A 144,179-nucleotide genomic window follows, 5' to 3' on the forward strand; every position below is an offset into this window, starting at 1 on the left:
TACTCCGTGCCATCTACTGGGATGGATCTATAACTTGTGTGGGCACAGTTTCATCCATCTGTGCATGTCGCACACCCTTCTGTACATGTTCTTGCTGCAACTCATTCTCTCATATGTGTAGCTCCTGTTTTTCGTTAAGTTGTTGCTTCAGCACATGCAACTCCTTGTTTGTTCATTTCTCTGCCTTTGCACGATCCTTGTGTCACACCATCACCTAATACCCTCAACCTCTAAAGCTTCTTTTGTCATCAGTGGAACTTCTTTGAACTCGTATATTTGTTCCACCTCTATGCTATCAACAACCTTCTTCTTGCATTCGTCGCATGCAGGTGTGCTACTACTGGTGGTTCTATTCGCTGTGATGGCATTTCCATCCATCTTGGTATCCTTGTACATGAACAACTTGATGTCTTCGTGGGTAGGCAATTTCATGGACACTTGATCGATTGCATCTCCAGTTGCGCTCTTAAAGGCGTCTTTGACTCTGCTCTCCTAGAAACCATTGTACCTGTGTTGCTGAGCGAAAGGTGAACATCGGTGATACCTGGAGACATAGAAACACTCATGGCAAGAAATATGTCAGTCAAAAACCAAAACGAACTTGAGAACTGACTTGCAACATACGTGTGTGACTGATCATGAAGGTTGCATAATTTCCATTGGGAGGTCAGGAGATTGACTGCTAAAACTATGCATGGCATAGTCTGGGCTATCAGGAGGCTAGTCGACTATTGGAACTATGCAATGCATAGTCTAGCCTAGCTTGTTGATGACTGAAACTGTGCAATGTGAAATTTCTGTTAGCAATGAGACGCAACCAGAAAATTGCATTGCGCGGTTTCTGGGGCCAACAGGACACTGCCTCGAAGAATTGTGCAATGCAAGCCTAAAGGTCTGTGTTGGGCTAGATTTACGTAATTTCTAGAGGGAAGGCAGAGCCTTTGCTTCTGGAAATGCGCAGTGTTATCCGGGGAATGCACGATCTAGGCCAAGGCAGCCCAAACCGGCTGACGGGTGACCGAAAATGTGAGAAGTCTGAATGCATGATGAGATCAGTAAAAACAAGAGTGAATGATCATATATGCAAACAAAAAGTGCAGGATTCAGAAAACAGGAAAGCATGCATGTGTGTGAAGCGAGTCACCACAATGGCAACCATCCGTGCAAAACAGTGTCATGCATGTGACAACAGTGAGATGCGAACGAAAACTAAAATGATGTAACTTCTACAAGCTAACAACACATATTTCATTAAAATTGGAAAATTTTTATTCCAAGGAAATAACAAGAATTGAGTTTTTTGGCTATTTTGAAATTCTCGATCCACTATTTAATTCCAAATTTAATGAAATATGTGTTTAACATACATCGAAACAACATCAAGCACTCACTGAAATCAAGCAAGCATCACTCACACAAAGCGAAACATAAAAAGCGACAGAAATGTCGCGCAAGACATGAAAGTGGGCTTACCCCAAAACAGTTGAGTTGAATGTGAAGATAACTCCTAGTTGCAATGTGGGATGTCAAAGCTGCAAGGTCGATGTGAGGAATGGGCTCTACAACATTCAGTTCATAATTTTTGATAAGGTCAAGTTTGTGATGGGCATGCCAAAAATCTAGGAAAAGCGACACTTGGCAAGAGGTTTCTAAAATGATTCTTTCATATAACCTCCAGCTGCTAAAAATAGATCCCTAAATCAAGGGATGCCTTTGCATGTTGCCTTAGGAGAAGCATTCCATGCATGGAAATCATTTTTTCTCAGTCTCAGAGGGAACTAATCAATGTCAAGGCACATGCATCAGTCTGCGAGCTTGACATGAAAATATGTGTAGTTTCTGGGCTGAGTAGAGATGGTTGTCCTAGAGGGATTGCGCAATTTCTGAGAGGAACAGGAGACTATCTCCTAGGATTCTGTAATTTCTGGGCTGAGCAGCTATCCTATGTTAGACCTCAAAATTTTCTCAGGGAAGCCTATTTGACTCTATCTCGCAATTTATGAGCTAAGCAGTTGTACTGGGTCAGACCTTTCAATTTTCTCAAGGAACCCTGTCTAACTGTATCTCGCAATTTCTGAGCCCAAAAGGCTGCTTACCTGGATTTGTGCAATTTATGATAGCTGTTGGGTTGGCTCTCCTAGAGGGATTGCACAATTTCTGGGAGCAGCAGGTGACTACTACCCAGAATTGCAAAATTTATGGGCTGAGCAGCTACCTGGGATGAATTACACAATTTTTTGAGAGGAAGATTGTCAAGAAGAATTGCACAATTCTAGAGCCTAGCTGGGTGTCCAGTTGGGTTTGCGTACTTTATGCAGGGAAGGATGGTTCCCCTCTAGAATTATGAAATTCCTAGAGGGAGTTTCTCAACCAACAACTGACACTAAGTTTGGAAAGCAACTTGTGAATGGGGCGGGACAAACTTGCATGCACAAGCTCACAAGACTCTATGAAACAACTAAATTTGACGTGCTTGACAGTGCAGGACATGTTGCTGAGTATGGTCAGTAGGGAGGCTCCAAAATGAAGCTAAGGAAAAATTTTGGAGGGTGGTTCTAGCTTCTACAACACTTGGCGACACAATGGTGGAACTCTAGCTCTCTCAGTGGACCTTGTTTGTGAAAAGCGAGTCTAACACCTTCGGAAGTATTGTTTAGTTCTCTGGTTGTTTTGGTTTCCACACTTTCTTGATTGTAAGATGTAGCATCTGCCAAGCCCTTGGTTGGTCAACACACATTCCAAGCCAAGCCAACAAATTTGTTTCGATTGAGGATGAGGGGTATATTGGTGCACAAGTAGTAAAGTCGTCATAGTTTTAGTTTCATCTCTGGTGTTGCTTCCTTGTTAGTAGGCCTACACAGTACCCCAGCGGAGTCACGTAGGAACACAAGCATCACTTTGCTACCAGCGAACCTAGTTAGTACCCCGGTGGAGCTACTTGCATCACCTCTTTGCACAGGAAGCCTTTCTCTTCTTTTGTCTTATTTATTTTTCATTTTTTCAAAATTTTTCACTTTTTTAGTTTTGAATTTTTTATTTTCATAACTGTGCATAACACTTACTCATTTCAGAGGCGGAAGAGGGATCCCAGCTTATTGAGAGCAGAAGAGGTTGTTCCTTCAGAGAAATAATTTATATATACCTTTGACATTGTTATTAAGGTTTTCCCCTTCACCTTACTCTACTTGACTGAGCTGACGAGGATTAACCCAAAAACAACCGACTAGAGTAGGTTATACTAGTTAGTGGGAAAGCATTGTGTTTTCACCAAGGTTCACTTCAAACAATATGTATTTTCCATTGATGTATCATGGAATAAAGACAAGTTCTTACATAAGAGAGCGGACAATAGATAACCAAATGTTGATACTTGTACAAGTCCTCTTGTACATTACCCAGATTGTTTCAAGAATCACACAAGGTTTCATGCACAACTAACCTACGAGTGCAAAACAAGAAAAGAAACATAAAACAAAGTGAAGGCATAAGTAAATGTGAAAGTAAATAAAGTAAGAAAATAGGCAAGCAAACAAATAAACATGCGAAGTAAGTAAGAAAACAAGCATGCAAGCAAATAACTGAAAGCAAACACTACTCATACTCCTAAGTTAACAATGCATGGGTCCTCTCATGTAAAGTGATACTTCCAATGCAGCCATCAGTAGATTGGTTGACCCATGCCAGTGAAGGCATGGTTTGCGAACAACACATCTGTTTGAACCAGCAGATGTGAAATATACAACAATGAAGACAGATACACTCTGAGCTTACTAGTGTCCACAGGACAAAAATGAGTGAAAGTGCATGGCATGCAGTCCGTGGACATACCATGATGCTTTGTGACACTACGTGAATATGTTAAACACATGGATAATCTTGACTATGACATGCAAGCACACTTGAGGAAGGTAGACAACTTATGTTGCGCAATTGTGCTTACTGAGTAAGATTCCTCCAATGCATAAGAGATGGGATCGTGTAGTTCGAGTGGAGGAGGTGAAATATGAGTGTTGGATTGTTCTTGAGTGCATACAGATGAGTGATGAGGAGTCTTGGGTGTTTGAAGAATTTCTTGATCAGAAGTGAAACCAAGCTCAGGACAGCAAGGACCTGACATAACCATAAGCTTGGCCTGAAGTGCCTCAACAGTCTGCAGGGTTTCAACTTTGTTGACAGATGGATCATCATAGACCAATGGCTTAGATGGATTAACAATGAGTGAATCAACATTGTGATCAGATGAAGAAGTAGAGATATCACAACAACCAAGATCATAAAATTTAGGATGTTTGTCGGCATCATCATGATTTGATGAATCACACAGAGGGGTAGATGAGAAGTGAGGATGTTCACCCTCTATCTTTCTAGAAAAATCAGATGAAAAATCAAGTGGATTTTCAATGAGTGATTAGTCCTCTCCATTGTCGGATGATGGGTTGACATCCGGTGTGTCATGTGAATGATCAACAATGGGTGCATCCATGGATGGAGATACACATGAAAAATCTGGGATGGCAGGATCACCAAGGAGGTCAGGAAAAAATGGAGGAGGTACGAATAGACAAGGATGGTCCTCTGCTGTCGGTGGATGTTCAAGCTCCTAGTCACAGTCTTCATGAATTTCAGCACATGTTGGTTTTGCAACACCAACTCCATCGATAGATTGATCCTCATTCAGAACAAGTGTAGAGTCCAGAACAGAAGAACACAAAACAGTGCAATCCAGAGGATGATTAGAATACGAAGACGGAGGTTGAGGTACAAAATAAATTGTGATAACCCAATGGATTCGCAAGCAATCTTGCACAAAAATTGTAAGGGGCGATGTCGGGAGGATGTGACAGATGAACAGATGTGTGTGCATATTCTCCCACATCACTCTGTGGTGGTGGAGTTTTTTGATGAAAGGATAGTGAACAGTCACTTGTGAGAAGGACTGTTTTCATCTGTGATTGCACAACTTCATCACCGAAGTATGTTGAGTGGGGTTTGAGCTTGAACTTCTTCTTGGGATTGAAAAATTGGATAAGGAAATATTCAAATATGTCCATGACATACTAAATTTCATCTGAATTTTTGGGGCTTCAAACATGAATAGACAGAAGCACTCTGAAAACTCCATAGGTGATTCGTGCGGGGCCTTCTGTTGTTTTTACAATTTTTTATCAAGTACTTCAAGATCAAAATGGTGGAAAACAGATTTGATTATATCACTGAACTGGTTGAATGAGTGCACAGATTTATGAGGTAGTGTGCCACACCATTACAATGGGTGGTCGCGAAGTGTGTGTGCGAGGAGTGAACAGACCTCTATTTCATTAAAATATTCCATGCCCTACATGAGCGCATGGAATTCATCTAAGTGCTCAGGCTAGGCCACTTCACCTTTACCACCATACGTCATTTGTGACAAGTGATCTGAGAAATCCCTCTCGATGTGAAAGATATGTCCATTGGATAGACATTTCGGAGGGCAAAATATAACAAACTCCATGATAGATGTACGAAGACTAAAAACAGGTTATGAGGACACTTCTTGTCATCTGGCCCTCCTTCTAGCCCGAAAAATGTTAACAGTGCTAGACCCACCAACATGTTATGGGATCTCCCTAGTAAGAACTCCCAATTAGACATCAGACTATTTGGTGTAGGAGTCCCAACAGTGGGTTGTATAGTATCGCCTTGAACATTGTTTCGCACAAAGGCAAGTAAGATGTCCCTATTGGTAGCATGGGTGTGATAGCTCTGGTGAGTTAAGGAGGTGCATGAACGGTTCTTACACATGGAAAATGGGGTGAGTGTGCCCCTTAGAAACCTGTGATAGCATGCGGCTTGGAAGGGAACACACGAGCGAAGATGCATCACAAACTGGAAAGAAAGTTAGCGAGCAATCCAAAGTGATGGTTAAACCAATCAACACATTTCAGTAAGATTCATACATACTTATACAAAATAGTCCATACATGCATGCATAAACAAATGTATACATATATCATTTAGAGTAAACAAGATAGCTAGAATACAATACAACATATGCATGAAACGTGTTGGCTCTATTATATTAAGAAGTATAAGTTCCAGTCATACAATACATCCATGTCCAACCACTAGTTTTGATAGCCGAACGTTATAGTCACAACTACCTACTCCTCCAAAGAGATGTACTAGGTATGCATAGTGGAGAATCCAAGGCTCGTTACAATACTGTCCAAGCTCTCCCTAAGATACTCCTATCAGAAGCTTGGCTGAGAAAAAGCCCATACAATGAGTTATGTGAGACTATTTATAGAAATGGGTGTGGTAACCCTTGACATTCCCCTTTGTGACCTTTCATCTATCCTCATGAATCTTCAACTACTTTATGACTATTACATTCAACTATCGACACTTGAAATTCCACTTGACAAGACATTACATTACAATGCACAAGTGCCCATGTGAGACAAAATGGCTTGAGAGAGCCATGCGAGACATAATTGACACTTGGACTGTTGTGGCAAGACCAACTCTTTGACATCCTTGTGATGGTTGAAGGTGGTGAGCTGATGTCAATCTTGGTCATCCATAATGGTGTCTGTGCGCTCAATGGTGACATCTCGCTGAAGCGACCTCTTGCCTCCGTTGCATCTGGGTACACTAATATGGCTCCTCCATCCAACTCATCTGATAGCATGCGCATGGTCATCCTGGGTGTGACTGGACTGACAACGTGTTGATGCATAGTGTCTACGCTGATCTCCAAGCATGTGCTGGTGGCCATGTGCATCAACTTGTCAAAATACAAGTTCAGCTCCAGTCAGACTTGCTTCTTGTCTTCTCCTTGGTGAGTGTGCCAAATGGGTGGGATTGCATGCATATGCATAATGACATGCATGTTGCTGAATTCACTTACATGCAATCAACAACACTGCTCACCTTGTCTGCTCCATGCCAGCTGCTAGGATGGATCTATAACTTGTGTGGGTGCAGTTTCATCCATCTACACATGTTGTGCCCCATGTTGTACCTATTCTTGCTGCAACTCATTCTCTCTTCTACGCAGCTCCTATTTTTCCTTGAGTTGATGCTTCAGCACATGCAACTCCTTCTCTATTCCTTTCTCTGACTTTGTGTGATCTTCATGTCACGCCGTCACCTCATAGCCTCAATCTCCAAAGTTGCTTTCATCATGATTGGATATGCTTTGAACTTGCAGCTTTGTTCCACCTCTATGTTGTCAACAACCTTCCTCTTGCATTCATCGTGTGGAGATGTGTTGCCTTCTGCTACTGTTAATGGTGCTACTCATTGTGATGCCATTTCCATTCATCTTGATATCCTTTTCCATGAACAACTTGATGTCTTTGTGGGTATGTTAGTTCATAGACACTTGATCGACTGCATCTCTAGTTGTGATCTTAACGATATCTTTGACTCTGCTCTCCTGGAAACAATTGGGCCTGTGTTGCTGAGAGGCAGGAAAACACCTGCGATACCTGGAGACATAGCAGCACTCATGTCAAGCAATCTATTAGTCGAAAACCAAAATAAACTTGAGAACTGACTTGCAACATACCTTTGTGACTAATCATGAAGGTTGTGCAAACAAGAGTGAATGATCATATATGCAAACAACAAGGTTAGGATTTAGAAAATGGGAAAGCATGCATGTGTGTGAAGCGAGTCGTTGCAATGGCGACCATCTGTGCAAAACAGTGTCATGCATGCGAAAGTAGTGAGATGTGAACGAAAACTGAAATGGTGCTTCTACAAGCTAACATATATCAAAACGACAACAAGCACTAACTGAAATCAAGCAAACATCACTTACACAAAGCGAAACATAAAAAGTGACAAAAACACAATGCAAGACATGAAAAGTGGGCTTACCCTGAAACAACTGAGCTAAATGTGCCGATGAATCCTAGTTGCAATGTGGGATGTCAAAGCTGCAAGGTCGATGTGAGTAATGAGTTCTGCAACATCCAGTTGATAAGTTTTGATAAGATTGAGTTTGTGACGTGCATGCCACAAATCCCATTAAAGCAACACCTGGTAGGAGTTTTATGAAATGATCCTTGCATGTAACCTCCAGTTGCTAAAAATAGGTCCCTAAATCAAGGGATGCATTTTGACGCTACCTTTGGAGAAGCAGTCCATGCATGAAAATTATTTTTTTCTCGGTCCCGAAGGGGACTGGTCACCCTGAAGGCACATGCATTGGTCTGTGAGCCTGGGATGAAAATCTGCACAATTTCTAGGCTGAGTAGAGATGGTTGTCCTAGAGGGATTGCACAATTTCTGAGAGGAAAAGGTGACTGCCTCCAAGATTATGTAATTTTTGGGCTGAGTAGCTTCCTTGGGTTAGACCTCGAAATTTTCTCAAGGAATCTTGTCTGACTGTATCTCACAATTTCTAAGTTGAGCAGCTTTCTTGGGTCAAACCTCACAATTTTCTCAAGGAAGCCTGTTTGACTATATCTCACAATTATTGAGCCTAGCAGGCTGCGATTTGTGCAATTTTTTCTAGCTGATGGGCTAGTTGTCCGAGAGGAATGCACAATTTCTAGGATTAGCAGGTGACTCTTTGCTAGAATTGTGCAATTTCTGGGATGAGAAGTTGTCTTAGGGTGAATTGCCCAATTTTTGAGAGGAAGATTGTTAGGAAGAATAGGGCAATTCTAGAGCCCAGCTGGGTGTCTAACTTGTTTTTCTCAAATTATGGAGGGAAGGTTGGTTCCCTTGCAGAGTTGCACAATTCTTAGAGGGAGTTTCTCAACTAGCAACTAACACTAAGTCCAGAAAGCAACCTATGTAAGGGGTGGAACAAACTTTCATGCACAGGCTGAGAAGACTCTATGAAACAGCTGAAGCTGGTGTGCTTGACAGTGAAAGACATGTTGCTGAGGATGGTCAGTAGGAAGGCTCCAAAAATAAGCTAAGGAAAAATTTTGTAGGGTGGTTGTAGCCGCTACAACAAAAAGTTTGTAATGATTGTCTTCCCTCTTGACCTTCATAACATGAACATGAGAAAAAAACATTAGCTTCAAAAATGTGAGGCTCTTGAGGCTTTGTTGATGCTCCTAGAATCATTCTTTGTTATGCACATTCCCCATGGTCCATGAAACTTCATGTTAGTCTCTTATGTTCATCCTTATCATCACCTTAACTCCCTTTTATAATTCCTTTTGAGGGCCATTCTTTTCCCTCGACATCATTGTTGTCATTTGCCATTATGGCAGTGTCTCATAACTCTTTCTATCCCTCTATATTTGCTTGATTTATATATTGAGAGGAAGTTCTTATGCCTTCCCCTCTCTACTAGACATTATATCCATGCCCTTGGTCTACATTCACATAAAACTCACCAACTTTAAAGAAAAATTTCCATCTAGCCACCTCGGGTATTTCTACTACCAACTATTATTGTTGACCTTCCATGAGACCTTCATCACTTCCTCTAAAATATTCAATTAGAGTCTCATCAAAATCCTCCATTTGTAGCCTCCTCTATTGCATTGGACCCTCCATGCATTCTTTGAGACTCTCAGATAATCTCTCTTTGGCATCTTCCTCTCCTCAAAGGGTTGTGACTTTCTTGAGTTAAAAATAATCAATTCCATTTGTCTTAAACTCGACTACTTTGAGTTTTCCTTCTCTTAGTTTTGCACTCGACAGGTTCTTCACCTTCCTCCCTAGTTTAGAGATTTTCCTCTTAAATTAATTTTTTTTGAGAGGAAATTTGAACCTCCTCCTTAGGTTCCATCTCTACCTTTGGTCTTCTCTCTCTAGCAACATCTTTACCATAGTGAGCCTCTCATTTAGCTCAACTATATTTCAACTAAATTATTCTTGGCTCCTACCATTAATATTAACATTCTTCTCTCTCCTACTACAACTTCTCTTAGAAACCTGACTATGGCCATCAATAGCCATCTTCTTTCCTCCCTTCATGTGAGCTTCCACTTTCCCACAGTGAGTTGCAAAAAAGTCACTGTAACAATTCTTCTCCATCACTTGTTACTCAATACCTCACCCACTTCTCTACAACCTAGGCTATTGGTATTCCTTTGGCTCCCTCCTCTCGAACCTCTTAAGCACTCCTTTCTCTTCTCTAGATTCTTCACCCTTCCTCACTCCTTGAGAACCTCTCTTGTTCTCTCATATTGGAGGACTTCCAACCTATTGATAGTGCTGGACCTCCCAGCACTCAAGGGGATCTCCCTAGTAAGAAGTCTCAATTAGACCTCATATTGTTTGGAGTAGGAGTCCCAACAGTGGGTGTTAATGTAATTCCTTGACTGCGGTAGCATGCAGAGGTAAGTATGGTGACTTCGGTCGGAAGAAAGTGTGTGACCTTGCAGCGAGTCAAGTGAGATGCATGGGGGTTCTGACACATTGAGGCGAAAAGGAAGTGTGCCTTTTAGAAGCCTGTAATAGTACGCAACCTAACAGTAACAAATGAGTGGAATGACATCACAAGCTGAAATGCAAAATAGTCCACAAAACAAAGTGACGAGTTAATCCAACAACACACATTCAACAAGATTGATACAATTGCATACAAAGTATTTCATAAGAAAATTTGTAAGTTAAACAACATACATTACTACAACAAATAGAATAGTCCAACTATAATAATAACATATGCATGAAAGCATGTTGGCTCAGTTATATTATTATTATAAGTGAATGTTACATCCATACATACACCATTGACAACTACTAGCCCCAATAGTGGAACATTACAGTCAAGAACACCTACTCCTCCAAAGAATTATACTCACTCTACACTATGTAGAAGCCAAGGCTCGTCACAATACTCCCAAGCCTTCTCTAAGCCTAAGCTTAGCCAAACTCTTGGATCCAAAAATCTCGTTCTATGAGTTATGAGGTTATATTTATGAAAAAGGGTGGGGTGACCCTTGACATTCCCATTTGTGACTCTTTCACTACACTCATGACTCTTTTACTTCTTTACAAATAACTCATTACATTACATAGTGACTGTTCACATTCCACTAGTGACACTTGGAATTTCACTTACAACATATTTACCATTAATATACATTTTCCACATGTACCCATGTGTGAAAAAATAGGATAGAGACAACCTAAAAAGAAAAAACACTATGACTCAGAAGTTTGTGAAAAGAACAACTCGGCAACCTCCACTTGATTCTTCTCGGTGAGGTACTGATACCAAGCTTGGTATTGTGCTATGGTGTTCCCAAACTGCTTGATGGTGTCTTTCGAATAGCAGACTCTTGCTTCCATAGTTTCTAGGTATATGGTCTTGGAACCTTTGTCCAACTCATCGTGAAGCATGTTCAACATGGTTTTTACCATGACAGTACCACTAATCTACTTCTGCATGTTTTCTGTGCTTAGATCCAAGTCATCACTGGTGGCCTCTCACCTTAGCTGCTCCATTTACTTGTTGATCTCTTGTCAGACTTGGTTCTCGTGCTTAGCTTCAATAAGGGAACCAATCGACAGGATCATGTTTGTTCTCACCATGACATCAAAACTCTTATACAATTGTGCATATGAAGCCTATATGTTGCTGATGAATGGGGCGAGTTTCTCATATTTTTGGATCAACATCCAGATCCTTTCTTTGTCTAGCTTTGCCTGCAACTTCATCATCTTCGGAAAATGAAGTGAGGCTCACTTGTACCTCATTGTCCATTCTTGCGCAATGTGGACAATAGCAGTATGTATGTCCTTGAGAGTTTGGAAAATCCTTCTTCTCTATTGCTGAAATCCATCTAGATGGATAACCTCCTTATTCATGGTGATAAATCCATCATAGAGTTTTTGCATGGTGGCCTCAAGAGTTGATACTTCAGCCAATATCACTTTCCTCATCTCTGCCATTGTGGAACTTGTGGATTTTTCTACCTTCTTCCTAACTTCTTGCAAGTTCTTTGCTATTTTTTCATTCTCTACTAACATGAATTTGAAATTTGAGCTCATGGCTTCTGCATAAGCCAAGGTGGCATCAGCCATGGAAAATGGACGCTTTCTAACATCTGTAATAATCACCCTTTCCTTCATCAATGCAAGTGACGTGTGATCATCTAGGAAATGTTTTCTCTGTGCCTGTACAATATTCCTCTACAACCCATTGAATGATAGATTGTAGACATCCATCACTGACCATCATCAAGGAGAACAACCTCTCCTTGCTCACTCAAGACTGGTTCTCACACTGAGGTGGTGGAAACTTAGGGTTGACCTCAGGTGCATGTGGAATGAGGTCAGTGTCTTGATCTTGTGATTCATCCTCCAACTCCATGTATGTCACTTTGCTCAAGTTCTCAATCTATTGAGCAAGTTCCCGATCCTACATCTGCTTACCCTCTTCTTCAGCTGTTGGTTTTTGTGACTCCTCAACCAGTATTGGCGATGTTTTTTCTATCATTGCGCCTTGCCTTTGTTCTTCTTCTTGCTTCTAATTCTCTCTTGTTTTCTTCTCCTCAACTCTTTTCCTTCCTTCTCTACTTACTATGATCTTACTTCTGCTACCAGGAAGCTCTTATTTTCTCACTTCCTCTACTCTATTGTTTGTGTCCTCTGCTTCCTTTTTCTTCTGCTTCTAAAGCTTCCTACATGAATATTGAATCTGCTTTTACTATGCATCTTTTTTCTCCCTCTATTATTTTAGCAACTTCCTCTTTCTTTGATATTATACTAGATTTATGCCTTTTGTTATTGGTACTAGAGTTGTTGTCATGTTAGTGTTGACTCCTTTCTATGAGCAGTTGAGTGTCCGCATATATTAGCAAGTTAACTGGCGCTTGCTCAACTGCTTCCCAGTATTGATTTCAGTGGTCTCTCTTGAAGAAACTCTCTTTGGTGCCATGGTATAATTACTACTCAAGATAAGTGCTTCACAAGTGTGGTACTTGTGGGATAGAGGGCACACTCGTGGCAAGCAAACATTAGCTCTTACAAATCTAACTTCACAGTATGATCAAGCAACAATTAGGGCATCTGATAAGAGGGATTACACAATTTTGACTGACAAGGGTGACTGACCGATGGTGGGAACTACGCACTGTGTAGTCCCAATAGTCAGTGTGGAAGCTTGATGACTAGAAGTATGCAATGCATAGTTCAGTATGGGCTAAGGCCTCATAGATGTAGGTTTTAACCCCATACATAAATTACCTACATACGAATTCTAAAACACAGAAAGTAAACAATGCGAGAGCATAACACATAAAACACATATACAAAGAGATTTTCCCCTCGATCCCAAAACGAGGACTACCAACTTTATTTTTCATTATATTCCTTTCAATGTTACAATGCATATTTAGACATTGCAAAGCATCCAATACCATGGACCAAAAAACCATTGCGTCCAAAACCATGTGTAAAACCCATGCACAAAACCATAGGTAGGTCCGCCTAACCTAATATAGGGTCCAAAAACAAAATTTTCTAGGGCACTGCCCTAGACCCCATAGAGTGGGGTTATCTACACCCCTCAAACCCCTTGTGACCGCCCCTCTATGCAATCGATGCAACGAAGGAGGGGACTTTGCACCCCCCCTAACCCCACGGTTAACTACATGGGCTAGTCATGGAAAGAATATAACACAAACCAACGTTCTCCCACTTGTTGTTTTCTTTCCACAGGGGAACACAATAGAGCTTTGTCATTTATCGAGCCCTGCAACGCCTATTGTTTCTCTATACCAAGACAACTTCTCAGAGCTCACATATTTTTTCAGTGCATCTCTGGTATTCTTCAAAGTGTCCACCTTTACTAGCAACACCTTTTTGTCTTCTATCATATCCCTCACAAATTGATACTCAACATCAATGTGCTTTGTCTTTGAATGATATGTAGGGTCCTTTGTGAATAAAATTACACTTTGGCTGTCACAGTCTGTCCTTATAGCTCCCTGTACTAACCCCATAGTTGAACACAATCTATGCAACCAAACTACTTCCTTTCTTGCATGAGCGGTTGCTATGTATTCAACCTTTGTAGTTGATAGTGCCACTACAGATTGTTTCTTACTCATCCAGCTCACTACACCTCCAAATAGGTTAAACAAATACCCACTTGTAGATCTTCTCTGATCCATATCTCCAACCCAGTCTACATCAACAAAGTCCCAAATATTCAACACTCTGTTCAATCCTGGTCTTCATTGCTAGCACAAACCATAATCACTAGTGCCACGCAAATAGTTGAGAAGACGCTTCACTGTTGTCCAATGCTCCTTTCCTAGTTTCTACATAAACCTGCTCAATACTTCCACTGCATGTGCAATGTCTCGTCTAGTATAGACAATTGCATACAACAGGCTACCGACTACACTTGCATATGGAACACGAGACATGTCCTCTTCCTCTTCTTGTGTCTTCGGACACTGTTCAATAGATAACTTCACACCTATAGGAATAGGAACCTTCACCAATTTACTATCCTGCATATTAAACTTCTGCAGTATTGTCTCGACATACTTCCTCTGGTTTAACCAGAGCTTCCTCTTTACCTGATCTCTTTTAATTTCCTTTCCCAAAATATAATTTGTAGCACCAAGATCTTTCATGTCGAATTTGGAGGACAATTGGGTCTTCAAATCCTGGATAATTTCTTTGACATTTCCAACTAGCAACATATCATCCACATACAAGACCAGATAAATAACACTGCCACCAATTAATTTAAAATACACACAGTGATCTGCTTTGCTTTTGGTGAAGCCAAGTCCCTGTATAAATGTATCAAATTTCTGATACCACATCCTTGGTGACTGTTTTAACCCATACAGAGACTTCTTTAACTTGCATACTAGTTCTTTCTTACCCTTCACCGCAAAGCCTTTAGGTTGCTTCATGTAGATTTCCTCTTCCAGATCCCCGTGAAGAAATGTTGCCCTCACATCCATATGTTCTACCTCAAAATAAAAAGCAGCAAAAACATATAAAATTAATCTAATAGAAGTTACCTTGGAAACATGACAAAAAATATCACCAAAATCAGTTCCCAGCACCTGGGAATAACCTTTTTCTACCAACTGAGCTTTGTAGTTCTCCACCTTTCCTTATGAATTTGTCTTCTTCTTGAACACCCATTTGCTGCCAATGGTTTTCCTTCCAGCTAACAAATCCACCAGATCCCAAGCCTCATTTTTGTGTAAAGATGCCATTTCATCAACCATGGCCTCTTTCCAGAGTTTTCCATCCTCTGAATCTACTGCTTCCTTCAAAGTTCTGGGATCATCATCTGTAATAGATAAAGTAAAATTTGAACAGAAAGCAGATGGACTATACATTTCCGACTGCCTTCTTTCTCGAATTGTTCTTCTCACACCTGGAGTTTTTGGCTCTTCATCTTCTGATTCCTCCTCTCCTGTAGAGTCTGATTCTTCCTCCTTAAGCTAAAACTCTATCTTCTAAGGTTCATTTGGTTGAAATTCATGTTTCATAACATCTTTTGCCTCTCTAAACACCACATCTCAGACGTACACAACCTTCCCTGTTACTGGGTTCCAAAGCTTATAACCCTTTAAACCATCCTTATACCCAATAAAGATGCACTTTTCAGATTTACTATCCAACTTGGTTCTTTTCTCCTTTGGAACATGTACATATGCATCACATCCAAATACCCTCAGATGTGAAAGAGAGGGTTTCTTACCAGTCCATACCTCTTGTGGAGTCTTATCCTCCAATGTTGATGAAGGTGATCTGTTGACGAGGTAACATGATGTCTCCACTGCCCCTACCCAGAATTCTTGTCCTAACCTGCCACCACTAAGCATGCTTCTTTCCCTTCTCTCCAATATGTCCAAGCCTTTGACGCCACAACACGGTCTTCTCTCTAGAGACCACTAAATTTTCTGCTCCTCTTTTAGGAATCACAAAACTGCTGCGCCCATCAACAATAGTGTTACCTTGCATCTTGTACAGAGTTCCAATCCGAACTCCCCTCATCAGTACCAGTGCTCCCTAAATTGTAGGTATCCTTCTCGAACACTGTTTTTACACCTGCATCATCCAACTTGCTTACAGAAATCAGATTTCTAGCTAATGCAGGAATATGCAGAACACCTGGAAATGTTCTAACCCTTCCACCTTGCAAATTCAACTTTACTTTTCCGCGACCAATGATTCTAGCCTTCCTATCATCCCCTAAGAAGACATCACCACCATCGTATTTATCATACTCATAGAACCACTCTCTATGGGGAGTGAAGTGAAAGGATGCACCTGAGTCAATCAACCATGCCTCATGATCTACATGTGTACTTGAAGAAGCCAAGTACACATCCCCACCTTCATCTGAGGTGGTTTTCGCCTTTGCAGAAGGAGCATCATTGGATACCTTTCCTTTATCAAGATCTTTAGATTTACAGTCCCTTTTGTAGTGCCCTTCCTTTCCACATTTCCAGCACATCACCTTTATAGGTTTTCCTGGAGATTTAGATCTCCCACTCGATGACTTATTTTTGTTTATGTTCTGCAATCATCCTCATACAGACAAGGCATCACCATTCTGGCTCTCCATATTTTTTCCATCTCATCTCCTCCGCCAGCAAGGATGAGATTATTTCATCAAACTACAAGGTAGTTGCATTGCTACCTTTTGCAATAACCAGACTATCCCACGAATCTCTTAGAGAACACAACAAACTGATGCAATTATCTTCATCTGAAATTTTAATATCAATAGACAATAACTGACTTACCATAGTATTAAATTCATGTAGATGCTCTGTCACCAAGTCTCCATCTTTCATCCTTGGGTTATACAACTTTTTATGTAGGAACAATTTATTCACCAAAGACATAGATTGGTACAAATTCCGTAACATGTCCCACAAAGTCTTCACCATATCTTCCCCTGATACATTCAATAATAATGAATCTGAGACACACAATCGTATTGTGCTCTTTTCCTTCCGATCCAACTTCTTCCATTCTTCATCAGACACTCCCATTGCTTTAGTACCCAGATCTACCATGATCCATTGATCATTATCCACCAATAGATCCTCCATCTTGAGTTTCCACAACTCAAAACTATGACCATTAAATTTCTCGATCTCTATCTTTCCACTGCTCAGCATCTTCTTTTACCACTAGAATCGATCTTGGAGATCTCCCAGTCAATAGGGTCTACCACAGGCCCGAGCAAAACCCCTCAGCAACAAAGGCATCCCCTTGAAGCCAAAACAAATCTGATAACAAATGTAGGTTTTAACCTCGTACATAAATTACCTACATACGAATTCTAAAACACAAAAAATAAACAATGCTAGAGCATAACACATAAAACACATATACACAGAGGTTTTCCCCTGGATCCCAAAATCAAGACTACCAGCTTGATTTTTCATTATATTCATTTCAATATTACAATACATATTTATACATGTCGAAGCATCTAATACCATGGACCAAAAAAGCATCGCGTCCAAAACCATGGACCCAAAACCATCGCGTCCAAAACCATGTGCGAAAACCATGCAAAAAACCATAGGTATGTCCGCCCAACCTAATATAGGGTCCAAAAACAAAATTTTCGAGGTGCTTCCTCGAATCCCATAGAGTGGGGTTACCTGCACCCCTCAAACCTCCTGTGACCCCCCGCTATGCAATCAACGCAATGAAGGAGGGGACTTCTCACCCCCTCTAACCCCCTCTGTTAACTACGTGGGCTAGTCAGGGAAAGAATATAACACAACCCAACAGGAGAGACTCTGCATTGTGCAGCCTCAATGGCCAAGATAGGAGACTCGCTCCTGGACCTGTACAGTGCGTAGTGACCAAGCTAGGAGACTCGCTTCTAGAACTACACAGTGCACATTTGCAGCCAACCCATGACAGACTCTATGTAATTTCAGAAGCCAAGGAAGAGACCTTCAGCTCCTAGATTGCGCAATGCATGCAGTGAAATGTGAGATTCGGGCAGGCGGATACAGATCTTCCCCTGGGGAGTGGGAAAATCAATCAGATTTAAAGGATGATGTGATTATGGGTGCATATTTGACTTAGTGTTGATCAATGAATGTGAAACAAGTGCATCAATTGATAAACTTGAAGGAAAATGAAGCATGTGAAGAGAGATGCCACAACAACGACCATTGGTGTAATAATGGGAAAACTCATGTGATACTTGGGAAAGAAAATCTACAACTTGAGAAAACACTTCTACAATCTAAAGAAAGCTAAAATGCCAACATTCGTTCAAATAAACAAGTGAAATGACACTTTCAGTAGCTAAACAACAAAAATCGACATAAAAGCAAAAAAATACAAGAAAAGAAAAACTCACATAGAAAAGTGATGAAAATTCTCCTAAGGTTCCTTGATTTTCTCAAGAATGCTAGAGCTTGATGATCAAATTTACAAATGAGCTCCAGAGGCATCTATTACATAGAATTGAGCCAATTGGAATTTATGACACGTATGCCTGAGATCAAGGACAAAAGCCACACTTGGTGGAAACTTCTAAAGGTAACAATATGCCACCTTTGGGAAACTAATAATATATCCCTACTTCCTAGAGATGCTTCTTTACATTTGGTTTTATTGCTTTTCTGGGGGGGTAACCTGCCATGCATTTCTTGTAAATATTGCACAGTTCTAGGAAGGACTAGGAAACTCTCTATCTCATGCACTATGTAGTTTCTAAGAACAATGGGTTCTATGCAATTTATGGGTTGAGTGGCTCTGGGTTTCCCCTCATGCTCACCGCAGTTTCCCAGCTTAAGGTTGGATGTGAACTGGCTCTGCGAAATTTTTGAAATGAAGGCTCACTATCAGCTTGGACTACGTAATTCCTAAGAGAAAGGTTGGCTTCCTTCAAGGATTACACAGTTCACTAAGGCAATCCTGTCATCGGGTGAAGACCAAGTCAAGAGATCAGCTTGTGGGTTAGACAGTAATAAAAGTAATAAAAAACAATCCATAATGCAAAGGATGAAGTTCAATCAAAGCATAAGTACATGGGTCAGTGCGAGATGAGTTTTTATGATTTAGGAGGGAGTCTCCAAAATGAAGCATAGGAAAAATTTTGCAGGGTGGTTGTAACTGCTACAACATTGGCAAGACACTAGTAGAAATCTAGCTCTCTGTTTTGACCTTGTCAGTGTAAAGCAAGTCTAACTCTTCTGTAAGTATTTTTATATTATTTTATTTTCATAGCTTCTTCACTAGCTTGAGTTAATGATGTAGTCCCTACCATTATCTTTATCGGTAGCACACATACCGAGCCAAGTCAAGTGATTTGTTTCGATTGGGGTTGACAGGTATATTGATGCACAAGTAATATATACTATCATTTCTTCCATTCTTCATCGGACACTCCCATTGCTTTAGTACCCAGATCTACCATGATCCATTGATCTTTATCCACCAATAGATCCTCCATCTTGAGTTTCCACAACTCAAAACTATGACCATTAAATTTCTCGATCCCTATCTTTCCACTGCTCACCATCTTCTTTTACCACTAGAATTGATCTAGCAGATCTCCCACTCAATAGGGTCTACCACAGGCCCGAGCGAAACCCCTCAGCAACAAAGGCATCCCCTTGAAGCCAAAACAAATCTGATAACAAATGTAGGTTTTAACCTCGTACATAAATTACCTGCATAGGAATTCTAAAACACAAAAAATAAACAATGCTAGAGCATAACACATAAAACACATATACACAGAGGTTTTCCCCTGGATCCCAAAATCAATACTACCAGCTTGATTTTTCATTATATTCATTTCAATGTTACAATACATATTTATACATGCCGAATTATCTAATACCATGGACCAAAAGAGCATCGCGTCCAAAACCATGGACCGAAAACCATCGCATCCAAAACCATGTGCGAAAACCATGCACAATACCATAGGTATGTCCACCCAACCTAATATAGGGTCCAAAAACAAAATTTTCGGGGTGCTTCCTCGAATCCCATAGAGTTGGGTTACCTGCATCCCTCAAACCTCCTGTGACCCCCCGCTACGCAATCAACGCAATGAAAGAGGGGACTTCGCACCCCCTCCAACCCCTCGGTTAACTACATGGGCTAGTCAGGGAAAGAATATAACACAACCCAACAGGAGAGACTCTGCATTGTGCAGCCTCAATGGCCAAGATAGGAGACTCGCTCCTGGACCTGTACAGTGCGTAGTGACCAAGCTAGGAGACTTGCTTCTGGAACTACACAGTGCGCATTTGCAGCCAACCCATGACAGACTCTGCGTAATTTCAGAAGCCAAGGAAGAGACCTTCAGCTCCCAGATTGTGCAGTGCATGCAGTGAAATGTGAGATCCGAGCAAGGGGATCCAGATCTTCCCCTGGGGAGTGGGAAAATCAATCAGATTTGAAGGATGATGTGATTATGGGTGCATATCTGACTTAGTGTTGATGAATGAATGTGAAACAAGTGCATCAATTGATAAACTTGAAGGAAAATGAAGCATGTGAAGGGAGTCGCCACAACAACGACCATTGGTGTAATAATGGGAAAACTCATGTGATACTTGGAAAAGAAAATCTACAACTTGAGAAAACACTTCTACAATCTAAAGAAAGCTAAAATGCCAACATTCGTTCAAATAAACAAGTGAAATGACACTTTCAGTAGCTAAACAACAAAAAGCGACATAAAAGTGAAAAAATACAAGAAAAGAAAAACTCACATAGAAAAGTGATGAAAATGCTCCGAAGGTTCCTTGATTTTCTCAAGAATGCTAGAGCTTGATGATCAAATTTATGAATGAGCTCCAGAGGCATCTATTACATAGAATTGCCCCAATTGGAATTTATGACACGTATGCCTGAGATCAAGGACAAAAGCCACACTTGGTGGAAACTTCTAAAGGTAGCAATGTGCCACCTTTGGGAAACTAATAATATATCCCTACTTCCTAGAGATGCTTCTTTACATTTGGTTTTATTGCTTTTCTGTGGGGGTAACTTGCCATGCATTTCTTGGAAATATTGCACAATTCTAGGAAGGACTAGGAAACTCTCTGTCTCATGCACTATGTAGTTTCTAAGAACAATGGGTTCTATGCAATTTCTGGGTTGAGTGGCTCTGGGTTTCCCCTCATGCTCACCGCAGTTTCCCAGCTTAAGGTTGGATGTGAACTGGCTCTGCGAAATTTTTGAAACGAAGGCTCACTGTCAGCTTGGACTACGTAATTCCTAAGAGAAAGGTTGGCTTCCTTCAAGGATTACACAGTTCACTAAGGCAATCCTGTCATCGGGTGAAGACCAAGTCAAGATATTAGCTTGTAGGTTAGACAATAATAAAAGTAATAAAAAAAATCCATAATACAAAGGATGAAGTCCAATCAAAGCACAAGTACATGGGTCAGTGCGAGATGAGTTGTTATGATTTAGGAGGGAGGCTCCAAAATGAAGCATAGGAAAAATTTTGGAGGGTGGTTGTAGCTGCTACAACATTGGCGAGACACTAGTAGAAATCTAGCTCTCTGTTTGGACCTTGTCTCGTGTAAAGCAAGTCTAACTCTTCTGCAAGTATTGTTATATTATTTTATTGTCATAGCTTCTTCACTAGCTTGAGTTAATGATGTAGTCCCTACCATTATCTTTATCAGTAGCACACATACCGAGCCAAGTCAAGTGATTTGTTTTGATTGGGGTTGACAGGTATATTGATGCACAAGTAATATATACTATCAAAGATTTAGTTTCATCTCTCATGTTTCTCCACTGCGAGTAGGCCTGGACAATACCCTGACAGAGTCACTTCAGGAACACAAGCATTGCTCTGCTGGCAACGAGCCTGGACAGTACCCCAATAGAGTTACTTGCTTCACCTCTCTGTGTAGGAAGCCTTTCTCTTCTTTCACCTTTATTTTGTTTTCATTTCGTTTTTTCATTTTCAAAGAACTGTGCATAGGCACTTATTTATTTCATGAGGTGAACTAGGGATACCCACTTATTAAGCACATCAGAGGTTGTCCCTTAAGAGAAGGATGTTTATATATACCTCTAATGTGAATTCACAACTTCTCCCACCTCATCCTGTGGAGCTAGAGTTGTTTGATAAGAAAGGGATAGGGGGTCACTTGGGACAACAACATTTCCTGTCTCAGATTTAGAAGCTCTAACATCGAGGTACGATGGGATGGTTTCAAAATATTCTAACTCATGTGGATTTTCTGAGATGTGAACAAGATACTAAAATCTTTCAGTTAAAAATTTCCAGTCAACTTCATCTTCCAGAAATTCAAAACATTATTGACGGAAACGATCATAAAAGTGTGCAATTGATTCGTCAACTATTTTTCTCAAATTTAGAATTCTATGGTGAAGTTCTTTACGGTCATAAAAGAAGAAAGCATGGCCTAACTCTTTGAAAATGTAGTTGAAAGAGTGTATAGAGGTCACGGGCAATGTCTGACACCATTTCTTGATGAACCCTTTGAACGTTTAAGTGAAAAACCCACAGGCAATCTCATCCGACGGGACTTCATTCCTATCACAGAAATCGAAAAAGGAAACTTTGTGAATTAACAGGGATGATCCGCTTTCACCATCATATTTGAGTTGTGACAAGTCATCTATAACATCCACCGACACATTGAAATCAAACGTGTGAGAAAAGCATGTCGAGGTTGATATTGTGATGTAAGTCATGAATGATGTGTAAATATTCAAACATACATTGAGGGCTCATTTTGTCATCTTGCCCACCTTCTAGTGCTAGAATGTTGACGGTGTTGGACCTGCCAACATTCAAGGTGATCTCTTAGGTAAGAAGTCCCAACTAGACCTCAGACCATTTGGAATAGGAGTCCCAGGAGGGGGTGGTAATGTAGTGCCTTGACCATGGTAGCATGCAGAGGTATGTATGATGACTTTGGTCAGAAGAAAGTGTGTGCCCATTAGAACCTTGTAGTAGTACGCAGCCTGAAAGGAACACATGAGTGGAATGACATCACAATATTAAAAGCAGAATCATCCACAAAACAAAGTGATAGGTTAATCCAACAGCACGCATTCAACAAGATTCATACAATTGCATACAAAGTAGTTCATAAGAAAATGTGTAAGTTAAATAACATACATTGCTAGAGCAACCAGAATAGTCCAACTACAGTAATAACATATGCACGAAAGAATGTTGGCTCAGTTATATTATTATTATAAGTGAAAGTTCCATCCATACATACCATTGACATCTACTAGCCTCAATGGTGGAACATTACAGTCAAGAACACCTGCTCCTCTAAAGAAGTGTACTTGATCTACATTGTGGAGAAGCCAGGGCCTATCACAACACTCCCAAGCCTTCTCTAAGCCTAAACCTAGCCAAAATATTGGCTCCCAAAATCCTGTTCTATGAGTTATGAGGTTTTATTTATAACAAAGGGTGGGTGGACCCTTGACATTACCCTTTGTGACTCTTTGACTACCCTCATGACTCTTCAATTTCTTTACAAATAACTCATTAAGTTACGTAGTGACTGTTCACACTCCACTAGTGACACTTGGAATTTCACTTACAATATATTTACGATTAATATACATTTTCCACATGTACCCATGTGAGATAAAATAGGCTAGAGAAAGCCTAACAAGACAAAACACTATGACTCAGAAGTTTGGGGAAATCCCAACTCGACAACCTCCACTTGATGCTTCTCTGTGACATACTGATACCAAGCTTGGTATTGTGTTATGGTGTCCCAAAACTGCATGATGGTGTCTTTAGGATAGTGGACTCTTGCCTCCATAGCTTTTGGGTATATGGTTTTGGAACCTTTTTCCAACTCATCCTGAAGCATGTACAACATGGTATTTACCATGACAAGACCACCAATGTACTTCTACATGTTTTCTGTGCTCAACTCCAAGTCATCGTTGGTGGCCTCTTGCCTTAAATTCTTCATGTACCTGTCAATCTCTAGCCAAACTTGGTTCTTATGCTTAGCCTTAGTGAGGAAACTGATTGATAGGATCCTGTGTGTTATCATTATAACATCCAAACTATTATACAACAATGCATATGAAGCATGTATGGTACTGATGAACGGGGTGAGCTGCTCATAGTTTTGGATCAACATCTCGATCCTTGCTTTTTCTAGCTCTTCCTATGGCTTCATCATCTTCAGAAAATGAAGCGAGGCTCCCTTGTACCTCATTGTCCGTTCTTGCAAATGGGTGATAACAGAATGTATTTCCTTGAGAGTTTGGATAATCCTTCTGCTCCGCTGTTAAAATCCATATAGATGGACAACCTCCTTATGCATGGTGACAAATCCGTCATAGAGTTTCTGCATTATGGCCTCAAATGTTGATCCTTCAACAAGTATCACTTTCCTCATCTCTGCCATTATAAAACCTACATATTGTTCTACCTTTTGCCTAGCCGCCTGCAAGTTCTTTTCCATCTGTTCATTCTCTATTAACATGAACTTGACATTTGAGGTCATGGCTCCTGCATAAGTGAAGGTGGCATTGGCCATGGTAACTGGACACTTTTTAACATATGGCACAATCAAATTTTCCTTCATAAATGCAGGTGACGCATGATCATCCAAGAAATTATTTCTCCATTCGTGTATAATCTTCCTCTACAACTCGTCAAATCATAGATTTTTCACATCCATCACCAACCATCATCAAGTAGAACAACCTCTCCTTGCTCACTCAGGACTGGTTCTGACACTGGAGGTGGTGGAGACTGAGGGGTGACCTCAGGTGCATGTGGAATGAGGTCAGTGTCTTGATCATGTGTTTCAATTGCCAACTCCATGTTTGTCACTTCGATCAATTTCTCAATTTGCTGAGAAAGTTCCTAATCATGCATCTACTCACCCTATTCTTCAGCTACTAGTTGTTCTGATTCCTCAACCTCTATTGGCATTGTTTTCTTTCTCATTGTGCCTTACCTTTGTTCTTTTTCCCACTTCTTCTTCTCTCTTGTTCATTCCTCCTCATCTCCCATCCTTCCTTTTGTTCTTTCTCTTCTTGTTGTGATCTCAATTATACTACCTGCAAGCTCTACTCTTCTCTCTTCCTCCAATCTATTGTATGTTTCCTTTGCTTCCTTTTTCTTCTGATGCCAAAGTTGCCTACATGAATATTGAATCTGTTTTTACTCTGTAGCTTTTTTCTCCCTCTATTATGTCAGAAACTTCCTCTTTCTTTGATCTTGTACTGGATTGTTTCCTTCTGCCATTGTTGCTCGACTTGCTTCCATGTTAGTGTTGACTCCTTTTCTATGAGCAGTTGAGTGTCCCCATATATTGGCAAGTTAACTGGTGCTTTCTCAATTGTTTCCCCATTACCGCTTTCAATTCTCTCTTGATGCAACTCTCTTTGGTGCCATGGTACAATTACTGCTGGAGATAAGTGCTTCATGAGTGTGGTACCTATGGGACAGAAGGGACACTCATGGCAAGCAAACATTAACTCTTACAAATCTAACCTCACAACATGATCAAAGAGTAATTAGGGCATCTGATGATAGGGATTGCATAAATTTTACTGACACGGGAGGCTGACTGATTGAGGGAACTACACACTGCATAGTCCCAGTAGTTAGTGTGGAAGCTTGATGACTGGAACTGTGTAATGTGTAGTTCAGTCTGGGCTAGGGCAGGGGAGAGACTGCGCATTGTGCAGTCTCAATGGCCAATATGGGAGACTGGCTCTTGGAACTGTGTAGTGTGAAGTTGGAGCCAACTTAGGACATGCTCTGCACAATTCCAGAAGCCAGGGCAGAGGCCTTTATCTCCCAAATTACACAGTTCATGCATTGAAATGTTAGATCCGGGCAAGTGGACCCAGATATGCCCATGGGGAGTGGGAAAATCAAGCAAATATGAAGGATGATGTGGTGATGGGTGTATATATGACTTAATATTAATGCATTAATGTGAAACAGGTGCATCAATTGATAAACTTGAAGGACAATGAAGCATGTGAAGAGAGTTGCCAAAATAGCAACTGTTGGTGTAATAATGGGAAAACTCATGCGATACTTGGGAAAAACAATCTACAAGTTGAAAAAACACTTCTACAAGCTAAAACAAGTTAAAGCGCTAGTATTCGTTCAAAGAAACAAGTGAAACAACACTCTCACAAGCTAAACAACAAAAAGCGATAGAAAAAGCGGCAAAAAATAATAAAAGAAAAACTGAACCAGAAAAGTGATGACAATGCTCTGAAGGTTCCTTGATTTCCTCTAGAATGATAGAGCTTAATGATTGAATTTACAAATGAGCTCTAGAGGTGTCCACTACATAGAATTGGGCCAATTGGAATTTATGACGCATATGCCTAAAATCATGGACAAAAGAGACACTTGGCAGAAACTTCTAAAGATAACAATGTACCACCTTTGGGAAACTAATAATAGATCCTTGCTTCCTAGGGAAGCTTCTTGCCCTTTAGTTTTCTTTATTTTCCAGTGGAAAACCTGCCATGGATTTCTCGGAAATATTGCACAGTTCTGGGAAGGATTGGGGAACACTCTGGCTCATGCACTACGTAGTTTCTGAGCACAGTGGGTTCTATGCAATTTCTGGGTTGAGTGGCTCTAGGTTTCCCATCATGCTCTTCAAATTTTTCGGATGAAGGTTGGCTTTCAACTAGCTCTACACAATTTTGTAGCTAAAGGCTCACTTTTAGCTTGGACTACACAATTCACGAGAGTAAGGTTGGTTACCCTCAAGGATTGTGCAATTCACTAAGGCAAGCCTGCAACCGGGTGAATACCAAGTCAAGAGATCAGCTTGTCGGTTAGACAATAAACCAAGTAATAAAACACAAGCCATGATGCAAATGATGAAGCTCAATAAAAGCACAAGTACTTGGGTCTGTGCGAGATGAGCTATTGTGATTTAGGAGGGAGGCTCCAAAATGAAGCATAGGAAAATTTTTAGAGGATGGTTGTAGCTGCTACAACACAAGCTCAACTAGAACACTCCTCTACTATACTGCAAGTGTTCTTTGTCATACACTTTAAGAGCACTAATAATTCCTTGCTATATTCTTCATTGTTGTATTCAACATCTCCTCTTCTTTTGTTGCTACCTACAATGGTTAATTTCTTGCAAAAAATTAATAAAATAACAGACCAGTTACCTACAATTTTCTCATCTCCTTTCTAGATCTACACCTCATTGGAATTTCTTTCTTTGTACATTATTATAAGTCCTATTGCTTCACAATAATCCCTTTCTACTCCTTGACCTATCTTTTATCTTCAATAATTTGTGCCTCTTTGTTCTGCATGTCCCCTTGATTTGACACTCACTGGCTATGTGCTACTTTCTTCATTCCTTCTCCTCTTCCACACCTTTTCTTCTAAGAGCATCAGTATTGGGGCTCTAATACCACTTGATGTAGTGGAAGAAATAATTCCCTATTTATTATGTGGTGTCTCTCTCTCATTGTCGATATCCCTATTCTTCTCAACTCTTTTCCAATCACGGCAGTGGATTTTTTATTTTACACATAATATTAAAGACCCCTTCAAAAAAAAAAACTCTAACGAATTAAAATTATGAGTACCCGAGTTCTCGCAAGTGTAGGTCAATGGGTCAGCCCGACTTGAAGTCTCAGGTTGGACTGTTATGATTTTCCTTCATTCATGTCGACTTCACCAAAGGTTGACAACACATCAGCTAGACCTTAACCCAACTACCATTACAAGGGTAGGGTCTAACTGTCCCAAATTTGACTCCGCTTATGTTGGTCGCACACTTGGTTGGGTGTTAGTGGTATTTTTTTTTATAAAATTCAAATTCCCACAAGGTTCGACTCCCAACTACCATAAACTAATTATGGCATTGACTTGAGTCTTCTTAGCACTTTTCATATTGGACCTTCAAACCACATTATTCTCCACCCTATTTGTCTCTGAACCATATGAAACTAAACCTAGGAATGGATAGTTCTTGGCCTTACTGTAACCCACACCTTTTATCACATTCTCACTCACCATCCACGCTACTCTTTCCTTACATGGTTCCTTCGTAATTCAATTTGAACTCATAAAATGTACACGTAAGTATGCACAATTCTAATAGCCTATACTCGATCCTCCTTCACAAAGTCAACACTAAACCCATAGACAATAATTTCAGGATTCTTGTTTCGATCTCACCTTATCGGTCGAACAAAGATTATACATAGAAGCTAAAAGAGGATCCACTTATACTCAACTCCTTCACTTTGTTTCCTTCCAGCAACGTATATTTGTCAAGATAAAATTAAGGGATTCTCTCAAAAATCCAAACAAATAGAACCATATCTATAGAGATACTATGTAGAGAAATCATACACAGATACACAAAGAGGATTCAAATAATTCCATATCCATTCTTAATCAAGAAATATTTACAACGAGTATTAGAAACCTCCTGTCTAAATTCTTATCATCATACCTTGGGATCTACCCTCCCCTATTCTACACACACCTATACAATAATATTGGCTCAAGAAAATATCTCAACAGAATAGTAAAAAATGGGCATTTGTCCAATATTCTAAAATTATGCAACAACCAATCTAACACTTGTTACATTGGCAAAGGCCCACTTGGCCAACCGATAAAACAAACCAACACCTCAACTTAACACTTGGTACTATTTAAAAATGCTCAATTGGCCAAAACATCAACTCATCCTAAATATCCTAACAACCTAATGGATCTCATTTGTACAAAGTCATGAAACTTGGCTTTACACTAAAATCCCCCTAATTCCAATTTATAGAAATTAAATTGAGGAGAAATAATACCTTTATTTAGAATTTACATGACCCCTTAGGATCTTAACCAAAATGAGTTTTACTATGGTGATGCTCTAACATCATTGGACTATGGATTGTTGATATTTGAGTTCTGTCAGGCATCCATTATGGTTTTGGTATTTCCTCCTTATTTGACCACTGTGGTTTCAAGTGTTGGTTCTACTGTTGAAGTCTATGAACTATGGATCATTGATATGTGAGATCCACCAAGCATGCACTATTGTATTTCCACCTAAAATATATGGTATGTATATTTCTGATATAGTGGTGAGTAATGACTTGTCTGCTCGGTTGGTTGGTGATACAACTTCGTTAGTACATTTTTGGTCATGGGTTCAAATCTAGTCAAGGTAAGTCATATTGTTTTATAAAATTTATTAGCCCACTATTTTTTTCCAATTTGTAGAACATTCAAATGTTCGGTGGGGAGAATTTTGTAGGATCATTGCTGGGAATTGGGAAATTTGTAGAGCACACCCTAGAAGTGTCATTTTGTAGAATGTTTAATTTAATATTTGATTTTATACAGTTTTTGAGGGCTTATGGGCTCATTTTTTAGCCAAATTAGATTCCTAAAGAAGCATGATGATCAAGGTTCAATGGTGAACCTTTTTAAAGGAACAAAAATCCATGATGATGTATTGTTGTTATCTAGGATGATTCTTATGTGTTTTGAAGGCTTATGAGTAGCTTGTAGTTAGATTTATGTATGTGGGAAGAGGAGGTTCACAGAAGGTTTTTGTGTATCTAGATTGATGAACAGGTTGGAACAAAGTATGGAAAGAAAGTGATAGATTTACAATAGTAGTATGACAACAATAACATGATTAGTTTTGAAGTGCTACATTAAATAGAAGACAATCCAATTTCAAATATTATGAAAAGTGGTCAGTAAGAAGTTAAAGGAGGAGGTGGGTTCCTCCACAAAGGTTGGCGTCTTAACTGGGTTGCAACCTACACCAATTCTAAGCTCGCTCTCTTAGGTTGGTGACTTAATTCGGTTGTAGCCTACAATGAGTAATTTCTTGCACATTCTCGAGGCTAGCACCTTAATTAGGTTGTTTCCTATAGTTGCTTACATATATTGGGCGTGGGTGTCTCCTACAGGTTGTGCTTACAAATCTATGTAATGAATTGAAGAAGAATAAGAGAAATAATTTATGGTTTTCTCCCATAAGGGTTCCCATGTAGAATGCTTATGTCCTCTTGCGTTGATGTGGTGGTTTCTTGATGTATTGTTGATGTTATGATGGATTCTTGATGCATTTTTCTATTTATTGATATGTTTCAAATAGTTATGATACATTGCTACATAATTGTTCATTGATAAGAAGTTGAGAAATGATAAAATTATTGCCAAAATGATTCAACCCTCCCCCCTAGTGTGATATTTGATCTAACAATATATTTATAGTCAAGATTGACAACCACAGATTATAATGTTCACTGCTACTAAACCACAATTAGCCATAGTTTAATTTGTTTGCTTAGCTGACCTAAGTTTACTAGGTGAACTATATTTAGCCATGGTCAACCATGGCCAACTAGGTTAACCAAGGTTGAAAAGGTCTACTACACATTGATAACCTATTAATTGTGCATTAACACCTCACCTATGGTTGATTATGATTCATTATAGCTAACATGGTCAACCATTGTCAACATAAGAATCAAATTCATCCATATTCAACATGGGTGCCATGGAAAACCATATTCACCACGAGCATTAACTTTAATATTGTTCCCAACGTGAAAAACAACAAACAACATCACAATATGATGAACAATAAACAACGTCACAGGGTGAAAAACAACAAACAATGTCGTAATTAGACAAAATAATGACACTGTAATGTGATGATCAAGAAACAATGTAACTTAATAAACAAGAAATGACATCACATTGTAATGAAAAATAGACCATATCATAATGTGACAACCACATCAATAAACTATAGTCAAACATAGTCAACTAGGATGACCTAGGTTTGCTAGGTTGACATAAGTTTACTACGCCTAATTCAACTAGCTTAAGCATGACTTATTAGGTTTACTAGGTTGACCTACATTTACCAAGTCAACTTACATTTACATTGACCTAGGTTTACCAGGTTAGGAAAGGTTTACTAGCTTAACCATGATTTACAAGGTTTACTAGGTTGGCTTAGGTTGACCTACTTTAACATAAGTTCAATATCTTTACCTAGGTTTATTAAGTTTACTATGTTCACCTAGGTTTACAAGATTTACTAGGTTGACCTTTGTTTATTAGGTTGGCCTACATCTAATAGGTTTACTACATTTACTAAGTTGGCCATGGTTTACTAGGTTTACTAGATTGACCTAAGCTTCTAGGTTTTCCAAGTAGACCTAGGTTTACTAAATTGTCTTCGATTACCCTAGGTTCACATATGTTTCATAGTTTTATATAAGTTCAATGGTTGACTAAGTTTATTAGGTTGACCTATGGTTAACTAGGTTGATGTAGGTTTAGTAAGTTCACTAAGTTTACTAGATTTACTAGTTTGGCCTATGTTTGCTAGTTTGACCTAGGTTAACTAGGTTTATAAGGTTTAGTAAGTCAACTTGATTTACTAGATTTACTAGCTTGAACTAGGCTTACTAAGTTGACCTATATTTGTGATGTAAACATAGTTATAGTAGTTTATCCTAGATTTACTAAATATACTATATTTTGTCTGTCTTAATGGTTTGAATAATCTCCCTTTTTTTAATTTCACTGCTATCCTAACATGACAACCTCACCCCTATTTATTAATTTATTTCAATAAATATTAAAAATTTTCTTTTATTAATTTATTTTAATAAATAATAAGAATTTTAATTTAAATTCTCATGGATAGATAATTAACGAAATAAATAAATAATAATAATAATAATAATAAAATTATTGGCTTAGTATAAGGAAATTACACATCATGTGGGATCAAGCGAGTTTCATCTCTCCTACACTTATAAACCCCCAAGACGCGCAATTTTCCATCTCTTGGACCTTAGTAACTCACACGATATTACATATAGTGATGCCTCAAAACCCCATGAGATCCTATGTCATTATTTCCCGAGTTCCCAATGTCTAATAAAGTCTTAACGTAAACTACTGGTAAATTGGCAAGGCCATTTTGGCTCGAGGGTTTCTTCAAGGTGACTCCCAATAACGGTTGATCAAACTATCTCAACCCCAATAATGGTTTATGGGTTTAATTTTTATTGTTTATGTCTTCACGTAAACTATTGGTAAATTGGCAAGGCGGCTATTGGCTCGAGGGTTTCTTCGAGGTGACTCCCAATAACGTTCGATCCCACTATCTCGACCCCAAATAACATTTTAGGGGATTAATTTTTATTGTTTATGGGTCGATCCCACTATGTTAATTAATGGCCCATCCTCTATAATCCTAATATATGATCCTCTGTGGCAAATAATATTAAGGTATAAAAGTAGAACTCCCACCATGCATGTGGTATTAATATCACATATCTGACACTCACTATTTATGCATGAGACTGGTCGAATGGTTGGTTGGCGATATGTTCAAATGAACGAATCTCGAGTTCGGAAAGACCATTTTGGTTAAGAATTGGGTCACTAGGTTGGTATGATCAGGAGAAGATTTTTTTTTTGATGGAGGATCATCGTGGTGCAGGGTAAACCACCTGCACATACCCATAGTATGCATTTAACACAATAATGCATCCACAACTGTCCCAGGTGTCTGACTCTATAATGGAGTCAAACCTTCAGACCATAAATGGTCAAGTGGCCCTCTTATAAGTTCCTTTTTAATGGAACTTCAATCACCCCGTCGAACCTTTCTATCCCAATCCAAACCCTTCAGAACCACAATCCATATATATATATATATATATATATATATATATAGATATATATATATATATATATATATATATATATATATATATATATATATATATAACCATACTCCTTCATATGTTTTGGTTACATATATATTAACACAAACCACTATCAGCGCTAATCTCTCGGTGTAATCCTTACACAAAGGAATTCCATGTAATACGCCTTTTCCTCCTTTATATGGTTCTGCATAGAAACCAAGGTTAAAACCTCATCGTAATCGTTATCAGCTATGTCAATGGCTCATGCACATACGAATCATCCCCATTCTCCGACTCCGATCTCCGAATATCAAAGCGATAACACATACTTTATGTTAAAAGGCCCGCACCATATAACTATCGAAAATGTTAACCACTTGGGAATACAAAGGAATTCCCGCTCTGAACTGAATACCCCGGATTTCATATCTTATACACTAGCACTTATAAATGTCGTTGGGTCCACAACTTATTGCTCCACAACACTTCCGCTGTGACCTCCACTGATTCCCGATCTCTGAACCCTCAATTGCTAATATATTGCTATCGGCGATATCGCAACATTCCTAAACTACTGACTGTTGGTGCCTCCGATTGCCGATATGCAACTTAATCATGACCGTTGATTTGGCCACAATCCAACGGTCCATGATTAATCGTTGCTTTCGCCATGCAAATCTCCAAGGCTCATTCCGATAACATAAAAAGGGATTCCACCACTGTGGTTTGATCTCATCCGTTGATCTATGAGATCTGACAGCTGTTGTGTATCACTTTACACTTCTCCGCAATTCCTTTTACTTTGAATTTCTCTACCATTTCCAATGGTTCCTATGGTTTCTGCGTTTTCATAAAATTCCAGCTTTCTACTCATTCACATCTCACTCTTCCTTCTAAGCTTAACCTCCTCACCCTCCTTTGATATCTGTCCTTCTTGTAGAGCTCTAATGGATTCAATGATCCATTTCGATTCTTCTGAATCATGATCCTCTTTCTCTGCTTGTTCTTCAGAACTATGCCTTCCACTGTTTAGCTTCCTTTGTCTCTTCACTTGGATTCGAAATCCATTGTGATTCCTCTGAATCACTCTGTCCCTCTGCATCCTACAGAATTCTGCCTGCAACCTGCAGAGCCTACGAATTCATAGTAAATCATTCATGAAATACTTCTTAAACATACTGACACAGACAGGAAATAACTTAGAATATATATTAATGTAAAAGCAATAATACATTCGAGACATCTCGGTCTCACACACACACAGGCCTGATTTCTACTATTTGTGGCCTCCTTCTGTTGCCTGTAGGCTTACATATATTTATATGGAAACATTGGATCAGATCATTGAAGGGTCTGATCAATCCTCTAACAAAAGCCTAAGGCTCTGCATGCATGCATATGTATGTGGCAGACTTTATCCACTCTAGCTTTTTCTATATTTTAAAACAGAAAAGTCTTCTTATCATCTTCCCATTTAGTGCCTAAAAGCTCTCTCTTGTTCCTAGAATCATGGAATTGTTTAAGAGTTGGATTTGACTTCTACCACTCATGTTCTCATTTATTTATTTTGAGAGCATTTACATATTCTCCCATTATCTAACTAAATCACACTTAAAGGCCTAAATATTGCATTAAATTGATAGGAAAACTATTTACTAAAATGCATGACCCCCTATGTCTACTATTTACAATGATTTTCATTGGTTGAATGCTCTTGCATCAAACTCCCAAAGTAGAAAATATTCATCATCTCCTAACCATGTGTCTTCTGATCTTTGTCTTCCTGGATCCCATACTTTGTTTTGTAATTGTCTAGATGCCTTGTACCTTTGTTGTTGTTGTATTTCTGTTGTCTTCTTCTCCATTTTCTTCTTCCTGTCAATCAGGTTCAACTTCTGATTGATTTTTCTTGCTGCTACTACCATTTTCCTCCCTTTGAATTTCTTCATCATCTGCTGCCATATTTCTTCAATTTCTATGTCCAGCATATCTTTGGGCTAGTCCATCTTCTACTTCTTACTTCTTTCTCTTTCTCTGTGTTCCAGGTTACTCTTGCTATCTTCTATGCTGACTCCTATGCTGACTTCTCTTTTATTTGTTTCATTCTTTGGTTTACCTGCTTTACTGACTGCCTCCCTATCATCCTTAACCTCTTTCATGATTAAATCATGACTGTTCAGCATTCTTTTTAGCAATTTAACTTCTCTGCTCCATGGATTGAATTTTTCCATAGAATCTCCTTCTTCCATCTTTATTTGACTGTTCACTTGTGCCAAATCTCCTCCAGCATCTGCAACAAAACCTATACACTCAAAACACTTGTTAAAATAAAAAACATAAGGCTATTTGACTTATCTTCCTTTGGAAACAATTTAGTTTGCTTCTCTGTTTTCTCCTTCTCCTCGGTTAGTACATTAGTATGTTGATTTGAATTCTTAGCAGAATTCATGAGACTGTCAGTTAGTCTCTTTTCTACACCATCTGTTCTAATGATGTCTTCCTGTTTGGGTTCACAGTAGTGAACTTCTTCTTCTTTAATTTGTTGCTGGTTATCTTCACTTTGAAATTTTTTGATTCCTACTACTTCTTTTCCATCTTCAAATTTTTTTTTCTCAATCTCTCTAATCACATAATCATACTCATTCATGCTTTTTAATGAACCTACAAACAAATTATTGTATCTTCCTATCTCCATGGCTACTTGAGACACATATTCTTCTTCAGAAATTGTAACTGCAACTTTTTTTCTACCGTCAGGTTCTCTCACCAGTTTCTCCATCAATTTAATTTCCTCTTCACACTTAGAAAGCACTTCATCATAATGCTCTCTTCTTCTAGCTTCATCCTTTACATGCTGTGTTACAGTATTAAAATACTGTCTTCCTTTGATCCTTGTACTCTCAAGGTCTTTCTGCTGTAGAAAATCACTACTTCCCTCTTTCAAGAGGTCTTCTCCATTATACTCTATTCTCCTAGAGTATTCCTCTAGACTTTTGACATCTTCAAAAGACTGTCCATCCTCTTCAAAACACTCCTTTGTTAGTGTTCTTTCTCCCTTTGCTAAGTCTTTTTCATAGACTTCTTCCTTTTTAACATCTTTCAGTAGATGTCCTTATTCCCTACTATCTGTATCAACAGTTTCCATGGCTATCTCCACTATTCCTATCATCATAGTGAATTGATGATCCTTTACTCTATTTTCAGCTAACATAGTATCTTCCTCAAGTTTGATTTCAGTCCCTTGTTGTTTATCTTCTCTGAAGATATCTTCCAATGGTTGCTTTTCTCCTGCAATATCTACCATCATACACAAACTATTAATTTTAAAAATATGGGACCCTATGGTCTCACTTGATGGTTCAACCATCATATCTCCTTGATATTCTAAATCATTCATATGATTCAGAAATTCTGCGATTGTTTCCTCTTCAATCTATTCAAGCCCTTCACTTGGTTGCTTGATATTTTACTCTAGCTGTATATGAGATCTATCTATATCATCTTTTTAAAAAACAGAATTTAAATTCTGCTTGTCTTATTCTTTTATGACAATATCAGCAAATTTTCCTTCACCTGCAAACATACACAAGTTCTCAGATTTAAAATCATCAGACCTTTTGGTCTCACTTGAAGTTTCAGTCTTCAAGTCTTCATCTTCACTTTCTCCCAGAATTTCTCCTTGTTCTAGTTTACAAATGGATTCTTCCATTTCTAACTCAACGTCCTTCAGTTTTTCCTTCAGCCACATTACTTGCTTTTGATGTAGACTTCTTTTCATCTCATTCCATTCCATTGGCTTCTTCCTCAAGACCCAACCTAGTCTTTGGCTTTTCTCAAGCATTATCCTTAATACATTAAGTTGTTATTTTAATTCAGCAACCTCTTTGTCAATTTCTTCTTGACTCATTCTCTTGCCATTTACTTTGGCATCCTCTTTTTTATATCCTCTGTTGTGGCTTCTCTCTGAACCTCTGCTGTGACTATCAGTAGTCATCTTCTTCTCTTCTTTCTTCATGAGCTCCTTTGCAACAAACCTCTACAATAGCTAGTCCTCCTAGCTGCAATCTTACCTCACTAAGCTCTCCTCACTCAGTCTTTTTGTAAGCACGGCCCTATCTGGAACCTCCCATTGAGCAACACCTTTGTTCCTTCTAGGTTTCTGCAATCTCTCACTCTCTCTTGAGAACACATCAGCTGTCCTATCTATCCAATATCTTTTTGGATTCTTCAGGTTCACTGCCACTTCTTCTTTTAGAGTATTCTCCTTACTCTGTCTTCAAGAACACATCTAGTTCCTCTCTCACAGCTTCTCTTGCTATCACTTGTGCATTAGTATAAAAACAAACATTCGTAATTTAAAATAGAACATACCTTCAAGATCTCAGCATGATCTTGCTTCACCCATTCTTCTTCACTTTGAATGGATTGTCCTCTGGTTGGTTTCCAAGTCCTGTTCCCTTCAGAACATGCATTAAGCAATCTTGATTTTTCTTTCCTTTAAGCAATTCTCTATTCCTGCCTACTCCAAGCCTCTGCTGGAATTCTACAATCTTCTGAAACTTCAAAAATTCCTCTTACAGATTACAAATCTGCTCTGGTACCAAACTTCTACTCTGATACCACTAATGGTGCAGGGTAAACCACCCGTACATACGCACAGTATGCATTTAACATGATAATCCATCCACACTGTCCCAGGTGTCTGACTCTACAATGGAGTCAAACCTTTAGACCATAAATGGTCAAGTGGCCCTCTTGTAAGTTCCTTTGTAACAGAACTTCAATCACCTCGCTGAACCTTTCTATCGCAATCCAAACCCTTCTGAACCACAATCCATATATATATATATATATATATATAACCATACTCCTTCATATGCTTTGGCTACATATATATATTAACACAAACCACTATCGGCGCTAATCTCTCGGTGTAATCCTTACACAAAGGAATTCCATGCAATACGCATTTTCCTCCTTTATATGGTTCTGCACAAAACCCGAGGTTAAAATCTCATCGCAATCACTATCGGCTATGTCAATGACTCATACACATATGAACCATCCCCCTTCTCTGACTTCGATCTGCGACTGTTGGAGCGATAACACATGCTTTATGTTAAAAGGCCCACACCATCTAACTATCGGAAATGTTAACCACCTGGGGATACAAAGGAAGTCCCGCTCCAAACTGCATACGCCAAATTTCAAATCTTATACACCAACACTTATAAATGTCGTCAGGTCCACAACGTATTGCTCCACAACACTTCTACTGCAACCTCCACTGATTCCTGATCTCTGAACCTCCGATCGCCAATATATCGCGATTGGAAATATCACAGCATTCCTAAACTGTTGACTGTTGGTGCCTCCTATTACTGATATGTGACTTAATCGTGACCATTGATCTAGCCACAATCCAGAGGTCCATGATTAATCAATTCTTTCTCCACACAAATCTCCAAGGCTCATTCCGATAACTTAAAAAGGGATTCCGCTGCTGTGATTTGTCATTGATCTATGAGATTTGACGCTGTTTTGTATCACTTTACACTTCTCTCCAATTCCTTTTACTTGGAATTTCTACGCCATTTCCAATGGTTCCTGTGGTTTCTGGGCTTTCACAAAATTCCAGCTTTTTTCTCATTCGTAGCTCTCTCTTCCTTCTGAGCTTAACCTCCTCACGGTCCTTTGATTTATGTCCTTCTTACAGAGCTCTAATGGATTCAATGATCCATTTTGATTCTTCTGAATTGTGCTCCTCTTTATCTGCTTGTTCTTCACAACTATGCCTTCCATTGCTTAGCTTCCTTTCTCTCTTCAATTGGATTCAAAATCCATTGTGATTCCTCTGAAGCACTTTGTCCCTCTGCGTCCTACAGAATTTTGCCTGCAACCTGCAGAGCCTATGAATTCATAGTAAATCATTCATGAAATACTTCTTAAACATACTAAGGCAGACAAGAAATAAATCAGAATATATATTAATGTAAAAGCAAGAATACATTCGAAACATCTCGGTCTCACACACACACATCCCTAATTTCTACTATTTGTGGCCTCCTTCTGTTGCCCGTAGGCTTACATATATTTATATGGAAACATTGGATCAGATCACTGAAGGGTCCGATCAATCCTCTAACAAAATCCTAAAGCTCTACATGCATGCATATGTATGTGGCAGACTTTATCCACTATAGATTTTTCTTTGTTTTAAAACAGAAAATTCCTCTTATCAGCGTCCCATTTAATGCCTAAAACTCTCTCTTGTTCCTAGAATCATGGAACTATTTAAGAGTTGGATTTGACTTCCACCACTCATGTTCTCATTTATTTATTTTGATAGCATTTACATATTCTCCCGTTATCTAACTAAATCACACTTAAAGGCCTAAATATTGCATTAACTTGATACTTAGGAAAATTATTTCCTAAAATGCATGACCCCCTATGTCTACTATTTACAATGATTTTCCTTGGCTGAATGCTCCTGCATCACATCGTGTTGTTTATTTTATGATTCTCGTGTGAATTTGTTTTTTAACCAATGTAAATTATAATTAAATATGGTCAACAAATCCACCTCATTTCATATATTTTGAATGTCAATTACCACAATTACATTAGTAAATGTGGTTGATATTTTAGTTACCCGAAACTAGACAATGGGCTTAGGTTTTTTTAGAAAAATAGCTTTAGGAACCCAACCCTTTTTTTGCAAAAACTCATGTTAACTCTAGTTCAATTAAAAAACGCCAGTTGTCTTTTCGAGCTATACATGCAAGCTACTTTCCTTTTATAGCTCTGCAGCTACCCATGCAAACCAGTTTCTTTTTGGATCTATACATGCAAGTGATTTTCCAAGGATTTAAGCCACATAGGAGAACAAAATCATCATCACTCGTCAGATGCAAGCAAGAGATAGATCAAAGTTGAACAACTTCACACCCTAGCGAGTTAGCTTCACTGCCATCATCAGTTTCTGGTGAACAGAGATCTCGATTCTGAGGTACAAAATCCAATCTATGCAGTTGAACTTATCAACATTATGATCTCAAAACACACAAATTATCAACGTTATGATCTCAAAACATTATTTTACCACAAGTTCACTGCAACTATTTTAAGGAACGAGGAGTATAACAACCATTACATTCACGTAATAAAATTAGATTAATCAAACAATCTCCATTATCAGTTACAATATTACAGTTGCTTGCCTTCGATTGTCATATCATTAATTTCCTCCACCAATATATTCTCCATAGCCAGATCCAGTGTGTTCATAACCTCCACTACCTCCCATGTTTGATCCGTGGGCATTACGATCATACTCACAAGAGCCAGGGTTGTAACTATTACGAGCGAAGCTTCTATCGTAACCGGAATCCGCATTGTACCTTGAATTGTAGTCGTTGTTGCTTTCCGAGCGAATGCCATTCCCTGATGAGAATTCATCATTCTACTCATAACGACAAGTAGATTCGTAGACTGTACCCGACTCGTCCCGGGCACCGGCCCCACGGTAGGGCATGGAATGTGAACTGTATCCATTCCCGAATCTGGCATCTTCATTTCCCTGATTCTCGGCATTTGGAAGGTTAGGCATGGTGTTGGTCGAATCATCTCTATGGCTAGCACCAGTACCTTGTTGCCGAACCCTTTGTGCACTGGATGCGCCATTAGAGCCAGCAAGGTGGGCATCATTAGGTTCCTCATATGCAGTCCCGCTGCTAGAATTGTAGCCAACTCCACCACCGACACCGTCACCCGACTCTGAACCGAAGCCATTCTTTACATCACGAATAGTATTAGCGCCATAGTTATCTTTGTAACCCTTAACACCACTCTCTACTCCATTAGTACTAAAATACATGCTTTATCTCCCTTCCACTGCACAGTCATGATAGATCAACAAACATAACGTGCAAAGAGCAAACCATATTCGGGAATAAGCATATAAATGGCGATAATCCATGCACACCATGCACAGATTCCAAATTCATACGGGGACGCTTTTGGCCCAGCAATTTCAGTGTTACTAAAGATACAGAGAACTATAAGATTTGTTTTACAAATTAGGAGTTTTGATCATAATTTGAAGGAGGTATTGAAGATCAATTTAATTAAATTCTTATATATTGATCTTGATCTGTCTGAAATTCACTAAAACTCTTATGGGTCACACACATTTTTAAATTATTGCTAGAGATATGGGTCTGTGATGAGATACATATGGCTACCGACTAAGCGCAAGATATGTTAACACCCATTTTTTAAAGAACTAGGAGATATTTTATGATCTTAAAGAGTGGTGTTTTTCATGTTTCTTAGGCTCTTGTTGAGATGGAATGCAATGTTACAGATAATTTCATTCAAAGAAATCAAAACTAAAACAATTTGCAGTCAAAACCTCCTTAAAAATTATATGATCCTCTTTCATCAATATCCTGGTGAGATATTGTTGTATGAAACTGACCTTTCATTGACTGAAAATTACAGTGAAAGGATAGTGACAATGGTAGTTATAGAGGCACAAATCTAGAGTAACGAGCTGAAGAATTTATTGTTTAATCTATTGAGTATTGATCTCAGCAATCTCACGAGGTTTTGTGTTATGTTTACTAAATTGTTTCTCCAAGTCTCATTCTTTTATGATATTATGAAAATGGTTAGGGAAATAGTGGAATTTTTAAGAACCCTTAGATTTATATGTATAATTAATGGGGGAATCCCATGATATATAGGAAAAATGAAAGACCATTTTATTAATAATATAATATGTATATATAATTTTTTTGGACAATCTCTCACGAGATTATATTATTTTGTAAAATCATGACAAATCACTAGTACAAAATGGTGAATCACTAAGAAATCCAAGGGTTGTTGCATTCACTTGGCACCAAGAGGGTAGTCAAGAAGAAACTCTAAAATAACTTACAAAACCTCTAGTGAATCAGACAAGCTTGACTAGTTACCATTAAGTGCGCAACTCTAGTGACTAAATCATAGAGATCTCGAACCAACAACCAACAACCGTTGCCTAACAATTTCTTTCAATAGTGATAGTGTAATTATAGTTGAGATACTCTCTAAATTGATAAAGAGTGGACATTAGAGAAGCATCTTTAATGGATCATATGCAATGGTTGTATTTGCAGGTCCCAAAAGCATAACAAGTAAATTAGCTGCATTAAGGAACTTTCACTATTTCCCGATGTTATGACCATATTAGAAAATGATGTAATATTGCTACTGTTAATATCAATAGATGGAAGGGGAAGTCCCAATAGACAAGCTAGGCATTTCACAGAATGTAATATAACTCCACATTTCACATCTCACAAAATCTTTCATGTAGGTTGAAGCTATTAATCTCAAGACTAGGAATAGATCTAGGGTTTAGGTATATTTCAGTTAAATCAATGCCATCCATGTGTCCAAATTCATTATTCCTTTTAGTATATAAAGGAGAAGGAAAGTGTATAGGTTGTATTTCATTCAATTTCTCAGGTTGGGTAGTAGTGAGTGTAGTTCATTCTGTTTTTCAGAGTGGGAAGTAGTATGTGAAGGGTGAAGTTTAAATCTTTCCATGTATTTCCTATTTTAAACAATAATAAATGTTGAAAATAATAGTGAGTGAAGGTCTTCTTGGTTTGTGCCTTAGTCAAGAAAGACTTCAATGTGTTCTTCTTTTGTCAAGTACGAGTTCATGGAAAAGGATGAGTTAGTTTGTTCATGTGCTAGTTGGAGGCTCAATTACATGCCTCTCCAAGTGCAAGTTTATATTTGGAAAAAAATGAGTGAGAGCCTCGATGTATAATTGTGGCAAGGAAGCATTAGAAGAGTCAGTTTGACTTAGTTAACAAATCAATCACAAGGCATTTCACAGAATGTAATATAACTCCACATTTCACATCTCACAAAATCTTTCATGTAGGTTGAAGCTATTAATCTCAAGACTAGGAATAGATCTAGGGTTTAGGTATATTTCAGTTAAAGCAATGCCATGCATGTGTCCAAATTCATTGTTACTTTTAGTATATAAAGGAGAATGAAAGTGTATAGGTTGTATTTCATTCAATTTCTTTAGCCCGATGTGTTTCAATTCCTAGTAAAAATAAAATTGCAATTTCAATAGATATTTTAGTTTTTTTATTTTCTAATTAAGTAGGTTTGAAATTAAATTAAGACTATTACCATCTTGGTCAACATCTCTTAGAAATGATGTCAGAAAAACTATCTCTTAAGTAGGGAAAAAAATGTGGCCCCTGTTGACCCAAGGCTTAACATGCCTTAAACTAAAATGAGAGCCTAAGAACTAAACATCGAAGTATTTAATATGATATGGTGATCTCAATCTCTTTCATTCTAAGGAAGAAATGATAATCTAAGAAGACCCTTCCTACTTGTTCAAGATTGTAACCACTCAATTTTACCCAAGTTGACCATCAACTATGAAGGTCATAGAAAAAGTGCTAATGCAGTTGTCTATCTCTGCATACCCTTGAGGAAAGAAGCCAAAAGGATCACATCATCAATGAAAAGAAGAATAGGAATGAAAATTTGCATCCATTGTTGTCATATCCCATTAAGGAAAAACTCTGAATAATTGATGTAAATTCCAATCAAGGTGGGAGGTAGTTGAACCCCTTGCTTGACCCTACTATTGCTCTTGATAAACTATGTGTGCTACATGGAGATAATTCAGGACAAACTCATACAAGCACTTGATTGATACCTACAAAATCTCAAAAATGCCAACATCTCTAATCCTTGAGAATAGGCATGTTTTAATGTTGGAAGTGGCTTTGATTGGGTATATAACTTTTAAATATCACATGAGCCTCTGAGATGCTAATAAACATGCTATAAGTGCCAAAATGTTTTCTCCATACATAAAAGCTATAAAAGGTAGGAAAATTTATTACATGATATCCTCTTATACTAGTTTTCAAGAAACTAAAGGATCTGAGTATATTATTTTATCACACATATGATGGTATTCAATGTACAAAAAAGGTTGTGCTCTCAGTCTCTCCCAGAAATTGGCATAACCACAAATGAAACACACATATTTAAAGTGAATGTAAATACACCTGTCAAAACAGTACCCATGTATAACACATATCATCCAAACAAGAACCCACAACGAAATATTAACAACAAACCTCAATTAGCTTCCTTTCATATAGAATAGCATACACACTACACAACAACATCTCATATAGCTAAACATTCATATTATAACCATCTACCGAGTGGAAGATTTCAACCAACACATCGACTCTTGTAGGTTTTCCAACAAGTTCAACAACAACTCTCCTTAAAGCCCTTAAGGCTTCGACTTGCTGAGCTGAACCTGCTGAAGAAGGAAGCCCCTAAGATCATCAATGAAAAATAATCTTCATTATGGTTCCAAAGTAATTTAAACACAAATGGAATGCAAAATTTCTACTGTCAAATGTTGGTTTTAAATTTAGGCTAATTCTCATTTGATTCTTTAATTTTGACCTCCTTTGAAAAACATTTAGGGAGAGTTACCTCTAATAAGCATGTAAATTGGCTTCTTCAATATTCACTAAGAGAGATCTGAATTCAACTTCGATACCCTCAAAAGCCTAAGTCCAAATGAAAGATGATTTAGAAGCCCTTCTTCCAAAACTTTTATCTAAAACACATAAAAAGACAAGCAATAGTTTAACATTGTACTACACTAACAACCCTGAGTAAAAATAATCCATGAGGTGTAACTACTCTAAATTGTATGCCACCTGTAACTTTTGTCACTGTAAGTATGAAATTTTGTTAGAGAACTCAGCTCGTGATATGCTACACCAAAAGCTCTAAATGGACCAAAAGAGTACCCATTATGTTGGACACTGTAGCTATTGTAGCAAAAAGTAAACCCTCTCTTGTTCGTATACTCATTGTTTCTAAAATTTGTAAGTAAACAACCACATAGTTTTCAAATAAGGAGTCTTTTCCACATAGACAAAATCTACGAGATAAACATAAATCTTTTGGTCTACAATAAATGTTATTACTTCATCTAATATGTGATGACGAAAGAAAATAGTAAAGTTTCACCTAAAAGTTTAGCTATAGTTGAAAATTCAATAAACCCTGTAATAAATGCTTTCTAAGAAAATTGAGATGAGAATCTTACTATAGCCCTTGGAATGTCAAAATAGCCAATTTCATGTGAAACAATCTTTCTTATGGTATCTCATATAATAAAAGTTGAATTCAATGTTATAACATATAGAGCATAAATGCATGCCAATTACTTCTAGTTTGCATTATAAGGAGTATCACTAAGAACACTGAACCAAGTGCACTCATCAGAAATATGTCAATGCTCTATCAAATATTATCTTTGCAGCAAAATGAAAATAGAAGCATGAAATAGAATTCAAAGTTGTAGTTCTCTTCTATTGGGGATTGCTAATATAATACAGATGAGTAAGGGATCGAACTCTCAATAATTGGTTGCTAATAAAATATTTCAATACTTGCTTCATAACCTCTAAACTCTTCTGTATGTTACTAATATTAGGGAGTACCCACAAACATGACCAATTACCTACAGATATAATGGTAACTAAACTCTTGCTAATCAGACGTGAGACGTGCATGTGACTTTCTACTTTTATAAATGTCTAATAAAGTAATTGGTTGGCCAGCAAAGCATTTTAACATCTTCAACAGTAGATTTTGATCATATTGCACACATGCTATATTTATATTTGGAAAACAGTTTCTATAATTCATCTTGATATCACTGAAAAGGATAGGATGAAGTAAAGAAAGTTTCTATTTTTAGTTAACAAAGGTAGTTACAATAATCAGGCTATAATCACTTATAACTTCAAAATGTAATTTTTTCACATTGAAAAGTTGAGAACCATGAGTATTTCTTTATTATGAGGTCTTAGGAGGTTATCACGATGCATTATTATATGATTATTACTCAGAGATCAATCTACACTATGAAAGTGTCAATGGTGTGTCCCGACACATGAGATGTCACGGACTGATTCTCCTGCACAAAATGAATTAATACATATGAAAATGTAGGAAATCAATCAAGAAATTTAATTGATAGGTACTAGGGAAGCATTGCAATAGAAGTTTGGCATGCCAAAAATTGAATTGTGAACATTGAATATGTTTTTGTTTTGAGGCTTCTGCAATGAGTCTACAGCTCTCTATATGTTTTTAAAAGGATAGTATAGGTAACTAAGTACTTAATTGGGTAATATACATCATGAAAATTATAAAAATCTTGAATTCTCAGTTCTCCAAAGTCACTTTGTGTTTCTATTAAAAAAATTAACCATTGAAATTTCAAATGTATCAATAAAGAGTAAGGATGGGAGACCATCAATGACAACCATGATAGCCACTCTTACATTTTGGAAAAAAAAATTGTTTTCTTCCTCAAAAGGATTTTGTTGTGTAATGGACTGAGGATTTTGTTGTCTTCCTCATATTAGATGTTTCTCTTATCATAAACTTTCAAGTTATCAAAACTATAATTTAGTTACATGATGTATTTTCAGTCACTGGATAATCCAAGGCAGATCAGTACATGAGAGATATTCCTTGGTGGATTTTTATAGTTGAGAAAGCTTTCTCAGTGTATGATTGGTGCCAAAATGGTATTTAGCTTAAGAGATTCTCTTAGGCATTGAAGTTCTCTTGGAAATTTGGTGCATGCCCTTCACTGGTGCCCCATGGAGGTCCACTTGCTTAGAGAGCGACCATGGGATGAGGAGCATTGTGTGGCTTGGAGGAGGTCATCAAAGGTTAGTTGGCATGTGATAGAATGGATTTTTGTTCAAAGGTTTGGAGATGGCTCAAAGAGTCTTAGGGCTTTAATAGTATTTTTGCAAGGACAACTGGCCCAATTTATTACATTTCTTATGAGGATCGATGGAGTCCATGGAGGGTTCTCATGAAGGGATGCATACTTTCTTTAGTATCTACATCTCCTTGGAGTCATTATTATGCATAGCATCAATATGGAGCATCCCACCTACGTTGGACTACAAGTGCTCATTGTAGATTATTTCTAAGGGCTTAAGGCCAACATTGTATTGTTGGCATCCCTTACCTCTCATATGGCTTCTTTGTGGTGGAAAATATAGGTTCATTACAAGTTCAATGTCATGCATTATCCACTAACAAAGAGTATTGGATTGGGAATAGACGACACTAATTTCCCTGTATAATACAAAGTATCATCATCAATGAGATTTCGTCATATAAATACAATCCTAGCTAAGATTAGCTAGCATCACATGATAGAAAGACAATAGAAACACAATTGAAGAAAATATATTTGGCACCAAAGCTAAGGCATTGAAATAAAACCTACAAGGGTATAATGTGTACAAAACATCTAATAAGAATAAGCCTATTCATGACACTTGTAGGGGGCATCTATTTATGTTGTTTGTCATCGATTTTTAGGTGTAGCTTTGTAGTAGAGATGGATCCAAATTTATAAAGGTTGGGACCTTACTTTTTGAGAGGTATTGATTCATTCCCCTGAGACATAGCCCTATTGCCAAAGGTGAAATATTCCCAGACATATTCTTTATAAGGTTTTTTGCCATGACGAAGTTCTGGAAATCTTGTAACAACAGAACAAATCCCATTAATGAACTTAAATAACAAAACTAAACAACCAATTGAATTTATCACCATCCCCTCAAGTCACCAACATTAGCATATAAATACAATAAATATAGTAATCTAACTCAAATATGGGCGAATCGAGCGAACATTTTCTGCAAGTAACTAACTCAAACAAAAATATTGAATTAAAACTCAAAAGGACCCTCAATCATTTACTCAATTGACTTTCTATGACTAAAATGGCAAGAACTTGGTAATGGGTGCCTCTCACATTCTATGGGAAATGATTATTTAATATGCATAAAAACCTTTGATAACAACAAATTCTTAGCATACTTATCTCTCATGCCATTGGACACTAAAATTTAGAGCATAAAACTTAGTCATTTACCTCATCCCTTCTCCATTTGCTAAATTTATAAGGGAAACCCAACAAACTATATGACTTATTAATCTTCTAGCTATTGTAAAATATATTTAGCAAGTAGAAAACTATTAAAATAGCACGTACAAAAAAAATAACAGAATACTCGTACACTATTCTTAAAATAGCATAAATGAAACAAAAATGAAGTACTCTTCTAACTTTGTGCATCACATATCTATGTTGACCCTTTATCTCATAGCAATATGAGGAGATCTTCTATAACAAAACCATTTAGTCCTTCAACACTTTGCTTTCTTCAAAAATTAAGTCTGGACATCAGAAAATGGGAAAAGAAAAGTAATACAAACCAATGGAAAATCAAAATCCTCAATAAGAGAAAATGGAAAAGGAAAATAATTTTTTTTATTACACACCAGTGGCCATTTTATGCAAAATTGAATGAAAATATGAAGGCCTAGTGTGATTGCAATGTGAAAAGTGGTGCATTCCATTTTGTAGCTAGAGCTGAAGGTTGGGTGACTTATCAACTCTTTCTATTTGTGCATGTATATTTGTGTAATGATGCATTGATTGAGCTCTCAACTTCATTCATTTAAAGATATAAAGGAAAAGGAAATAAAGTGACTATGCAAATTCTGAAACAAAGTTACACCAATAAAAATGCAACAACATAGTTATATTAATCAAATTTCATGAATGAATAGGATTCACAATTCAGAAATAATAAACATCATTTTGATCGTAAAGAATAAATAACTTTATGCTTACCTTAAGGGATGGAACCATAGCTTTGGCCTCTTCTATAGTTTTAGGGCAAAGATTTCCAATCACACAGAGTTGTAATGGCAACAATATTTAGATTAAGTAACATGAACTCTTCCAAAAGTATAAATTTGAACCATAATTAGATGGGCATTGCCCAATTAAAGGAATTCATACCTTGAACTCACCCAATCCATTTCTGCTAAGAACACAATTGTTGGGTAAAATTAATTGCTTAATAAATAAATAAAACAACTAATCACCTAGACATTAATTATCAACCCAACGAGCATATTTTTATTTCAAGGCAATCGAAAAAATAATGCATAAAATTACCAACAAATAACACTAGTTCTATATGATTGTGTTCTATACTATCAAGATCATTCAACAAGAAATAAAATGTAAGATTTGAATAATAAAACTAAAATTAAAAAGAAAAAAGTAAATGAGAGGAAAAACAATTATGCTAATCACACAACATGAATCATTGCTAATTAAACCATACATTTTTGAATTGGAAATTTAATATATTGCACCAAACATAATTAAAATGATAATCTAAAGCAGTAAATTAAATGAAATCTAGAAATTGGATGAAATAACAAATCTGGAAAATGCAGAAATTTAACAAATTACTTGATGAAAATTGAAATTTACTTAAAGGAAAACGATTGAAATTCAAAAAAACAAGCACACAACTAAACCATTGTAGATGTTCAAGGCAACACCTCATCTAAGGTAGTGGACCCAACTACCTAAGAATCGGTTCCCTTAGAAATAACTCAGATCATATTACAGATAATATATGTAGAACTCGATGGATAGCTTCCCTGAATTAAAACATATGAGAGAAATAATTAAAGAATAATGAAGCTCTTAGCTTTGCCTCAAATTCAACAATTATTCATCTCCCATCTCTCATATCTTATCTCTTCTTCTACATCCTATCTAAGAATTATCCATCTCCTATCTCCTCATTATCTCCCAATTATCCCCCTTAATTATCCTCTTCTCTTTGATCTATGTTTTCATTTAAATACATAGAGAGCAAAGGGAAGTCACAACAAAGTTGATTACAAAATGATTTCCATTACAATTTTGTATTGATTACATAATATTAATAAACAAGATTAGATCTGAAAGATCTTTCCATCAACATTTAGTAGGAACAAGTCGAATTTGGTATTGCAATTGGAAGAATTTGGAAAACAGTCGCAACAACAAATATGAGAAAATCACCTTTGAAGAACCTTGTGTTTCTCTCAATCCAAACTGAATTTTGGAAAACTGCTCATAACAAAACTAATTTGGTCCATTCTTCACAAAATGCATGTCTCATATTTTCAAGATTCTCCTTAATTTGTCCGAACTGTCCAATGCAAAACTGTCACTTCTTATTCCAACAAATTTCTGAGTTGGAATATTTAATTATGAGCTAGAAATCATATTTGCAATCTGGAAAAGATCTTGGAGGCTAAAATCGTGAGTGATGTTACAAAAAATTCATTAATAAACCATCATTGGTAAAATCATGCATAATAATCATCAATTTATTAAAAATAAAGGAGAACAAGTATTATTTACTCATGAGAGCATAAATAACTATAAAATGGAATTATATGATAGATTATGATAAATAACGTGATAAAGAATGGTAGAAATGGATGAAATAGATGTTAAAAAATGATAATAATAATGACAAATTAGTGTCCCAACAACAATAAGGCCTTATTAAAGGATTGCATACCTCTTTTCCAAAATTCTATACTACACAACAATTGATTAACTATTGGATTTAAAAGGTGAGAAATTTTAAATATAAGTTATAACCCTTTTGAGAACACTAATACCAGGAATTAACATAAATAATACTCTCTAACTTGTTTCACAACATCTGGATTTTTGGATTGACTGAACTTCTTTACATACTGCAAAGTTCTTTCAAACACCCTGGATAGAAATTATAATAAGAATAATTAATTGCAAATGTAGATTTCAAATAAAAATAAATTCAAAAAAATACTGGCACCCATACTAACATAACCCTCTTCTATTATAAAAAATACAGTTTTCCACTTAACTCTTATTAAATATAGTTATTATGTAGTCTAAAGGGAAGGTAAGGCTGAAAAAAGTTTGTTTCATGAGATATGTTATTACTGTTACACTTGAGATGAGGGATCATCAGTTGTCTGCTCAATTGTTCAAGTTTTCTCTAAAGAAATAGTGCAACCTCATAATGCATCAAACATTTATCTTTCAAAGAATCTGCAAATCACAAAGAACAACGGTCATTCTTACACACCAAGTAACATAAAAATAAAAGTAATAACATATAAAAAAAATTATTAATAGGGTCAACTAGCTTAAAAAAATAGACAAATCGCAACGCTGAAAACAAACATAGGAAATTCATGTTGATACTACCATACTAAAAAACATTTATTAGAGGCATCATAGTAAAAAATTCTATCAGAACCCAAAAGGAGGAGATAACTGAGGCCTTCGAAAGAATGTGGAGCACAAGTTAACCTTCACACACATTATTTTACTGGAGAATGGTTTTTCTAATATCCATTGGTATCGATACAAGATATAATACAAATTTTAATGAAGTAGGCTCACATTAGACAAGCCTCTAAGTACCATAAGTCATTATTGGAAGGTTAATACAAAAATTTCACTTTTAAATAACAAAAAAATACCAAAATAGTAGTACTCAAGTCCATACTTGTAGGCTATCTAATCGCCACATTTCCAAACCTTGGTTGAATTGTCCCGCATCATTAAGAAGTTAAGTTTTTGGCCACTAGTGTCTTAAAAGAGTGAGCTCTGCAAACCAAATTATAAAAAACAAAGAAACTCTAATCTGCCTTATCAGAACTTGGTTCACCTTCTATAAAAAAATTCAGAAGATAAAACCAAAGGTCATAGAACTCCATTCTTTTGTCAACATTTCGATCACACTTTCCCAATCACAAGTTTAAATATATTTTTAGTTCTCCTAACCATATTTCCTCTCTAGAGGTCAACAATCCAATGAACATTCCAAGACCAAAAGTTGATAAGTAGCCAATGAAAATTCCAAGACCAAAAGTTGATAAAGAGAAAGGGCATCTAGGACCTAGGGTCAATCTATCAACATTCCTTCCTTGTTGTCCTAGACCAAAAGGATAGAAAAGTCTTCTACTTATGGCACATTCTTCCTATTACAAAGATATAATTTTTTTTCCTTCCTCAAGCAAGGAAGGTTGTGGACATATTTACATGTGGCTTTCGAAATTTACTTCAAATTAGCATAAGTGTCTCATCCTAAACTAAGGCCTTTCCTTTGACATAACATAGGTGTCTCAGTCTAGACTAAGGCCTTTCCTTTTAAATAACATATGTGTCTCAGATTAGACTAAGGCCTTTCCTTTCACATTTTTATAAGACACAATCATCAGAGGGGTCTAGTCACAACTCTGACCCAACCCTTCTCTTGGAGGTTGTTCCTATGGTAGATAGTTTCTCAAGTTTAAACAACCTTGAAGCCTACCAAAAAGAAAATTTATATATTATTCTCCAAAGTTATAAGAACAGAAGAACCAACTGTACAAATTAATACATGCAAACTTCAAAGTGAACCTTTATTAGACCACTAGGATATAAATGGTCCTCTCAAGTTTATGAACACGTCAAACTTCACATAGATACACTTGATTAGCTGAAGGATGAAGGATTAAGGGCAAATATTATGAGTAAATTTTGAACATGCTTGAAAATAACTTCAAATTGTTGTCACAAAATGGTTAATACTCATTTGAGATGCACATGGTTGCAAAATATTAGGTCATGTGTATGGTCAATGTTCATTTGTCGTACATGGTTGCAGGATCCTAAGACATAGTAAGACTGACCTATATCTTCATACATCACTAAAATCCATGGAAATTCTCTTTGACAGTATAAGGGATAGGAGTGGGGGTACATTAAGGGATTTGCTTATTTTGATAGATAGCAACAACAACATTTTCAGAGCAACACTAAACATTGAGTATAACTATAAAAAATTTGAAATAGAAAATGAAGTACTATTCTAACTATGTGCATCACATATCTATGTTAACCCTATATCTCAGAGAAATATGAAGAGATCTACTATAACAAAACAATTTAGTCCTTCAACACTTTTCTTTTTTGAAAAATTGTGTATGGGCATCAGAAAATGGGAAAAGAAAAGTAATACAAACCAATGGAAAATCAAAATCCTGACTAAGAGAAAATGGAAAAGGAATTTTTTTTATTACACACCAGTGGCCATTTGTTGCAAAATTGAATGAAAATATGAAGGCCTATGTGATTGCAATGTGAAAAGTGAGGTGCATTGAATTTTGTAGCCAGAGATGAAGATTGGGTGACTCATACTCTCTTTGTATTTGTGCATATATATTTGTGTAATGATGCATTGATTGAGCTCTAAAATTCAAGATGCATATCAAACCCCAATTTATGTCATGAGACCAAATTTGCAAGGCATATGGATGACACCAACAGTCTTGAAACATGAGTTAAGTTTCACTTCTTTAACCACCAACAAGAACAAAAAATATATCATAAAATTTTATGGAAGGAAATGAGCAAGGACCTTTGGTTCCACCACCATTGGTGGCATGGTCAGCTATTGGTGAAACCAACATTGTAATCTCCTTCACATTATGATAAGTTGCCACTTTTCTTCCCAGGTCAGCAAACTTAGCTCCATCTTGGTATCAAAAGTGTAATTGCATAAAAAAATATCGGTCTCATGCCAATAGGTCTCCTATGATGAATGCGCAAGAACCTAGTACATAGACCATTTTTATCTTTGCTTAGCTACCCAAGGCTTATTTCCCTTTCCAAATATCAATATTTTTTTTCCAAGAAAATATAAAATAATAATAATAAGTTACTATATTCTAAAAGGTGAAGATGCTAAAATCATGCCACAAAGTGAAAGGAAATAAAATATCTTTCCTCAAACCACCAAATATATAAATAAAACAATAATAATTATAATAATAAAAATATATATATGGATCTATGCATGAAATTATAACTATAAGCATTCAAGGGATTACAAAAATCTTTGACCAAAACAAACCAAAAACTTCAAACTTGACAAAATCCTCTAAACACAAGCAGCTAACAAACCACTAAAATTTTCCAAGGTGTCAGAGCTAAACATCAACACAATTTCATGTACTTGAATAAGCCCATTTTTACTTATCATTAGACTTCTTAAATTAGTTATTTATAATTGAATACTAGGACACTATCTTTGTCAAATGAAATATGTCCCAGCTTCATCAAATCCGACTTCATTTACAGTCAAATATCAAATCTAGATTTGTTTCCAGTACCAATATAAAATGACACCCTTTATAAATTTTAACAACTAACCACTTAGACCCCTCATATAATATTTTTCATATCCCAGCAAAAAGTATCCATGACAAAAATTGAACATTTCAAAAATATAACATGATCATGTCAGATACTAAATAATAAATATGAACACTACTAGATAGGCAACAATTCAATGCCATTTCAATCAACCTTCATGCAATGAATAAAAATCACTAAATCCTTTTGTGATATTGAATGTCATATTCTTATCATGGAAAATTTTAGTGGCTAATATTCGCAGGTGGGCTAATTTTCCATGCTTTTTCCAAAAAACAGATTTGCCAATTTTATCTTAAAGATCACCAAAATTGTATAAAGACTATACAAAAATTCATTATAAATTTGAATATTTTTACAAATATATCACCAAATATTTTATAGTTTGCATCTTAGGGACTAATAAGACTCGCCAAGGTTTCTAAGATTTGAGATAAATTTCCATTCTTAAAATTTTCCCTAATTCTTATAATCAATAATTATGCTGACACTTGAATTGCTATTGTTGTGTCAAAGTAACCATTGCTCACTACCTACAAATGTTGAAATACAGGATGGTGTTAAAGTTAAAGACACAAAATAATAAATAAAGATATGATGAAAAAATAGACCTACAAGACTATATTGATTGAGTGTGACAAGGACACCAATAAATGAGACTAGAGAGATTTATAGAATGTGGTAGTTATCGGCCCAAGTGGTTTGGGCGATGTTTATTTGTAAACAGTGGGCTATTTTCCTTCATGGAGGTCCACTGTACTATACAGACGGTTTTTTTGTATGGTGTTTTGGCTACAGGCAGAGAATCTGCTGTGGACTGTTGGTTTCTTTTTGTTGAGAGATCAGTATTGCTCCCTCTTGCAGGGGATGTTTTATTTGGGTGTCTTCGGACAGTTTCAGAGTAGAGTCATTTCTCTCTGAGTCAGTTGAGGGTTCTCTCCTCACTGCAACTGAATGCGTTAGCATCTGCTTGTAACTTTTTATCCATTTTATATATAAAAAGTTCGCTTTTTTCTCCGGAAAAAAAGAATGTGGTAGTTACTAGTGTGTGTCTATTGTGTGATTACTGGTATGATGGAGAGACCTACCCAGAATGGATGTTGGTCTCGAGAAAGTATATTAGGGATATCCATAAAGCATTTATGTAAAAGGAAGATGAGAAGTGTTATATTCAAGTTTGGTTATGTTATGGTAGAATTTTGTTGGTGGTAAGAAGTGGTAAGAAATGTGTTATGGTAGAATTTTGTTGGTGATAAGAAGTGGTAAGAAATGACTTACATCAATAGGTAAAAACTAGATTTAAGGCATGATTTGGACTAACTCATGTTATCTCACCCCTTAATGGCCCTAAGGACATGTGGGGACCCGAACAACTTAGTACCTAAAATACTTGAAAGCATGGCCGACAAATGACTGACAAGACTCTATACAAAATAATGTTAGTGTCATGCCAATAGCTCCCCTATGATGAATGCACATGAACCCAATACACAAACCATTTTTCTCTCCACTTAGCTACCCGTGGCTCATTTCCCTGTCCAAATATCAATAATTTTTTCCAAGAAAATATAAAATAAGCATAGTATTCTACTACATGCTAAAGTCATGCCACAAAGTGAAAGGAAATAAAACAACTTTCTTCAAACCACCAAATATATAAAGAAAACAATAATAATTATAAAACTAGATATATGAATCTAAGCAAGAAGTAAGAACTGAAAACATTCAAGGGACTAGCATAATCTTTGACCAAAACAAAACTCAAAACTCAACAAAATTCCCCAAACACATAAAAACATATAAACCATTAAAATTTTCCAAGATATTAGAGCTATAAATCAAGGTATTTTGATGTACTTGAATGATCCCATTGATGTATCATGTTAGTCTTGTTAAATTAATTATTTATCATTCAATACTAGTCAGACACTATCTATGTGAAAATAAATAGTTCCCAGCCTCATCAAATCTAGCTTGTCACAGATAAGAAACAAACAATGTAATGATTAAATATGAAACATCAATCTTAAAATAACACACATCAAATAAATGTATTTGCAATGTTACAATGAAAAAAAGAAAAATATAGAACCTATTTTTACCTAAATTTGACATATATTAATCTTGCATGATCAATGGAACATGTATACCAAAATAAGAGTCCCCTCACATATATCAAAATAGATTATGTGCTATGCTATTTGAATTTCCCAATTCTCATCTTGGTCCTCATTTTCTACATTGTGAACATGATCTTCTCCAAATGAACTATCTTATGAGCCTCCAAAATATTATGTTCTATATCAATTTCATTAGAGAACTTTGTTATATTGTTTTCTCCCCTTCTATCATAATTTGATCGCAAAAGAGCTAGTGCTCTCTCATTGGAAAATTGTTAATGTAATACTTTGTTAAATATAATCTCTAACATTTATCCACATGTTTATAAAGCTTGTTCCTCAATTTTGACTTCAAGAATTAAATTAGTCTATAATATTTTTATAGCACCATTTTCATTAAGATTCTCCAAAAAATGATATTTCTTCCACATTGTTTCAGCAAAGTGTCCACCTTGTTGATACAATTTTGATGAATTTAAAATACCTTCAATCTGTTCTCCATGTATTAAGACTTTCTTGCAAAAGTGGTCTACTAAACATTTAAATCGCTTTTTAAAATCGTATTTCAAAGTCCTTTCACATTGAAAATTGTTCAAATATTGAGGGTAGACCACACACATGGCCTCCAACAATTCATCTCAAGGAAATCGTTCTCTTATCTCTGATGATAGTGATCTTGCAATTTCTATCAAATTATGTGTCACTGAAATCACAATATTATCAAATTCGTCTCTTGACATGGGGCAATCTTTGGTGATTCATTCCATCTTACTATTATAATGAACGGGAACCATATACCCACATACTGCGATATATAGTATCCCTTTTTCATCAAACATTAACAAATTTTCAGTATTTTCTATATTGATGATCTTAGTCCAACTTGTAAACTTTGGACCAGTAAAAGAGTCTGGCATCATATACAAATTATCCAATGCAGGGCATGTTGACTTTATCGCATTTGTGTATTCTACAATATACATTGTGCAATTCTTAGACATTTTCATGAGGACATTCATTTCTTGTAGCATAGGAATAATTCCAGCCAATGTCAATAATGTCTCTATATCAATTAGTCGAAAAAGAAGATCTTGACCTTTGTCTACATTGTAGCAATTTTCATATATCAACCCTACGAAAGATTTGAAATCACTATATAGTCTTTGAGCTGGTCCATTCAATGATTTCCATCTTGTATCAACATATTTCAATATTTTTTTCCATCCGCAACAACATCTGCAAATTGTTGAAACTCTAAAAATCATTTGGGACTACGAGAAAAGTATGCATGAGTCTCACGTACAAGATATTCAACTTTTTAAACTTATGGAAACTTGCTTACTATTTGAAATGCAAGATTCATCCTATGAGCCATACAATGAATATCAAGCATATATGGAAAAGTTGATAGTTGTATTCTAACACAAAGGAAACTCCTTTGTCCTTGCATTATCAATGCTCCATCTTCTGCAACACACACCAAACTTTTTGCAATCATTAAATGATCCATACCACTTTCCTTTAAACTATTAAGAACAAGTTCATAAAAAATTGTAGCTATAGAAGTCTCTCTCATCTTTTTAATCCCAAGTAGATAGTAATGCCTAATATGGTCATTAACCATATAAATGCTCACACAGATCCATGAAATATTATATATAGTCGTAACCTCATCCAAATACTATGCCAAAAACCTAGCATTTGCAATATTCTCTCTCAAATCATCCTTTTTTACTTGAGCTAGAAATATTTCCCATTCCTAACCACTAGTTATAGACCAATGAAAAGATCAGAATTTTGACACTTGAAGAAAAGATAGATATTTCATGTGATTTGGATAATGTTTCATAGGATGACCTTTAGATAAGATGTGAAATACAATGCTCAATTGTATCATATTGGATAATAAACTTCTTTCCATCGTCTTTTCAAATAGATATATGATGGTTCCTCCACTTGCCTCAACTTTCCTCTTACTTATTAAGTATTTGTTGTATTCTTCTGCATATTGGATATGTCGACATTCCTTAGAATATTTCCATCTAACAATAGATTTCTCTTCACCATTTACAATTTTATTTTCAAACACATTTCATGCATGCTTCTGTAATGTATCTAGCTTCATCCTAAATCTCACTACCTTGCTTGTTTTCTAGCTACACACATTACATCTAACTTCTTAGGAAACCTCGTTCTCATTTGTAGGAGGTATTGCTTCAATAAATGGAAAACTTGACACCCAATCTTCTTAGAATTCTCTCCCTATGGTCGACTAACCTTTTTACCTTTTCCATGAATGGATTTTATCACCCTCATCACTTGAGGAACGTAATTTTCGTTGAAATTGCATTTATCTCACCTTGATCACTTGAGGAACCTATTCTTCCATCCATCATAGGGATATCAAATGCATTTTCACAAGAGTTAACATCTCTCTCAATAATAGATTGTTCAAAGGAGCTTGAAGCATGAAGAAAATGTGTATTCTTGGATGGAGGCTTCTGGAAGTATGATAATATGTCCATTTTCCTTGATGGTTTCTTCCCATTATTAGATTTTGAAATCACTGAATATTCCATAAGTAAAATTTCAAATTGATCTAGAAACTTGCATCAATAGTTTCCAAGAGTTGAGTTTACTAGATTTGTGGGTAGTATTCAAAGTCTACTATATGGCATAGTTCAAAAGTACATATGAATAAAAAAGGATTTCATCATACCCAATAAAAATAAACATCAATTAAAGAGCCAATATACGTTCTATGCCTAGTTTTTTTTTTGTCTTGACTCACTTAGGGTACAACAAATTTTTACTATTTGAAATATTTTAGAGAAAAATATTTACATTTTCCTTTCATAATTATGTGTACTCATTTGCACCCAAAAAGTTTTAGTGATATATGCTTCATATAATTCACTTGTTCATAGAAAATATAATTGTACTTTGCAAAAGAGTTGTTGGGTAAACATTGAAAGAACATATATTGGAATTGAATTTTTGAGGCAAAATAGAAATTCACAAAAAAACTTGTTTAACAATGGTAATGGGAAACTATTAAGACACAAAATATAATAATTCATTTGTATAAACATTGAAACAACATCATCCCTTACAGGTCTACCTTAGTCCTTTTGGTTTAATAGTTTGGTTTGTGTCAATATCCATGCTAGATATCTATGGATGGGATTTGAATCATTCCCATTCAGTTGGAAAAATTCTATTAGAAATATTAGTAACTCTTTGAACTTTGTATAGAAAATAGAATATGAATCCTCATGGATTTAAATGTAGGGATAATCTAGCATGAAAATTATTTTATTTGAATATCGCTTTCCTTTATCTAGAATTATGTCATATCCTTTTTTCTTATTATATTTTTTGGAATGAATGGTCATGTTAGTTGTATCTAATTATTTATGTATTATTTTTATTTATTAATTTATTAAAATAAATAAATAAATAAGTGAAATAAATAAATAAATAATAAATTTTAATATTTTGTCCCTTTACCTATAGTGTCAAAAAATAGCCGTTTTTTTTAGCCGTTTCCACATAGCCGTTGGAATGTATTGACTCTCTATTTAACTTATAGCTATGATCTAATCTTTCATCTTGTCTTGATGATAAACCACACTGGTTGGTTCGAAACACGTCGGCCTAAATTTGGAAATGTGATTTCTTCTGAAATTAGTTTCAAATATATGAAATACATTGTTAAATAGGTATATTTCATATGGATTTGTTGTATAATTCCCTTGTTATTTTACATTTGTGTAGCCATCTAGCATGCTAAGAAGTGGGTGAATCAATGAAATTTGTGTGTGTTAAATGGGAATTCTATGTGAGCATTTTAATTCCATCTGAAGTTTACATTAGAATTCTATTGAATGTTTTTAAACAACCCAAAATTTATTCATAACTGGGAATCCTGACTAGATCTTGAGGAAATTATTGAGATAAGGTGAAGTGGATATCTAGTTACTATTGTGGGAGCAAGGTTGGGTGCACCATTTGGGAGTACAAAGTTGAAAAGTTCATCTTCCAAGAGTAGAAGAGAAAATATAGACATAGAAGAGCCATAAGAAAAACCCTAGTTATTCTAGGTTGCTAATTATAAGTACATTCTCAAAGTAGGAATTGCTTGTAAGTAAAAGGAATAGTCACTTTCGTCGTTGAAGCCAAAAACTGCAATGGCTACTTTCAGAGCTTGTTTCCCAATGTCTCTTTGAGAATGGCATAGGCTGATGGGTCCCCTAGGGAGTGATCCATGGTAGTGTTTCAAAGTTTCCACTAAGGTTTGAAGAAGAGACTAGAGGTGAAGTGATGCTAGGGTGGACAATGGATGCTTAGTATAAGAGAATGAATTGGTGATCAATTTAACTTGAAGGTCAAGTTGAGCATGTGGTGTTAGGATATCATTAGAAAAAGGAGTTCAATATGTGAAAATCACCTCAAGAGCTACATATTAATTCCCTAGAGATTGTTGAAGGAATTTTCAGCTCATATTTATTTATCTATTTATGTTACATTATATATTCCATATAGTTTTTGAAATGTATGTGAAGACGAAGATGGATTTGAGAGGAAACAAATTGATGTTTAGATTCATTTTATCACTTAACAGACATGACATCAATATTAAAGTAAACATCAAAGGATAAAAATAAATCAAAGTGATGAAAATGTAAATAATAATTGCACATCCTTAAATATAGTTTTCTTGTACTGCAGTTTGTTTTATATCTTAATCCCCAACCCGCATAAGAAATATTCTCCCAAGAGTCAACTATTTTAGTGTGTTTAAAACCCAACATATTTCTCTTTACTTCTATCCTTCAATGAAGGCTATCTTTGAAGAGACTTGTGACAAATTTAATGTTGAAGGACACACCTTTCTCCTTTCTCTAGCCTCTTTCATCTACATTTGTTTTGACTCCTAGATCTTAGCATTTCACTTACGGAAATTTGTTAACTAAAATTATATTCATGCATATAATTTAGATCCCAATGCCTCCATAAAGGAAAGATGAAACCACTTATATTGTAGGAACAATATTTTTAGCTGACATGTTTGAGAGTTAAATATTTTGACTACAAGAGGTCAATAGTTTGCAACTTACCTAATGAAGTCATTTAGAAGTTAACTACAGATGGAGGGATGTTCTAGTTACCATCTATCCTATCTTCTTGGCATGTTATAGTTTTCTAGTGGGTTTTTGGTAACCCTATGATTCAATCAAGGGTTGGAGTATTGTTATTAGTCAGTTGTCTATATATTCAATAGTGTTTGCATCCATAAATTATGATTGGTTAATTTACGTTTAGTCTCAAAAATAATTTATATCTGTTTCATTTAAGTATTATTATGAACTTCCATGCTTGTAACATAAAGGGTGGACCTGGTGGCGACATATGTGCGATTTTTCATGTGACAATGAAGTGGGAGGTCATATTGGTGTTGTTGAAAAGGTGACAACATTTTGCAGAATATTGAATCCTCAACTTGCAATACAACACATACTTCCTTGTGTAAAGTTAATTTTGGAAAATGTAGTTTAAAGTTTTAGATTGTAGTTTTCTATATTGAATTGTCAAAACCAATCTGGTATAGATATCTAATAGACTCACTAGTACATGTAAATACACGGTGGTTTTCTACTCCAAGTTTCACTTCATCTTTTAAAGGATTACAAACATGAATTATCAACATATTCCTCACATCATCTGTGGTCTTCCTTGGCGTATGCTATCATGGGCATGTCACCTCTCATGGGGAAGATAAGCCTCAATATATAAACTCAAGAACATATACAAAAAATTGAATTTTAAGGCAAAATGGAAGTTCACAAAAAAAATCTATGGTAAACAATACATGTGTAACATCATATTCCTTGGCTTATCCTCTCTCACAATGGTCATTCGCCTTGGAAAATGAGCTACACCATTTAAATTAATGAATGGAGAATCAAAATGGAGAGAGCTCTTTGATATCTCTTCTTGGAGCAATGAATTGGGTCAATGTTTGGACTGAAAAATTGACTCGTCCCGATCACCTTTGCAACATCATGTTTCTTGGCTTATCCTCTGTCACAAAAGTTGTGCACCTTGGAAAATACACTCTCCAGATCATAGGGTTTGGGGACAAGCACATTAGAGTGTCAAGCGGGGGTATTCACATCAGTTGCAGTCTCTATCGCCCCCCTAGAATCTGAAATATGGAATCAAATATGGCACTTTGACAACCTTTGTAAAGTTAATATATTTTATTGAGCATTAGGTTATGAGAAGATACTGACTGCAGAAAATTTGCAAAGCATGACATCATTGTCCCCTTGAGATGTGTTTTGTGTCGCAAATTTGAAATTGATTCATTACATCTTTGAGTGAAAATTTACAATCAAAGTATGGAAATCAAATTTCATTGCCTTAAATAATAGAATTAGAATGTTGGATTTGTTGTTATCCATGTTCTCTTAATGGAATACAACCAATGGAACCCTAAAACACCAACCAATTTTCAAAAGATGGGTTAGCATTTCCAAAGTGTTTATGTTTCAAAATATGGTTTGCCTATAATAGAGAAGTATTTCACGAGGAATGGAATAACCCCTCGGTAGAAATAAACTTAAAAGGCCTCATAGCTTAACACTTTTAACTCCAAATGCAAAAAAAAACTACAAATCAAATCTTGATTCTTGAGTGTTGATGAAGAATAATGGTTCTATCAATTCCATATAGCTCCTCACTTTATAGGCCTTAGTATGTCCAAACACAATAGTAGACCAAAATGGCAGCTTCAAGTAAGCACCCTTGATAAAAAATGGAATTTTGTTCAATACTCTTATATTATATATTTTGATGGAAGCTTAAAGGGGAATTTTGGGGTGGCAAGTGCAAGGGAGAGTCATCATGGACCATGGAGAAACAAGTCAAACTTCCTTCACATGGGGACATGGTATTGTGTCCAATAACCAAGCATATGTTTATGCCCTACTGTAAGGTTTGAGAATATCTATGGCTCTAGTATCCAATTAATGGTGGTGGTGGGACACTCAAAAGTAGTTTTCAACCATATTTTTGTTATCTCCATGCCAATTGATAATTTTTTAGCATATTTATTTTTCTGATCCAGACAGGTGATGCTAAATTTCTCTTAAATCACATTCTACCATGTATTTAAAAAAAAAAACTATGAAGTGGATTGGTTTGTTGATATATATTCATGCTTAAAAGAGGGGATGCTTATTGGTAATGGCACCATTAAACAATTCCACGGTCCTCAATTAGTATCTATGGGTATAGAGACATGCATCAAGCATTTCAACCTTTACATGGCTCATAGGTTTGGACTTCATACTCAACATCAATATAGTTATGAGAAGAGAGGTAAGTATGTCATCTACATTCTAGGAGGCATGAATCCACACAAATTACTAGAGGTTGGAAATTTCTCTGCTTAAGGTGGGGTTAGGGTCATTTTGAATGGAAAGTGTTGATATGAAGCCAAGATCCCACCTCTGTGTGGTTTGATAAGAATTCATGACAAATTAATTTGGACTATGTTTGGTTTGTTGTTTCTTGTTTATTGTAATTTTTCGAAGGATTCCCCTCCTTGGAGTCACTCTAGCATTGGGGGACTCTCGAGGCCAAAGGTCTCCTGTAATACAAGTTTTAGTGGAATGGATGCTCCTTGGTCCTTCCCCTAGTGAGCTTGTATTCTTTCAGTTTTCAATTTTAATTTGAGAAGCATCCTCTATTCTAGAGCATATGAATTACAATATTTTTTTGGGAAAAGTGTGTGCAAATAACCTCTGAAATATCTAAGATACACAATCTTAATCTACTACAATAGGAGCACCCATTGTTAGAGTAAGTTTTGAAAATTGGAGGACCGGTGTAGTGATTTAAAAGAATTCACTAGGAAGGACAGGGAAATCTACTTGACCATATAATTTCATCCAACATGGAAAATCATGACAACACTTGTTAGCCATTTTTTAGGGAAATGGATGTAGCTCACCTAATTCTAATGTTTTCACAACAATTCTAATGTAGAACCAATTCTTAGGGCCCATAACATCCATGCTATACAAATCCCGAGGGCCCACAACAACCATGCTATACAAACCATCAACATCTAAAGGGCCCACAAGGCATGAACCCTCTAAGCTGAAGTGACACGTCACACATTTCAAAAAATAATGAAACATGCAACTTATATATGTCAAGCATTATAATGTGCAAAATTTTGACAGAGATTCAATTCTAGCATGTCACAAACTCATAGACATACATGTGATAGTTCAAACTACATTGTGCACGAGACCCTGACTAATCTCTATTTTAGTAACTAGGTTTTGTGTATAGTATAAGGATCAGAGTAGGCCATAGTTCCTGGAATCACCTAGGGAAGGTGCCAAACCAAATTGGAATATTTGAACCCCTGAACTGTATCAGACCTACTTCCTATAGATGGAATCAATTTTACATTTGATGGATCAATTCCCAACATTATGAAACAAATCCTTTGTTGTAAAAACATCACCAATAAAAACATAAAAAATCAAAGTTGCATGAGAAATGGAAGGGGGCATGGTAGGAAAGAGAATGGCAGAGAGGACCACAAGCACAGGAAGTAAACCTAAACCCTATAAAACCAACACCTAAACATCAACAACATCATTTTTCACTTTTGTTTGCAAATTATAAGAGGTTGAGGCCTAAAAGCACCTAATAGTAACAGACATTTGGAGAGCATTAACATAGTGATGGTGACAACCTAATATTAGGAATTTGGAGAGTGGATTTGGCATAACAACATTATCATTTGGAAAGTTTGGAGTGCAACATCTTTAGATGTCTTCCTATTCAGCCAGAAAACCCTCCTCTCTATGATTATGATTATAACTCACAAATTTATGATGTAATTTCTCAATGCTTATTTTAACATATCTGAAATGAAAATATGAAATTAGAGTTTACTATGTACTATAAATTTGATTTTTTGTTAAATTTTTAATCATTTAATATTTAGAATAAGGAATTTTAATTCTAAAAATTGTTTATGTATTATTCCATAGACAGTGGTTTTACGAGTATGAGAAATATGATGGTGGTGATGTATTCTTGGGGGATGACAGGAAGGCTAGAATCGTTGGTCGCAGAAAAGTAAATTTGAAGTTACAAGGTGGAAGGGTTAGAACACTTCTAGGTGTTCTACATATTCCTGCATTGGCTAGAAATCTGATTTCCATAAGCAAGCTGGATGATGCAGGTGTAAAAACAATGTTCGTGAAGGATACTTGGAAAATGGTTCGGGGAGCACTGGTATTGAAGTGGGGAGTTCAGATTCGAACTCTGTACAAGCTGCAAGGTAGCATTGTTGTTGATGGATGCAATAGTTCTATGGTTCCTAAAAGTGGAGCAGAAAATCTAGTGGTCTCTAGAGAGAATACCATGCTAAGGCCTCAAAGGCTTGGACATATTGGAGAGAAGGGCCTTTGAATACTTCATGGTAAAGGTATGGTAGAAGTTATAAGTAATAGCTCTTTGGATTTTGATTTCTATGAAAATTGTGTATATGGGAAGAAGAATCGGGTGAGTTTCCACTCTGGTGGTAAGAAGGCGAAATAGATATTAGAGCTTGTGCACAATGATGTGTTTGGACTTGTGAAGGTTCCATCACTATGTAAGTTTGTGTACTATGTATCATCTATAGATGACTTCTCAAGGAATACATGGATATATTTCCTTAAGAAGAAATCTGATGTCTTTGACAGGGTTAAAGAATTTAAGGCTCTGGTGGAAAACTAGACAGAAAAGAAGATAAAGGTGTTGAGGATAGTTAATGGTGGAGAGTTTTTCCGTAAGGAATTTGAAGAATTCTATAAGAAGTGTGGTATAGCACAGAAGAAGACTACTCCATATACACCTTAGCAAAATGGAGTTGCAAAAAGAATGAACAAGATGTTGGTGGAAAGGGCAAGAAGCATGCTTAGTGGTGTCGGGTTAGGACATGAATTCTAGGCAGAGGCAGTGGAGACAACATGTTACCTAGTAAATAGATCACCTTCATCAGTGTTGGAGGATAAGACTCCACAAGAGGTATGGACTGCTAAGAAACCCTCTCTTTCACATCTGAGGGTATTTGGATGTGATGCATATATACATGTTCGAAAGGAGAAAATAACGAAGTTGGATAGTAAATCTGAAAAGTGCATCTTTATTGGGTATAAGGATTGTTTAAAGGGTTATAAGCTTTGGAACCCAATAACAAGGAAGGTTGTGTACAACTGAGATGTGGTGTTCAGAGAGGTGAAAGATGTTATTAAACATGAAGTCGAACCAAAGGAACCTGAGAAGATAGAGTTTGAGCTTAAGGAGGAAGAATCATACTCTATAGCAGAAGAGGAATCTAAAGATGAAGAGCCACAAACTCCGACTGTGAGAAGATCAGTTCGAGAAAGGAGGAAGTCGGAAAGTATATTCCATCAACTTTCTTTTCAAATTTTGCTTTATCTTTTACTTATGGTGATCCCAGAACTATGAAGGAAACAGTAGATTCAGAGGGGGGAAAACTCTGGAAAGAGGCCATGGTTGATAAAATGGCATCTTTGCACAAAAATGAGGCTTGGGATCTGGTGGAGCTTCCAGCTCGAAGGAAACCCATTGGTTGCAAATGGGTGTTCAAGAAGAAGACAAATGTAGAAGGAAATGTGGAGGAATCCAAAGATTGGTTGGTAGAAAAAGGTTATTCCCAGGTGTCGGGGATTGATTTTGGTGATATTTTGTCTCTTGTTGCCAAGCTAGCTTCTATTAGATTACTTCTATCTGCCACTGCTGCTTTTTATTTTGAGGTAGAACAGATGGGTGTGAAGACAACATTTCTTCACGGGGATCTCGAAGAGGAGATCTACATGAAGAAACCTGAAGGTTTTGCGGTGAAGGGTAAGAAAGAACTGGTATGAAAGTTAAAGAAATCTTTGTATGGGTTAAAACAGTCACCAAGGATGTGGTATCAGAAATTTGATACATTTATACGGGGACTTGGCTTCACCAGAAGAAAATCATATCACTATGTGTATTTTGAATTAATTGGTGACCATGTTATTTATCTGGTCTTGTATGTGGATGATATGTTGCTGGTTGGAAATGACAAAGAAATTATCCAGGATTTGAAGACCCATTTGTCCTCCAAATTCGACATGAAAGCTCTTGGTGTTGTAAACTATATTTTGGGCATGGAAATTAAAAGAGATCAGACAAAGAGGAAGCTCTGGTTAAACCGGAGGAAGTATGTCGAAACAATATTGCAGATGTTTAATATGAAAGATAGTAGACCAATGAAGGTTCCTATTCCTGTAGGTGTAAATTTATCTACTGAACAGTGTCCCAAGGCACAAGAAGGGGAAGAGGACATGTCCCGTGTTCCATATGCAAGTGTAGTCGGCAGCGTGATGTATGTGATGGTCTCTACTAGACCAGACATTGCGCATTTAGTGGGAGTATTGTCCAGGTTTATGTCAAAACCAGGGAAGGAGCACTAGACAACAGTGAAGCGAGTTTTCAAGTATTTGCATGGCACTAGTGGTTATGGTTTGTGCTACCAAAGAAGATCAGGATTAGATAGAGTGTTGGATATTCTTGGCTTTGTTGATGCAGACTGGGATGGAGATCTAGATCAGAGAAGATCTATAAGTGGGTATTTGTTTAACCTATTTGGAGGTGTAGTCAGTTGGATGAGTAAGAAACAATCTATAGTGCCACTATCAATTACAGAGGCAGAATACATGGCAGCCACTCATGCAAGCAAGAAAGCAATTTGGTTGTAGATATTGTGTTCAAGTATGGGGTTAGTACAGGGAGATATAAGGATAGACTACGACAGCCAAAGTGCATTTTTCTTGGCAAATAACCCTTCATATCATTCAAAGACAAATCACATTGATGTTTAGTATCACTTTGTGAGGGATATGATAGAAGACAAAAAGGTGTTGCTGGTAAAGGTGGACATTTTGAAGAATACTGGAGATGGATTGACAAAATTTGTGAGCTCTGAGAAGTTCTCTTGGTGTAGAAAAACAATGGGCATTGCAGGGCTGGATAAATGACTAAACTCTCTTGTGGCCCCCTGTGGAAAGAAAACAACAAGTGGGAGAATGTTGGGTTGTGTTATATTCTTTCCATGACTAGCCGATGTAGTTAACCAGGGGGTTAGATGGGGGGCAGAGCCTCTCCTTCGTTGTGCTGACTGCATAGCGGGGGGGGTCAGAAGGGGTTTGAGGGGCGTAGGTAACCCCACTCTATGAGGTCTGAGGCAACACCACGAAATGTTTTTTTTTTTGGACCTTATATTAGGTTGGGCAGACCTGCCTATGGTTTTTTGCATTTTTTTTCACACATGGTTTTGGACGCGATGGTTTTCGGTCCATGGTATTAGATGCTTTGGCATGTATAAATATGCACGGTACCATTTAAAGGAACATAATGAAAAATCAAACCGGTAGTCCTATTTTAGGATCCAGGGGAAAATCTCTATGTATATTTGTTTTATGTGTTATGCTCTCGCATTGTTTATTTTCTGTGTTTTAGAATTCATTTGCAGGTAATTTCTGTACAAGTTTAAAACCTACACTGTTTCTGGGAAAATTTGGAGAAGCATGGGTCCATATACCAATGTTTCTCTTCCAAAACTTGTAGTCCTTGAATAGATCTTTCTAACGAGGTATGGTGCACATCAAACGGAGATCGTATGCCGAAGTTACGACTCCGGGAAGTTGATGTACCAATTTACCCAAAACGGGGTCCATAGTTTGGCGCTTCATCTCCTAGGGTTAGGTTTTTAGATGTTTAGGGTTTTCCATTGTTTCTCAACAATAGATAGGCATTCGAGCCTCATTGTAAGACATTTCAGAGGCATGTAGCCGCCACATCTCTCGTCAGAGATAAGCTACGATCACCCGAGCTAGTTTATTTCCTTTTTTGTTTGTAAGCATAGTTCAGTATTTTACAATAATGAAATGAAGTATTATTTATGTTGTATATCTTTCTTTATGGTCATCTTTGTAATTTATTGCGTTCCTATTTAAATCCGGATCAGTGTTGTCAGAGCGGTCTGCTCTTTCTTTCTTTTTCTTTGCATGTCCCCAATGAGGTCAAGATATAAGGAGTTAGGGCTTGAACTGGTCGAACCTTTGCAAGATCAGCCTCACAAATCCCGACGGCCTCCCGTTGTGGATGAAAAGAAATACGAGGGGGTAGGATATCCTGTCAAAATCTTGCTCGAAGAGGCCCTCGAACGATAAAGGAACGCGATGATGAGAAACTTTTCCCAGATCCTTTAGTGGCTACCTAGGGGAGACACATCTACTTCCAGCAGCTACGCTAGAAGCACCACACCCTTTAAGGTACGAGTTAACTTTGAAATTCCCATATTTGAGGGTTAGATAGATGCAAACATTGTATATAAATGTTTAAATCTACTAGAAAGGTATTTTTCTGTTCATGATTTTTTCGGCCAGGAAAATATTACTTTTGCTCTTCTCAAAGCTACCCCCCACATCAAGGACTAGTGGGAAACCTACTGCGAGTAGATGGATGAAAGTATGGCCTCACCTTTTCAACCACACCCACTTGGAATTCATTTCAAAATGCCATCAAGGAGTAGTACTACCCTGTCAAAATCTATGAGGATAAATACATCAAGTGGACCATGCTGCGGCAGGGAAGGGACTAAGACGTGTCAAAGTTTATCAATATTTTTCATACCCTTGCACAAAGTTGGGTATCAAGGATTCTGAGCTGCATTTAGTACTAAAATATCATGGCTTCCTACACAGGTACATCTAGGATGAGATGGAGTTCCTAGACATCTCCTCGCTCAACACGACATACCGATATGCAGTCAAGATCGAGCAAAAGTTTAAACAGAAGAAGCGATACTTTGGATCTACAAATCTGAAGCAAGGGAAAGGCACCCCAAAACCACTGAACAAAGGAAAAATCCAAGGCAGGGTGGCCCAGGACAACCTACCAAAGCCGTAAGCAAAGAACAACACTGCATAGCCAAAGAAGGACACAAAAAGTGGTGTGAGTTCCATAAGAGCTCCACTCACAACACAAGTGAGTGTCGGGCCAAGTAGTCACTGGTGGCTGAGCTAAAGTATTTGGAATTAGATGCATGTTTAGACTCTGAGTCAGAACCCAATAAAGGGACTGAAAAGGGAAGCAAATTATTGATGTGGAGTCCAATGCCACCATTGCCACAATGAAGATCTAGAAGGAGGAACCCGAAGATCCAAAGGAGGAGGAGCGCCTCTTCCACTCCCAGATGTGGGTAAAAGGCTCCCCAAGACAGTTCATTGTTGACAATGGGAGCCAAAACAACCTCATTTCAGTAGAGGTAATGAAGTAGCTAGGCTTATCAACCACAACACATCCACAACCATACAGCATCAGGTGGCTTCACCAAGGACAAGATCTTCGCGTGAGACAACAATGTCACCTTCCATACAACATCAAGCCCTTCATGGATAAGGTATTGTATGATGTTTCTCCCCTTGATGTTTGTGATGTACTATTAGGCCAACCATACTTGTTCAAGAGACATGCTATATATGAGTCAAGGCCTCGTGCTATTATTGTTACTTTGGGAAATTGTTAGAAAATTATATATTAAAGAGCAATGGAACACATAGAATATTGCATAAATATAAACACAGAAAACGCATAAAACCAGAGAGACACAGATATACGTGGCTCACCCAGTTTGGGCTACGTCCACCCAGAACAACCATTCCGTCCTTTCTATTATCCAACAAAATGAAGAGACACAACCTATAGCAGATCCGCTGTAATATCCTCTGTTTTCTCTCATAGTCTCACCTCTCTATTTCTCGCTTGGAGAATACACATCTATTACACAGCCTCAATACAATGCCCTCATAGAAAGAGAGGGGGTTGCCTTCTAGGGCAAAAAACCGTAAACTAAACATAAGTTCTAACGTCAGATCATCCGCCTACTGAATGCCCCAGATTAACTAGAAATTACTATACTTTTACAAGGCAATTTTACATTCATTTTTACCTTCGGGGGCACTACCCCCGTCGGGGGACCGCTAGCCCTCGAACCCCCCAGTCGAGGGGGATGGGGTCCCCCGAAACCCCGTGGGGGTGACAAGCCCCCGCCGTACACCCCCGCATGGAGGGGTGTACAAAGTTCCTGGGGTATACATCCGGCCGAAACAATGACCTCTAAATAATCATGCTCCACACGCAACAGAAATAAGTTGTACAGGATGCCAGAGGTAGCACCACCTACTGCCATCTCTTTGTTTACTGCAAAACAACGTAGTAAGCTCATTTCAAAAATCGAGAATTTTTTTCCTGATGATACGCCCTCAAGGAAAGAAGAAGACCGTGCCCACGACCTCCAAAAAGAGCCCCTCCGCATGACAACTATATATGGAGAAGGTCGTGGAGGAGTACAATGACATCTTCACCTTCCCTGCAAGGGTTCCTCTGCGCTATTAGGTCAACCACTCCATCAATCTGATCCAAGGTGCGATGCTGCCTAATGGACCAATCTATTGGCGCTCTGTTCTAGAGAACGATGAAATCAAGAGGCAGATTTAGGAGCTACTGCAGAAAGGTCACATCCGACTGAGTTCATCGCCATGTGGGAGCCCTATCGTGTTGGTACATAATAAATATAGAATTTGGAGACTCTATATTGACTATCGGGCATTGAACAAGATCATTGTCCAGAATAGGTACCCGATCCCATGGATTGATGACCTTCTATACCAACTAAAGGGGGAAAAATATTTCAGCAAGATCGATTTGAAGTCAAGATATCAGCAGGTACCTATCAAACCCTCGAATGTGTGGAAAACTGCCTTCAAAGCCAAGGAGAGCCTTTTCAAATGGTTGGTTATGCCTTTCTGTTTGACGAATGCTCCTGGAACCTTCATGAGGTTAATGGATGACAACTTGCGGCCATTCACCAATTGATTTATAGTGGTATACTTGGATGACATCCTGATCTTTAACCAAAGTTGGGAAGAGCACCTCCACCACATCTGACAGGTTCTCCAAACACTATGGCAACACAATTCATGTGCCAATTTGGAGAAATGAACTTTTGGCATGACCCAAGTTCAGTATTTGGGATACATTGTTGATGAACAGGGGGTGCATGTGGATCTAGCCAAGATCCAAGTCATTCAGGATTGTCCATCTAAAACCACTCTAATATAGCTTCGCAGCTTTCTAGGTCTTGCCAACTTATACCACAGGTTCATGTCGGGTTTTCCTCATATCACTTGGCCCTTGAGTCAGGTCACAAAGGGCAGATTGGAAGTAAATTTCTTTTGTTCTGAATCTCAATCGAAGGCATTCACAAAGTTGAAACATCACCTCTACTAGGCACCAGTGTTCGCATTACTAGACTTGCAACAACCATTTTAGATTAAGACAGATGCCTCTTACTATACTATTGGGGAAGTCCTTACTCAACACGGGCATCCAATGGCATATCACAGTGAGACACTGTTATGAAACCAACTCACAAAAAGATAGGAAAGATAGATAAATGCCTTAGAAATAAGCCTGTTCGAGGGGGCAACCCCCTTTAGATTACACAAATGAGATGATACAAATGACAAGACCTCCTTTCTATATATAAGAGTCTAAGGGGTCATAATATAATTAGATCCGACATAACAATAATAATGTAAGGGCACAATAATAAAAATAGTGGGCTTCTATGGGGCACAATAACAACAATATGGGGACTACATGGGCACAACAATATAATAAGACGATTGTATTAATAACGATAAGGGGTCACACTAGTAGTATAGGGACCTAACATGACCCTCTCCTTCAAAAGGTGTTGTCCGCAATGCTTGAGTAGTTCTCGATTCTTCTATATAAAATTCTTGTCCTCCCATGTGGAATCTTTAGCGGGTAAGTTCTTCCACTTGATGAGATACTCTAAAATTGATTGATTTCGTAACTGTCGAGTTCTTGTTTCTGTGACTGCTCTAGGTTCCAATATGATTTTTCCTTCCTTGTCAAGTGCTAGAAATATTGTTTGAACTGGGATCTTCTGCAACTTTTGAATGAGTGGCCACACTTCTTCATCCTTCTTCCATTCATCCCTTTCTTCGTTTATCCAATCTGGTTGGATAATAGAAATAGCACAAAACAATGCTTCCACATCCTCATCCTTTCTTGAGAGTGCATCCGCAACAACATTTTTCTTCCCTTTTTTGAAGATGGTTTATAAGTCATAACCCAACATATTTGTGACCCATTTTTCTATTCTTCTAAAGGTAATCTTTGTTCTAAAAAGTATTTAAGACTATCATGATCTATTTTTACCTTGAAGTGTCTTCCCATTAAGAAAGGTCGCAATTTCTTAAGTGCATGTAGTATTGCAAACATTTCCTTCTCATAAATAACTTGCTTGAGATGTAGCCGGAAAAATAACCAATCACCTACATCAAAACGTTTTCCACTACGATGTTGATCTGCCTATTGTTTCATTTGATTCTGCACCAAAGTGGCGTTATCTTTTAAAAGTTGGAGAACCTTTTCTTGATGCTTGATGTGATCTTTCACTATTTGAACGTTTTTCTTCATGATATGTCTTTCTACCTTGAGGGTTTGAGGAGTGGTGATTTCTTCCAATGCATTACAAGATATGGTCGGATTCATTTATTGATGCTCGATGTGATCTTTCACTTCTTGAAGATTTTTCTTCTTGATATGTCCTTCTATCTTAATAGTTTGAGGAGTGCTAATTCCGGCCAATGCATTACAAGATATGGTCAGATTCATTTCTTCTTTCTCGATGTGATCTTTCACTTCTTGAACCATTTTCTTCTTGATATGTCCTTCTATATTGAGAGTTTGAGCAGTGGTAATTCTTGCCAATGATTTACAAGATATGGTTGGATTCATTTCTTCTTTCTTTGGGGTTGGTTCCTGGTGTTTATCCTCTTCTTTTGATGATTCTTGATCCTTTTCGTCCTCCTCTTCACAATCAATGTAAAATAATTTCTTCTCAGCACACTTATGACCTTTAATGTATTTATTATCACAATTGTAACAAAGTCCTTTTTCTTTTTTTCTTCCAATTGTTTTGGTGTCAACCTTGTAGGTTGTGGAAGGTTAGGAGAAAAAACACTTTTGTCTTTATATTTTTGAGGGGTGAACTTCCTTGTTGCCATAATTTTTGTTTCCACTTTTCCTGAATTCATTCTCCAATGAATCAAGTTCCCAAAGACGAATCTCATGTTGAATGTTATCCTTTAAAGTCCCTATGGAGACATCAATCCTCTACTTCTCTAGAATATCATTTTCCCTTATATTCAATTTTTGAAAGTCCTCAATGTGATCTACCATTGAACACTTTTTTTTTAGATTAATCAACTGGCTAAAGAAGGTGTTTCTCTTTGTATCCTCATAATGTGCTATAATTTCCTCTATGAAAATTGACGACTTAACAAGTGGTTTACGAGAGCAAAGCCCTTTATACCATAAAAATTGATCTTGTTCTAAATATGAAGATGCAATACATACCTTTTGTAAGAGTGGTACACCATGTATATCAAAATATTTCTCCATCTGTAATATCCAATTTACTAGATACTTGCCATCAAACTTCCTCATCTCGCTTTTTCTTGATTTTAGGAGCTCGCTCTTGAAACGACTGTAACTCGATAATTTTGGATCTTTAAGTTCTAAAATTCCAGCCTGTAAGAGCCCTCTGAGTTCTCTTTCTAACCCCGCATGTCTGATCAGAATTTGATTCTCCAAGAAAGAGTTATGCCCAATCTCCTAAGATGACCTGATTATATAATGTTTCAGTAGAGAGAACTATTATATAATGTTTCTCAAAAATATACAAAACAAACTACTGCCTATTCTCTTTCTATAAATTCTTACGAAATTTCAATCTATTTTTCAGAGAAAAAGGTATGACGATTGTCCCCAGGTCACCTGTTTGGAATGTAATTCGGGAGTCTACAAAAACCTTAACTTCCTCAAATCATATCTCCACAAATATAAAGAGACAAGCTCTGAAATTCAGTCCCAAGGTTTAGAAGGATATCAGTTCAAATGGGTTTTGTTTGTAGCTTCTGAAACATCACAGAAAAAAGTTATAGCGAAAATTCCATGATGACCTATTTGGAGCAGCAAAACTCTAGAATCCAAAGCTCTGACACCAAATGTTATGAAACCATCTCACAAAAGGATAGGAAAGATAGATAAACGCCTTATAAGTAAGCCTCTTCGAGGGGGCAACCTCATTTACATTACACAAATGAACAATTCTTGGATGATACAAATGACAAGGCCTCCTTCCTATATATAGGAGTCTAAGGGGTCATAATATAATTAGAGCCGACATAACAATAATAATGTAAGGGCACAATAATAACAATAGTGGGCTTCTATGGGGCATAATAACAACAATATGGGGACCAAATGGGCACAAGAGTACAATAAGGGGGTTGTATTAATAACAATAAGGGGAATAGAGACCTAACAGACACTTTCAAACACAGTCCGGAAGTATCCCACCTATGACAAAGAGATGTATTCCATTGTGCAGGCTTGCCGAAAATGGAAACATTACATTTTGGGGAAGGAAACGGTCATCCACATAGAACACCGGCCCCTACATTTCATACAGACGCAAGGGAAGTTACAGAATGATCGACATCAGAAGTGGTCCACATACCTACAACAATTCCATTCGAATATCAAATATAAGAATGAAATCACCAATAATGGTATAGATTGCCTCAGTCGACCATCAATCATGGCATTAACCACCGTGCTCAACTCTTGTGGGCATGAGACTTCTGATTGGCCACTTCTCTACAAAAGTGACCCAAATTTCAGCCACACATACCAGACACTCTTGGAGGGTCAACATGTTCCAAATTTTCATCTCGAGGATGCCCTGTTATTCCACTTGGGTTACCTTTGTATTCCTTCAAGCGAGCATGCCAAGATGATTTGGGAAGCAAAGTACAGTTGGGTTTCTAGGCATTTTGGGGATAAGAAAATGGTGGTAGTACTACAAAATTATTTCTATTGGCTGAACCTTTGACAGGATGTAGGAAAGTACATGAGATCCTCCACTGCCTGCACCATTTCCATACCGACCATTAAGATGTAAGGTCTCCATACTCTGTTTCCTACCCCTATTCGACATTGGGAATCCATCTCCATGGATTACATTTCAGTCATTCCTTCTACTAAGCATGTGTTTTTGTGGTCGTCGATAGGTTCTCAAAGACAGCCATTATGATGGCCTCCAAGAATAAAATCACAGCAGAAGCGACTGCTAAACTCTTCTTTGAACGAGTGTGGGTACACTTTGGGATCCCACAGTCTATCATCTTAAATCGAGACAACAGGTTCCTCAGTACATTTTGGTCCAATCTCTGTTCAATGTTGGGCACCAAACTCACTAAGTCCACAACCTTCCATCCCCAAACTGATTGCCAGGCGCAGGTTGTCAACAGGATGATCGTACACATTTTGCGCATGTACAACTCAAAGCATCCAAACACATGGGATGAGAATCTCCCCTATGTTCAAAACAGCTATAACCGAGCTCTCCACAGCTCCACTGGACACAACCATTTTCAGGTGGGCTTGGCATTCTAGCCACTATGTCTCATTGATGTTGCCATGCCATTTGCAGCTACTTAGGCAGATTCAGCTCATGTACAGTCTGAAACATATAAGGCAAACAACTTCATTGAGAACATCCAACATATCCACTAGAAGGTCCATGACATTCTGGAGAAATCAAATGCCAAGTCCAAGCAATTACATAATCAACATCAGGTGCCACACAAGTTTCAGGTGGGTGACAAAGTCTGGTTGCATTTGCAAATGGAACACCTTACTGGAGCCTATCGGAAACTCAAACCACTCCGATATGGTCATTACACAATTACCATGGTTGTGGGAGACAATGCATTTGAGCTCAAAATTCCCACAATCCTTAGCCTACACCCAATGTTGAATGTGGACCGCCTTCGGCCATACTTTCCACCATTACTAGACACATCTGACATTGCAAAACAACTCACACCAACATAGTTAGATCCAAATTGCATGGAACAAGCTGCAACTGATCGGATCATGGACATGCAGATCAAGCACACTTGCCAGCAGAAGATCCAACTCTATCAAGTTGTCAAAGCAGGCCAACACCTTCACTAGGGCAATTGGCTCACTAGGGACAAATTTCAGTAGAAGCTTCCTCATCTCGTGGAGGAACTCAACACAATGGGGACCATTACTTCCTAAGGGGGAGGAATGATCTAGGTGTATATTGGTGGGCCACCTGCCAATTCCACTTGGACCCCCGTCATTGTTTCTTTTAGTTTTTAAATTTCCTTATTTGTAGCACAATTTACTATTTTTGGCAACTTTTCGGGTCCTGAACTTCCAGAGCCATTTTGAGGCCCTAACCGAACATTTTTGGGGGAAACTGGGAGCAACATGGGTCCATGGACCGATGTTTCTCTTCCCAAAGTTGTAGTCCTCGGATAGATATTTCTAATGAGGTATGGTTCACATCAAATGGATATCTTATGCCAAAGTTACGACCCCGGGAACTTGATGTACCAATTTACCCAAAACGATGCCCATAGTTTGGCGCTTCATCTCCTATGGTTAGGGTTTTGGATGTTTAGGGTTTTCCATTGTTTCTCAACAATAAATAGGCCTTTGAGACTCATTGTAAGGTAGTTCAGAGGCATGTAGCTGCCACATCTCTCCTCAAAGATAAGCTACCATCACCTGAGCTAGTTTATTTCCATTTCTGTTTGTAACCATAGTTCAGTATTTTACATTAATGAAATGAAGTATTATTTCTAATGTATTTCTATATTTATGGCCATGTCTGTAATTTGTTGCATTCCTGTTTAAATCTGGATCACTTCACCAGTTACAAAGCCTCCAAGGGAAAGCCAACTTTCTTCATCGATTTGTTCCTGACTATTCCACAATTGTGCATGGGTTTCTTAGACTCCTTCGATCTAAAATTCCCTTCGTTTGGGATGATCAAGCTCAATATTCTTTTGATGCCCTCAAACATGCTCTCACTTATGCTCTCTTGATTAGCCCATCTAACTTTGAAAGGGACTTCATGCTATATATCTCAGCTTCCACCTATTCGGAAATGAGCATGTCATCTATTATTTCAGTAATAATCTCAATGGTTTCCCATGAAGAAAATTTGGCATTGGCTATTGTGTTTTATGTTCAAAAACTTCATCATTATATCATTACACATACCACCAATGTTGTGCCTAATTCCAACCTTATGGAATTCTTTTTGAGTCGACATATAATTAATGGGAAGTATGCCCATTGGATTGTTATCCTCCAAGAATTCAATCTAGAATTTGTCACACCCAAGAGTAAGAAAGTTTTAACCCTTGCTGAAATTATTTCTAAATTTCCTACTGGTATGCTAGATCCACCAGTTAATGATGATCTTCTAGATGAACACTTGTTAACTATAACCTCAGATGATCCTTGGTAAGGAGATATCCTTACCTATTTACGAACCTAGAAATTCTCCCCCCATATCACTCGTGTTTATCGACGATGTATTCGACATAATTTTTATGCTGATGGTGCGATTCACTTCTCAAGGAATCTATCCTCGGTAACTTGGGCCATTTTTACCCCATTGCATTCATTAGTCCACTCCAATGGCATCCGCATTGGATTTTCCAACAATAACTAGGACAAATATGATGTAGTGATAGGTTTTTTAGCTGATGCCCTTAATCATCACATCCTTCACTTTCATGTTCATCTTGATTCCATGCTACTTGTCATGCAATTGAACAATGTTTATCATGTGCGTAATCTTGTCCTATTTAGAAAATATCTATGAGTTAATCTTTTGGCACGTGAATTTGAATCCATTTCATTCAGACATGTTCCTAGAGAACAAAATAACTATGTAGATACCATTGCAAATAACATTCTAGATTGGCATTTATCACATGCATATACAATAAGGCATCCATAACATAAACAAATGGAAAACCAGAATTGTCGCAAAAGATGCATAACCATATTATGTATAATAACATCCAACATATAGTGTTTGGAGTCCACTAATCTAAATACATTGGAAATGCCCATAGCATGTTAGAAGAAACAAAAATAGGGGCCCACATGTCCCTATGCCTAATCACTATCCTCTGCCAGATCCTGGGCCAATGGCTCCATTCCACCTACCTGTAAGTCTCAAACTGCCTGACCAACCATAGATATGCATCTCTTGATACCTCTATATTCTGAGTGAATCCTAGTGCACTCATCCATATACTGATCTTCTAGCTCATGCCACCCACGCTCTGTCACCATATTTAGTAGCACATCAAACCTATGTCATAGATCCTCTAGTAGCACATCACTATCCGCTTTCTTCCATGATGTTAAACCTCTATGATCTACAACCCCAGGTGTTGCAGATCATCGTGAATATCCTGTCGGCCTCAAAAGTGCTATATATGCATACAAAAAGTTTTGAAATTAGTATGACAAACATTTGTTTTCTAAAATTTACATGAAACCAAAATATAGCAACTATTAATTACCATATGGACCCCAAGATTGTCCTGGCGGTAGTGGTAGATCGAGATCCCCCTGAAAGTTCATTCCACTATATGGACAATCATCTATGTATAGTGGAATATGGTCCTAATGAGAAAATAACTCAGGTTGAAACACACATCTGACTCCCCCTCCTCCACCTTGTCATAGTAGCTGCCCTCGTGACACATCCTGGACTACTATGGGCCTCCATCATGGATATACACATGTGGATGGATAGTCAGGATCTTATCAAAGATGAATGAGAACAAAAATGTCCCAAATAAAAAATTATCATTGCTTTATCACCTTCATAGTCCCAACTATTGTTTCAACGTTGAGAAAAAAATCTAGACCCACCCATAGTAGGACTCTTCTAGTACACTCCCTACTGGCATCATCTTCCCCCTAGTGATGTGATGAAAGGCATCACTACCCAACATCTACACCACTGTTGCGGTTGTAGCCCGTGTCTCGAGTCTCTCCAAGTCATGAATCTGGATGGTCATACCCTTTGCACAAGTACCAAGTACAAAATGACACTCCACAAACTCCCTTATATGCCTCCCATGAGCCAATACTGGATGTATCTCAACCATCACCACCAAAGGTGGAAATCCTATCAAAAAGTATATGTTTTGAAATGTGATCTTGGTCCTATGCCCTTGTATCATAACGACCTCCTGATCTGGGTCCCAATAACTCACAATCCTAGAATATAGTTGCTCACCATCCATCATCAATGGGTTCTCCAAGAACTTTAGCAACCCATATCGCACCAGAGTCTCTCTAACTGCTTTGTTACCCTGAACCCCAACACGAAGAGTATCAAAGTCTCATTCTCACCATACCAACATTATCTCTTCCATAAATTCAAAATACCATTATGTTTTTTTAGTTTAGAGTCAAAATAATCTACTCCTAGTTCTTAGCTTCAGCTCAATAGAGAACCCCATACTTGTTTTTCCCCTCAACCCAAAACATAGTTTTTTCCCTCAAAACTACATTGGATGCACTTTTTGCCCCATTTTTTTCATTTTATAATGTATAAAAGGGAAACATAGGTGCGTTGGGACTATTACAAAAGACAAAGGTTTCTCCCACTAAGTTCAATCCCTAATCTGAAAGTTTAATCCACCAAAATTGATGAGTAACGTTAGGCCACCTACCTACAACTCGCAGATCTGAGTTCCAACAATCGGTTTGTCTGCTACGATCTCCTCAAGATTTAGGGAATTCTCCTCCTCTCCAAATTACCCAACAACTCAATGTGGAAATGAATTGGATTTGGGGGAAAGAAGCCCTTTTATAGAAAAACACTATTTTTTCCATTACCCATTGCGACCAAACTATAGTTTAGTTTGACAAACCATCAATACCATTGGAAATCTCTCACCGAGCTATATAATGGGTCTCTCTTTGTTTTTTATAATTTTACAATTCACAAGGAAGCCATTTTATCCATGAGGTCTCACTTTGCTACCTATTAAAATCAAATTTATTCATATGACCTTCTTGTACTCTGGTACCACTTTACCTTTGCACTGGTCGACTCACGTGTCGATTTTCTTCATGAGTAACCAATTTTTACTCATGTTTTTATGGTCCCCTTTGGGCCTCCCCCAATGTGGCAGCATCATCAAGTAACCCTTGTTCAGAGCATCAAAGATGAGTCACCCTTACATCTATGGAGTCTGTTTCAAGTCCCCTTGAGTCCAGTTACAATTTATATATACATATTTGTGTCGCATTCATCCCAATATGCTCATATTTTTCCTCCATCTATACTACTTCGTCTTTGAAAAGTCCATGTCTAAGTAATTAACCATCCCCTCTTGAATCAAGTCATTTTTTGCCAAGTCAACCATGCATATCATGCTTTGACAAGGGAATTCATCAGTCTGCCTCTCATCTTGTATCCTTTCATCATCATCCCTAGTGTAAGTCCATTAGTCACATTTCTATGACCCTCGTGCCTTTGTTGAGGAATCCTTATTTCCTCACCTCTGGAAAGCCCTCTTCTATCGACTCCAGCACATTCATCTAGGAGAGTGGTCTAGAGGGTGGTGTACCTTGGTTCCATCTTTCATCATTTTTTGGGGACTCAGATCACGCAAAGGGAATCATTATTTCCCTTTAACTTGATTGTTTCTCGCGTGCTCGACTCTAGCTCATTATCTCACGTTCAAGAATCGTACACTTGATGGTCCGGTGATTTAGGAGATTGTACTAGTGTTTCTTGGGTGTGCGTGAGATGTTCCAGACGTCATGAGGTAGTGGCTCTTCAGGTAGATCCCCACATGCTCGGATTTCATCAGATCATGATCCAGCCTCAGATGTAGTTCCACAGATTTGATGGTTTTAGTTTTTGCCCCTTGCAGCAACCACAACATGCATGTCTCATTCATATCTTCAAATACCTTCCCTCTGTATTAGGGATTCTTTTGTTGTGATCCCCCTCATCCCCATGTCATCCTAAGGGCCATTATGTCTCATGTACTCAGATCAACAGATGTATTTTATTCAGTCCTGGCCTTTCTTTTTGAGGCACATTATGTATATGGGACTCATTGTATTATTGTATCACATCCTAGCTCATTGATGCCAGTGTATCATTTATCATGTATCATGTACTTTGTAGCTCATTCCGACATTTCTCGGCACACCATTATTATTTTTACTCAGTTATCTCAGCGGTATGGGTATGCTTGCCCCACCTCATTTGAGATCATGTACTCCAAAATAAAAAGAGACTTATATCAACTTAGTAGGTCTCCCCCTCCATTCCTCCGTCCTTCCTTGCATTGCTTCAACTCTCTCTCTCTCTCTCTCTCTCTCTCTCTCTCTCTCTCTCTCTCTCTCTCCCCCCTTTGGTGTCTCGTGGAAGTGTAACCTACAACATATTTCAGTCATACGATTTTCTCCTTACACTCATACGTTGGGGGGGAATATGTTATTACCTAAAAATTGGCCACCATAGTAAATAATTTAGTAAACCATTTTTATGAAATTATTTCTATTTAAAATCAAAGAACCCCATGAGAATAATTCAATAAATCATTATTTATTTAATTTCCTCTAGAAATGATTATTAAATAATTATTTCTTAACACATTTGACTAAATCACCTAGGAATACTTAAATAGATCACTACTTATTTATTATTCCTTAATCTTATTTTTCGAATAATTGTTAAGCCATTATTTAATAATTATTTCAATTTCACACTTTTCTTAATTATCACAATTGTAATTAATAAATCTTTTTATTTTTAATTACTTCAACCATTTTATAAATAAATATATTTAACTATTTTGAATATCTTTTCCCTCTCCAAAAAATATAATAAAGTATTATCAACGACTAGATTTGGATTTGGTCAATATTTTTTTATTATTTTCCAATTCTTAGTTTAGCTCTATTAGGGTCCAACCCTAACCCCCTTATTTATGTAATAGGATCGAGTCATAGTTATAGTTAAGTAAAGAGTCAATAAAGCCCATATTAATAATTGTAAGTGGTTAACCCTCATTTAATGGAGGGACCACAGTTAGTTGCAAATGGGACATGGTATTAGATAGATGGTATTAATAAAAACCATGGTATTGCCCCATGGTATTGCATGTATGAATCCTATATAAAGGATAGAGACTCCCCTTGAGGAGCATCATGCCTTATTTTGTAAGTGAGCTTAGCTCTATTGGAGGTTGCCTCCTCGAAGAGGCAAGTGAACATTACTTTCTGAATAATAAAATACTTCTTGTTATTTCTCATTATTCTATGTTTTGGGTATATTCCTTCGCATATTCTGTATTCTGGTACATCTTGCAGGTTAAGAGCATAACAAGTGGTATTAGAGTGCTTTCCAGGGCCGGTGGGATCTCCAATTTTTAGCAAAATTTGTTTTGGCTAGAGATGTGTTCCGATGTCTTTAAACCACGGGATCTGTTGTTGAGCGCATAAACCTGCGGATTTGGGGAGGCATGCACGTAGGAAATAAAAGAGATGGTCATGCTTGTTGGACTCCCTTGAAACCCCGGTGGGTATTCCTTCGAGTAGTAGTGCATTAGACAGAACCGCGCATGGACTGTCTTCCAAGTACTCTCTGGGTATATTGGAAGCCCCCTAGCTCCCTTGAAACCTTGCCATAGATAAATCGTCGGCTGTCTTGCTGCTACAGTACACTGAGAACAGTACTCAGAGAGATTACTCGCGCATACGATAGGGTAGTCGGTGGTACAGCTAAGGGAATGGTTGATCCTCCTTGGTTAGTGCCCTGAAAAATTGGGTAGAGTACTACTGTCAGACCCTTATGTATATTGTGATCTGTAGCACCTGACACTCCCGGAGACCATAGTTCCCTTTTCTATCTCTAGATCCTGCATAATCTTTGCTAGATAAGATCTCGCAAGTGGGGTTTTGTTGTAGCAGTACTAATCAGTTTCATCATTCAGATCTATCAGATCAACCATTCAGATGCATCAGATCCGCAGCAGTAATCAGTTCCGCCATTTAGATCTAGTAGTTTGGGCTCTGTAGCCATCGCAACAATCAGATCCGTGATTTAGATCTGACTAATTGTTGGGGTTCCTATACCTAGGCATGGTTTTCATAGGACTTTGGGTAGCATTGACATTTCTAGGATTCAGCTACTGCAGTATTCCTAAGGAAGGAGTAAAACTCCATTCGGAGTAAAAAAAAACGAAACAAAACAAAACAAAAAAAAAAAAAACAAAAAACAAACACACAAACAAACAAACAAGTCTCAGACCCCCCGGGACACTTATTGGTGACTTAGCCCATAAGAATCAGGTTGAAAAGTTGAGCAAGGTGGTACCATTCAATTGTTAGTTCCAAGGATTTTGGGCAGTCCCAAATTTCAAGTACAATGGATCGGTGCATGGTACAAACTAGAGCTCAATCTATGGCCAATGAGAGGATTGATAGCGTTGAATCATAATTGAACGAGGTCATGTTTCCGCTGAAGAACATAAATGAAACACTCTCTAAGCGCAAGGTGGCGAAATGCGGGGAGACATATATTGGCAATAAAAATAGTGAGGGTGAGTCTAGCCAGTCTCTTCACCTCTTTAGCACCCACCAACAATCCCATCCGCGACCACCCAAGTTGGACATGTATAAATTTGATAGCTCTCACCTAGCCGCATGGATAGCACAAATGGAGCAATATTTCACACTGAATTACATCCTGGATAATGCGACTCAGCTTAGTGTGGGTATCATGTACTTGGACAATGAAAGATGGAAATGGTGGCAATGGCATCAATGTTTCTATGGAAGGCCCTTGACTTGGCAGAAATTCAAAAAAGCTCTTACGGATCGCTTTGACCATGAATCTGACTTTTTGGGTCATTTGACTAAGCTCCGACAGACAGGAACAGTGAATGAATATATTACAGCCTTTGAAACCTTAGCTTTCCGCACTAGAGGTCTATAAGATGAGTTCTACACGGAATGTTTTGTCAGTGGTATCAAAGAAGCCATACAAGCCCATGTCCGATTGCACCACCCTAGCTCATGGTTGCATGCTTACAGGATAGCTCATGAAGTAGAACATGCATTAGCAGCCCAGTCCAATTTCCCAAATTTCATTGCCAAGGGTCACTCCACACAGGCTGAAAGCACTACCCAAACACTCAAGGTTCAAAAGGTGTCACCAGCATAAATGGTGGAAAGAAGAAATCAATGATTGTGTTCTACTATGATGAGAAATACTCCCCTGGGCATAAATGCAAGGAGCCCAAATTCTTTCAAATTGATGGTATTGATAACAGTTCATCGAAGGAAGCCCCACCACTTGAGGAACCAGAGGAGGAAGAAGAGGACAACTAGTAGGACAATGTACCTGAAGAACCAGTTATCTTGCTACATGCTTTGGAAGGGATTTCATCTCCCAAACTCTCAAAATTAGAGGTTTTATTAAGCATCGCCCAATAGTAGTCTTGATTGATAGTGGCAGTACACATAATTTTATCCATCAAAGAGTAGCGGAAGCAGTGCATTGTTTTGTCTGAGCAATTTCTAACTTCTAGGTCCAAATTGTTGATGGGGGGACAATGAAATGTGAAGGTCGCTGTGAAAATGTCAAACCTCAAATGGGGGATTATTGGTTAAAGACCCACATGTTTGCCATACACATGGGAGGGTGCGACATTGTCCTAGGTGTTGAATGGCTTCACACACTTGGTCCAATCACAATGGATTTCCAGGAGTTCTATATGAGCTTTAAGTAGAACAACCACACACATACCCTCTGCGGACTCCAGGCGGGAGCTCCCTCTATCATCAGCTCACATCGGATGGAAAAATTATTAGAAAGGGCCACCATGGAGTTATAGCCCAATTTAATGCCATCCAGGCCTTCGAACCCAATTCTCTTCATATTCATCCTGAGATGCAATAGATCTTAAACAACCATCTACCAGTCTTTAACAAGCCTCATGAGCTTCCACCCTCGAGAGGGGAACATGATCATAGCAGTACTTTGGTCCTAGGAACCCAACCACCAAATGTGTGCCCATATAGATATCCATTCACCCAAAAGAATGAAATTGAAAAAATAATCAAGGAACTCTTGGAAGCAGGCGTTATTCATCCCAACATTAGTCCTTATTCATCGTCGGTGGTCATGGTGCTCAAGAAATATGGGGAATGGCGTATGTTTCCAAACATCAGGGCCCTCAATATGTTGATGGTAAAAGATAAATTTCCCATCCCAGTTGTCAATGATTTGCTGGATGAACTAAATGGGACTCAATTATTTACTAAGCTCGACCTTCACTCGGGCTACCACTAAATTTGCATGAAAGAAGTTGACATTCGAAAGACTTCTTCCTGAACTCATGAAGGTCATTATGAGTTCTTGGTCATGCCATTTAGTCTTTGTAATGCCCCATCCACTTTTTAGAGCCTTATGAACCACCTGCTCAAACCATATCTCAGAAAATTTGTCCTTGTTTCCTTTGATGACATCCTCATCTACAGTTGCACCTGGGCCACACATCTTCAACATATAGATTTGCTCTTACAACTGCTCTGCAAGCATAAATTATTTGTCAAGATGTCCAAGTGCTCTTTTGGCATGGAAGAAGTTGAGTATTTGAGCCACATTGGGGGGTGTGAATTTGTCAGGGTGGACCCCAAAAAGATCCAGGCAATGCAGGATTGACCTCATCCAAAGATCTTGAAGAGCTTGAGAGGATTTTTGGGTCTCATCAGCTACTATCACAAATTTGTCTGTAATTATGGTCGCATTGCTAGGCCCCTCACTCAAATCCTCAATAAAAAATCATTCCTCTGGAATGATGAAGCACAACAGGCCTTTACAGCTCTCAAACATGCCATATGTTCCACTCCAGTCTTAGCACTACCCGACTTCACCAAATCTTTTGTGATTGAATGTGATACTTCTAGTACATGTATTGGGGCAGTCTTAATCCAGGAAGTTCGACCCTTGGCCTTCACAAGCCAACAACTAAGTGGGAAGAATCTGGGACAATCTACCTATGAGAAGGAGATGATGGCCATCTTACATGCAGTAGACACCTGGCGACCATACCTATTGGGGCAACATTTCCAAATCCACACAGACCATCAAAGCCTTAAATATTTTTTGGAGCAATGCCTATCCTCACCACAAGAAAATAAATGGCTCGCCAAAATGCTTGGATATGATTATGAGATAATTTACAAGAAATGGCGCGAAAATATTGTAGCAGATGTGTTATCCCACCAATTTGAGGAGGAAAGTACCCTGCTCACAATTTCCCTTCCCATTCCAGAATGGATTGAAGAGGCTCATAAGGAATGGTTTTCACATCCCTGGCTCTCCCAACTCATTAATCAATTGCAGACGGATCCAAATTCAACAACAAGCTACTCATGGCAGGATGAGATTCTTCGCTACAAGCACAAAGTCGTAATATCACCAACATCCACCCTCAAAATCCACATTTTGGTGGAGTTGCACTCCTCTCCCACTGCAGGACATTCGGGCTTTCAGAAGATGTATGCTCGCACTCGAAGATCATTTTTTTCGATAGACATGAAAAATGACATTCTTACTTTTGTAGCTGAATGCGACATCTATCAGCACTACAAAGGAGAAATAGTGAAATCCCCAGGCACATTACAGCCATTGCCCATCCCCGCCTCAATCTGGATGGAGGTTTCTATGGATTTCATTATGGGTCTTCCAAATTCAGGAAACAAGTCAGTCATCATGGGGGTTGTGGACAAACTTTCTAAGTATGCTCATTTTTGCGCCCTACCCCACCCTTTTACACCGACTTTGGTCACTCAATCTTTCATGGATCAGATCTTCAAATTGCATGGCATGCCCACTTCCATTGTGTCTGATCATGACCCAATCTTCACCAGTAACTTTTGGCAGGAACTCTTCCTACTACAAGGTACCCAACTACAACTCAGTACTTCCTATCATCCACAAACTGATGGTCAAACTCGAGCAGCCAACAAATGTTTGGAGACCTACCTTAGGTGTTTCACTTCAGAAAAACAACATCTCTAGGTACAGTGGTTACCTCTAGCCGAATGGTGGTATAAAACCAAGATAATAGAAATAAACCCAGAAATAATAGAAATGCTTCCTTTTATTGATCAAACCCTTAAGGTAGGGCAACACCATACATTCACTCCTTAAGGAAGGAGAACACTCCACAAGCCATATGCCTGTTCATACAATATTACTTGACATCTCTCAATGTGGAGTCTCTAGCCTCTATATAGGCCTCATACATACAATACCATGGGTCATTACCATGGTCATCTCAATACCATCTATCTAATACCATGGGCTTATTACATTATTGCTAACTACTTATGTTCCCTTACATGATACGGGTTAACCACCTTATTTATTACTATTTCCCATCCCATTATTATTCCATTGGGTACCTCCCTTTGTACCCCATATTATCCCCCCTAGATATACTACGTTATAAATAAGAGGGTTTTCAATTCATTCTTCACCATGATCAGTATCCTTGTCACCACTATCATGTTGTCACATTTGAGCTCCCACTTGATTTCTGTCTTGCTTTTTGGTTTTCTACATATTGAGAGAGAGAAACAGATCGCTGAAGCACAAGGACATCAAAAGACCCATCCCATAGAGGGGGATTTGTAGACCATTGTTGTAAACCTCCTTCACCAAGTGTTTTCTAATAAAAATATTATTCATTTAAAGTCTTATTCTACTGGGTTATTGCATTAGTTATTTCATGTTGTTCTATGTTTTGGGTTGCATATGATCTTTTTACCACAAGGTTTTCTTATTTTTTCATTGTAGATCTAAAGTGTAAACAACCATATCTTGTTGTTAGGGTAATTTGTCACCAGTGACTTAATTGAAGTGTTTTTGGTACACCTTTCTGAAATCTTTACACTAACACACACATTGAGTTTTTCTCGGCCAAGTCATAGTACACAATTTTCCCTAACAAGTAAATCAAACTGTGAATCAACTTCAAGTAAAGATACAAATTTATACAACTTGTAGAAATCTCTAGATGGGTAAATGGATGAATGAATAGGGGGTCATATTTATAGTGAAAACCCCTAAAATGCAAGGTGAGTTCAACTGATAATGCTAAGAGAATCAAACTTCCAATCCCTGGGTGCTAAAATCCAATGCGAGTTCAACCTAGCCTTGATTTTCCAGGAATGGAGAGGGAGAAATAGCCCCTAACCAATCCCATTCTTGGAAATCAGGGTGGTCAAAAGAAAATTCTACTTGAAAACGAGGTGAACTGAGCTTGGAATGTTTAGTTGCCCTATTTTTGATGTGATAAAGTATAATAATTATTTATTTTTAAAATATTTTTTGGGCTAACTATTGAAAATGGGTGTAATTTAAAAAATCCGCCCCTCCAAAATATGAAACCCCTCAAATTTCTCCCATGGGCTAAGATTCAACATTAAAATTTTCTCTGAGTGGTAACATATTTGATTATATTGGCCTGTATGATTAGTTCAATCCCAGAGGAAGGGTTTTGAGAGTTCATGTCCCAGATGTGAAGTTGTGTTTAGACCACATTGTTGTTTTTCTTGTTTATAGGTTTTTTCATACATCCAAAATTTTAACTAATGGTCCATCCTCTACAGTCCTATGCTTCTATCCGATGGTATATTATTAATGGAAAGTCATATAAATGTGTAAAAGGAATCCTCCCACTATGTATGTGTTATTAATATCACATATATAACACACACAATTTATGCGTGAGACTCATCAAATGGTTGTTGACCAATAGATTCAAATGAACGAATCTTGTGTTTGGAAAGACCATTTTGGATAAGAACTAGTTCATTAGGTTGGTAGGATCAGGGAGAAGATATCTTAATGGAGTATCATCATGTTATTTATGTTTTGATTCTCTTATGAATTTGTTTTTCAACCAATGTTAACCATAGTCAAACATGGTAAAAAAATCCACCCCACGCATGTTGGATGCTAACTAGCACAACCACGTTAGTGAATGTGGTTGATATATGTTGATCAATGACATTTTCCACCTTTTATATCCCAATGAACATATGAAAATGGGGTTGATTGGCATATATCAACCACATTTACTGATGTGGTTGTATGCTAATATATAGAGTAATTTATATTTAGCAAATTACAAACCCATAATATTTTTGTTTCATTAGAATAACATTTAAAAAGTGTCCACACTAGTATAAAATGAGAAATTAGTCACTAGGCAACTAAAATCGTTAGTCACAACAACTTTTCTAAGTTAAATACTACCAAAAATAAGAAATCTTAAGTGACCCGACTAGAAACAACTAACATAAACGACGTATTTAGTCCCATGTTAAAATATATGACTAGATAATAAGTAATACAACTAAAAATGACTAACAAGAATGACTAATTTAAACTAAACTATGAGTAGCTTCTAATAAGGTATTTTGAGCTCTACGTGAAGTTCTCTGAAAATAATGGGCTACCTACAACTAGTTGAGTTTATTGATGACAGTATTCACAACTTTGAGGATATTTTTGTCTTCCTTAAGGGTTAGTGGATATTCCCCTTATGTGTAAACCTCATCTCTCCTTTACCTCCTTATATGACTATGCTTGTAATAGGGAGGTCTTCTATGGTTTTTATTGATGCCCTAAAGCCAAAATTATCACTCTCTAGGCCTTCAACATCATTAGATATAGCGTCTATATCAAGTGACCTCATTTTTCTCAAATAAAAAGAAAACTTAACTTCAATAGTGGCAACATCAACTACCATGGAAATTGAAAACTGGTTAAAATATAATTATTGGCTACTCTAAAATCTAAAATTAACCTATTAAGAATTAATTTCCTGCTACAGAAAAGGGTTTAAAAAAATTCTCACGATAATTATGTATATAAAACATAGGAAGCATGTCTCTAATCACTAAACTTCCTTGTCCTTGTATTTAATCCAAATGATATCCCACTTTGTGCCTTCATTTCCATCAAAGAAAAAGTGACTACTAAAAGAAGAGTTCATAGGTTGGCATGTAAAATGGATTTCTTGGTTAAAATAAATTACCATGGTCGCATGTAACACAAAGTCAAGGTAGGTAGAGTAAAGGTTCATGTTTTTGTTCTACCTAGGCAAGCCAATCTTTCCCCTCTTTCCATCTTCAATGCGTCTGGTAGTCATTGGTTTCTCTCTAACTGAGGGCAATGGAAGAGTGCAAGTAGTTATCCATCTATAAAGCATAGTATTTTTCAAGTAGGCATATAAAGGGTAAATAAAAATGAATGGTCAAGTTCCTTTGCTCATAATCCCTTAGATTATGCTCTAAACTGGAGGAGGAAGGTGTGGATCCTTGATTTGAGTTCTAGTTTGGGTTATGGGATCGATTGTTCATGATGGACAAGGGTTTGAAACCTCTTAAGGAAAAGGAAGCCGAGAAGGGTGATGCTAATAGCATTGGGAAGTCTTATGAAATTGAAATAAAAGGGAGGGGATTCCAAAGAAGAGTTTTTTTTCAGAACAAATCAGATCAATATGAAAAATCTAGACAGATGTTTGAGTAAGCTATGGATGAAATCAGAAGCCCAGAAGACAAGGGAGGAGTGGAAAATTGACCTAAAGAAATTAGGTATCACGAGTATTTTTGCCAAGGGCACATTTGGGACTATTTACAAAGGATTTAATGATGCAAAATACATTGCATATATGTTTATTGCCTTTTCTTCTATGATTTGAGCTCATTTTTTTGATCAAATTTAGTCTGTTGGAAGCTAATTTTGAACCCATTTACTTCATATAAGTGTATTTTTTTGGCCTAAAGATAATTTAAGAGAATGTACAAGCCTTGGAATATTTCAAAAGGAGGTTTTACTTATCATTGAAAGGCTTCAAATATTATGTCCATATGAAAAACAACCATATTATTTTATTTTATGCAGTGGCTTTCACACTTTAGCTTTTGCATTTTATCGCAAGAAGTGTGTAATTTTGTTGTAGCACAGACCAATATACCCAACAATGTGAGGGGAACATTCCAGGAGTCACATCCCAAATACCTTGATTGTTAGAAAACTGTCTAACCTAGGTATCTACCTCTTATTGAATTATCCAACCAAATTTATTGTTGTGTATTATCATTGAGAAAATCGAAGGACAAGCCTATAGCATATGCATGAAAGTTTATTGGTTGTGATGTTCAGTATTACAAGCCTAGCAAAGGTTGTTATTTTGCAATCAAAATAGTTAATATATTGAGCTTATTCCCATTCTCAATAACAGATAGGAAGGCATAAGTGCAATCTGCACCAAAAACGAAATCAATAGCGAAATTCCACTCTATGCACTACATGCAATATTCATATTAGCATACATAATTGCAAATTTATTTGGACTTAGACAATGAAATTTTATCATATTTCACTATAATTGTGGTCACTTGCATATTCACCTAATGGTCATCCTTTTCATTACACTTTCTGAGGTGTAGAAGAAGGGACACAATGGAATTCAATCAGTCTACATTTTGAAACTATTTTGTAGCAATATGTGGAGGCCCATAGTGTTGAGTACAAGAGAAGGTATGTTATTATCATTTATTTTGTCATTTTTTCTTTAAAACTCATAACCTCTTTGCATCATGAACTAGGTAGATAATAAGAAATTATGACAAAATCTATGGGATCTGTATGCAACGCAAAATAACTAATAATTGCCCTTTTCTTATGTAGGAAAAGGAGAAAACAAAAGATTCTCGTCCCAAAGGAAAAGACAGAACAAAGTTAACTGTTGTCCCTTTGGCAGGGAACCACATGCAAACAAGGCAATCCAAATTAGAGCCTATCAGCCAGGAAAGGGAAAAGGATATATCAAATCGACGCAAGAGAATAAGAGGATAGCTAAAGATTAATAGTCTGGCGAATCCCTTAAGATCCTTTGATCCTGAGGGATCGCTATCTTAACGTTTTTTGTATCATTGATATCTCCACTGGGCTGTTATAAGAAGGGGCAACACTGCTAGCCCGGGGGACGACTTCTTGTTATTTTTTATGTAATTCTCCTTTGTATTTGAAACTTTGATCATCGACTCTCGTTGAAGAGAGATCCACTGTAACTCTGTTTTGATGTTTTAATATAAATCCAGTTGTCGTTCCATCTTTGATTCTGGAATAATCTCAACCAGTGTGTCCCTGGAGGCTAAGGGCCTCGCCCTAGTGGAACACTTGCTCCTGTACCATTACTTCTAATTCATGTGTGGTTTTCATTATTAACTCTGTTCGGTAATCTGATGTGTATTGCTATTTTACTTCACGGTTCTGTTATATTTTTTTTATGCTCAACTAAGTAATGTTGTTCTCTGTAACAGGAATGCTATGTTGTTCATTCTGACTTTGTAATGCATTGTTGTTCCTTATAGAATGCTATTACTGTTCAATTACAGAGTAACCTTGCTGTAACATTCATAAGTTGGCATTACTGTATTTATCCATGGTTTACACTTAATCGTGATTGTTATTTAGCTAACGTTGTTGCTCCATTACGAATTACAACCGGTATTCGTTATAACCGAGATTTATACTTGTTGTTTCGAAGTTAGATTACTGTTCCTTTTAATATTAAGCATGCGATGTGTGATATTCATTGTACACTTATATTTGATTCTAATTGCTGTTCTATATTTCATCTCTGTTCATTGTCGTTCCATTCCCGTTTGCTGTTCCATTTAACTTTAGAGTAAATATTGTTATCTAATTCCTGTAGGATACAATTGCTGCATTTATTTCCATAGACTAAAGTTTTGTTGTTCAATCTTGTTCATAAGACTAGTTGTTGTTCCATTTGCTGTCATTTGTATTATCATTACTTTGGTGTGCAGAACGATCTGAGACTGTAGTGAGCATTGAAATTTGTTGTCTAGCTCCCAGATTGATGATATTTTCCTTGATTGTCTTTAATTACATCACTTTACAGAGGGATGAGTTACCATTATTGTACCCTTGACTGATAAATTGTTATAGTTTTCTGAGTGCATGATTTGAGTTTTAAGGTTCTTTTTTGTAAGTAGATCTTATTTCAAGCATCCGTTTACTCTTGTATTTAGAGCACTATACTACTAGCATTACTCTAACAAATGACCGCGTCAAACTGAGTACAGTCTTTGAGATAACAAATCGTTCCTGGATTGATAAATTAATGTAGGGTAAATAGAGGTGAAAAAGACCCTTTTTACTACTCGACATTTTGGCGCCATTGCCGGGGAAGAGTGTAGCCATTTGTTTCTTTTCCAGAGTGATGTCATAACCTGCTAGGAGAGAACTAGGTCTTAAAAATGGAAGGTAAGAACCTGTGTACGGAGCATGTAATAGCCCTGCTCCTCTGCCCACCATCTTGTAGATTTGTTGTTGTTTTTTTGGGTAGAAATTAGCATTTGATTTGTGTGCATGACTAAGTAGAAAAATCTTGAAAGGAATCCTAAACCCATATCCAAGTCTGACAAAGCTAAGGGGCCGATGACCCTTGGCCGATCAACCTTTATAGATGAAATCCTTAAGAATGCAGAATCTCAGCCTTCAGTAGGACCTAGAAAAGTTTCTTCTAGATAGCCTACTAGTTCCCTTCAGGCCACAGGATCACCATTTGTAGCCTTTGCTGAGGTGCATAATCAAACTGAAGAGCAAGATTTTCAAGAAATTGAGAATTCTAGCCCAAAATCATTGCAAGAAGGGAACTTTAGCAACCTCTATGAAGGAAGAGGAGAAACAGGAGAGATTGAAGAACCAAGATCTGCTCTTGGGATAATTCAACCAATAAGTAGCCCAGATAAGGGAAGTGCTGCAAAAATCATTTATAACGAAGTTGAAGAACCTCAAGAACCAGAATCCCCCCAGACATTAGGCACTCTCATCATCCTAGATAAAGGAAGTGTTGTTAAGGCCATTCCTATTAAATCAATTCTCCCTCGACAGCCTAGGAATACCCTCCTAGATATCCCAAAAGGTTATTGTCATATATTTGACCAAATGGCCCAGAACCAACCAAACACCCAAACCTCTAAACTGCAATACCCCATTGTGGATACTACAGCTAATGCACCTATAAAAGCAATCCCTCTCCAGCGTATCACTACATTCCATGGCCTTACATCAAAAGATCCGGATGCATTCTTATTTGAATTTGATGTGATGTGTAGAGGATATGACTATACCACCGACCCCAAAAACTGAAATTGTTCCCCTCTACATTAAAAGGGGTTGATTTAAGATTGTTTATGGGATTGGGAGGTGGTGTTATAAACAATTGGGATCAAATGAAAGATTCTTTCCTAAAGAAATATCAGGACTATTGCAGGTCTAGAGAATTAAAAGATGAAATATTTCAGATGGTAGCTAGACCAAATGAAACATTAGAAGAGTATGTTGAACGTTTCCAGTATAACCTTCAAAGATATCCTTATGCATCATTACCCTTACCTGATAATGTATTAAAAACAACATTAATTAAGGGAATGAAGGAACAATGGATTGAAGCACTAAATATTATGGGAAAAGGAGATATTTATCAAGAAAATTTTGCTGACATTATTTATTTATGTATTAGGAACTCGAGAGGCAGCACAAGACTAAAACCAATGGAACATGACAGGTTTACAAGAGACAAAAAGATCTCTGCAGAGGGAGTAACTCGCACAAAAATTGGAAATTTATTAGAAAATTTTAAAACTGAGATATTGGGAACACTGACAACACAACTTGATATTATGTAGGCCAAACAAAAGCAAGCAGAGGCAGAACAAAATTTGGCAATCTTCTATCCCAGATGTAGAAAGAAACACAGCCACAAGGAGTGTCCATTAGATGCAGTCCAAATTTGCGCCATTTGTACAAAATACCACTCTACAGAGAGTTGTCCCTCACTTCCTGGATTGAAAGCAGTATACAAGGAAGTGGAAGAAGAGCCAGAACCGGTGTACCTACTCAATCAACGCCATCAATGGCAGCCGCGACAATCAGGTATGTTCCCAGATCCAGCTTCTTCTTTTCAGCCTCCACAATATCATGCTCAACAATATAATACAATGTGGCAAAATCACCCTCCCTTCTCAAATTTGTCACAGCAACCATTTCCTTCGTCATAACCATGGCCAAACCAAACAAGTCAAACCAGTTGGCCAAATTTTCCCTATACTCCACCATATTGGCAAAACAATGTATATCCAGCACAATGGTCCCCTCCTACTACACAGAGTCAAACCTGGCAGACAAACTAGCAAAGACCGATGAATTAGTCAGTAGGAACCATTCCACTCCCTCAACCTACACTACTAGCATTACAACAAAACCCTCAATCTAATTTAAGACTACAACTCCGAGCCCAGCCCAACCCTAATGCAAATAATAGATCGGCCCAATCTATCCAAATAATTGAAACATCAAAACCAGAAACTGATCTAAATGAGTGTAATGATCTTCAATTAAGATCTGGGCGCATTATAGAAATAGAGGGAAATAAAACCGCTCAAGTTGAAAATCAGTTACCTATAGAACAACCACCACAAGAAGAGGATGTGACCAAACAACAAATTCATGATTAGGCAACCACATCTTCTCCCCCATTCCTAGAACGATTAATTATACCTCAAACTATATAACACCCTGATTTTGACATTCTGAGAGAACTGAAAAAATTGTACATAAAAATCCCACTCCTCCAAGCCATATAAGACATCCCAATATATCTAAATACCATCAAGAGCTATGTATAAAAAAAACAAGGAGGAAAATAACAAATAACCCAAAAGTCCAAGTAGTTGGTACCTTATCCGATCTATTATCAGGAAAAGAAACACCCATTAAATATGAAGACCCAGGAAATCCAATAGTAATAGTACAAATCAATGGACAAACCTTCTCAAATGCCTTAGTTGATTTAGGAGCTGCAATTAATATCTTAACAACCACCACTTGTCAAAAACTGGGCATTACATCAGTAGAACCAACTTCCACTTTATTAGAACTGGCTGACCGATCCGTGGTTAGGCCAGAAGTCACACTGCATGATGTCATGATATCTGTTGATTCCTAGGAGTATCCTGCCGATTTTCTGATAATAAACCCCAAAAACCAACTTGATGGACGTCCGTTGATTTTAGGCAGACCTTGGCTTGCGACTATTGACACTTGTATTGCTTGCTGACAAGGCAGTATGACCATAACTAGGGGGCTAATATCAAGAATCTAGATTTATATCCTCCAACCCAGCCAAGCGTCACAATAATAAAAACTAACAAACATCTTGTATCATACCTCACCGAAAATATTAGATCTCCATTAACCATAGAAGATGCCCTCGATTTCAAAAATATACAGAAGATGATACCATTAACAATTTCATTAGCCAAGCTGAATCCAGATCCCACATACAATGTCACATGATAGAAGTAGCATTTGATAGCGAATTAGAAGAAGATCCTCTTAAAGATACTCATGATCAAACAAGACCTACTACCTCTGTCTCAAATAGCAAAACTATAGAAATTGAGCCAAGAAATACTTTAAACATTAATTCCAACTTGACTTCCGAACAAGAAGAGAAGCTGATCCAACTACCGAGGAAATACAAAGAAGCATTTGCATGGGACTACCCTAACATGAAAGGAATTGATCCCCAGTTATGTACACACCACATTTACATAGAGAAGGATGCAAGACCCGTTCGCCAACCACAAAGGAGACTTAACCCTCATCTAAAAGACATTGTAAAAGCTGAACTTCAAAAACTTTTGGATCTGAACATCACCTACCCTATCTCCAATAGTAAATGGGTCTCTCCACTTGTTGTGGTGCCAAAGAAGAATGGAAAGTGGAGGATTTGTGTAGAATATAGAGAGCTAAATAAAGCAACACAAAAAGACCACTTTCCCCTTCCATTCATTGACCAAGTATTAGACAATTTGGTAGGAAATAAATTCTTTTCCTTCCTAGATGGTTTCAGTGGATACAATCAGATTCATATTGCCCTTGAAGACCAAGACAAAACTACTTTTACTTGTCCTTGGGGAACATTTTCCTACAGAGTTCTACCCTTTGGCCTATGCAATTCCCCTGCCACATTTCAAAGGGCTATCCTCAGCATCTTTTCAAATTTAATAAATGAAGGGCTCGAAGTATACATGGATGATTTTACACCATATAGAGATGATTTCGACCCAACATTGGACACACTGGAAAAAGTTCTGCAGCGCTGCATTACCACCAGGCTCTGTTTGAGCCATGAAAAATGCTATATGATGATGACTGAAGGACTTATTTTAGGCCATTATATCTCAGTAACTGGAATATAGGTAAACCCGGCCAAAATCCAAATAATTTTGCTAATTACCACTCCTACCACTCAGATAGAGGTATGCAGTTTTCTTGGATTTCTGGTTATTATAGAAGATTTATAGAACATTTTTCTCATATTTCTACACCTCTATATGCACTAATAGGTAATGTTGACTTTGTTTGGACAGAAAAATGCGACCGTGCTTTTCAGGATTTGAAAAAGCTTGTGTCAACAGCCCCAATCCTTAGAGGTCCAAATTGGGACTTGCCATTTCAAATTTCATCAGATGCTTCAAATACAGCTATTGGAGTAGTCCTTGGGCAAGAAGAAGATAAAAAACCATATGCAATTTATTATATTAGCAAAAATTTATCTCATGCTGAATTAAACTATACTGTTACTAAAAATGAATTTGTGGCTATAATACATGTTGTCAATAAATTTAGGCATTATATTACTGGATATCCTATTATCTTGTATATAGATCACTCTGCCGTAAAATAGTTAGCAAATAAACCAATCACAAATCGTAGAGTAACCAGATGGATGATTTTATTGCAAGAATTCAATATCACAATAAAGGACCGACTTGGAAAAGAAAATCCTATAGCGGACTTTCTCTCACGAATGCCAAAACCAGTGGACGCAACAATAGTTAAAGATCAATTTCCAGATGAGCATTTCTTTGTTATCACTGTTAAAACACCCTGGTATGTTGATGTTGCAAATTATTTAGTAGTAGGCAAATTACCGAAACATCTGACCCCCAATGAACAAAAACAAATTGTCCAGCGAAGTACTCGATTTTCTTGGATTGGGGGCTACCTGTTCCATACAGGGGCAGATATGCACATCGGGAGATGCGTCCGTGAAGATGAAATTTTTAACATTTTGAAAGCTTGTCATAACAGACTGTGTGGCAGACATTTTGCCGATTGAAGAACTGGTCACAAGGTGTTGCAAACAGGTTATTATTGGCCCACCATCTTCAAAGATGCAAAGAAGTTCGTTAAAGCTTGTGACAGATGCTAAAGAGCAGGACGCCTTAGGCAGTCGGATGAAATGACCCTGAACCCACAGCTAGCTATTGAACCATTTGAGAAATGGGCCCTCGATTTTGTAGGTCCAATTAACCCATCATCAAACAATAAAACATATATTTTGGTAGCAACAGAATATGTCACCAAATGGGTTGAAGCAGAGGCAATGCCGAGAGCTATAGAGGATTCCATCATATAGTTCCTGTTCCATATATTTGTGCGATATGGGCTCCCAAGAGATATAATTATAGATGTTGGACCACAGTTGCTGGTAACAAGATTGCTGCAACACTAAAAAACTATCATATCCAGCATAAAATTACTACTCCATACCACCCATAGGAAAATGGTCAAGTAGAAAATAGCAATAAAATAATAGAAGCAATCCTAACAAAAACCATTGTGTCACATAGACGCGATTGGGCTGCAAGATTGCCATAATCCTTGTGGGCTTATAGAACAACATGGAGAAGCACTACCGGCTATTCACCATCCCAACTAGTATTTGGAAAGGAACCCATGTTTCCAATAGAATTCGAGATACAAACACTGCGAACAACACAAGAAGTCAGTCTAGATCTAAACGAGGCACAAATTAATAGATTACAACAAATCAATGAGCTAGATGAAATTAGGCTCTTTGCCCTTCAACACACTGCATTGATCCAACAACAACGAGCTAAATGGCATGATGCCCTCATTAAAAAGAAAGTCTTCCATGAAGGAGATTGGGCGTTCCTATATGATTCCAGGTTTCAGAATTTTCCGAGGAAACTTCAGACTCATTGGCTGGGGCCATATGAAATCCAAAATGTACATGATAATGGCACCCTTACTCTAACCACTATTGATGGATCTAGACATACCTTCAAGGCAAACGGCCATGGAGTTCGACTATACCGCAAACCGCTTACTCAGGAATCCTTCTACTAGCAACTCCGTGAAGAGTCCAACATGCAGATTTTGGTGGAGGAAGAGAAATCTTCCTCACCTCTGGTTCATTAACTGATTCAACTGTTCTTACATTCTGTACATAATTCCTTCATTTTTTTAGTGTAAAATTATTCTCAGTACATTATTTTTTTCATTTTCACTTTGTTGTTCCTTTTAGGAAGAAACAACATTTTCACTGTTTTGCTGTTCCTTTGGAAAAAGGAACAACACTTGCATTTGTCTGCTGTTCCTTTTTCCGAAGGAACATCACTGTCATTTTTGTTGTTCCTTTTCCGAAGGAACAATGCTTGTGTGCACTTTCATTTTTGCTATTCCTTTTCTGAAGGAACAACACTTTTGTTTTTCTGTTGTTCCTTTTCCAAACGAACAACACTTTCGTTTTTGCTGTTCCTCTTCCAAAGGAACAACACTTTTTTTTCTACTGTTCCTTTTCCGAAGGAGCAACACTTTTGTTTTGTTGTTCCTTTTCCGAAGGAACAACATTTTTCTTTTTCTTTGTTCCTTTTCCGAAGGAACAACACTTTCATTTTTGTTGTTCCTTTTCTGAAGGAATAACACTTTTGCTTTTTTGTTGTTCCTTTTTCTGAAGGAACAACACTTTGTTTTTGCTATTCCTTTTCCGAAGGAACAACACCTTTGTTTTCTATTGTTCCTTTTTTTCAAAGGAACAACACTTTTGTTTTCTACTATTCCTTTTTCCGAAGGAACAACACTTGCATTTTCTCCTGCTTCTTTTTGAAAGGACAACATTTTCGTATTCCTCTTACTTACGATTTTTCTCCTTGCTGTTCCAATTAAAGGATAGTTGTTGTTCCTCTCAATATACAATAGTTTTGAGTCTTTTTTTTGTGATTTGGAGCACAGCTATACACTTATGCAATGGATACAAAACTAGAGCATACTAAAATCAACAAATTACACAAAATCGTTATTTTTTTTACAAGAAATTGCTTTGAATTGATAAGAGAAAAGAGAAAAGGACACAACGATTCATAACCTTGCTGTCATTATTCTGCTAATACTAATATGATTGGTTATCTTTATCATGGTGGTTCTTTTTAAATTCCCATAATCTCCTTTGATCATTATTAAGGAATAAGAATGAAGAGTATATTTTTCTATTGAGACGTTAAGACTTCTTCCACCATTCCTACTCTTAAGGAGTACTAAACCACCCTTTGTGTATAAATAGGAAAGTACTTTATAAAAGAGAAAAAAGTTTATATGATTTGCTAATATGGGTTGTCAACTGAAGGATAGGGGGTCTCATCAAGAGCCAGCCTACCATGATCATAAGGAAGAAAGTGAAGTGGCATTCCCACTATGGCCACCACACTAGGGATATGATTCAAGAGGCACATCAGAAAAAATAAAGAGTCCTTGGAATAGGAGGTCTCATCATGAGCTGGCTAGCCCACCTTTCTCTCCTTCCTGATGAATGGCATTATGGTTTATCTGGTTACCAAGCCAGCATAATGACCTCCATTTCGACATTGCACAACACTTCCTAAGCATACTGAAAGGATCATGGTTCCATGGGTGAAAGAAACAACTATGTCAAGGTTATGGACACCTGTGGGCAATAGAGCTTTGTTGATGGTATTGAGGTCACATTCCTTATACACCAATAGCAATTATCAAATACCCTTATTTATCTTATACCTTTGTAATAGGTCAAATGAGATTATATATATAAATCCCTGAACCTTTAAACACATGAAAATATATTACAACCAATCATGAGGGAAAAAGTTAATAATGATCGCATCAGATTTTTTGTGCATGTTAGCTGTCCTATCCTCCTAGCCTCGCATCATATCATGGAATTCTCTTATTTATTAAGCAATTCTATTATACACCTCAATTTCGGAAAACTACTCCTTTTGTAATCATGGCATCTCAGTATATGTTGTTCCTTTATGACTCCGTACCATGGCAGTTCGGCATGCCGCTCCCTCATTTGATGACCGAGGACGACCTATCACATTGCAGGGGGGAAGCAGGTGACCTCATAATTTGCTGGTGTGTCAGACTATTATTCAGAAAAATTTCACTTGGGAATAGCAAGGCTTAACGGTATATTGTTATCCAATTTTCATGGCTTGTTGTTTCTAAGCTATTTCCATATTATGCTCTACAACAATTAGTAAGTGACTCGGGATTTGAACGAGCTTGCTATTTCATTATTTTCTCTGTATTTTCTAATAGTTTGAACAACCGGCTATTCCATTGCCATCTCTGCATTTTCACAGTGTGATAAACATGGGAGGAAGATCAATTCGGAGAGAACCATAGGTATTGACAGTTTTTGATGCTGCACGAGAAATCCTAACAAGGGCAGGATGGATAGTTTATCTCAATTGTTTACAAGAATCCAACGAGACCATAGCAATAGAATTCTTGTAGAACTTGCAAGAATATCACTCCACGGTAAGAGGGAGACACATAGCAGTCACCAATGAAATATTTGAAAAGGTCTCGGGATTGCCAACCACTGGACTTGTGTGGACTCTAAAGAAGGAGAGACTGCGAAAAATCATAAAAATCTTCCAAGATGAAGGCCAGAACCTGACTGTAAGAGGAAATGGAGTTCTACCAGTAGCATTAGGAGAGTCGTGGGCAGAATTGGCAAGAGTCATCCAGAGCTACATAACCTGTGAAGGCAGGAAAGACGTGGTAATACCACGCCACCTTAAACTTTTAGCCGTATTAAAACATAAATGCGCTATGAATTTATCTGCATTTTTAAATTCTTTACTACATGATGTTGCCCGAAGCATGAAAAAATCACGACACATACAATCGGTAGTAAGTCACCATGGGCTGATACAACTAATAGTTAGCTAGAGTCTTGCTCAGCAACAGAGCAGCTGGGAAGAACTGCTCATTACAATAGATGGAGGACTGGCTCTGCTAGCCCCAAAACGAAAACATGCTACCAGTATCTTCTCTACTGGTTAACAGTTACAGTCTGCTGAGAATGTCTAGAAATGATTTGATACTTGTAAGATGCTAGAAGTGTTTTAATCCTAACTTGATGGTGATGATGTCTTGATGCTTACTACTAATGTATGCATGCAAACAGATGGCACAGGTTGAGGGGGAGAATATGTCTTTAATATTGCATTTTTGGCATTATGGATTAATAGTCCTTGGTGATGTTACTTATATGGCTAAATGATATACCTTGCTTGTGAGTAGTCCATGATAAAATCTCATATGATTCTTGGGGTTTCATAGTTGATGTTCAGATCAGATTTATGGTTGGCTCATTGATGATGCATATATGGTGCTTACATGGTGATCTTCATAAGGATAAGGAGAAGTACAAAGCTTGAATACACATCTTCCTCACTTGATGATGAGTCACTCATATGTTGCTGTCGTCATATGCATAAAGATCATACGGTTATGATGCAGGCACTCTTATGGATAAGGATTGTTGTTGTTGATGGTATCAAGAACCTTTGTCAAATGAGCTTGAGCTCAAGATACATAGTGTTGATACATGGATAACTACTCAAAGTTGCTTTGATGATGATGAGTTCATATCTATATGATGATAGGTTGATACTTACATATGTTGGTTGATGCAGATGTTCCCAAGTAATGATACTTGGATCATGTAGAGCTTGATGAAATGGATATGGTGGTTTCACACATGATATAATGTGAATGACTCTGAATTCTGGTCAAAGGGATGAATTGATGCAGACATACCTTGTTATAGGTTGATGACTTATTCTCTACTGGACATTTACAGGTTGCTGATATGGAAATTGTTGTACGCGAGTTTCACAAGGCCTATCCACATATATACGCTTGTTTATATGGATGCAGATGCGTATATGGAATTTTTGAAGGAAATCAGCAGGGACAGATGTTGGTTGCAGAGAGTCTGATATGGATCTCACAGAGACCATCTGGCACAGGTTCAGGGGGAACAGATAATCTTCCAATGATGCATTGTTGGCATTATCTTAGAAGCTTTTGGTTCTAGTTCACATTCATTGTTGGTTTCGGGTGGAACAAAGGGCGAAAGGAGAACAAAAGGATCTCTTCGTTGCTGATCTGAATGGTGATTGACAGATGCTGCCAATATAAATTATTGGTGACATTCATAAGTCTTACTCTAGATATTTCGTCTCTATGTCATATATCTCTTTTGTGGTATCTCTTTCATGGTGTCAAGGTCATGTAACGGCCTATTTTGTTTTCCCCACTATGCCTGGGATGATTGATGCAATGTGATTAGTTGTCATATGTAAACTTTTGATATATCCCCACTTGGTTGGGTGGGTGAGTCAACTTTTGTATATCCTCACTTAGTTGAGAGATGGATGTATGTATGAGTCTTTGGTGATAGGAAGGTCTTTTATGATGTATAGAGTCATGTTCTTCTTGAAGAACATCTTTTGCAAATCTTGCCTACAGTCAGGAAGAGCATGAACAGCACACTTCAATAGTACAGAGACTCGGCATGTACTCAGGGGGAGCTTTGACAGATTGGTACACTTTGGCATATACAAAGGGGGAGATCATTCAGAGATTTTAACAGATACTCAGGGGGAGTATGGACAGTGGAATGATTCAGCAAAGGAAGAGAATATCTTGGTCCACCCTTTGCCCTTGATGTCAAAGGGGGAGAGTGAGTTGGTGTTGTTGCCATCAAGTCCAAAGGGGGAGATTGTTGGCATTATGATGCATGTGTTGTACTTGATGGCAACCCTCTCATAGAAGAATAGAGTGAGTTGGTGTTGTTGCCATCAAGTCCAAAGGGGGAGATTGTTGGCATTATGATGCATGTGTTGTACTTGATGGCAACCCTCTCATAGAAGAATATCTCACTTATGTATAACTGAATGAATCTTCAGAAGAGATGTCAGATGTGACTGATGGAGGACATCTCAAAGGAATCAGATGATAGTTCTAAGTGTAACAAGTTAGCTTTGCCATCAAGTCCAAAGGGGGAGATTGTTGGCATTATGAGACAAGTGTTGTCCTTGATGGCAAATCACACTGATGACAAATCATAGTGCAGAAGGATAGTAGCAAGGAATTTATGATCAGACTACAAGTATGAAGAGAAAATATATACACGCTGGTTCACTATATACCAAGTCACGTATACAAGCAGGTTCACTATATACCAAGTCGCGTATACACAGGTTCGCTATATACCAAGTCGCGTGTACACGCAGGTTGGCTTCAATAAAAGAGCGTGTATGTGGAAAACTTATCTTTGGTCCTTGGCGGTTATTCCTTGGAAGTTGTGCCTATGGTTTTGGACCATGGTGTCTCGATGGACGTGTTGATCCCTAGTTTTGAAGTTGATGGTATTGGATTTCTATGGTTTTGGCCTGTGGTATTGAGCAAGGCCTAAGGCTATATAAGGAGAAGAAGATCATTAGGCAAATGTATCTGAAATGTCTTGAATATATGATGAAGTATTAGATCCAGTATGCAGGTTATGGGTTGATGATGCAATTGCTTGATCTGAGCTAAGGAGAGATCTCACCGGTTGGTGGAGAACAAGATCTAAGGAGAGATTGAGATCAAATGGTTTGAAATGAACTATCTTTATATGGTTGATTATGCTTATTCTAGATCTGCATACTGACGCAAATAATATTCTATAAGTGTTATAGTATGATTGATGTCTGGTACAGCTGCAAAGTTATAAGAAATAATTTTAGATCTGTACGCGGGTTGGCTTTGGAAAAAGTGCGTATACACGCAGGTTGGGTTCATCCAAGTAGCGTGTACACTGTAAAGCTTGATATTTGAAGTTGCAGATGGGTCTGATGGTTATTGCAGAGTTCTGTGTCTGCTCTGTGATCTGGTGACTGTGTTGTTGACATAGTTTCAGTGTTTCAGTGCTTCAGTAATTGATGATGCAGGTTGTACTACAATGGTGATTGTCTTATGGATCCAGTATGAAAATGTATGAAACGTGGTCCCGGGTAGATCGTAGGCCAGCACCTATGTACTGGTAAACATATCAGCCAGTACAAGAGCAAAGGAGTTGTAGCTCCCTTCCAGGAGCAGCTGAAGAACGAGTAAAGGTTGGAGCATTCTATAGGCAGGCACCTACGTACTAGTAAATGGATCGGCTAGTACAAGAGCTAAGAGGGTTGTAGCCCTCTGCAGGTTGTAGCCTGCGTGCTGGTAAAGGACTGCACCAGTACATTGTAAAAGAAGTTTCTTATTAAAGGAAGATAGAAACAAATTGCAGTAGGTGGTTTTCACCCACATTGGGTTTCCACCTTATATCATGGTGTTCATGTGTGTGCCTTATGTGTGATGATCTGTTCTGTTATACTGCACCTGTTTACTGTTAATATGGGTAATAATGTTCTGATGCATTTACTGAAAATAAGCTAACTGAATCATAAGATTACTGCATGTACGCTAGTTGCCCTTAAGAAAGTCGCATGTATACGCTGATATCCTTAACTGAAGCTGCGTGTATGAATCTGAGTATGAAATGAAAAGTTTTATCTGATCTGATAATACTGATTCACCCCCCCCCCTCTCAGTATTATTTCCAACAATTGGTATCAGAGCAGGTCCTTTGGTAGAAGCTTGATCACTTGAAGGAGATTCGTGGAATAATGGGAAAGAAGCTTAAGAAGAAAGCTCATAAGAAGAAGAAGACATCTCAGAAGATCTATGACAGTGGGAGAGTCAATTGGGGATTAGGTATAAGAAGTTCTTCAGATTCCGAATCATTATCAGGTATCAATGTGTTATCCTCTGATGTTCTTGCTATATTTCCTTGTGAAATTGATGGAAGTGATAGTGAAACTACTGAACATGCTTTTATGGGTGAGCAAGAAAAGTATCAAATAGAGGCAGTATTTAGAAGGCTTACAGACAAAGTTAAAGATCAACAAGATCTATTGAACAAAAGGGAATGTTCTTTCAAAGAAGAAGTTACCAAACTAAAAGCTCAATCAGAGGAAGGAAACAAGGTAAGAAAGTTACTCAAGGACAAGGAAAATCAATGTCAAAAGTTGCAGGGTGAAGTGACATCATTAAAAGATGAAGTCAATGAAAGAAGCACAACCATCAAGAAACTCAGAGATAGATCCAGTTACTATGAAATTCTTGAAGCCACGATCCGCTCGCTAAAGGAAGATCTTGAAGAATCAAAGAAGCAGAATAAAGATCTACTCCAAGCTATTGAAAAACAGGTAAACGAAGATATCAGCTTAAAATCTCAACTGGAATGTGCTCTCAGAATTCGTCAAATGCAGCAGGATCTGAATGAAGAACAAGAAAAGGAGATTCTCAAACTAAGGCATCAGTTGGAAGAAGGAAGGAAAGATGGAGAAGACATGAAGAAGCAATGTCTAGAAAAGGAGGAACAACTTCAAGTTGAGGCAAATATCTTGAAAGGTAAATTAGAAGAAAAGGATAAACTTTTGAGATTTCAAGATAGTACTAAAGCCTTGGATGATATTCTTAGTAGTCAAAGGTCTCCTGCTATCAAGACTGGTCTTGGTTTTCATGATTCTGTTGAAGGTGAATCTAGCTCACAAGGTGAGGCAAGGAACTCTAAAGGGAAAACTAAAATGATCAACAAGGAGATGAAAGGTCAACCCCATCAACAATCAAGGAAAAAGACTCCTCAAAGAAAATCTTTTACTCCTCCTATGAATAATGTTGAATGTTATGTATGTCATAATCTTGGACATGTTGCAGCTAGATGTAGAAGAAGAAGGGTTCAAGACCATCATGCAGAAAGATCATCACACTCAAGGTACTTTAATGGATATTGCTTTGCTTGCAATATGTTTGGTCACAAAGCTGCTGATTGCTACAGGAGAAATGTGAAACATGTAAGATGTTATGCATGTAACAAGCTTGGACATATAGCAAAGGAATGCAGGAACAAAGCACGGATACCACACCAAAAGGAGAAAACAACATCACACTTGAAGATATGGAAAAAGAAGGAAGTACAGTCAGAAAGATGTGGCACAGCACAATGTACTGAGACACAGCACAACACAGACATATCAGACTCAGGGGAAGCTGAAAGTGTAAAACTTCAGTGTCCTGAATCTCATACGCAAGTTCCTTAAAGGGAAGTCGCGTATATACGCGAGTTATACACTGCAAAGTCGCGTATATGTCAGTCTGTGGAAAAGCAGTGGGGACAGGCTCAGAAAAGGGGTCTGATATGATTCAATCCAGTATCTGCTCTACTCGTTAACAGTTACAGTCTGCTGAGAATGTCTAGAAATGATTTGATACTTGTAAGATGCTAGAAGTGTTTTAATCCTAACTTGATGATGATGATGTCTTGATGCTTACTACTAATGTATGCATGCAAATAGATGGCACAGGTTGAGGGGGAGAATATGTCTTTAATATTGCATTTTTGGCATTATGGATTAATAGTCCTTGGTGATGTTACTTATATGGCTAAATGATATACCTTGCTTGTGAGTAGTCCATGATAAAATCTCATATGATTCTTGGGGTTTCATAGTTGATGTTCAGATCAGATTTATGGTTGACTCATTGATGATGCATATATGGTGCTTACATGGTGATCTTCATAAGGATAAGGAGAAGTACAAAGCTTGAATACACATCTTCCTCACTTGATGATGAGTCACTCATATGCATAAAGATCATATGGTTATGATGCAGGCACTCTTGTTGATAAGGATTGTTGCTGTTGATGATATCAAGAAGCTTGTCAAATGAGCTTGAGCTCAAGATACATAGTGCTGATACATGGATAACTACTCAAAGTTGCTTTGATGATGATGAGTTCATATCTATATGATGATAGGTTGATACTGACATATGTTGGTTGATGCAGATGTTCCCAAGTAATGATACTTGGATCATGTAGAGCTTGATGAAATGGCTATGGTGGTTTCACACATGATATAATGTGAATGACTCTGAATTCTAGTCAAAGGGATGAATTGATGAAGACATACCTTGTTATAGGTTGATGACTTATTCTCTACTGGACATTTACAGGTTGCTGATATGGAAATTGTTGTACGCGAGTTTCACAAGGCCTATCCGCGTATATACGCTTGTTTATATGGATGCAGATGCGTATATGGAATTTTTGAAGGAAATCAGCAGGGACAGATGTTGGTTGCAGAGAGTCTGATATGGGTCTGACAGAGACCATCTGGCACAGGTTCAGGGGGAACAGATAATCTTCCAATGATGCATTGTTGGCATTATCTTAGAAGCTTTTGGTTCTAGTTCACATTCATTGTTGGTTTCAGGTGGAACAAAGGGCGAAAGGAGAACAGAAGGATCTCTTGGTTGCTGATCTGAATGGTGATTGACAGATGCTGCCAATATCAGTTATTGGTGACATTCATAAGTCTTACTCTAGATATTTCGTCTCTATGTCATATATCTCTTTTGTGGTATCTCTTTCATGGTGTCAAGGTCATGTAACGGCCTATTTTGGTTTCCCCACTATGCCTGGGATGATTGATGCAATGTGATTAGTTGTCATATGTAAACTTTTGATATATCCCCACTTGGTTGGGTGGATGAGTCAACTTTTGTATATCCTCACTTAGTTGAGAGATGGATGTATGTATGAGTCTTTGGTGATAGGAAGGTCTTTTATGATGTATAGAGTCATGTTCTTCTTGAAGAACATCTTTTGCAGATCTTGCCTACAGTCAGGAAGAGCATGAACAGCACACTTCAACAGTACAGAGACTCGGCATGTACTCAGGGGGAGCTTTGACAGATTGGTACACTTTGGCATATACAAAGGGGGAGATCATTCAGAGATTTTAACAGATACTCAGGGGGAGTATGGACAGTGGAATGATTCAGCAAAGGAAGAGAATATCTTGGTCCACCCTTTGCCCTTGATGTCAAAGGGGGAGAGTGAGTTGGTGTTGTTGCCATCAAGTCCAAAGGGGGAGATTGTTGGCATTATGATGCATGTGTTGTACTTGATGGCAACCCTCTCATAGAAGAATAGAGTGAGTTGGTGTTGTTGCCATCAAGTCCAAAGGGGGAGATTGTTGGCATTATGATGCATGTGTTGTACTTGATGGCAACCCTCTCATAGAAGAATATCTCACTTATGTATAACTGAATGAATCTTCAGAAGAGATGTCAGATGTGACTGATGGAGGACAGCTCAAAGGAATCAGATGATAGTTCTAAGTGTAACAAGTTAGCTTTGCCATCAAGTCCAAAGGGGGAGATTGTTGGCATTATGAGACAAGTGTTGTCCTTGATGGCAAATCACACTAATGACAAATCATAGTGCAGAAGGATAGCAGCAAGGAATTGATGATCAGACTACAATGATGAAGAGAAAATATATACACGCTGGTTCACTATATACCAAGTCGTGTATACAAGCAGGTTCACTATATACCAAGTCGCGTATACATAGGTTTGCTATATACCAAGTCGCGTGTACACGCAGGTTGGCTTCAGTAAAAGAGCGTGTATGTGGAAAACTTATCTTTGGTCCGTGGCGGTTATTCCTTGGAAGTCGTGCCTATGGTTTTGGACCATGGTGTCTCGACGGACGTGTTGATCCCTAGTTTTGAAGTTGATGGTATTGGATTTCTATGGTTTTGGCCTGTGGTATTGAGCAAGGCCTAAGGCTATATAAGGAGAAGAAGATCATTAGGCAAATGTATCTGAAAAGTCTTGAATATCCGATGAAGTATTAGATCCAGTATGCAGGTTATGGGTTGATGATGCAATTGCTTGATCTGAGCTAAGGAGAGATCTCACCGGTTGATGGAGAACAAGATCTAAGGAGAGATCGGGATCAAATGGTTTGAAATGAACTATCTTTATATGGTTGATTATGCTTATTCTAGACCTACATACTGACGCAAATAATATTCTATAAGTGTTATAGTATGATTGATGTCTGGTACAGTTGCAAAGTTATAAGAAATAATTTTAGATCTGTACGCGGGTTGGCTTTGGAAAAAGGGCGTATACACGCAGGCTGGGTTCATCCAAGTAGCGTGTACACTGTAAAGCTTGATATTTGAAGTTGCAGATGGGTCTGATGGTTATTGCAGAGTTCTGTGTCTGCTCTGTGCTCTGGTGACTGTGTTGTTGACAGAGTTTCAGTGTTTCAGTGCTTCAGTAATTGATGATGCAGGTTGTACTACAATGGTGATTTTCTTATGGATCCAGTATGAAAATGTATGAAACGTGGTCCCGGTAGATCGTAGGCCAGCACCTACATACTGGTAAACATATCAGCCAGTACAAGAGCAAAGGAGTTGTAGCTCCCTTCCAAGAGCAGCTGAAGAACGAGTAAAGGTTGGAGCATTCTGTAGGCAAGCACCTACGTACTAGTAAATGGATCGGCTAGTACAAGAGCTAAGAGGGTTGTAGCCCTCTGCAGGTTGTAGCGTGCGTGCTGGTAAAGGATTGCACCAGTACATTGTAAAAGAAGTTTCTTATTAAAGGAAGATAGAAACAAATTGCAGCAGGTGGTTTTCACCCACATTGGGTTTCCACCTTATATCATGGTGTTCATGTGTGTGCCTTATGTGTGATGATCTGTTCTGTTATACTGCACCTGTTTACTGTTAATATGGGTAATAATGTTCTGATGCATTTACTGAAAATAAGCTAACTGAATCATAAGATTACTGCATGTACGCTAGTTGCCCTTAACAAAGTCGCGTGTATACGCTGATATCCTTAACTGAAGCTGCGTGTATGAATCTGAGTATGAAATGAAAAGTTTTATCTGATCTGATAATACTGATTCACCCCCCCCTCTCAGTATTATTTCCAACAAAAGGCAATGAAGATACAGAAGAGGAACAATCTATTCCTAGCCAGACTACACCGGAAGAATTTCATAGAGGACAAGGGGTGGAAGAAGTCACCCAGGAAATAACAGAATAAGCTAGGGTTTTTACTCATGAACAACCCGATTATAACAACAAAGAAGCACCCTAGGAAGAGAACCAAGAAATTGGCCAAGACGATAGTCTAGGCCTGAGTAAATAGACATTTTTTTTTTCCAAGAAAACAGAAGAAATTAAAAGATTACGAAAAGAGTAGCAAAGATTGCTTAATGTGATAGCACGACTTTGACAACAAATTAGGGTTTTGAAAATGGAAAAGAGAGCAAAAAGGACCTCAAGAGTAAAACATGAAACCACTCCAGTGAAACCCCTCAAGAAAAAGATTAGGAGGACTCAAGTCCAGCCTGTCGTTCAAAACCAAAAGGAACAACATTTAGCTGTCACGCATGTTGAAGTACAAACAGACGATATATTGGCCTGTGACAAAGAATTTCAGACAGAGGCATAGTCCTCTGAAGGAATGCGAACCATAAACACGAGACGATGCAATAAGAAGATTCAAGTAAACCTTCCACTTATAACTACCATGTGGGACAGTGATCCGAGGACAGTAATTCTGTGAAAGGACTTGGTGCAAGCCCAACAAACAGTAGAGAAACTGACAGAACAGACAGTCTCTCAAGAAAAGTATGAAAAATTACAACAGCAGCTGAGGAATGTCAACTTATTCAAAAGCCAAGCCTTTGAAGTATGGTGAAAGGAAGAAAAAAGGGTCAAAAAGGTAACTCATAGACTAGATGTAGTCATCAAACAAATGGATACCTTATGCTCTTTGTATACTGACATCCTAGTGTGTAGAGCACCTACTAGGAATTATGCCTTGCTTTTAATGGAATGATATTTGCAATTGAAAATCAAAGTTGTCAAAGCAGGAACCCCGATAGGAATAAATACTATTGACGATTTCATAAATTGTTGTAAGCACTATGGGGTGAAGGTTCAAAGATTATTATGTGAATTCTATCTACATAACCTTGTGTTAGATCAAGAAACATAGTAGAACCCCAACCCTTTCATTGGGGATATCCAACTGCAGGCATTCATTTCTTTTGGTGTTAATCAAACAAAATGGCTTAAAGCCTATAATACCTTTCAAAGACAAGAAAATGGATTAGACTTATGGGTGTGAGCTGAGCCTAGAGACTCTTACAGTTGTGGAATAAACATAGGAACCTCATGAGGACTCCGGGTGTGATTGAGGCATTAGGACCTATTCATACATCAATCAATCGACAAGGGATAGAATATTTCTTTGCCATTAAGGACCTTACCATTGCAGCTGCCAAATTTTGATATCAGATTTCTAATCCGAACATACAACTCAGGGAACCATTTAACTATAAGAACTTTAAGCTAGCTGTTAATCGCTTGGGTCTTTATGGTGACCTTATTTTGAGAGAAGGACCATCTTGGTTAGGCTATAGGTTCCGCAGTCTGGTTATTTGGCACCCTGCATCAGGATACCAAGCCTTTTATGAAATGCCTGAGGGTCAGACTGGACATCTTTTTGAACACCTAGCTAGGCATCATGGCTGTAAACCACCTCATGATATCCCGTCTCCGGCCTACTCTCTCACTGCTTTGCATATCAACTACAATGTTTTCATGAGGGCATGAAAAAGGGTAAGAAAGGGGGTGTGTTGAGTACTAGAGAAGGTATGTTATTATTGTTTATTTTGTCATCTTTTCTTTAAAACTCATAACCTCTTTGCATCATAAACTAGGTAGATAATAAGAAATTATGACAAAGGGATTTGTATGCAACACAAAATAACTAATAATTTCCCTTTGCTTATGCATGAAAAAGAGAAAACGGAAGATTGTTGTCCCAAAGGAAAAGACAGAACAAAGTTAACTACTGCCCCTTTGGCAGGGAACCGCATGCAAACAAGGCGATCCAAATTGGAGCGTATTAGCCAAGAAAGAGAAAAGGAGATATCAAATCAGCGCAAGAGAACAAGAGGATAGCTAAAGATAAATAGTTTGGAAAATCCCTCAGGATCAAACGATCCTGAGGGATCGCTATCTTAATGGTTTTTGTATCATTGATATCTCCGCTCAGCTATTATAAGAAGGGGCAGCACTGCTAGCTCGGGGGACGACTTGTTATTTTTTTATGTAATTCTCCTTTGTATTTGAAACTTTGATCATCGACTCTCGTTGAAGAGAGATCCACTGTAACTCTGTTTTAATGTTTTAATATAAATCCAGTTGCTATCCCATCTTTGATTCTGGAATAATCTCAAGCGGTGTGTCCCTGGAGGCTAAGGGCCAGGTCCTGGTGGAACACTTGCTCTTGTACCATTATTTCTAATTCGTGTGTGGTTTTAATTATTAGCTCTGTTCAGTAATATCATGTGTATTGCTATTTTACTCCACGGTTCTGTTATATTTTTTTTATGCTCAACTGAGTAATGTTGTTCTTTGTAACAGGAATGTTGTATTGTTCATTCTGACTTTCTAACGCATTATTGTTCCTTTAACCATTGATATAATATTGTTGTTCCTTGTAGAATGCTATTGTTGTTCAATGACAGAGTAACCGTGTTGTAACATTCACAAGTCGGTATTACTGTATTTATCCATGGTTTACACTTAATCGCGATTATTATTCAACTGACATTGTTGTTCCATTATGAATTACAATCTTTATTCTTTATAACTGAGATTTATACTTTCTGTATCGAAGTCAAATTACTGTTCCTTTTAATATTAATCGTGCAGTGTGTGATATTCATTGTACACTTATATTTGATTCTAATTGCTGTTCTATATTTCATCTCTCTTCATTGTCGTTCCATTCCTGTTTGCTATCCGATTTATCTTTAGAGTAAAGATTGTTATCTAATTCCTGTAGGATACAATTGCTGCATTTATTTCCGTAGACTAAAGTTTTGTTGTTCAATCTTGTTCATAAGACTAGTTGTTGTTCCATTTCCTGTCATTTATATTATCATTTCTTTGGTGTGCATAACGATCTAAGACTGTAGTGAGCATTGACATTTGTTGTCTAGCTCCCAGATTGATGATCTTTTCCTTGATTGTCTTTAATTACATCAGTTTACAGAGGGATGATTTACCATTACTGTACCCTTGACTGATAAATTGCTATAGTTTTCTGAGTGCATGATTTGAGTTTTAAGGTTCTTTTCTGTAAGTAGATCTTATTTCAAGCATCCGTTTACTCTTGTATTTAGAGCACTATACTACTAGCATTACTCTAACAAATGACCGCCTCAAACTGAGTACACTCTTTGATGTAGGGTAAATAGAGGTGAAAAAGACCCTTTTTACTGCAGGACACCTAGCAACAACATTGGAAGAACTAATGAGTTTATCTTAGTTCTCTCATATTTCAAGGATGGTCCACTCTCATACCAGAATTCCTATGAATTTAAAAGAACACATAAGTACTTCCTCATGGTGTGGTTTATTCATGATAGGAACATTATCCTCTACAACTATTATGATATATGATGGGTAGTCTTAGTTGGTGATGTGATGCAAGGTTTTGAGGCATATTTGGCATAATACTATTTCTATTCAAGAAAAAAAAATGGAATCCATTTTCATTATTTAGTATATCCCCTTATCGAATGTGATACTCGTCAAATTAAGAAAGAGTTAAGTGTAGATTTGAAAATAAACAACCAACAAGTAATGTATTATTCCTTGTGTTCACCTTCATCTGATTTGTTTGTACAAAGAGGGATCTATTCTAGAGAAGTATTGTATTGCCTAAAATACATTGGGCCTCATTTTTTAGGGCGAAATTCCTTTCCATGGCCAAGAGGTATGTTTTGAAGGGGATTCCACTTGGCACACAATCCTAGGTTGCTTCATTTCCTAACAAATGTAATTGTTTTATTTTTTATTTTGTGGTTGACGAATTTATTGGGGGGGTAGTTATAGTAACCTAAGTTTATTTATTGTACCCTTAACCATTGTTTTATATTCTTGGAGAGATAGTTGGGTGATTGTAGAAAGATCCTTAGCTGCCTTTGCTATTTTGAGCTTGTAATTGGTTTTCATTTAGGATGAGTGATGAATCACCTAGATCGAAGTAGTGCTCCCCTAGTTGGCACCTTAGCACATTATTTAAGGTCACTCCATTTGCTAGAGCTTGTTGTAACTTACAATAGACACTTTGACCATCCTGCACACACTTTTAGGGTGTCTACTTAAGGGATGAATTTGCTACTTCCTTGGAAAGTATGCATTAGCTCACCCTGGTCTACTGGGAGTATGTTGATTTACTAGTAGTGATATGGGTGATAGTATGGAGATATAGTTGGGTCATTGGAGAAAGATCATTAGCTTCCTTTGCTATTTTAAAATTGTAATTGATTTACATTTATGATTAGTGATGAATCACCTAGATCGAAGGAGTGCTCCCCTAGTTGGTACCTTGGCACATTATTTAAGGTCACTCCATTAGCTACAGCTTGTTGTAACTTACAATGGCCAAGTTGACCATCCTGCACACATTTTTAGGGTGTATTCTTAAGGGATGAATTGGATACTTCCCAGGAAACTTTTGGTCTCAATGCATTGTATGTCTGTTGCAGTAAGTAACCTGCAATAATCTGTTATCTCTTTAATTGTAATTTATTTGTCTTTCTACTCTTATCTCATTCATTTCTATATTGGTATTTTTATAGTAAATAATTTACTCCTAGTTTCATAGTGAAGTTGGTTTCAAAGGATTCATCACCATATAACGTAATAGAAATGGGAAGCCAAGACTGTAGCATCACTACGTGGACCACAACCAGTCACTACAAGAAAAAAGGTCATTGGTGAGGGTCATGCCTGTGACGGACCTTTAAGGTCCATCACCAATGTCGCATATGGTGACAGTAAAAAAAACATTGTTGTAAGTGTATATAGTGATGGTCCTTTAAGTTTTGTCACCAAAGCCATTTTCAATGACACTTTTGGTGAGGGTCGTTAAAATCCCGTCACTAATTCTCTCTTTGATGAGACTTTTGGTGAGGGTTGTTAAATGTCCATCACTAATTCTCTCTTTGGTGACACTCTTAGTGACAATCTTTTATTGACCCTCACCAATGCTCTTTTTGGTTACTTTTGGTGACGGTCAAAAAATGTTCATCATAATTGATCATTCCAATGATTTTTTGATGACGCTATGTACCCGTTACTATATTTTTTGTCAAAATATAATGATATAAGATGATTGTTGTGGAGCCCTTTTCATTATGTTTCCAAGGCCATAGTGGTTAGAGTCAGTCAATTTGTTAAGAGGTAATTAGTGTGTATCATTTCCCTCAAGTAATAAGAATATAGTTTTCCTATGAGTCAACACATGATTCATCTCTATTAGGTTTATTATCTAGAAAATTCCATTTAGATAAAATTCCACTAGTGTGTGTAGGAACTATATTATTTAATACATAATCAAGCTCTGTCAATTCTATTAATGAGATATACCTAGCAATCCTCAACACTCATGACACACCTTAATGTTCTTTGGCACACACTAACATTCCTTCGCACCTCGCATGTCTTGGAACATCTTTGTACCTAGAACATATTTGTACCTACAACATATTTCCATGATTAGGACTCCCAAGCACATTTTGGCATGCCCTGTAGTCCCTAGCATGCCCTGGAACAACTTGGCATAATATTCCATTGACGTACATTAGCACTTGGCACACATTGGCACTTGGAATGTATTGGAACCTATTATTAGTGTGCCTAGCATGCCCCTTATCAAAAATATAAAGTCTACACTTATTAACCCTCTTATGTGTTCATTTCCTTGCATTTTTTCTTAATTATTCCTTTTATTGCCTTCAAACTCCTTGATGAATATTGGCATACTTTAGCACCCTACACATCCTAGCATGTATTAGAACCTGGCATCTCTTTGCATGCCCTGGCACTATTTGGCACATGTTAGCACACCACGGAAATACCTAGCACACTCTAGAACTTCTTGACCTACCCTGATATTCCCTGGCATGCTTTACCAGTTCTTAGCATACCTTGTCACTCCCTCCTTGCCATGATAGCTAACACTCATTCACACTCCTTGACACACCCTCATATTCATTCAATTCCATGCATTTTGACCTAGTGCTCCCTTGTGTTGTCCTAGTACTCCCTAACACTCCTCTGCATGCATTGGTACTCTCTAGCACACCTTAGCACTCTTCAACATGCTCTTCCACTTCATAGCATTCATGACACTCCCTGAAACATATTGGCACGTGTTGGCACTTGGCAAGTATTAACATGTTTGGCATGTGTTGAGATGACTTGGTATGATTTGGAATGGTTTAATATTAAAGTTATTTGAGATAAATTATTATAAACTAGATGAAAAGAAACAGAGGAATATTTGGAACTTAGAATGTACTGACACTTGGCAGTTATCACCTATTGGCACCTAGTGTTGGTGTGCCTAGCATGCCCCTCGTGGAAAAGGTAAATTGATGACTTATTAACCCTATTATGTGTTAATTTCCTTGTAGTTTAAATTTTTTCTCCCTTTTGTTTCCTTGACAGTCCCTGGCATGCATTGTCACACCCTTGCACATCTTGGCATGCCTTAGCACTTGGCACATCTTAGCTTGTTTGACATGCCTTTGCACTATATCACACATGTTAGCATGCCCTATCATTCCCTACCTATGGTGAAGTAAAATTATAAGTGTGGACACAAACAAATTCCTCTATCCCAATAATGGGTCTAGTCACAACTAATACATTCTATGGAAGATTTCCTTAGGTTAGAACCAATTAAGAGGGCCTACCTCGTAGTACGCTTATCTCGTTTGATGATGTCCTTGCTTGCTCACTCCATATATCTCTCGCTTCCTTCTTCAAACACCTGAAACACGTAAACAACAACAAACAAAAACCGTGATAATAGAGAAATTGTAATTCAACCTACTTAACAAGTCAATAAACATTAAGCCATGAACATATAAGATGATAAATCATGTAGGAAATCAATCGATAGCTACATATATATTGAATCAAGAAGAGATTAAAACCATTGTCTTGACGTTTCTATTCTCCTCCGATAAATCAAGTTCCCACACACCTCTGCTAGTGTTCCATGATGGACTCAACAATAATAGTTTTAAGGCACTTTCCTTTAGGCTTCACACTAAACCAAATTCACACTTCTCCCTCACACAACTAGAGAGCTACAACTATGAATAGCTTGTTGTTTACTCCAAACTTAATTAGCACTAACACACCAACATTAACAATAGCTTATGCTTGGGAAAAAGGGAGGTTTATATAGGATCAATGGATGGGAGATGGATCCTCTTCTCATGGGAGGAGGTCTTATCCCCTGAGGTAGTTCCATCATTATAGGAGAAAGGAGCCCAAACTGATATCCTTGACCCCATCCAGACAAACCATTTACTAGACTTCCATTACAAAGCTTCTAGAGCTGGAAATTTTGGCTCCTTATTTAAAAAACTTTCCATAAGAGGATCAGCACGACTGGAACATAACTCACTCACTCCGATCAGTGCTAGGGATAGTTTTAATCCTTGAATATCGGTGCAAGGGGACAAGGGCGATCAACGTCGGTCTTGTAAACTGGGAAAAACAGAATTTTTTGGGGAAATGGTGCAAAAGGGAATTGTTCTGCTCATAAAGAGGGACATATTGAGAGATTATTCATGAAGGGAAAGCATGTAGGGTTCATTGTAGAGGTCCTCCAGGATCAAGGAACGAGGACTACAAGGATAGTGACAAAATGTTGTGTAACAGATTCCCCTTAAAGCGTGAAGGCCGAACTAGAGTGAGGGATGAAATGCTTTATGAATCAATGTGGGGAACCATAGTCTGTAGTCGGAAAACCTGCAAGAAAGTTCATACACATATACATAATTGAGATCTTTGTCAAATGATAGATGAATCATGGCATGGACGCAACAATATAGAGAATGATCATGTAAATGGATCTAGGCATGGGCGCGACCATCTGTCAAAGAGAATCATAAATGAAACAAAGGTATGGTCGCAACCATCCAATAATGAGAAGAATCACATATGATAACTCATGGTAAGGTCACAGCCATCCATCTGAAAGAGACATGTATATCAAAATAACCATGTAACATCACTTCGCCACCTGGAATTTTGTGATCTTAGTCCAGGGTCTTGCGCTCCAACATGACCCGATCAAAGTACAAATTCTAACATGTGAATAGTTGTGGTGACATCGAACATGCTAGAAAGTCGCTTGATTACCAGTCAATGATGTAAATTGTTAACAAGAGCAAGAGAAACCACCAATAATTACAATGGTCCTCAAGGTACTATCATCACAATCCACTGAATGTGAATGAAGGAATTGAAGTCGAATACCCATGAAATCACTCGATCGAAAGCCAATGATGTGAACTTGTTGTCGAGTGTGAAGAACTTTCCATTAGGGCATGCAAGCTCTAAGGTAACAGAAGGGAGTCTCTCGGTCAAATTCCTGAATAATGAGATGAAGTCGACAAGAAGTGACCATGTCGAAGGAGGGCCATAATGAATCCCACATCATCGACACGAGACAAAAGGATGCAAAATGATTTTGGATGATAGAGAGAATCAGAGGTAAATGTAACTACAAAAGGACAACTCTTGAACATATCAGCAACAAAACTGGAAGTTTGGCAGCTTTTGGATCCATAGGATCGGTGGTCATGATGATGTGACAGAGATCAAATGGAAGGAAAAAATGATTGGCCCAACCCAGGAAGGTCAACAATACAAAGGAGGATATCCCAGCTTGACACAAAGAAAAAAGTGTCATGTTCAAGAGTAAGTTGCCGACACAACTGATTGGATTTCCAAATTTTCCCCCACCATTTGTGGCAGGTACCCCAATTATTTTTTAATTGCAAGATTGAAGGGGATAACATATGCTTGCACTGTAAGTTCATCCTTCTGACGAATCCGACCTAGTAAGTTTAATGAGCCCTAGGAAGGAAAAGCTCATGTTCGTCATGGTGACGAATCCGATGTTGTTTAATATTTTAACGAGTCTGAAAAAGATGTAACTCAGTATCTTTTCATGTTTAGAGAGTTTGAAAAAAATAAGTAAGAGAAAACTTCACATCATCCCTTTCATATGTTTGTGTCTCTCGGGCCTAAAAAGGTAGAAAACGATACTAGAGAGAACTACCTGACCATTTCAGTCGAGGAGTACCTTTTTCATAAATAGTGCATCCCAACCCGAAAAAGGGGTAAACTTATACTAGCCACATGATGTTTCACATCCATTAACGAGTTTGAAATGATAAGGTCTTGGCTATCTTTTCACTTAAAAGGGTCAGAAAAGAGCTTGAAATTGAACCCCCCATTTTATTCTCTTTTACGAGTCAAAAAGGGAAAAATACTCGGCGATATTTTCATATGAGCTCAACAAGTCGAGAAAAGAGTTGAAACACGGCTCGTCATCATTGTTGAACATCCATCACCTGTCACTTCACGAAAAGGTAAAGTGCATTATCCAATTCTTGAGGAAAAATAGGTTAAAATATTTACAAAACCTAATATTTTCATGAAAAACTGAATCAAAAGGAGAAAAGTAAATATATTATTACCATTTACCATTTTACCTTGTTGTGAAGACTTTTTACTCACTTTTGCCCTAATTGTTCCATAGCAGATTGTGGGAGATCTGGGAGGTCATTCGCCGAGCCACCAGTTATAGGTAAGAGCTAAGGCCCTGAGCTCCATTTTCATGTCTTTTCTTCCTTTTGTAGCCATTTTTAGGTTTTTTGAAGGGGTTTTTATCAAAATATTTTCGCCCTCGATCAACTCAACTTCTAGGCATGGAATCGCGCCGGCCGAGGGTAATTAACAAAGACTATGGCGCCATCGGCACAACTATTTTTAAAATAGGTGTGCCAGCACCGTGAATACAGAAAAACCCTATTTCCTCACAAAACCACCATTGAAATTTGAAATTTATGGGCGAAGCATGATTGTTGACCCAAATCTATGGCTTTTGTAGGAAAGAATCGCTAAAAATGGTAGATTGGAAAGAACGGGAACATGAATATGTAGACTCCCAGGCACTGAATGATCCAAATTGCCCGGAGGCTTTGAGGGATTGTGGGCTCCTAAAATTATTTCTCATACCAGGGATGCAGGCCCAACTTAAATTGCTTTGGTACCAGATTAGTCTCTGGGACATAAATCGGGAAATATTCGTCATTGGTGACTAGGAGCTGGACTTAGAAATTTTAGATATATATTTCATCACAGGATTGTCCTTAAGAGGGGAAGGAGTCAACTTGTACGAGCCATGACTAATTGGGGAAAGCATATCGTCGTTGTTTTCTGAACATTTTCCTGAGGCCCTCAAATCCAAGAGTGGGAAGATTGAGATTTCCACTGTTCAGGATTTGACACTAAGAGTGCTTCTGTTGACTATCAACAGAGTGGCGGGGTCCTAGGCAGTGCATGAGACCAACAATTTGAAGTTCCTATATGCTATCGACTATACAACACCTGCGATCTTCAACTAGGCAAAGGCCATGAAGATCAACGTAAAGCACCAGCTGACCAAAGCTAAGGCGGGGAATTTGAAGCAATTTTGCTTTGGATCTGTACTAGTGACCTTTTTCTTGGAACGGATGCCACTGTTCTAGTACCAATTGACTTAGATATATCCTCCCATGCCACACGACCCATGAATGCCCCGCTCAAGTAGTTTGATGCCCAGGATCACTAGGAGCCAGCACATGTCGTACATACCTGCATTCTTTTCATGGCTATGAGGATAGAAGATTGTCGTGGAGGACTCCCCATACAATGGCACCGAATTCCGTGGAGATTCGGACATGTTGCTACTAGATGGAGAGGATTTTGACGATGAAGGTAAAAAAAAAAAAAAAAAATTGAGATTTTTTAATTTTTTTTGGCACATATGTGTTTATAACATTTCTCTTGTTAATGAAGACATTGGACAAGAGCAGCGTGCTGGTGTCCCCAATAGCCAGGTGCATCATCCACCTGATTGATGTTGTCACTCCTTATCCGGAGGGGAGTGACAATGAGGAGGAAATCATGAGGAACCTTCAGGGGTTGACTTGTGGTATCCCAGAGTATGCTCGGGTGGGAGACATTCCTCGCTAGTACCAGAGGCACACAGTGGCAATGTTGGATCAAATCCACCGACTGTTGATCGTGTTGCACGAGCTGTATCATGCTACCATGATCACCATGCTAACTAGCTCCTAGGTCTAGCACTTACATTTTTTTAGGCTTGCGCACCATAGATATATGAGGCCTGTGAGCCGCTAATGTTATTTTGGACACACATATTATTTTTTGAGGTTTTGATGTATCAAACATTTTCACCATATATATATGCTGTATTTTCTTGCTCACTATGGTACAAATGGTTTGTTCTATTTTTTCACATGTTTTGTAAATGTCTATCCAACACATAATTAGTTAATGCATCTGTCAATGTATTCATACACCTAGGAATATGATGATATGTAATGTAATCAAAATCTCTTTCCAGTAGATGAAAAAGGAGATACATTCTCAATATTTGAGGGTTTTTGACAGAATATTTCTCCTTGATTTGAAGGACGACAAGCTGTGAATCCAGGTTGACAATCAACTCTTGAATGTCAAGAGCAATGGATTCTGACAATAGTTCGATGACCGCACTGTATTCAGCAATGTTGTTAGTTGTATGACCTAAACAGATACCTTGAAGGTCAATTAACTCAACATTAAGGTCATAGATAGCCCATGCCACAAATGATAGTTTTTGGGTACTACGGCAAGCACCATCAGTGAAACTGAAGTGAGGAGTCACAGACATCTACAAAGAAAGGGAAACATAGTAAACATGAAAGCTGTTTGAAAATTAACACACCAAACCACACTATAAAAAAATTAATGACACACTAATGTACACAAGTAACCATGCAAGATGACCTAAGCATAATACTTCTTGAGAGAATCCATGCGCGAACTCTGGTAAGCGATCAACACAGAGGGACATTGGAGTTTTACCGTTGCCATGACGAGTAAGCATCGACTCGGCCAAATAATGGAATGGAACTCATATAAGGCATTGGCCCCATGCCCCCTAGGTAAGGGAGGGTTACGAGTCAGATGGGAATACCATTGCAATAATAGGCAATTGGTGAAAACCTAGGGAGGCTGAAAAATCCTGAATCCATGAAGGGATAAAGGTGCCCTCATTTGAAATTACTTGATCATGTCAAGATAAATTGACACAGCAATAAGCAGTGAAGAAGACACTTCGAGACCAATAGACATGACCGTCGAGCGAGGTAAGAACGAGGAATGATGATGAGTATCGGTCCAAGGTGGTTCCTTGAGAGACGTGACCACCGTGATATCTTCATCAGTAAGGAAGGTCTCGGCTAAGGGATCAAGGGATTCCAAAGTGCCCAGCCATGGGGATTGAGAATACGTATCAAGAGAGGTCTTCAAAAAAGAAGAATCAGAGGCTATGGAACTCAAATTTGAAAGAATTTCCATGTAATTAATTTCGGCAGGACTAAGTGGCATAACCTCGCCCCAGGTATCAACAAGATCTGGTGAAGGTATGACCCAAGGATTAGATCTGACTGAGACAATGTTGACAAAGGCAACATGAGGAGGTGGGAGTGGAAAAATTCCCATTAAGGCAAAATCTTTAAAAAGACTTGCCCCCACACTCTCATAGGGAGCACCAATGTTCTTGACATATGGACATTGCCATCCGAAGAGGAAGAGGAAAAGAAAGACAATTGGTCAACAGTGATCTTCCCTTGATGGGGAAAATGAATCACACGAAATAGGGAGGAGGCTACAACATGCATATCATGGGTCCAGCTCCCGCTGAGTAGAAGATTGTAATTGAGACTGGCATCAATGATCTCTACCTCAACTTGCACTGTCTTGACTTCCATGGTAATGGCAAGGTTAGGTAAGACACTGAAGGTTTGTGAGTCACACCTGTCGAAAGTTTCCAAAGTGTTAGAATATTAGTTCAAAGCAAGAGAACCAATAGCCTTCCAACATGTGATTTACATGATGCAGGTGGAAGCACCTTCATCGATGACAGTCCTATGGATGGTCTTCTCATTGATGATTACCTGAATGAGAAAGACAATCTGATGGGGAGGTGTGGAACATGGTTCTCTAAATCAAAACATATCAAATTGAAATCGGTGGGATCGATACCCCGGATAGCTAATAGCAAATATTTCCATTTCGATGGGTAGCTTTTGAGCACCTCTACAACAAACATAGTTGACTATGCCTGGGCCAAATCCTCAACAATATTATAGTTTTGAGTGGCTTGGGTGTTAGGATTGTACGAGGATTTCCTTAGCACACCTCGAGAGGGTGGCCATATAGTGGAATCAGGGTTAGAGTGCTTGATATGAAGAGGGCCAGAACTTGGGGTAGAAGAAGAAGGGGTGGCTTCTTTCTCTTTCCCAGCTGTCGGAGAAGGAGTTTGGTAATCTTTCGATCTAGTAGCCACATTAATAGGCACGCTCATCATGAACACTTGAGATCTTGAGGAATCAGATGATTGAGGTTGGTCTACCATTTGGGTTTGTTGAGATGGAAATGGATCTTTGAGGATAGCGGGGGACCCTTTGAGTAGAGGACTAAGTTTAGATCATTGGGGACAATCCTTAGTGTAGTGATATTCCTCACAAATGAGGGAGAGATACTTAGGTTTTTGTTGTGGAGATTCACCAGCAGATGGTTTGGGAGGACCCTATTTTGGGCCATCGGCTTTACCCTTGCCTTTGCCTTTTTCTTAACCTTTCGAGGATTTTTCCACTGTGGTAGACTGGACAGCATGGACCTCTAAAGTTTTACCAGGGCTAGGAGGATTCTGGGAAGAACTACTAGGAATAGTATTCAAGACTGACTTCTGTTTGGAAGAAGATTTAGTGGGGGTCTGGGATACTAAACCAATAACTCCATCGACAGGAGGTACAACTTGTGACTTTGATGTCGTGGGATTGGATGATGGCCATGGAGCATCAGTTAATAACTCATACAAAGTCCCGGAATAAGACTAAATTAGATCCAAGTACTGGGCATGAGCAATGGCTTGCTCTTCAATAACGCATCCACCCATAGCTATATCGCGAGCAATTGGGGCCACAAATGATTTAGTGAACCATTTAGTGAGCAACTGATCAACAATCACAACTTTGGTGAGGAAGCGTTTACATCTCCATTCATGGATGTGATCAGAGATGTGTGTCATAGTATTTTGCTTAAGCGATGTGAGCAAATAGGTGCCAATTTCATAGCGAACCGACATCTGAAATGCATGCAGAAAGACATGGCTAAAGAGTTAAAGTCATGGTAAGTACTTTGAGGAAGCTCGATGTACCACTTGGCTGCAACGCCTATGAGGGTTTGTTGGAAAAGACAGAGACGAATGGAATCATCAATGTAAGAGTTAGAAGAGCACCAGAGGTGATATGTCATCACGTGGGCTTGAGGATCTTCTTTTTCTTTCCCATCAAACTTTGGAGGAGCCCATCCTTGCTGGTAAGGATTTTGACCCCACAGTGGGGGATTTTTTCCATATGGCATCTGATGCTTCCCCCAATGTGGGTTACCTTAACCATAGGGAAGATTTTGACCTTGAATACCTTGGAACTGTCCAGTCATACGTAGCTGATAAGCAACGTACAGATTAAACAGTTGTTCAACCTGTTCACCTTGGACATATGGATACTAGACCTGTTGTCCTTGAAAATACCAGTAGTGAGCCTGTTGTCCCTGAACAAGAGGATTTTGGATTTGGTGTCCTTGGGCAGAAGGTTGATACACTTGCTGCCCTTGGACATAGGGATTATGTACTTGCTGCGCTTGACCAAAAGGATTTTGAACCTGTTGACCTAGGGCATTAGGATTTTGTACCTAGTGCCCTTGGCCAGAAGGATTCTGAACCTGTTGACCTAGGACATTAGGATTTTGGGCCTGCTGCTGCAAGACTTGACCCTAGCCTTTCCCTTGCATGGGTTGACCCTGCTGATATGTATACAAGGGTTGTTACTACATGGGTTGGTTTTGCTGCTGCAAGGGTTGGCCTTGTGGCTGCAAAATTTGTCCCTGTGGCTGCAGAGGTTGGCCCTATGAGGACATGGACTATGAGGTTTGCGGAGCATATTGCATCTTCTATGCTACAGTTTGATGCAACTGTTGCAAGGGTTTACCCTGTGGTTGTTGCAGCTTACCTTACTGCAGGATCATTTTCCCTTGCTATTGCGTGGATAGCCCTTGCTGCAAAAAAGGTTTCCCTTGTGGTAACAAAGGTTTCCCTTGTTGTTTTAGAGGTTTTCCTTGTTGTTACAAGGGTTCAAAAGATTTTCCAAACTGAATCTAGCCATAGCCACCCTTGAAAGTGAATGAGCTAGGCTAAATGTATTACCTAGACTGAAGGGTATAAGGTTGATTAACCATTCCTTGAGAACCATATGGAACATAAGGAGTTTGGTATTGGACCTGATCCTCATAGTGCTGCTAATATTAGACATTGTTTGACCCACACGGATAAACGAGATTTTGAACCTGTTGTTACTGGACATTGCTTGAACCAGTAGGATCAGCAGGGTTGTGAATAACACCAGAAGAAGGTTGGTTCATACCAAGCAGGTGAGCTTGTGAGCCACTCACATTGGTGGCACCTGACATGATAGAAGCATTCAGGATTGCCCCCCAAGCAGTGGCACAACTTTTCCACTTGCTAGAGAGATGGAGGAACTAACAACTTGACATTACTCAAAACTGCCGGTTGGACCAGATGGGTGACTGGCACAGATGATACAAGGGGGTTCGAAATGGTGGGTTGCACTGGGATTGAGGTAAAAGAATGTTGGTATGTCATGTCCACGATGAATGGAACTGAAGTAGGCATGGCACCTGACTCCCAAACAGGGTTATGGTAAAGTGATGAGGCACTAGGTGTACCTGAAACCAACTGTACCAAAGACACATAGTTGGGCGGTAAACCGGTGGGAATTCCCCCTGTATAGGGGAAACCTTCAGGAGGAAAAGGATGTTCTTCCTCCTCGACAGTGTGTGGAGTAGAAACTTCTAACTCCTCTGGAGAGGTGACTGGAGCATTACCTTCGAGTTCCATATCCGAGAACAAACGAGGACAAATGGCTGAAGAAGTGCAAGGGGATAATTCCGAAGGAACACCCAGCTGGTTATACGGACTGTAAGGACACTATGGCGATATCACAACAGGGTCAAACAGACGATTCATAGGACAGATAACCAGTCCAAGCTGACCATCAGTGGTTGATGAATTCTCAGTTGTTTAAAAGGGATTGTCTAGAGATTCTAGGCCAAGATCAGCAGATGACCCGGTATCTAAAGTAGGCAGAAGACGAGATGACAAAGGTTGGATGCTCAGAACAATTCTGAGTTCAACACATTGGCCCTCAAGTGACTCTGGGACATTAGGAAATGACTCCTCAGTCAATCCTTTAGATGGAGGAGAGGAAGAGGAACTAGGTGAACCAGATGGTTCAGCCACGATGACCTTGTCTTAGTCGAAAAAAAAATGAACTTCAAGGCTTTAAAATGTTCTTTAAAGGAAACTCACGATTTGGCCTAGAAAATACTAATAGGATGTTATCGGATCATGGGCTATCAATTATTAAGATGCATAAAAAGACTGTTATTCTTTCATTTTTTAAGAGTCAAGAAAGAAACAAAGATGACTCTATCAGTTTCGATAGGAAACGAGCTCGAAAGGACAAGCGATCGAATTATCTTTTAAGTTTAACAATTCAAAAAGATCAAATGACTCCTTTGGATGATCTAGGTAACCAGGATTACCAGGAAATCATGAACTATAGAATACCTCCTGGTGAACCGAGAAGTACGAGCAGGAAATCTCCCCGAATGTTGGGTTCGGTGTATCACGTTTGCAAGGCAGCCGACTTGGCTTCCTAAGGATAAAGGATTGTAGCCTAGAGGGGTCTCCCATTATATACTCGATGGTACGAGGAGCACAAATCTATACTAGCATTGTCTAATGCCGAAGCTAACGACAGCTGCTAGGTTTAAAGAGATCAGAACACATCTCTAGCCTAGACCTTCTAGATATGATCATTAGATGTCAAATGCACCTTAGGTTAATTGAATTCATTTTAAACTTTATCTTGAGTTATGTTTCAGTTTTCAGGCCTTAACAATGCGACTCAAAAACCTTAAATGAAACTAAATGAGATAATACGCTTTCAATTCGATGAATTTCCTACACTAGAGAGGGTAGAAACTACACAATCAAATGCAAACAACCAAGCAACTGAAAGAAAATTGATCTTTCACTACTTCGCTTTTCGAAAAAATAAACTGATGAAAAATGCATTCCAATTCCTAATTTCCTAACAAGTGTGTTTCTAATAGTCCTTTCAAAAGAAAAAAGAGTTCTTTTCCTTTTCAAATCCCAATGCAATCCTAGTTCTTAATGATGTTGACTATTGTAGCATAATGATGCAACAAACTAGAATTTCATACTTTTTCATGAAACAACGAAATGAATTTTTCGCATACAACACTTCAATGAAAGAACTTCGAGACAATTAGAACTTCAAGCAAATGAAAACGTGAAAACAGAGACTCATTCAGAGTAATGAAGCACCAAATTTACCAACAACAAGACAAGCAATGTAATCCATGCCGTAAAAGAAACGTTTAGACAAGCAAAAAAAAACTTTTCAAACTTGTGTAATGGAGGTCAAAATCGTAGAAGGACCACAAACGAAATGCAAGGAGTAAGTACACCTACAACTCAACTCACTGAGTTCAAAATCAGCTGAATAGATGACAATCTAGATGCCCTAGTGTCACTGACCATCCAATGACTCAAGAAATCAAGAAGAAAGATGACAAGCCAACAAGCAAACAAAACCAAATGAAAAGCATATTTCTAGTCAGGGAGAAAATGGTATAAAAGGCTTACGGGGTAGAAATCATGAGAGAAAAACACACTGGCCAATATTGGGGACAAAACTTAATCTTCACTTATAGGGATCGGTGCGACTGGCTAATTGAAAACAAGCGCCAGAGGCTAGTTGGCGCAATTATTTCTCAGCATATCGCGCTGATCAGTGTGACTGTCACCGGATTAAGCGCACTGAGCGACGGAGCCAAGAAAAAAAAAATTGAAATAGGGACCAGATCTGCTACTGTGAATTTCAAACTTAGACCATTAAGTAGGAGAAAAGAAACATAACCAAAGGGAAAAAGTGGAACTAGAAAAGATCACACGAAATCATGAAATCTAAGACAAACAGAAGGATTGGTTCCCCAGTATGGTCGCCAATTTGTGGTGAAGTCAAATTATAAGTGCAGACACAAACAAATTCCTCTAGCGTGATAATGGGTCTAGCCACAACTAATACATTCTATGGAATATTTCCTTAGGTTATAACCAATTAAAAGGGCTTACCTCTTAGTACGCGTATCCCGTTTGATGATGTCCTTACTTTCTCACTCCAACTATCTCTTGCTTCCGTATTCAAACACCTGAAAGAAGTAAACAATGGTAAACAACAACTGTGATAATAGACAAATTGTAACTCAACCTACTTAACAAGTCAAAAAACATTAAGCCATGAACATGTAATATGACAAATCATGTAGGAAATCAATTGATAGTTGCATATATATTGAATCAAGAAGAGATTATAACCATTGTCTTGACATTTCCATTCTCCTATGACAAAACTAGGTTCCCACACACCTCTGCTAGCATTCCATGATGGCCTCAACAATAATATTTTTAAGGCTCTTCCCTTTATGCTTCACACTAAACCAAATTCACACTTCTCCCTCACATAACTAGAGAGCTACACCTATGAATAGCCTTCTATTTACTCCAAACTTAATTAGCACTAGCACATCAACATTAACACTAGCATGTGCTTGGGAAAAAGGGAGGTTTATATAGGATAAATGGATGGGATATGGATCCTCTTCTCATGGGAGGAGGTCTTATCCCTTGAGGTAGTTCCATCATTATGGGGGAAAGGAGCCCAAACTGACATCCTTGACCCCATCCGGCCAAACCATTTACGAAACTTTTGTTACAAAGCTTCTAGAGTTGGAAGCTTCGGCTTTTTATTTAAAAAACTTTCCATAAGAGGACCGATGTGACTGGAAAAAATCTCAATCGCTCTAGTCAGTGCTAGGGACAGTGTTAATCCCTACATATCAACATGAGGGGGACAAGGGCCATTAACATCAGTCTTGTAAACTGGGCAAAACAAAAGTTTTTGGGGAAATGGTGCAAAATAAAATTGTTTTGCTCATGAAGAGGGACATAATGGGAGTTTCTTCATGAAGAGAAAGCATGTAGGGTTCACTGTAGAGGTCCTCCAGGATTAAGGAATGGGGAGTACAGGGATAGTGACAAAATGTTGTGTAACACTAACACACCTTGGCAATCATTCCCTCAAAACTAGCATTACATTTTTCCACAACTTAGGAACCTTACATTTCCTAGAACACCTTGGCACTCCCTAGTTTTCATGCCCTCATAGATAGCCTTACTTGTTTTGTGACTTGGGAACCCAACCAATTCATTAGAAAAACAATATTGTGCCCAACACAAAGTCTCCCTTTCTCTGAAATTTCTTTGTCCACACCTTATCACAACCATAGGCTTGCCTTCTGCAACTCCTATTATGAAATTATCCTGAAACACTTTATCCTTGGGACACTTTGAATTCACTAACACTCCTTGGCACACACTCTTATTCCTTCATTTCCAAGCATTTTGACCTAGTTCTCCCTTGTGTTCCCCTAACACTTCCTAACACTCCTCAACATCCATTGACACTGTCTTCCATGTGTTAGCATGCCTTTTCATACCTTAGCATGCCCTAACACTCCTTAGCTATCATGCCCTCACAACTACCCTTACTTTTTTTTAGACTTGGGAACCCAACAAAGTCCTGCCTCGACTACAACAACTTAACCTAGTTATAGTTACTACAACTAGACTATGCGTTGTTCACCTAAGAACTTCTTATAACAAATCTTAGGCTACTCATGTCCAATCTCAACTCATCCCACTTAACAAGTTACCTAGTCAAGGCTCACATCCAACCATAGCCATAAAAAAACTAAGAAACATAGTTTACATCTTGACATGCCATAACACCTGACACGTCTAACAATCCCTTAGCACTATGTGGCACATGTTAGCATCCCCTACATTTCTTGGCATGCTTTACACTCCCTAGCACACCCTAGCACTCCCTGACATGCCTTGGAACTCTAGCATGCCTTGGCACTTCCTAACATATAACCTTGTCACTCCCTCCTTAGAACACTTGGAACTCATTGACATTCCCTATCACACACTCTTATCTATTCATTTCCATGCATTTTGAACTAGTTCTCCATTGTTTTTCTATGACACTCCCTAACATTCGATGGCACACATTGACACACCCTTGCACCTAGCACATCTTGGCATGTTTCCCTGGAACTCTAGCATTCCTTGGCACTACCTAACATATCTTGTCACTCCCTCCTTACCACACCTAGAACTCACTAACACACCCTGTCACACACTCTTATTCATTCATTTCCATGTATTTGAAACTAGTGATCCTTTTTGTTTCTTTGGCACTTCGTAACACTCCCTGGCATGCATTGGCACACCCTACCACTTGGCATATCTTGGCATGTTTCCCTGGCCTCTAGCATGCCTTAGCACTACCTACCATACCTTGTTACTCCCTCAGTACATCTGTAACTCATTGACACTTCCCATCACAAACTCTTATTTGTTCATTTGCATGCATTAGTTTGTCCTAGTGCTCCCTTGTGTTTCCCTAGTGTTATCACTCAGGCTATTCCCAAAAGTTGTAAGAAATGGAATACGGCAGAGGTAACCACAGACAAATCTTTTAGATACAGATTCTAGCCAATCTGTACCCAGAGAGGGATCTCTCTTTATGATTTAACTTTGTTTTTATATGTGTTAGGCTAGTTATGAAGTACAAGGTTTTTTTTTTAAGTTTTGGTTGGAGGGATGGGGATTCAATAGAATAGTGAGGTAAAACTGAAAAGTTTCAATCCATTGGGCATGATGGAGTCAAAGGAGGATAGCTTCCTAGATTAGGTTTCTTTACAGAGGAGGTATCATAGAGCAAGGTATTCAGATATGGAACAATTTATAGGTTGGAACCAGGTGGAATGGAGTCAATGGGTGAAGGGAAACTAAGAATCCTTCATCATGTTGACAGAGGGAAAATGGATGAGTACTGTTAAGGAGCAGTTAAGAATTCCTTAGCAAATATTCAATATGGAAGAATCGGGGGAAACGGGAGCAATTAAGAATTCACTGTTTATTCTAATTCTGAAGAAAACATTGATAATAACAGAGACTGAACACAGAGTGCAATAAAGCAAATTCTGAGTTATTCTTTTTCTCTATTATTCAGATCATGAAACATAGATGATAAAACATAGAAACTGTAAAACACAAGTTAGAAGGGACTTAAATTGATCCATAAGATGATTCAAGAATTCTGTAGCATGATCCTTAGCAGCAATTTCTCATTCAGTAAGCCGGACAAAAATGGTTCCAACAACCTTTTTATTCCAAAATTCTTTAGTATTATAGTCAAAACTATGAACATCCACCACTAACCAACCAACCCCTAATACTTCGTCTGGGGGGGTATTTATACAAAAATGTCCAGATATCTTACAAAATATCTGATAGAAATAATATTTGATGACATTTAATGCTTCTTTTACATAGATAGAGACAGACAGTCTCGAAAACAGGGACACAATAAATAGATGTAATAAATTCATGCTGCGCTGGTTGTTCCGTCTTTATCAGAGGCGCTGGAGGTAGGTGCTGCAAGTCGGTTCTCAGCCGTCTTCTACTGATCCTTTGTGCTGGTTATTCTGCCTTGGCCGGACTTTCTTTAACTCTGATGTGATGCACTCTGTCCTGCATGACTGTGATTCATTTCTGTTCTCCACATTATGTTCTCCGCATTATGTAGATGGTCCAAAATTTTCAACTTGACCACGGATACCAAAGATAAGTTTATAGAATTTCTAACATACTTTTCCACCACTCTAGTCCTGGTAATTTATGTCTCTACAGCTTCCTCAGAGTTTCTTCAGTCTCTGTGTACCTGAAGAAATTAGGTGGGATGGTGAAGAGATGCTTCACCTCATGCTCTATGTAGAACAAATTTTCCAGGCTGTCATAGAGGGACTAGCTAGATGGAAGTGCTCTTTCTCCTGAAGTACTTGATGATGCATTAGTTTGGTCAACAACATATGTATTCAATTTATGTACATAGTCCTTGTGTTTCATCAGACGATCATTACATCCCAAAGGACTTGAAAACCCTTTTTGATGTAGGACTGTAAACTTTTTTGTGAAAGAATAAATCTCTACCTGCATGTCCTGGCATCTTTTGTCCAAATTTTGCATTAGATTTCTCATGGTTATAACTCTATTGATGTCTACAATGGTGCCTATTCTGTCTCTAATGTCCAGTGCTTCCAGTTCTTCACTGGTTTTGGTGTTCAAAAAATGTATTAGTCGGTTAGCTTGCTCAGGCATCTGTCCCAATAAGGCTCTTGTTTTTCGAATCTCCATTTGGGCCACTCTTATCAAGTCAATCTACTCGTGAATAGTTTGGATAGACCTGCACACATCACTAAGGGATTGAGTAATGTTGGTCCACAAAATTCCCTTGATTTCTGCTAGAGGTTTATGTAGAGAGAGGTCATTTTCTAATTGTCTCACTTTGTTTTCCAATGTTTTGATCTCCCTTGTTTTCTCTGCCACATTCATCTTGGATTTATCATAACTTTGTTCAAATTTTGCCAATTTTTCTTTGACTTGCTTCAACTCTGACACTTGGAGTTTCAATTCCTACATGGCTTTTATTAATTGCTCTGTGCTCATGCCTGTACTTCTGCCTGGTGCTGTTGCTGCGGTACCTGTGGTTATCCCTGTTGTTGATGTCGGGACAGTGGGAGGCACTACTGTTATAAGTGTGGAGGGGGCAGTAGTAACTATTGGAGCTACTTCAGGTGGCTGGGAGGTCGACTCTCCCTGCTTTTCTTGTAGAGCTTTCTCCAATGCCTGCTCTGTCTCACTCAATCTCTCATTCAGTCTCATGAGCAGGTCCATCATGTCATCTTCAGATTTTTGTTGTACAACATTTGCAGTCTGTGGATGCATGGAAGGAGGCATTTTGAGCTATTTTCTCAATGCAGCAATGTCCTCTTCCTTCTTCCTCATTAGTGCCTTTACGCCTTTGGCATCCTTGGGATCATGTCCCAGTTCAATGATGATGTCCTCCAAGGATTTGATCCTATTGTCCTTTGATAGAGAAGAAGCTTTCTCTAAATCCAACTGAGCAGAGGTGTTGTTAAAGGATTTTTGCAATTTATGAGCTAACATATCTTTATCAGCTAGTGTGGAGTAAACCATCTCTCCAGTCTGTTTGTGCATCTCAATCTGGTCTATTGGATGAATATCCTTGGCCAAGGCCTCCATATTTGTCCTGATATAATCAGCTATTGGTTGTGGTTGCTGCACCTTGGGCTTGAAATAGCTCATCATCATTTTGCCCTCCTTAATGTCATAGGCAGACATCAATATTTGCTATTTTGTGGGGGCCATCTTAAGATATTGATTGTAAATCTGCAGCCTTAGTGGATCATTTCTAGCCTTTATCTCTGTGTATGTTCTTTTGATGTCAGAGGTCTGCTTACTTGGTGGCCTAGTGGATGAAACTTCCAAACTATGCTACCTTTCTAACTCCTGCCTGTGTGAGCTAGTTGATGTGTCCACTACCGGGGAAGTCTGCTGGGTAACCCTCTCACCTCTTAATCTTTCAGTTGTTTCTTCAATGATTTCCTCTTCTGACAGAGGACCGAGTCTTTTCCTTTTTGCACCCGGCTGTTCTACAGGTCCACTAATGGGTGTGGCCTCTTCTTTGTCTCTTTTCTTGCCTTTTTCCTCATTTAGAGGAGTTTGTAATGTAGGAATCTCCGCTACTTTGGTTTGGACCGGAGGATTTTGCCCCTACTGATCAGTCATTTATTGCTGCTCCGTGCCTGCCACTTTTTTGCCCTTAGAAGACCCTGTAACTAGTGTGGTGGTTTCTTGTATAGGTTGCTGTGAAGTTCCAGCAGAGGATGTACCCACTCCGGTTTGCTGAGGCAGCTTGAAAGATACCTGTCCAAAAGAGTCCAGGTCAAGGGTCTTTTCAAGATCTTTCATAGCTTGTTCCATCTTTTCTTGCTGAGTAAGTTCTTCTATTAATGTACCCTCTACCCACCCATCCTGATTAGCAAATTGTTCTACTTCAGGGATCATATGATGTATGTAAGCTGATAGCCTGTTTCTCACTTTTATATCACTTATAATGCTATTTGGGTCATATGGCACCCACCAGAAACTTTTCTTCAATTTAAGGTCTTCCCCTAATATCTTATCAGCGTCTTCCCATGCCTCCCTCTTGTTAATGATAGAAGGGCCTAACTGGTTTCTTATTCTCATATGAGCCTTTTTCTTTACATTGTAAAAGTGAGTTAAAACTGCATTGATAAGTTGCACGAAATACTCCAGTGCAAATAGTCTCATGGGCACATATTTGGGCAGCTTGTAAGGGCATAATTGACATCCATATATCCTAATTTCAGTGTGATTCTGGTAGAGGTACCAGTCAACTATCTTGTACTATTTGGACAGCTGCAAAATTTTCCTCATATCACCAGAAAGCCTAGGAGGATATGCTCCTATCAATAGAGTGGAGGCTGGATGTATAAACCAGTCAATGAATTCACAGTAGGTATAAGGGGATTCACAAACATTGTGGAAGACTGAGGTCCAAAAAATCATAGACCTCCTCTCTCCTTTGGAATCCAATTTCCTGATGGGAAATAAAAACCTGTCTGGTTGATAATATAGCAGAAGGTGGTATATGAATTAGGTGTACTTGAAGACTCCTTCTCTTTCCAAACTTATGAATTTCTCATTGATTTTATTGGCAATGAAAGAGGCATAATCATATTTAATAGCAGGGGGTTGTCCTGGGTAAACATTGACAACATAACTAAGTTGGTCTCATCAACAAATTCACTGGTTTTGAATCCCAAGATAAAGGTTTTTGTGTCAAGAATAAGCTTGCCTGTTTCAGTAAAATAGGCATGTACATAGGGAGGTGGGCCTTGGGGCTGGCAATCTGGCTTCATGAATAATTTAGCAATCTGGGTTATTTCTGCAATGGGCAATTGAGAGCCTTGATCAAGTAAAAATCCCATGGATAGAGGAGCAAGGGGCTGAGCTGGATGGAAGTGTAACATCTCATTGATAGATTCAGCAGTTGTGTAGAAGAGAACAATTTGGGATGGGGTCATAACTGCTTTACTGATAGGGTCATAATTGGCATAGCATCGGTGGATAATATTTGGGAACACATTGACTGAGGGAAGGTAATACCTGGGAAGATTAGATTCCCATATTCCAAAGATAGCAGAGTTGCTCAGATGGCTATTCTTAATTTGGCAAAATTCTTGGAGACGGTTCATGTCGCCAGATAACTCCTTAATTTGAAAATCTCTGTCAGCCAAAGGCAACCAATCCTGGTCTTTATGAGGTGCATTGAGGGGCGTGACATTGGGGGCCACAGGGGCTTCCAAGTTTGTTTGCTATGTTTTCAAACTGGAGGTTGAGTTTTTGTGGAAAAATAGGTGAAAGAGCAGTTCTGGGTGTCTTTTCTGAGAGTTATGGACTGAATTTAGCTTGAATTTGGCTCTTTGGGTAAAATTCACAGAGGAAAAAATGAAATTACCGATTCAGGAAGTGAAAACAGGGTAAATACCTATATTTTAGAGGTGAACAGTGCAATTGCAGGTTAATCGACGAGCTGCGAAGCAGGATGCTGGAATTTGTTTGGCCAGGTGGTGAATTGTATGCTTGAGTAGTTTCTTGGACATAGTTTTCATGAAACAGTTTTGCAGAGAAAAATGAATGAAAATGGGTGAAAATGACATTTTCTCGATTTTTTAAACAAAATTAGGCTTTCGCAGGGCTTTTGGCGCTTTTTGGTCGGATGATGTCATCAGGATGTGACGTTTTGTCATGATGTGGGCATATGAGAGGATGATGTGGCAGTGACATGGTAATGACGTCAGCGGGCGGGGTCAGCGGGAGGGTGGTAAGCAGTTTTGGCCAGCACCGCTTATGGGCCACAGTGGTTTTGGTGGGGAGCGCCGCGAGCATGGCGGGATGGCGACGCGTGTCCCTGGTACGGCAGCAATACCGCCAGCCCCCCGAGAGTTAACGGTTGGATGAAAAAGGGGTCGCGATATGTGCATCGGCCGTTGGATGAACGAGCAGGGATCAGATGATGGGCGCTTCACGGAGATGAGGGGTGGTTAATGCGTGGGGGCCCGCTCATATTCAATGCTTTCTAATGGTTTCGAGACTTATTTGATTGGTTGGCAGGGTGATTACACTTATTAATTAACCAAATGTTAATTAACTTTTAAAATTGTGTGTGGGGAGGGTTGTTTAATAAGTTCCAGGTGAACTTATAAATTCCCAATGTTAAACAGTGATATGGTTTATATTTAAACCAGGGCGGGGAATATTAATACATGGGGTTTTATTGTATAGTTATATTAATACGGGGGAAGGGGAATTTATAAGGGATTTAATACTATCATGTTAACAGTTAATATGTGAATTGTGTTCAAGAAGAGTGCTAAGTTATAGAGTTTAAAAACTTAGGCTTAGGGAATGAAAAGGGTTTTACACAAGAAATGTGACTTCTTTGCCGAAAGTGAGAATGTGGTTTGACTTAGGCCTTTTTCATGAAATGAGATGGAGTGATTTAAGGATATTGAGCAGATCTCAATATCTCTGAGGGAATTATCAGATGATTTGGAGAAAGGATGGAGGGGAGTTAGTCATGCTTCTGCCATAGTACTAGTGATAGAAATAAGATTTAATCATTCTGAGAGACAAGATCAATCACAAGTTTCTATCTGTAACATCAAAACTACCTACCCAGCGTAGTGTACCTAACATTTTTTCTTCTTTTTCTTTGGGTGCACTTGGACTGGCAAACCCTCATTCTCTTCTTTTCTTTTGACTGCAATCCTATCTAGATCTATCCTTATCACATCCAAGAGCTCAGGTTTAACAGTTGAGCTCCTTTGCTTCTCTACCTATCTATTTATCTGCCAAGTTTGAGTAGTTTGGACAGATTTTATTTTCTATCTCTAAAGCAGGAAATTCAAACTTGAACTGGCCGAGATTTAAGCCGTTTGACCATTCATCAACTGCAGCATGAAGTTCAACAAACTGCTCATGAAACTCTATTTACAGAACATGAAATAGTAGTGGCATTTGGACTTGCACACTTTCCTGGTCATTTTTCTTTGGGGTTCATTTATTTCATTTTTTATTTTTACCATCTCATTCTTTTTACCCTTTGATTTTTCTTTTAGGGTATACCCTCTTTACATTTTTTTATTTTTTTATTTTTTCAATATGGAAACCTGTATAGCAGGGAAAGGATGAACATTTAAGGATTTTAACCAGTCAATCATGAAATATGACACCTATTGGTATAGGAGCATAACACTGGCTCCACTTGGGGATGGATTTTCCTAGTAAAAAGTCAATAACAATAGGTTAGATGGCCTTATGTACAATTCTTGCTACATTCTAAAACCTTCCTTTGCTGTGAGTAAACAAAACTGTACAGAGGACCATGTAAAATATACACATTTCTGATGAGCTGATTCAAACAATTGCACCTCTATTTTGGATATTTTGTTTGAATGTTTGTTCTCATGTTTTCACCTCCCAAGTCTTCTTCTACAATTTCTAATAAACTAAAAAATGAGGCAACAAAAAAAAAAAGTGGTAAAGTTCCTTGACTGTTCCTCAAAATTTTTTGCACATTCCTTCCTATTCTTATTACTGTAATAAACTACAGAAACTGAACTTCCTTATGTACAAGTTAGAGTCCTAATATATCAACAAACTAGATCAAGATAGTGTTTCAGCATCTGACCATTAACTGGTCCTTCTTCTGCTTCTGTACCATCCATGCCTTTCAAAAAGTAGGTATTGTTTCCTTGTGAGGCCTGAATAATAAAAGGTCCCTTCCATAAGAAGTCAAACTTCTCATGTTTTCCTTTATCTTCTCTTCTGGAATCCCATTTCAACACTTTGTCTCCTAAGAAAAGATCTTTTGCCTTACTCCTCTTATCAAATATCTTCTTGAGTTTTTCTTGTAGCACTTGAGATCTTCGATATACCTCTTCTCTAGTTTGCTGCAAATGTATAGTCTGATTTATTCTTCTTTGAATGTCATTGGGTTCCACTTGAACTTCTTGCAGTAATTTCGTTACAGGCATTCCCAAGGAGGAGGGAAATGCAGCTTCCATACCATAGACAAGCTCATAGGGACTAGTTCCAATGGATCTCTTAGTAGTTAATCTGTCTGCCCATAATGCATTAGTAAGTTTCTTATGCCAGTTTTTCTTGTTTTCTTCCAATACTTTCTTAATAATATTGATCAAGATTTTATTGGAGGACTCAGCTAGACCATTACCTTGAGGGTAATATGTTGTGGAATGGCCTAAGGTAATATGGTACTTGTGACAGAAACTGATCACTCTCTTGGATTTGAAAGCAACAGCATTATCAGTTATAATTTTTTTAGGACAACCAGATCTGGACAAGATGTTGGTTTCTAAGAATTGAATGATCACTGAATCATTGGCTTGTCTGCAAGGGATGGCTTCTATCCATTTGTTGAAACAGTCTATAGCAGTCAGCATCCATTTATGTTGGCCCGAAGAAGGAGGATGGATTTCCCCAATAAATTCTAAACCACATTATTGAAATGGTCTTTTAGCGAAAATTGGTTTAAGGGGTAGAGGTAAAAGTTTCCTCTTGCCTTCAAAAATTTGACATTTATGGCAAGTAATAACAAACTTTTTGACATCAGCAAACAGGGTTGGCTAGTAAAATCCAGCCCTTAGAATTTTGTCAACAGTTGATTTCTAGTACAAATGTCCACCACAGTCTCCTGCATGAAATTCTTTGAGTACCTTGTCAGTTTCATCTTTTATTAGACAATTTAATAGAATACCCTCATGATTTTTCCAAAAAAGAGCACCATCTAAAATACAAAATTTGGAAGCTTTCATTTTTAAGGACCTTTTCTTTGCTCTGAATAACCCTGGAGGAGCCTACAGGTTTAATAGTACATAGCATATATTAGCATACCAAGGTGATTGTAAGAAGGCCTGGCTAATTTGTGGAGTCGCCATCTCCTATTCATTATCCAGTTCATTGATGTCCAGGGCTTGGCAATTAGTTTCAGCCATGAGTTTAGCCAATCCCTGTCCTTTTATAAGCCTTGTAGGTTTTATTTCAATATCATACTCTAATATAGTAGCGATCCATTTACCTCTTTTGCCTTCAATCCCTTCTTGGGTCAGGATATCTTTGACAATAGTGCTCGACACATAAGCTATTATATGAGAGTATAATATGTAGAGTCTGAAATCTTTGATGGCTTTCACAAGTGCATAAGCCTGTTTTTCCATGATTGGGTATTTTAGTGGTGCATCCCTCAGTGCTTTACTGAAAAATGCTATAGGTTTTTCACATCCTTGATCATCTTTCTGTAGTAAAATAGCAGCAATAGTATGTTCTGATGCAAATGAGAAGATTATGAAGTCTCTGTCAAATTTTGGGCTTGTAAGGATTGGTGTTTTGGTCAAAGCTATTTTGATTTCTTCAAATGCTTGTTTAGCTTCTACTCTCCATCTAACCTTGGAATATTTTTTTAGCATATTATTCAACAATCTGATTAGCTCAGCCAAGTTAGGTATGAATCTTCTTAAAAGGTTGATTTTCCCAGGAAAGCTTGAAGTTCTTTGATATTTCTGGGATGGGGTATTTGCAAAATGGCTTCTATTCTATCAGGATCAATTTTAATGTCATCTTTGGAGATTATATTCCCTAACAGTTTACCTTCCTCTAGGCCAAATAATGACTTCTTGGGATTTAGTGATATAGCATATTTTCTGCATGTTAAAAATACTTGTCTCAGATGATCTAAATGCTGCTCATCTAATTTGGAAAACACAGTAAGATCATCAAGGTATATGACTAGAAAATCATGGATTTCTTTAGCAAAAGCTATGTCCATTACACGTTGGAAGGTTGCACCTGCATTCTTGAGTCCAAATGGCATTTTCACATATTTGAAATTTCCCCATGGGATTGTAAAAGCAATCTTTTCCTGATCATCAGGATGAACTAAAATCTGGTTGAAACCTGAAAACCCATCCAGTAGTGAAATTCTAGAGGCGCCTACAACCCTTTGTAAAATGTGGTCCATCTTAGGTAAGGGGTATTGGTCTTTCAAGGAAACCTTATTTAGATTCCTTAAATCAACACACAGTCTTATTTCTCCTATCTTCTTCCTAGTGGGCACTAAATTGGACACCCATTCTGAAAACCTGATAGGTGCAATTATCCATTCATGATACATTCTTTTAACTTCTTTTTCAATTAAAGGGAGTAGTACAGGGTTGACCCTTCTGAGTTTTTTCTTGAAAGGTTTCTGATTTTGTTTGAGGGGTATTGTATGTTGAATCACAGAGGTATCATAAGATTTGAGATATTCATAGCTCCATGTAAAAATGTCCTGGAATTCCTTGAACAGTTCAACATATTTAAGCTTTTGGTCAGGGGGCAAACTTTTGGACAACTTTATCATTTTAGGATTTTGTTCGGTTCCTATGTTACAGTCCTCAATGTCTACGTTTAGAGGCTGCATTTTGGGTTTCCTTGGGATATCATTAGAATCAAATAAATATTCCAAAGGAGTTAATCCTGTGGGAAAATAATTATCTTTTAAATTAATGACATTAGATTCTCCTCCAATAGTTTCATCAATGTCTATTTATTTAAGCTTTTGCAACTCTTCCTTGGTAAATTTCATTGGGTGAAGCATTTATGTTGCAGTTTCTGCTGAAATGTGTGTTTCAATTTTGACTATTCGACCAACTTCACAAACAGTGTCTGTGTCCATATTAGTGCTGGAAAATTCTTCTTTTAGGGTCAAGAAATTGTTAATCTGAGTATCATTGTCAAACACTTGCCTATTCTTTACATTGTCTGGTATAGTTGGCCTGTGTTTAATTTTAGCTGTAAACTGATGATTGGGTTCAAATGGCTATTTACAAGTGCTGGCAAATGTTGCCAAACTATGAGCATGTAAATTATGTTTCCTTGGAATTTTGGCAAGCTGAGTTTCAAGAAATGTATTGAGGATCTCAGTTGCTGCCCCTCTGTAAGCTCTTAATCTTGGGCCATTTGTGAGGAAGTTCCCTTTCATTTGTTGAATGACTAAATCAGAGTCTCCTAAAACTGATATCTTGACTGCCCCTAAATTTTTGATCAGTTTAAGTCCTAGCAAGAGGGCTTCATATTCCACCATATTATTGGTACATTTGAAGTTTAATATGTAAGCATGCCCTTCAGCATGATCATTTGCTAGATTGTATACCCAAATTCCTGCTCCTGCTCCTACTTTATTGACTAAATTCCAAAAACCATAGGATCTCATGTTCATAGTTAGTATCAGGAGTCTTGGAAATTTGTTTACTAGGGAAATCTGGATTTTTAGTTTCATCTAGTTTCTCTTGAGTGTCTGTTATATCAATTATTTTAGAAATTTCTTGAGTTTGAACACTATATTTTTCATTTTCGATTTTCTCTTGTTCTAATGTGA

Source organism: Pinus tabuliformis, chromosome 3_2, assembly GCF_031772625.1.
Source record: "Pinus tabuliformis cultivar Carrire ecotype Pingquan chromosome 3_2, CPIR1, whole genome shotgun sequence".
NCBI classification, from domain to species: domain Eukaryota; kingdom Viridiplantae; phylum Streptophyta; class Pinopsida; order Pinales; family Pinaceae; genus Pinus; species Pinus tabuliformis.